At 44.6% G+C, this 106471-nt stretch overlaps 4 protein-coding genes and 1 long non-coding RNA gene across 10 annotated transcripts; 3 read left to right on the forward strand and 2 right to left on the reverse strand.

The window, feature by feature from the left end:
- Positions 1-51704: 51704 nt before the first annotated feature.
- ZNF22 (zinc finger protein 22) lies at positions 51705-56174 on the reverse strand. Of its 3 annotated transcripts, XM_070567249.1 has the most exons (3): positions 56035-56168; positions 55547-55691; positions 51705-53718 (listed from the first exon to the last, which is right to left on the reverse strand). In XM_070567249.1, the coding sequence occupies exon 3, from the start codon at positions 53632-53634 to the stop codon at positions 52957-52959; it is 678 nt and encodes a 225-aa protein (XP_070423350.1). In that variant the 5' UTR covers positions 53635-53718; positions 55547-55691; positions 56035-56168; the 3' UTR covers positions 51705-52956. The 3 variants fall into 3 exon arrangements, with proteins under 3 accessions (XP_070423350.1, XP_008527590.1, XP_070423358.1); XM_008529368.2 differs by lacking the exon at positions 55547-55691 and having other exon boundaries at positions 56035-56174; XM_070567257.1 differs by lacking the exon at positions 56035-56168 and having other exon boundaries at positions 55686-55814.
- Positions 55758-58643, forward strand: LOC139074815 (uncharacterized). Its single transcript, XM_070567271.1, has 2 exons — positions 55758-56551; positions 56652-58643. The coding sequence occupies exon 1, from the start codon at positions 55758-55760 to the stop codon at positions 56379-56381; it is 624 nt and encodes a 207-aa protein (XP_070423372.1). The 3' UTR covers positions 56382-56551; positions 56652-58643.
- A 3276-nt stretch (positions 58644-61919) lies between these two features.
- Positions 61920-96417, reverse strand: RASSF4 (Ras association domain family member 4). Of its 4 annotated transcripts, none has more exons than XM_008529366.2 (11): positions 96217-96417; positions 86911-87006; positions 84604-84679; positions 73080-73222; positions 71548-71639; positions 70648-70811; positions 66736-66837; positions 66403-66454; positions 65659-65780; positions 64732-64829; positions 61920-63402 (listed from the first exon to the last, which is right to left on the reverse strand). In XM_008529366.2, the coding sequence occupies exons 2-11, from the start codon at positions 86970-86972 to the stop codon at positions 63342-63344; spliced, it is 972 nt and encodes a 323-aa protein (XP_008527588.1). In that variant the 5' UTR covers positions 86973-87006; positions 96217-96417; the 3' UTR covers positions 61920-63341. The 4 variants fall into 4 exon arrangements, with proteins under 4 accessions (XP_008527588.1, XP_008527587.1, XP_070423332.1 ...); XM_008529365.2 differs by having other exon boundaries at positions 86911-87003; positions 96217-96403; XM_070567231.1 differs by lacking the exon at positions 64732-64829.
- DEPP1 (DEPP autophagy regulator 1) lies at positions 77466-78798 on the forward strand. The gene is made up of 2 exons (XM_008529364.2): positions 77466-77603; positions 78151-78798. The coding sequence occupies exon 2, from the start codon at positions 78178-78180 to the stop codon at positions 78766-78768; it is 591 nt and encodes a 196-aa protein (XP_008527586.1). The 5' UTR covers positions 77466-77603; positions 78151-78177; the 3' UTR covers positions 78769-78798.
- Positions 96418-96457: 40 nt separating the features above from the next.
- Positions 96458-98158, forward strand: LOC139074816 (uncharacterized). Its single transcript, XR_011524655.1, has 2 exons — positions 96458-96599; positions 97496-98158. It is a non-coding gene; the product is annotated as an uncharacterized lncRNA (long non-coding RNA).
- Positions 98159-106471: the final 8313 nt, after the last annotated feature.

Here is a 106471-nt window from a genome sequence, read left to right on the forward strand (position 1 = left end):
ACCTCTTCCCATGAATCGTGAAAGTTCCTAATGGCATCTAGAATAGTGAATCCTTTCCAGAAGGTTTTCAATTTACTTTCCCAGATCCATCAGAGGAATCACTATTTATGATAGCTGGAGTCTTATAAAATGTATTTCTTAAATAGTAAGACTTGAAAGTCAAAATTACTCCTTGATCCATGGGCTAAAGAAAGGATGTTGTGTTAGCAGGCATGAAAACAATACTAATCTCATGGTACATCTCCATGTACCATCGCCAGAGCTCTTGGATGACCCGGTGCATTGTCAATGAGCAGTAATATTTTGAAAGGAATCTTTTTTTCTGAAAAGTAGGTCTCAAGAGTGGGCTTAAAATGTTCAGTCAACCATGTTGTAAACAGATGTACTGTCATCCAGGCTTTGTTGTTCTATTTATAGAGCACAGGCAGGGTTGTTTCAACATAATTCTTAAGGGCCCTAGGATTTTTGGAATGGTAAATGGGAACTGGCTTCAACTTAAAGTCACCAGCTGCATTAGCCCCTAACAAGAGAATCATCCTGTCCTTTGAAGACTTAAAGCCAGGCATTGACTTCTCCTTTCCAGCTATGAAAGTCCTAGACAGCATCTTCTTCCAATGTAAGGTTTTTTGTCTACATCAAAAATCTGTTGTTTAATGTAGCCACTTTTATTAATTATCTTAGCTGGAGATTCTGGGTAACTTGTTGCAGCTTCTACTTCAGCACTTTCTGCTTCATCTTGCACTTTTATGTTATGGAGAAGGCTTCTTTCCTTAAACCTCATAAACTAACCTCTGCTAGCTTCAAACTTTTCTTCTGCAGCTTGCTCACCTTTCTCAGCCTTCATAGAATTGAAGAGGGTTAGGGTCTTGCTCTGGATTAGATTAAATTTGGCATTAAAACTTTAAGTGTGGATTAAAATTTTCTCCATATCAGCAATGAAGTTGTTTTGCTTTCTTATCATCTGAGTATTCACTGGACTATCACTTTTAATTTCCTACAAGAAATTTTCCTTTGCATTCATGACTTGGCTAACTGGCACAAGAGGCCTACCTTTTGGCCTGTCTTAGCTTTGACACGCCTCCCTCACTAAGCTTAATCATTTGTAGTTTTTGATTTAAAGTGAGAGATGTGTGACACTTCCTTTCACTTGAACACTTAGAGGCCATTATATGGTTATTAATTGGCCTAATTTCAATACTGTTGTATCTCAGGGAATAGGGAGGTCTGAGGAGAGGGAGAGAGACGGGGGACAGCTGGTTGGTGGAGCAGTCAGAACACACACAACCTTTATTGATTAAGTTTTCCATTTTATATGGGCGTGGTTTGTGGCACCCCAAAACAGTTAGAATAGTAACATCAAAGACCACTGATCAGGAGTCACAATAACAAATACAATAATAATAAAAATGTTTGAAATATGCAAGAATTGCCAAAATGTGAAGAGAGATACGAATCAAACAAATGCTATTGGAAAATTGGTGCTGATAGACTTGCTCAATGCAGGGCTGCTACAGAACTTCAATTTGTAAAAGATGCAGTATCTGCAAAGTGCAATAAAGTGAAGCACAATAAAATGAGGTATACCCGTAGCAGGTTGGGATTATTTCACTGGTGAATTCTAAAAATCATTTAAGGAAAAGTGGTACAAATGTTCCACAACTTTTTCCAGCAAACAAAAGCAGAAGGAACATTTCTTAACTCACTCTAGACGTCAGCATTTCCTTAATACTAAACATCATTAAAAAAAATGGAAAATTACAGACCAATACGTCTCATGTGCAAGGATATAAATATCCTCAAAAAATTTTAGCCAAAAAACATCCAAAAGTAAAAACAATTGTACATCATGACCAAAGGGGATTTATTCCAAGTAAACCAGGCTGATTCAATATTTGAAAATTAATCATTGTAATCCAGCACAACACCAGGCTAAAGAAGAAAAATAACATGATTGGATCCTATCAGTTGACTTCAGAATAGTATTTTTACAGAATCCAACACCCATTCATGATAAAAACTCTTAGCACACTAAGAGTATAAGGGAATTTCCTAACTTGATAAAGAACGTCTAGAAAATCGTACCACAGCTAACATCATAATTACTGATGAGAGACTGGACACTTTACATTTAAGATGGAGAACAACGAAAGAATGTTCCCTCTCACCGTTCCTATACAACATTGTACTGAAGTCCTGGCAAGTGCAATAACATAAGGAAATAAATAAAAGTTTATAAATTATAAAGCGAGAAAGAAAACTGTCTCTGTTCTGTGTCATGATTGTCTACATAAAAAGCCCCAAAGAATCTATTAAAGAATTCCTAGAGCTAATAAGTGAGTATAGCAATTCTGTATGGTATGTCAATATAAAAACATTAATTACTTTCCTATATACCAGCAATCAACAACTCAAATATGAAACTGAAAAAACAAGTTATAATAGCATACACATAAAATAAATAATCAGTGGAAAATCTAACAAAATATGTATGGGGTCTGTACAACTATAAAACATTGATGAAAAAATTAAAGATAATCTAAGTAAATTGAGAGATATTATATTTCTGTACTAGAAAGCTCAATATGGTTAAGATGCCAATTTTTACGTACTTGGTTTATAGATTTAACACAATTTCAACAAAAACCTCAGCAAACTATTTTGAGGATATTGACAAACTGATTCTAAAGTTTATATAAAGAGCAAAAGACCTAGAATAACCAACATAATTCTAAAGAAGAAGAAAAAAGTTGGAGAAGTCACATTACCCAATTTCAAGACTTACTGTAAAGATACCATAATCAAGACTGCATGGGATTGATGAAAGAACAGACACATAGATCAATGGAATAGAATAGGTAGCCCATAAATAGCTCAACTGATCTTTGAGAAAAAGTAAAGAAAACTTAATGGAGAAAAGATAGTAATTTCATAAAAAGTTCTGGAAAAATTGGACTTCCATATGTTAAAAAAAATAATGTAGACACAGTCCCTTTACCTTTCACAAAAATTAACTCAAGATGAATCGCAGGTCGAAATGCAAAATTCAAAACTTATCTAGAATAAAACATAGGAAAAAATCTACTTGACCTTGGGTTTGGTTATGAGCTTTTGGATACGTCACCAAAAGCTCACCTCAAGAAAGAGAAACATTGATGAGTTAGACCTTAAGAAATTATAAAATTCTGGTCTGTAAAAGACACTGTTAAGAGAATGAAAAGACAAGCCACAGACTGAGAGAAAATATTTTCAAAACACATATCTGTTACAGCACTTGTATCCAAAATATACAAAGAAATCTTAAAATTAAACAATAGAAAACAACTTGATTAAAAATGGACAAGATAGGGGCTGGCCCTGTGGCCGAGTGGTTAAGTTCGCGTGCTCCGCTGCAGGTGGCCCAGTGTTTTGTTGGTTTGAATCCTGGGTGCGGCCATGGCACTGCTCATCAAACCACGCTGAGGCAGCATCTCACATGCCACAACTAGAAGGACTCTCAACGAAGAATATACAACTATGTACCGGGGGGCTTTGGGGAGAAAAAGGAAAAAATTTAAAAAAAAAAATCTTTAAAAAAAAATGGACAAGATATCTGAACAGATGCTCACCAAGGAAGATTTTTCAGACAGCAAATAAGTAGGTGAAAAGATGTTCAACATCACTTGTCATTAGGGGACTGAAAATTAATGCAACAATGAGCTAACCCTATGCACCTTTTAAAATGGCTAAAACATAAACTGGTAATACCAATTGCTGGCAAGGATGCAGAGTAACGGAAACTTTCATGCAATACTGCTGGGAATGTAAAATGGTAGAACCACTTTGAAAGATAATTTGGCAGCGTCTTACAAAGCTCGTAGTATCACCATAAAATCCAGCAGCTGTACTCCTGGGTATTTATTGCTTTGAAAGCTATGTCCAAACAAAATCCAGCACAAAAATGTTTGTAGCAGCTTTACTCAATATTTCCAAAAATTAAACGTAACAAAGATGTCCTTGAGTACATGAATGGATAACAGTGGTACATCCATACAGTGGAATACTATTCAACAATAAAAAGGAACAAGCCACCAAGCCATGAAAATGCATGGATAACTCTTAAATGCATATCACTAAGTTAAAGAAACCAACCTGAAAAGGCCACATAGTGTATGATTCTTATTACATAGCATTCTGAATAAGGTAAAACTATAGGTCTTGTAAACAGATCAGTGGTTGTAAGGAATTCAGGGGACAAGTGGAGGGGGAATGAGTTTAATAGAGAAGCTCAGGGGATTTCTTAGCATGGTAAACTATTTTGTAAGATACTGTAAAAGTAAGTACATGACGTGCTTATGTCAAAACCCAAAGAACTTTACATCATAAAGAGTGAATCTTGATGTAAGCAAATTAAAAATCTTTAGGAAGTCAGGGCATCCCAGAATGGAATGTAGAGTGTAGCAAAACAATCTAACTATATACAAATGTATGTAAAATCTTACTGAAGGGAAAAAGTTGATAGCTTAAGTAACCTTGATATGAGTGGAATCCCTAAGATTAAAGGCTAAAGACACTTTACATAAGCACCATGCTTTAGCTGATAATGTTTTTTCCCACAAGGGTATGGGTTAACAATTCTGAAAGCACTATAAATGTATACTAAGACTGAACAAGTGAGTAAACAATTGGCAGATGCTGGGAGCCAGGTTTTCCATTGTTGGAGTTGGAGGTTACTTATAATCAAGGGAAAGAGGATAGAATGATCCATGTGACAATGGATTAGAGTTGGAGTCATCAATAAAAATTCACGTTTAGCTCAATATAGATACATATAGAAATGTTTATAGATATGTGTATATGCACAGGATATTATACACACACACATTTCCTTGATCTGTCATCTGAGAAGGCCTAGAAGCAATGATACTCCAGTAGCAATGAGCAGACCTAGCACCCAGATCATGGTTCCAAATACTATTCTCCAATAGAAAGAACTAAGGATCCTTGGAGAAATGGTTGGTTATAAGATTGCTGTAGGAAATATACAAGATGACCATGGAGCATCTTGCAGTGCCAGAAGGTAAGGAAGTGCTAAAAAAAATCCCCAAATGATGAGAGTATGGCAAAGGGAAATGGAGTCAACTGAAGGAGCTCCCAAATGCCAATGCTGGAATAATTTGACCAATGACAAAAATGATATAGCATTGGATAATAACCCAAAGTGTAAAATAAATATCCACAAGTTCATACTGACATGAATGATTGAATAAATAAATAATTGGACGAGAATAGAAAAATCTCAAATGCAGAATTCTGAATAATTTAAGGTGAAGTATAACTCCCTACTCCTTAAACGTGGGCTGCAAATAACGACTTTCTTCTGAAGAGTATAGTATTAAAGGAGTTGGGGGAGTAACTTCACAGTGGAGAAAGCTGACAAACTTTATGACACCCAGGTGATGAAAGTCAACGTCAACAATTATATTGTTGGTGGTATATATATATATATATATATATAGTTGATAGTACATACACTTGATATGATATAATAAAAATGGTACTTTCTCTCTGTGTTCTTCCTTCCGAAAACCTGTAAGTCTAGTCTAATCATGACAAAAATATCATATAAATCCCAATTGAGGGGAAAAAATACCTCACCAGTATTCCTCAAAATGTTCAAAGTCATCAAAAATAAGTACAGTCTGTCATATCAAGAAAATCCTAAGGAGACATTATGACTAACAATAATGTGGTAACATAGATGAGATCCTGGAACAGGAAGAAAGACATTAGGTAAAAACTAAGGAAATCTGAATAAAGTATGGGCTTTATTTAAGAATAATGTATTAATATTGGTTTAGTAGTTGTAACAAATGTACCCTGCTAGTGTAACATGTTAATAATAGGGGAAATTGGGTGTGGGTGTATGGGAACTCTCTATATTCAAAATTTTTTGTAAATCTAAAACTATTCTAAAATAAAAAAGTTATTAAAAACAAACTTCCAATAAATAAATTTTTAGACCCAGGTGGTTCACTGGTAAATTCTACCAACATCCAAAGAAGAAATACCACTAATTCTACAAATCTCTTCCAGGAAATAGAAGAAGAGGAAACAATTTTTGGTGTCCAACATCACCCTGATACCGAAGTAGAAAAAGACAGTATGGAAAAGAAAACTGTAGACAAATATCCTTCTTGAGGGCTGACCCCATGGCCTAGTGATTAAGTTCAGTGCACGCCACTTCAGTGGCCCAGGTTCATATCCCAGGCACAGACCTACACCACTGATTGGTGGCCATGCTGTGGCAGCAACCCACATACAAAATAGAGGAAGATTTGCACAGATGTTTGCTCAGGGTGAATTTTCCTCAAGCAAAAAGAGGAAAATTGGCAACTGGTGTTAGCCTAGGGCAAATCTTCCTCAGAAAAAAAAAAAAAAATATATATATATATATATATATATCCTTCATTAATATAGATGCAAAAATTTCAACAAAATAGTAGCAAATTGAATTCAGAACTATATTGAAAGAATAATAAACCAAGATTTATCTAAGGAATTCATGGATGGTTCAGTTTTTGAAAATGAATCACCATAATGCACAATATTAACAGTCAAAAGAAAAACCACATCATAATATCAGTTGATATAGAACAAGCATATGACAGAATTCCACACTTATTCATGATGAAAATTTCTCAGAAATCTTCTTCAATCTAAAAAGGATATTTACAAAAAAATCTTCACTTGACATACTTAATTGTCAAAGGCTGAGTACTTTTCCCTTAAGTTCAAGAACAAATCCAGGATGTTGTCTCTTACCACTTCTATTCAACATCAGCCAGTACAATAAGATAAGAAAGAGAAATAAAAGGCACATAGATTGTAAAGGGAAAAATGAAACTATACCCATTAACAGATGATGTGATTGTAGTCATAGAAAAACTCAAGGAAACTACAGAAAGTTTTCTAGAACTAATAAATGAGTTCACAAGCCACAGGATACAAGTTCAACACACAAAAATCAATTGTATGTCTATATACTAGCAATGTACAATTGGAAACAGACATTTAAAAAATACAGTTTACAATATCTCAAAAATATTAAATATGCAGGCATAAATATAAGGAAACATGGACAGATTTGGTATGCTGAAAACCACAAATTGATGATGAAAGTAATCAAAGACCTAAATAAATATTATGTCCATGGATTGGAAGAATCAATATTGTAAAGGTGTCAATTCTCCCCAAATTGACTTAAAATTTAATTTCAATAAAAGTCTCAGCAAGATTTATAATAGATATAGAGAAACTGATTCTACAATGCAATATGTTTTTCTAACGCAAAGGTTTGGAATAGCTTAAACAATTTCAAAAAAGGAAAGTAAAATTGGAGGAATCATACTATCATATCTTAAGGTTTACTAAAAACCAGAGTAATAACGACAGAGTGGCATTGGCAAAGAAATAGACACACAGATCAATAGAACAGAATAGTGAATTCAGAGATGGATCCACACAAATATGACCTACTGATTTTGTGCAAAGGTGCAAAAACAGTTCAATGGAGAAAGGACAAGCTTTTGAATAAATGGAGTTGAGGCAACTGGACATCCATATGCAAAAAGAACAAACCTCACACCTAACCCAAATTAACTCAAAATGCATCATTGATCTAAATATAAATGTAAAACTGTAAAACTTTCAGAATAAAACCAAGGAGAAAATCTTAAATTTCTAGAGTAAAGCAAAGAGATCTTAGGTTTGCAATATTTATCTACTGACTCCCACTCCTCATAGGTTGAGGGTTGCCTCTTGGGGATGGGGGTGAGGGCGTGTCAAATCATTCCTGGGCTTCCCCTGACATTGGGATGAGCAAACTCCTATAACATTGGAGAAAGACCCTGGATAGAGAAAGAGAGAGATACACATGCTTGACGTGGAAAGCTCTCAACACATGTGAGAAACGTCCATTACAACTGAATGCGAACTTGGAATTGGGATGAGAACCTCCTACAGTAAAGAGCTAAAGGCAAAGTGGTAAAGGAGCTAGAGAGGTGGGCTTATCATTGCTCACCAATGTGATTCTGTGACTCCAGTGCTGTAAGGATAGTTCTCATGGCCAGAGCCATAGAGTGTATGAACTATTGAGGATGACTATATATGAAAAAGTTGTGAGAACCTTTTGAATGTTCTTGCATTTGGGAGGTGAGGAAGGATTGCTGAATTTGCTCATTGGAGGGAAGACCTCACACACATTTTCCCCTTTGTGTTCTATGTGGTCCACACTAAGTAAGAACAGATTCATTTTATAGTAGCTCTTCCCTTGTTCCTGGGTTCTCTTGCCATTGACCTCTCAATTTATGTCTCTAGATGTGATCTCTTCAATTTCCAAATTTACCGCTCTAACTATTCACTTTACATCTTTGTGGGGAGCACTCATAGATTTCTCAGATTTACAAAGTGGGTATCTTGTTTTTTCTCCACTCTGTACAATCTGAGCACCAATCCCAATGCCATTGCCAGTCATCCACATGTCAATAAATGACACCACAAGGTCCTAGTTGCTCAAGCCAGGAATCAAGAGAGAGTAGATCCATCCATTATTCTATATCTCAGCTTCCTTTTATTTCCTTTATAGAATTTCTTATAATGTTGAAGTATTTCATTGATTTGGTGGTTTGCTTGTGTTCTTTTTCGTTTGTCTCCTGCACTATAATATAAGCTCCTTGAGGACAGGGACAATATTAGTCTTCTTTGCCAAGGTACTGCCATAGTGCCAAGAATATAGTAGAATGAATGTATGAATACAGGGACTTACAAGACTAGCATGGTCACACTTGTCACCAGATTAACTTAGAGTCCCATAGGACAGGAAGCAAAGTTTTTAAGCAGGGCAGAACTGAGCATTTCTCTTCAGTAGGAGGAGTCCTTGCAGCTGTCCAGAAGTTATTATTATTCTCTTCGCCCGCCCAAATGACAGCCCAGTTCAAGGAGATAAGACCTACAGGTGAGTGTGGGTTCTACCTTGGATTAGAAGTCCCACACCCCGTAGAATCATATTTCTTGTGATGACTCTGTATATAGCTCCCAGAGTCCTCACAAAGGTCAATCCAATTAGCAGTATTACTGCACTCAGGTAAGCCCAAAGCTATGGCTTCCGATAAGGTCCAGATGCAATTTATCAACTGGGGATCATTTTACCATAAACAATCCTGCCTAGTAACATAGCTGACATACCACCTGTATTAGTTATCTACTGCTACACAACAAATTGCCACAAACAGCAGGTTAAAACAATGTTTATTTATTATCTGACAATTTCTGTGGAATCTTGGTGTGATGGTGTAGTTTAGCTAAACTACTCCAAAATATTGCTGCCTTGGTGTCTGTTTGTGCTGCCAAGTGGCCTGCACGTGCCTTGAACCAACACTAGCCTTTCTCCCACGAGTGCATGCCCTAGATAACAGCCTGCAGAGTAACAAGTAAATGTAAATTCCTGATATGACTCTTCCAGTGACCCTTGTGATCAATTATCTCTCCCACTGCCCAGGACCTTTCCCTTGTGTTCCCCTTAGAGAAGACTCTCACGAAGATTACCAAAATCCTGTTCTTTGGGATTTTAATTGACCAATCCAGCCTTAGTCTGGGAACCCCAAAGCACTCCACCTGCAGACTCTAATCAAGGAATGTGCCCAGGTCCTGCTGTGCTCTTTCTGCCTGCACCCTGCCTTGACCTGCCTGCGTGGCCCTTTGTGGCATGCTGTGTACCTACTCCAGGACCTGTGAGTAATAAATGTCTCTATTTCACTTTCCCTTGTGGTCTTTGAACCATGGCTCACCATCCCACACTCCGGGGCTCTCCATAACAAGTGTTAATTTAACAAAGTCACAACGTATGGCTTAACTGGATTCTCTTCATGAGAGTTTCTTTTAAGGCTCTAATCACACTGTCAGCCAGACCTGAGTCTTATCTGAGGCTCAACTAAGGTTTTGCTTCCAAGTGTATGTGGTTGTTGGCAGCATTCACTTTCTTGCACGTTATCAGACCAAGGCCTCAGCTTCTTGCTGGCTGTCAGCCAGTGGCTACCCTCAGTTTCTTGCCACATGGACCTCTCCACATGGCAGCTCCCTTCATCAAAGCCAGCAAGGGTGAGAGTCAATGGAGAGAGTCTCCTACCAAGACAGAAGTTACAATCTTATGTAACATAATATTGCCATCACCTTTCCCATATCCTATTGGCTAGAAGAAAGTCACAAGTCCTACCCATACTCAGTGGGAGGGGATTACGCAAGGGTGTGAATAACAAGAGCTGGGGATGTTTGGAGACAACCTAACTGTATGTCACAGCACGTTTATAAGATTTCCATAGGAACAGAGCTGGAAAGCTAACCAAAGGCAAATCTGTCCTTAGAGAAGGAGAAAGGATTTCATTAACACTTTACTCACAAAACGTTTAAAGAAAAAGTGAATAATCTCTCCTTTTCTCTTCCAATCTCCCCACTTCGGGTCCACCCCAATATAGTCCATTTCGGTAGCCAGTGTTAGTTGCTGAGTTTTTAGCCTTAAATTCTCTAGGCTCATATACTCATGTGTTAAACAGATTTAAGTTAAATATTTTAATAGGCCTTTTCTCTTCTTTACAAAAGTTAGATCATATCAATTAAATTATTTTTAAACTTACTTTTATTTCTCTTAAATTTTTAAAATTTAAGTTTTCACTTTGAAATAATTTCAAAGTTACAAAAAAGTTGCAAAATTAGCACAAAAAATTCCAATATACCCTTCACATAGCTTCCCCTAATATTAACATCTTATATAAACACAGAACAATTATTAAAACCTAGAAATTAACATTCATTGTGCCACTCTTATTCAAATTTTGTCAATTACCCCCACTAACCTCCTTTTTCTGGTCTAAGATCCAATCCAGGGACATATGTTGCATTTAATTTCTTGCCTCCTGGGTCTTCTCCAATCTGAGACGGTTCTTCTATGTTTCATTGCCTTTCATGACTCTGATACTCTTGAAGAGTACTGTCTAGTTGTTTTATACAAGACCTTCCCTTGGAGTTTGTCTGATATTTCTTCACGGCTAAACTTAGGTCACGCAATTTTGTCAAAAATGCCACATAAACGATGTTGTGCCTTTCTCAGTGCATCATATTAGGAGACATGTAATGTCACCATATCTTATTAGTACTAGTGATGCTAATTTTTATCACTTGGTTAAAGTGATGTCTATCAGAGTTCTCCTCTGTAAAGTTACTATGAATCCCTTTGTAATTAATATCTTACAGGAAGACACTTTGAGACTATGTAAATATTCTGTCATCATACTTTAGCATCCAATGATGACTCTTGCCTGAAACAATTATTACTGTGGTATTTTCAAATGCTGATGTTCTATTTCCATCATTCCATTTACAGATTAATTAGAATTCTACCATAAGGAAGTGGTTTTCCTTCTCCCTCCATTTATTTATCCAATTCTTTATTCATATCAGTATGGACTCATGGGTATTTGTTTTGTTCAATGGTCTATAGTCTATTACTACAATAGTTTATTGTGTTGCTCAAATGCTTCCATATTTGGTCATTGGGAGCCCCTTCAAGTTAGTTCCTGTGCCTTTTGATATGTTTCCATTATTTTTTGATCACCTCCCAGCTTTCTGGGATCACAAGGTGCTCCAGGCTCATCTTGATTTTTTTCTTGCCCCAGCATTCCAATCAGCCATTTTTCTACGAGCTCTGGTTCCTTTTATTGTGCTAACTTTGGCAATCTCAATCCCGATCATGACTGATGAGTGTCCCCATTGGTAATCCAAAGCTTTGAATTTTTTTATAGACTTTCTTACCACTGAATCTAGCTGCATTTATTTTATTTTCCTAGGCTTGTGGTGTGTAAGTACTTGTCCATTCCTGCATGCTTTATTTGATTATTTAGTCTTTGAAAATTAAAAACAATAGGAAGCCTGTGATAGAAACTTTCCTCCTTGGAAAGTTTGGAGAAATACTACCTTCCCATACTGTCATTTTCTTTTACTTTTATTAACCAAGTTCTGAATTTATCTCTCCTTTTTCTTGTTTGTTTTGTTTGACCCTAGGTTGAATGTTAAAAGGGAAGATTCTTAAGGAAAGGGGAGTCATGTAGTCTTTCTTAGTCACCATTCAGCTGGCCTTGGGGACTAATAGGTATGGAGACACTGTTAGGCCAGCCTCTTGCTTGCTGGAATAACAAACTATTACTCTAAAAAACACTCATTGGGAAGATTCTGTCTTGTCTGTTTAAAGATAAATTGCTTTGTTTAATACAGGATGTCCTCATTCCTAATTTTCCTACTCCAAAGCTTATGATTTCCAGGCTATTAGTCTTACAGCTTTATTATTTAATTTTAATTTTTTTAAAATAATCAAAAGCCTGAGACACCACTTCACAAGTACCACTAGATGCTGGCCATCAAGACTCACTCCTTTTGTGTGTCAAAATGGTCTCTGTCAATGTCAAGCCTTCTCCAAGCAGAACTCATGTATATTCTCACTATAATCATAATTTTTGTGCTCATATTCTAAAATAGCACAATTTCAATAAACAAGATTTAGAATTGCAAAAGCTATTATGGGGAAATTTTGAAATGGTAAAGACAATACTTCTTAGAGTAGCTTCTGGAAAGAAGAAGGAAACGTACCAAATAATCAGAAGGAAGCTTTTTTGACTGGTATGCTGAGGGCTCAAGACAAAATTTTGACTCCATTATAGCCTTCCTCAAAGAGTCTCTGGCAGTAGCTAAAGTTAAGAAATACTGCTCGAATCATCATAAACCTGTCCTCGTCGTCCTTCATCGTGTTCTACCTGGTATGATTTCACAACATACTTAGACTACTCTCCTCAAGGTCTTCTCTAGAAGGCTACTGATTTAATGGGTCACTGCTCATCCAAGATTATTATGCAAGAAGGTAGATTGACGGAAGGTGAATATAAATTAAGTCATAGTAGAGCCATAATAAAAGACTTCCAAAACCCCAGAAATGACAAAACATTGCTATGGAGTCTTGAATTCTATTAGACACTTACTGGCCAGAGATTCTAGATCTAAAACAATTTATTTTTCTCAGATAAATGAAAAATTCATTGAACCCTATCCAGTGGGAAACAGAAAAAGATTTTTAAAATTCCATCATGGAAAACACTTAAGAAAGACTAGAAAGAGCAAGAAAAGGAGATCATTTCTGAAGCCTTTCCTTAAAGACTAATATCTAAGGTTATATATTATATAACATGTATAATATATGCCTTATAGATTATATACATATGTGTGTGTGTAATATATATATATATATATATATATATATATATGATTCTAGAATTCTGTTTCAAAACACTTTTAAACAATATTCTGGGGTGGACTCTGAAGCTCATGTAAAAGGATCCCTGTCCTCACTTTGTATAAATGGGCTAAAACCTGAAATAGGGAACTTGGTTGGAAAATTGTAGACTTGGGGATTTCCACTACTTGGCTGAACATTCTCAGGTGGACTTATAAAAATTGATAAGCTAAGGGCCGAGAACAAACTTATGGCCTTTCAGATAAAACAACTGGTCCCTAAAACAGAAGCTGAATTGAAAGGCCCTCCACCATCCAAGAATTAGAGAGCTATTAATGAGGATATGTGCACCTATTGCAAGCAAAAATTTCATGGGAAAAGCCAATTTCCATATTATTTAAAACCAAATTGAATCATCCCTTTCACTAGTCCTTGTAATACTCTTGTTTTTCTCTAGAAGGGCCAAATGGATGAGACTGTCGCTCTGTTCAAAATTTGCTTGCAATTAATGCAATAGTATACTTTGCTTTTGATATTGTCTAATCCAAACAGCATAGTGTCCTTCGTCCTAGATTGAAGACAAATTCTTCCCTAACATAGACTTATAGTGTCAATATTCTTTACTATCCCAGTAGATAAAGACAGTCAAAATTTATTTGCCTTTATTGGGGAAAAGTTACAATACACTTGGACAATGATGAGTCTGTGACGCTTTATTGAGGTTCCATCTCTTATCTCCCAACCTTTAGATCAGGATGTCTAAAGTAAAGTGCTTACTCTGATCTACCTTGATACAATATGTAGACGATCTCCTTCTATGCTTCACTGATTCTGATTCTTCTAAAACTGATTCTAAATATCTGTTGACTGAATTGGTTTAAAAAGGATACACAGTTTTTAAGGAAAAGCTTCCAAGTCCTAAAAGGCAACAGTTCACGATCTCAACCATGACTTATCAGCTAAAGGTAGGACTTATTTGGGGAAAGATTGTTGACTGTTGAGAACAGCCAATATTGTTTTCTAAAAGGTAGCTGTGAGACTTTCTTGGATTTACTGTTTATTGCAGACGATAGGGACCCAGTTTTTCTGAAATATCAAGACCTTTACATGAGCTTCGCTTCTGTGGAACTCAGAAGCTAAAGATGGCTTTTAGTAACATCAAAATACCCCTACAACAACCAGCTTTGCTGTGTCTTCCAGATGATCATAAACCTTTCTTCCTGTATGCCCAGGAGAGTTCAGGTCATGGTCTAGATGCATGAATGTAAAACACTGTGTAAAGCCTGCCTTCCCATCCAGTAGGCAAGGCTTTCTCTCCCTGCCTCTGAGAAACTGCAGCTTCAGCTGAATTGTTCTACTAGTGAAACTGGTCACTCTTCTCCCCTTACCTGATGACTGCGCTGTGATTATGTTTTTAACAGAAAGTATCTATGCCCCAAATTGGACATCTGGATACTCTTTTCCAAAATCTTGATGTGATATTATTTGCTGATGGATCTTATCTTAAAAATGAAAAAGGTTAATACCACATGTGGTTTTTTCTTGCCCAAGCAAGAATTTTGAAATAAATTAATTTTTTTTAGGTTTGAGAAAAGTATAATTTCCTTTAATAAACAGCTGTACAATATCCTATCATATGACTGTGCTGTACTTCCTAAGCAAGATAAGCCATCAAGTTAGTGATTTAAAAAATATACTAAAAGTTGCATATTCAACTATATAAAAGATTACTGAAATTCTATATAGAAAAAATTATATTTATATATATAAACAAATGAAGTACAAAATGATAGATTGGAAAAAAATATTTACATCATACCTGACAGATAAAGGTTAGTATTCTTAATATACAAGTCACTCCAAGGAGAAAGATAAACAATTAAACAATCCAATAAAAAATTTACAAACAATAGAAAAGGATAATTCTCAGAAGAGGAAATGTGCACGTCAAACACACTAGTAATGAAACAAACACAGGGGCTGGCTCCATGGCCTAGTGGTTAAGTTCGCACCCTCTGCTGCGATGGCCCAGGGTTTTGCTGGTTCAGATCCTGGGCACAGACATACCACTCATCATGCCATGCTGAGGTGGTGTCCCACATGCCACAACTAGAAGGACTCACAACTAAAATATACAACCATGAATTGGGGGGATTTGGGGAGAAAAAGCAGGAAAAAAAAAAAGATTGGCAACAGCTGTTAGCTCAGGTGCCAAACTTTAAAAATAAAATGCAAAGTAAAATAATAAACAGTGAAATAAAATTTTACCTATCATATTGGCCAATACTTAAAATAATTACAACAGTCAGTGCAAGCAAAGGATACTGAAAATAGGCCCCATTCCTCTGCTGTGGGTGTGTGAATTGCTGCAACTTTCATGGAATAGAACCTGACAGTACCTCATGACATTTAGAACAGCATGCCCTTTGACCTGGCAATCACACTTGGGAGCTCCATCCTACAGAACTTAAAGTCCCAGAACATAGAAATCTATGTGCCAAGATTTGTTTCCCAAACTTAACCTCCACACTAGAAAATTGTTGATCATGATGTGTACTTCTTGAGGCCACTGTGACAATTAAAGTTAATATATAGGAAATGCATTTTGCAAATTAATTATAATATTTAAACACATGGCCATGTGGAAACACTGTGGGATTTCCAAAAGAGGACCTCAGCTTTCCTAGCTTCTATTTCCTAGCTTTTTTCCTCCCAGCTTTTCTGACTCCTCATATATCATCCTCTGCGCCTGGTGTTTCCCACAGTACAGCACTCAGCAGAGGCAGCAAAGAAAATAGCAGAGACATGTGACAGTCCAGGAGAGAAGCCTGTGCTTCCTCAACCCAGAATGAAGCCACCTCCTAGAACTCTAGCTCACTAGTCTATTGATGTTTCTCTCAAGTATTAATTACTTCCAGAAAGTTCCAGGTAAGGGTGAAAAAAAGCCTCTGGATCTTGGAGGCAGAGACAGCCCTGGCTGTGGCTGCAGGGATCCTGGGGTCTGGCCATTATCTGTGAGTCACTGCGGGCTCTGTTATCTCGCGGAGGCAGGTCTCCAGTGAGTGCTTCCAGGGAGCTTGGAGGCTCTGGAGCAAGTTTTGAGGGACCACTTCTAGTCATAGGTGACTCTAGGAGCCTTTGTTAAATCTTTGTAAATCAGAAACCGATAGGCTTCAGGGGAATTACGATAACCAAGAGAAAAGTCTACAGGCTGGAGTCAGTACGTGCCAGGAGAAATGGAGGCCTCAGAGGACTCTTCATTTGGGAAATCATACACTTTTGTGCTGATGATACCCCAAGTTAGTGAGCTGGCTTTCACAAAAGCCTGGGCTACAGGGTTAGAATGCTCACAGTTGATTAATTGGAGATGTGTAGTGTTCATAGGGCCTTCCTCCCCAATGCTCACCTAACATTTATTCCTCTTACCTCATCTCCCACCCCTCTATCACCACCTCACTGGCTACTAGGATAGCATGGCCCTTTAGAAAAATAAAAGGCAGAGGGGCCAGTCCAGTGGCATACTGGTTAAGTTTGAGTGCTCCAGTTCTGCGGCCTGGGTTTGTAAATTCGGATCCTGGTCATGGACCTACACTACTTGTCAGCCATGCTGTGGCAGGGACCCAAATATAACATGGAGGAAGATTGCATGGGTGTTAGCTCAGGGCTAATCTTCCTTAGAAAAAATAAATAAATCAATAAAATAAAAGGCAGAGAAAATGCTATAAAGTTAGTGTGATGGGGTGAGTGAGTGGAATTTGACTGGACTTAATTTTGTTGCTCTGTGTCTATACAGAGAGGCATAAAGATGAAATAAATGTGGAGTCAGACAACTGAGGACACTTCTCTACCACTTGTCATGTGTGTATCACAGGTGGCTTCATCTCCAAAATTTTTCTCTTGTGTGAAGTGGCCTGAAACCACAGAGAAGCTCCTCAGATATTTGTTCCCTTACCTTTGAAATAAAGGCCATGCTTTTGAAGGTTGGTCCAATGGGCTTTATTATCTGGCTAAGGTTTCCAAATAAAATTAGCATAACTTAATAGAAAAGAAAAATAAACTCCAAACAAACCCTGAATATTTGACAAATTAACATGTAGTAAATACAGCTTCACAAGTAAATGCTGGTGTTTGAACAACAACTAAGTATTTACAGAAATATCTCCTCACTTCATAATATATCGTAAATTCTAGTTGAATTAAAGAGCTCTAAATGGACAATGAAACCATAGCAAAATATGGTGAATATTTAACTCATCTCTTAATGGCAAGTAACTTAAGCACAAAAGCGAAGAAGGAGGAGGAGGAGGAAGAGAAGGAGAAACAAGTGAGATATCAATAGATTTAACTATATAAAATTTTAAACCTCTTACATTGAAAAATATCAGGAATATACGAGAGAATTAATATTCTTTTTTTTTTTTGAGGAAGATTAGCCCTGAGCTAACATCCATGCCCATCTTCCTCCACTTTACATATGGGATGCCTGCCACAGCATGGCTTGATAAACGGTGTGTAGGTCCACTCCTGGGATCTGCACTGGCGAACCCTGGGCCGCCAAAGCAGAGCACACAAACTTAACCACTATGCCACCCCTCCAGCCCTGGAATTAAAATTACTAAGATGAAAAAAATCTATCCAAGTCCATAAGTAAAATATAAGCACTTAAAAGAAATATGGTCAAAGGATGGGAATAGAAAACAACAAAAGAAGAATTCTAAGCGATATAAACGTGAAAAATCCAATTCATTATAAATCAGAAGAGCAAGATCTAGATGTTGCCTATAAAATGGCAAATGCTAAGAGGCGTATTAATATTCAATGCTAGCAAGGGTGCAAATGGGCCATATAATGCACAGCTGTGAAGTGGGGGACACAAGTGACCCCATGTAGGGGACCTGCCACCGGAGAAACAGAAGGTGTGGGGCAGCTTGCTTCTAAGAGGAAGAGGAAAGGGAGGGCTTGGGACATACCTGTCCAGTTTTTCCTTCAAAATTCACCTGTAACACATAAGTCATCCCCAACACACACCTCTGCAGGAGAGGGGTGAATGAGGTTGGAAGAAGGCAAGTGTGTGACAGTTGGAGGAGATCTCTTGGTATGGAAAGAAACATCAGGAGTTGGACAGAAGTCCCCCATCTCAACAACAAGCATATTCATTGTTTTTTCTTTTTGACTGTTTAACTACTTATATTAATTTTCCATTGCTGAGCAACAAATTATCAAAAACTTAATAGCTTAAAACAATACACATTTATTATCTTCCTGTTTCTATGCATCAGGATTCTGGGCATAGCTTAGATGGGGCCTCTGTAATGCTCCACTTGAAGAGTTGGCCAGGATTTGGTTCTCATCCAGAGGCTCAACTGGTAATGGACCCACCTCCAACCTCACTCAGGTTTTTGGCAGAGCTCATTTCCTTGTCACTGTAAGACTTCAGGGGCCTAGCTTCTTGCTGGCTATCGGCTGGAGGCCTCGCTAAGCTCCTAATGGCTTCCTGCAATTCCTTGACATGTGGCCCTTTCTATAAGTCCTATTATAACATGACAGCTTGCTTCTTCAAATGGAAAAGAGAGAATTGCTAGTAAGATGGAGTCTCATATAACATAATGTAATCACAGGACTGACACACATCATCATCTTTGCCACATTCTATTGATTAGAAGCAAGTCAGAGGTGTCATCTACACTCAAGGGTAGACCACACAAGGGTCTGAACACCAGAGGTGAGGACTAAGGGGGCCATCTTAGAGTGTGCCCACCACACTACTGGATAACAGGTACAATCTGGCCCCAAATAAAGGGATGCTCACTATCCTCACTCTTACTATCTCATCATATTTTACAATCTGACTTTTACAATACTCTAATCCCAAGTATCATATTCCTACATTAATCAGGACTATTGGTTTTAAAATGACATATACCCAACCCAAAAATAGCTTATGAAAAACGGCAAATTTATTAACTCACAAATACAAGAAATAAATGAATATCAAAACTATAAGAATGGTAAGGATGGATCTCAGGAAAAATTGAAACTAGGCCTTCAAATGCTAACAGGACACTTTTTCCATCTGTCATGAATGCATCTCTTTGTGTGTTAGCTTCATTATCTCTTATTGTGGTGAAATTTCTCTAAATAGTGTTAAACATGGCTACTGATAGCACTTAAGTTTTGTATCTAAAGCTTCTGAACTGGGAAGAAATGGGCCCTTTCTGGTTAAAAATACCAGATAGGGACTTTTACTTCCATGCATGATGGAGTAGCCTATTGCAGAAAAAGTTAAAAGATGTTGTTGAGATCAACTTTAAAAGCCAGATAGGATATATTTTTAAAATCCACTTATTTTTAAATCAACTACACGAATAAAGCTGGGAAAGGGCCAAAAATGTGGAGACTAAACAACATGCTGCTGAACAAACAATGGATTATTGAAGAAATTAAGGAAGAAATCAAATATTATCTGGAGACAAATGAAAATGAAAACACACCGTACCAAATTATTTGGGACGCAGCAAAGGCAGTCCTAAGAGGGAAATTTATTGCAATACAGGCTCACCTCAATAAGCAAGAAAAATCTTACATAAACAACCTCAAATGACACCTAACAGAATTAGAAAAAGAAGAACAAACAAAGCCGAAAGTCAGTAGAAAGAGGGAAATAATAAAAATTAGAGCAGAAATAAATGATATTGAAACAAAAAAGACAGTAGAAAGGATCAATGAAACAAAGAGTTGGTTCTTTGAAAAAATTAACCAAATCAACAAACCCTTAGCCAGACTCACTAAAAAAAAAGTCTCAAATAAATAAAATTAGAAACGAGAGAGGAGAAATCACAACAGATACCGAAGAAATACAAAGGATCATAAGAGAATACTATGAAAAACTATATGCCAACAAATTGAACAACCTAGAAGAAATGGATAAATTCCTAGACTCATACAACCTACCCAAACTGAATCAGGAAGAATTAGAGAATCTGAATAGGCCAATCACAAGTAAAGAAATAGAAACAGTAATCAAAAACCTCCCTAAAAACAAGAGTCCAGGGCCAGATGGCTTCTCTGGAGAATTCTGCCAAACATTCAAAGAAGATTTAATACCTATCCTTCTCAAATTATTCCAGAAAATAGAGGAAGATGGAGCACTCCCTAATACATTCTACGAAGCCAACATCACCCTGATGCCCAAACCTGATAAGGACAACACAAAGAAGGAAAACTACAGGCCAATATCACTGATGAACATAGATGCAAAAATCCTCAACAAAATTTTGGCAAACCTAATACAGCAATACATCAAAAAGATTATGCACCATGATCAAGTGGGATTTATACCAGGGACACAGGGATGGTTCAACATCCGCAAGTCAATCAACGTGATTCACTACATTAACAAAACGAGAAACAAAAACCACACGATCATCTCAATAGATGCAGAGAAAGCATTCGACAAGATCCAACATCCATTTATGATAAAAGCCCTCAATGAAATAGGTATAGAAGGAAAGTACCTCAACATAATAAAGGCCATATATGACAAACCCACAGCCAACATCATACTCAACGGACAAAAACTGAAACCCATCCCTCTCAGAACAGGAACAAGACAAGGGTGCCCACTTTCACCTCTCTTATTCAGCATAGTACTGGAGGTTTTGGCCAGAGCAATTCGGCAGGAAAAAGAAATAAAAGGAATCCAAATAGGCAACGAAGAAGTAAAACTCTCGCTGTTTGCAGACGACATGATCCTATATATAGAAAACCCCAAAGAATCCATAGAAAAACTATTAGAAAGAGTCAACAACTACAGCAAAGTTGCAGGGTATAAAATCAACATACATAAATCAGTAGCATTTCTATATGCTAACAATGAACTAACAGAAAAAGATCTCAAGAACTCAATCCCATTCACGATTGCAACAAAAAGAATAAAATACCTTGGGATAAATTTAGCCAAGGAAGTGAAAGATCTATACAACAAAAACTACAAGACCTTCTTGGAAGAAATCAATGACGACATAAAGAGATGGAAAGACATTCCATGCACATGGACTGGAAGAATAAAAAATGTCCATACTACCTAAAGCAATCTACAGATTCAACGCTATCCCAATCAGAATTCCAATGTCATTCTTTACAGAAATTGAACAAAGAATCCTAAAATTCATATGGGACAACAAAAGACCCCGAATTGCTAAAGCAATCCTGAGAAAGAAGAACAAAGCCGGAGGCATCACAATCCCTGACTTCAAAACATACTACAAAGCTACAGTAATCAAAACAGCATGGTACTGGTACAAAAACAGATGCACAGACCAATGGAACAGAACTGAAAGCCCAGAAATAAAACCACACATCTATGGATAGCTAATCTTTGACAAAGGAGCTGAGGGCCTACAATGGAGGAAAGAAAGTCTCTTCAACAAATGGTGCTGGGAAAACTGGACAGCCACATGTAAAAGAATGAAAATTGACCATTCTTTTTCACCATTCACTAAAATAAACTCAAAATGGATCAAAAACCTAAAGATTAGGCCTGAAACAATAAGTCTTCTAGAAGAGAATATCGGCAGTACACTCTTTGACATCAGCTTCAAAAGAATCTTTTCGGACACCATAACCCCTCACATGAGGGAAACAATAGAAAGAATAAACAAATGGGACTTCATCAGACTAAAGAGCTTCTTCAAGGCAAGGGAAAACAGGATTGAAACAAAAAAACAGCCCACTAATTGGGAAAAAATATTCACAAGTTATTTATCCGACAAAAGGTAATCTCCATAATATACAAAGAACTCACACAACTCAATAATAAAAAATCAAACAACCCAGTTACAAAATGGGCAGGGGACATGAACAGACATTTCTCCAAAGAAGATATACGGATGGCCAATAGACACATGAAAAGATGCTCATCATCACTAATCATTAGGGAAATGCAAATCAAAACTACACTAAGATATCACCTTACACCTGTTAGAATGGCAAAAATATCCAAAACCAAGAGTGACAAATGTTGGAGAGGCTGTGGAGAAAAGGGAACCCTCATACACTGTTGGTGGGAATGCAAACTGGTGCAGCCACTATGGAAAACAGTATGGAGATTCCTCAAAAACTTAAGAATAGAAATACCTTCTGACCCAGCCATCCCATTACTGGGTATCTATCCTAAGAACCTGAAATCAGCAATTCCAAAAGTTCCATGCACCCTTATGTTCATCACAGCATTATTCACAATAGCCAAGTCATGGAACCAACCTAAGTGCCCAGCAAATGATGATTGGATAAAGATGTGGTGTATATATATACAATGGAATACTACTCAGCCATAAAAAAGGACAAAGTTGTCCCATTCACAACAACATAGGTAGACCTTGAAGGTATTATGCTGAGTGAAATAAGCCAGATAGAGAAAGATGAACTCTGTATGACTCCACTCATAGGTGGTAGTTAACATATGGACAAAGAGAACTGATTGGTGGTTGCCAGGGGAAAGGGGGGTTGGGGGAGGGCACTAGGGGTGAAGTGGTGTACCTACAACAAGACTAATAATGATGTACAACTGTAATTTCACAAGGATGTTAACTTTCATAACCTTAATAAAAAAAATCCACTTATTTTTTTTCTCAGGATTGCTTTGGTTATTCAGGGTCTTTTGTTGTTCCATATAAATTTTAGGATTCTTTGTTCTATTTGTATGAAGAATGTCATTGTGATTCTGATTGGGATTGCATTGAATCTGTAGACTGCTTTAGGTAATATGGACATTTTAACTATGTTTACTCTTCTAATCCATGAGCATGGAATATCTTTTCACTTCTTTATGTCTTCTTTGATTTCTTTCAATAACGTCTTCTAGCTTTCAGTGTATAGGTCTTTCACCTCCTTGGTTAAATTTATTCCTATCAGGGGACTGCTGGGAAGACGGTGGCATAAGAGTACTCTGAACTCACCTCCTCCCATGGACACAACAAATTTACAAGTACCCTTAGAACAATTACCCCTGAGAGAGAACTGGAACTGGATAAAAAGAACCCCCACAACAAGGGATAATGCTGACTGAGGTGGAAGAGGCAGAAATACCTTTCTGGAGAGGAAAACACCACATTCTAACCATGGCACTTTGTGGCTGAGAGCAACCTTAAGCTATGAAGCTTTTCCTGGAGGAGGGAAGGATCTGAGCAGGAGAGCTTTGCCACAACAAGCAGCTTTTGAACTCAGCACAACTGAGATGAGTGCCATGATATCTGGCTTTGCTGGCTATTAAAAACAATAGGGAATACCCTCAGAAAAGCTATCAGATATAAGAGAAATAAAAGCCTGCTCTTAAAGGGCCCACACACAAATTCACCCAGTCTGGAAAGCAACACATAATCACCAAAAAAAAAAAAAAATGTGCACAGTCCTTTGGTGAAAGAGATTCACTTGATAGGCTCTGAGCACATCTCAAAGAGACAGGAGGCAGCAGGCAGCTGGGACCACCTCCCCAAGGACTGAGACATTGGTGGCAGCCATTATTGTGACCTAGTGTAGGCATGCTGACATAGACACTAGCAGATGCCATTGGAGTTCTTCCCTTGGCCTGTTAGCACAGGGGTCTGTCCCACCCACAAGAGTACAAATTGAGCTCAATCAGGGCAGGCAGCTCACCCTAGGGACTGGCCCCTCCACCAGCAAGCCCTTGGGAAACTTGTGGACCCACATAGGCAGGGTGTGTGGGGTCTCTGCAGCAGGGCAAGTGGGTCTGCTTCAGGGGGGGCAGGGCATGCACATGGGACAGAACTACACTGAGGGTGTGTGGGCCTGTGGGCGGTGGGGTTTGTCAGCTGGAGCAGACTTGTGCTTCTCCAACAGCCACATAGGGGATTGGGCTCATCTTCCAAAGCCTGAAACAATTGTGTGCTGCCACACCTGGGGCTGGCCCCACCCACCTGCATTCCTGAGAGAAATGACAACAGCCTTGCAGGCTGGAGGCCTACAGCAATTGTGAGCCCCTGAGCCTAGCAACCAGCCGTGCTGGGCGACAACTCACTTAATAGTAGAACTGTAGCAGGAATGTGCTATTAGATCTTGCAGCCAACTCTTCTGGGGCTCCTTTTCCCAATAAAGTGACTGAAGGGACCATAGTAGCCTCTCACAGCTGAGCCTTACAACCAGCCAGCCAGGGGAACAGCCTAGCCTCCCCAGGCACCTGCAGTAAGAGCAACCCTGCCACCACAGAAGGACACATGTAGCCCACACAGGGGACACTCCTGGAACATGTGGAACTGGTGAAAAGAGGAAAGCACGTTGCTGGGCCTCATAAGGTATTGCTTACATAAGACCACTTCTCCAAAATTGGCAGATGTAGCTGATCTACTAGTACATAGACATAAGCACAGAGAAACAGGCAAAATGAAGAGACAAAGGAACATTCCAAATAAGGGAATAGCACATATCCTCAGAAAAAGAGCTAAATGAAACAGAGATAACCTGCCTGATAAAGACTACAAAATAATAGTCATAAGGATGACTTTCACTTCTTCCTTTCCAATTTGGATCCCCTTTATTTCTTTTTCTTGTCTAATTGTTCTGGCAAAACTTCCAGTACTATGTTCAATAAGAGTGATGGGAGTAGGCACCCTTGTCTTGTTCCTGTTCTCAGAGGAATGGCTCTCAGTTTTTCACTGTTAAATATGATTTTGGCTGTGGGTTTGTCATATATGGCCTTTACTATGTTAAAGTACTTTCATTCTATACCCATTTTATTCAGAGTTTTTTTTAACAACATAAATTGATGTTGGATCTTATCAAATGCTTTCTCTGCCTCTATTGAGATGATCCTATGATTTTTATTCTTCATTTTGTTAATGTGGTGTATCACATTGATTGATTTGCAGATGTTGAACCATCCCTGCATCCCTGGAATAAATCACACTTGATCATGGTGTATGATGCTTTTAACATACTGTTGTATTCAATTTGCTAATATTTTGTTGAAGACATTTCCATCTATGTTCATCAGCAATATTGGCTTGTAATTTTCCTTCTTTGTGTTGTCCTCGTCTGTCTGGTCTTGGTACCAGGATAATGTTGGCCTCATAGAACTAGTTAAGAAGTGCCCCATCCTCTTCAGTGTTTTGGAATAGTTTGAGAAGGATGGGTATTAAATCTTCTTTGAATGTTTGGTAGAATTCTCCAGAGAAGCCATCTGGTCCTAAACTTTTGTTTTTCTGGAGGTTTTTGATTACTTTTTCAATCTCTTTACTTGTGATTGGTCTATTCAGATTCTCTATTTCTTCTTGATTCAGTTTTGGGAGGCTGTGTGACTCTAAAAATTTACCCATTTCTTCTAGTTTACCCAATTTGTTGGCATATAGCTTTTCATAGGATTCTCTTATAATCCTTTGATTTATGTGGTGTTTGTTGTAACTTCTCCTCTTTAAGTTCTGATGATATTTATTTGAGTTTTCTCTCTTTTTTTCTTAGTTAGTCTGGCTAAGTGTTTGTCAATTTTGTTTATCTTCTCAAAGAACAAGCCCTCAGTTTCATTGATCCTAATTATTCAGGAAATGAAAATCAAAACTACAATGAAATATGATCTCACACCCATCAGAATGGCTATAGTTAATAAGATAAGAAATAAGAAGTGTTGGAGAAAATGGAACCCTCATACACTGCTGCTGGGAATGCAAACTGGTACAGCCACTATGGTAAACAGTATGGAGATTTATCAAAAAATTAAAAATAGAAATACCATATGATCCAGCTATCCCTCTACTGGGTATTTATCCAAAGAGCATTAAATCAACAATTCAAAGAGATTTATGCATCCCTATGTTCACTGCAGCACTGTTCACAATAGCCAAGACATGGAAGCAACCCAAGTGCCCATCAACAGATAAATGGATAAAGAAGATGTATACATATACAATGGAATACTACTCAGCCATAAAAAGACAAAATCATGCCATTTGTGACAATATGGATGGATCTTGAGGGTACTATACTAAGCAAAATAAGCCAGACAAGAAAGACAAATACCATATGATTTCACTCATATGTGGAAGATAAACAAAGACGTGGGTAAGGAGAACAGATTAGTGGTTACCAGAGGGGAAGGGGGTTGGGGGAGGGCAAAAGGGGTAAAGGGGCACCTATATTAGTGGACAAGGACTTTAAAATGCCTTAATTAAAAGGATTAACATATCCAGGATATAGAGGAGAAGATGATGAAAACAATGGAGAAGAATTTTAGTTTAATTAAAAGAATCAAGCTGAAATCCTAGAACATAAGAATATAATATTCAAAATTCTTCTGGAGTTGAAGAAGAAAAATGAGAGACTTGAAGAGCCAACATTTTAATGAGAAGGGAAGGGAAAAGAACTACACTTGGCAGATGGACAATTTTCCTCTCAAGAAATTTGCTGAATCCTGAAGCTGCACAGGGAAGGGGGGTAAAAAAACTAGACTTTTGGTGGTGAACATGATGCAGTCTATACAGAAACTGAAATACAGTGATGTACACCTGAAATTTACACAATGCTATAAGCAATATGACCTCAATAAAATAATTAAATTAAAAACCACCACCAACAACAAAATATCAGAAAATATTTCAAATTAAAGTAAAATAAAATTTTTAAAAATACACTTAATACTGGGTATCTATCCTAAGAACCTGATATCAGAAATCTCAAGAGTCCGTTGCACCCCTATGTTCATCGCAGCATTATTTACAATAGCTAAGACGTGGAACCAGCCTACCTGTCCAGAAACTGATGATTGGATAAAGAAGATGTGGTATATATACACAATGGAATACTACTCAGCCATAAAAAAAGACAAAATCGGCCCATTCACAACAACGTGGATGGACCTCGAGGGTATCATGTTAAACGAAATAAGCCAGTCAGACAAAGACGAACTCTATATGACTCCACTCATAGGTGGAATTTAGTATATTGATATGGAGATCTGATCGGTGGTTACCAGGGAAAAGGGGGGGGGGAGGGCACAGAGGGGGAAGTGGTGTACCCACAACATGACTAACAAAAATGTACAACTGAAATCTCACAAGGTTGTAATCTATCATAACATTAATAATAAAAAAAAAAATACACTTAAGGCACTGGGGGGTTGTTGAAGCAAAGAGGACTAGAAGCACCAATATTCCAGATGGGGGAAACCATGGATTTATCAGACAACTTTCTGCAGCCACTTTCCCTGGAAGCATTTCCTAACTTTGGGCACAGAGGAAAGAGGCTAAGAATCTGGGTTCTGCTTAGACAAAGGGTTATTACTAGGGAACAGTGAAACCAGCAGAAACTCTAGCAATCTTCTGGAGTTGAAGAAGAAAAATGAGAGACTTGAAGAGCCAACATTTTAATGAGAAGGGAAGGGAAAAGAACTACACTTGGCAGATGGACAATTTTCCTCTCAAGAAATTTGCTGAATCCTGAAGCTGCACAGGGAAGGGGGGAAAATCTCTGAAAAGTGAAGAGGTATATTTAACAAGCTCGAGTTGTTGAGGAGACAAGGTAGTTCAGGAACCTCCAAGAGGAAGAGCTCAGGTATACACACAAGGCTCTTAGCTGTAATCCCTAGAGAATTGTGCCCTAGGACTATGGGTGAGAGGTAAATGGAGCCTTTCTAAAGCTGCAGCCACACCTGACTCGCATAGATCCTGATCAAAGTGATCAGCTAGCATCTGTCTCCTTATAAGAAAAAGAATAGTTTTATTTGGAACTTTTCCAATTATTTTATATGCAATGTCCAGCATAGAATGTCAAGACTCCCTAGGACCAAATGACCAAAAACACCAAGAGAAAGAAAAAACAGACAACTTAAAAAGACTCTCGGGTGAACTAGATATTAGTGGACAAGGACTTTAAAATGCCTTAATTAAAAGGATTAACATATCCAAGATATAGAGGAGAAGATGATGAAAACAATGGAGAAGAATTTTAGTTTAATTAAAAGAATCAAGCTGAAATCCTAGAACATAAAAATATAATATTCAAAATTAATAACTCAGAAGAATGGGTTTAACAAGCAGATTGGACACAACAGAGGAAATAATTTGTAAGTTAAAGACAAATCAATAGAAAGTATTCAAACAAGCACACAGAGAAGTAATAAAAAGAACAGAAAAAAGTATAAGGGACATAAGGTACATAGTGAGAACACAACATACATAACACATAACTAGAGATATATAAGGAAAGTGAATGGGACAGAAGAAATATTTTTAAAAATATAGTGGCCAAGAATTATCCAGAACTGATAAAAAGACATCACTGCACAGATTCAAAAAGGTCTATGAAGGATAAATAGGTTAAATTTGAACCAAACCATACCTAATTACATCATAGTAAAACTGCTGAAAATCAAAGATAAATCAAAGGGATCATTAACTTCAAAGGAATAACAATAAAACTAAAGTTGAATTCTCAATAGAAACAATGGAAGGTAGAAGGTAATAGAATATCTCTGAAATGGTGAAAGAAAATAACTGTTGACTTAGAATTAAACACTCAGAAATATATCCTTCAGAAATGAAGATGCAATAGGCATTTTCAAACAAACACTCAGAAAATTGATTGCCAAAGAACTGTAGTAAAACTAAAACTAAAAGGGAGTTCTTTAGGCAGAAGGAAAAAAAAGCTAAATGGAAACATGGAAATGCAAGAGGGAATAAAGGTACAAGAGAGTAAATACAAATGAATATTGTCTATACAAAACAACAGCAATAGTTCCTTATGCAGTTTAACATACACATAGAATTAAAATGCATGCTAAACATAAAGCAAAGACATGTGGATGATAAAATAAGTGAAATTGTTCTAAAGCACTAGTATTATCAGAGAAATAAAGTAATAACTTATATCAGACTGTAATAAGCTAAGAATGCACACTGTAATTACGAGGGTAATAACTAAAAAAGGTAAAATGTTGTCTAGGTAGCAAGAGACAATATGTATATTATAATTAAATAAAGAAACACATGCACACACATGCCCTTCCACAATAAAAGAAAGAGGAAAAGAAATATGTCAAACAGAAAAAGAAGATGGTAAATATAAACACAAAAATATCTGTAATAATGTTAAATATAAATAAGGTAGTTGCTCCAATTAAAAGAATAAGCTAATCAAACTGCGTGAGAAAACTAGAAAACTAAACCAACTATATGCTATATACAAGAGAACACCTCATTAAAGATATAAAGTTTGAAAGTAAAATGGTGGAAAATGTATATTCTAAAAAAGTAAAAAAAGGAAGAAAAACTGGTATAGAAACTCATATCAAAGCAGACTTTAAGGCAGGAAGAATTACCAGAGAAAAAAAAGAGGATATTTCAGAATGGCAAAGGAATTAATCCACAAGAGGATTTAGCAATTCTCAACCTGTATACACCAAACATCCTAGATTCTAAATATGTAAAACTAAAATTGACAAAAGTAAAAGGAGACATAGACAAATCTACAACTAAAGTGTGAGATTATAATACATCTCACTCAATAACTAATAAAATAATCTAAAAAGGGATACAGAGTAAAGATATATAGAAATTTTGAAAAACTTTTACAAAGATAGCCCAATTGATGATAGAACCCTGCATCCAACAATGACAGAATACAAAACCTTTCCAGTGGACCTGGAGTACTCATCAAAACTGACCATATTCTGGGCATAAAGCAAATTTCAACACATTTAAATGATAGAAATTATTCAAAGTATGTTCTCTAACCACAGTTAATAGAGGAAACTTCATGATCTTAAATGTATATATTACAGAAAAAACATGTCTGAAAATTAGATATTTTTGCTTACATATAAATAAGCTGGAAAAAGAAAAGTAAAAAAACCTAAAGAAAGGAAAAGGAAAGGATAAAGCAAAGAGCCAAATTCCATGAAATACAACACAAAGGAATTGCAGCTCCACATGTAAGAACGTGGAAGCTGCCACTCTGTCCTAACAACAAGCAAAACGCTGAACGAGCTGAAAAAAACCAACAACTCTTCTTAGATCTGTAAGAGAGGGGAGGACACAGGCCAAACCACAGCTTCCAAGACTGGAGAGACAGACGGGAGAACACAGGTCATCACAGCTTACCAGAGCAGAGAATCCCAAGTGGAAACCTCTGGGGGGATCCAGCGCCAGGGCAGGAAAACCGGAACTGTATTTGACAGATTGCTGGGGGCTCAGTGTAGACGACTCTGAGAGTTAAGAACTCCAGGGGGACCCAGCTGTAGAGGGGTCCCCTCAATTTTGTGAGATTACCTCCAGGAAATCAACCAGGTTCTCAAAGTAAATACTGGGGAAAAATCATCTTGTGCTTCTGGCAGGGGGAGGGAAAAAGGAACCGTTTTGTAATAAATCCGAGCACTGTTCTTAACAGAAGAACTGTCCTCAGGGAACCAATGAACCAGAGCCTAACCTGCTGGGGTGTTATCAAAGCCTAACTGACCTGGGGGAGGGGAAATATCTAACTCCAGCTATCTCTAGCCATCCTGTCCCATCTATGGCGGTAGAAAAAAACTGAGAAACACTAAAAGACTGAGACCTAATAGGGGACTACAGAATGCTTCCCCTCCCCGGACACGTCACCACCACGTTACTAAAGCCCTGCTTACAGCAGTCCCTTTTACCCAGCACATCACCTTTTGCTATCAAGAAAAATTTACAGGGCATACTAAAACCTAAAAACACAATTTGAAGAGACAGAGCAAGACTCGGAAGCAGATATGGCAGGGATGCTGGAATTATTAGATTAGGAATTTAAAACAACTATGATTAACATACTAAAAGCTCTAATGGATACACTAGACAGCACGCAAGAACAGATAGGCAATGTAAGCAGAGATGGAAATCCTAATATGGAACCAAAAAGAAACGCTAGAGATAAAACACACTGTAGTAGAAATAAAGAATGCCTTTGATGGGCTTATTAGTAGACTTGACCCAGCTGAGGAAAGAATCTCCGAGCTGGAGGATATATCAGTAGGATCCTTGAACACCAAAAAAGAAAGAGAACAAAGACTGAGTAAAACAGAACAGAATATTCAAGGACTGTGAGACTACTACAAAAGGTGTAACATATGTGTAATGTGAATACCAGAAGGTGAAGAAAGAAAGGAACAGAAGAAATATTTGAAACAATAATGACTAAGAATTTCCCCAAATTAATGTCAGACACCAACCAAAGATCTGGAAAGCTCAGAGAGCACTAAGCAGGATAAATGCTCCCCAAAACTGTACTCAGGCATATCATTTTCAAACCACAAAAAATCGAAGATGGGGCCGGCTCTGTGGCCGAGTGGTTAAGTTCGTGCGCTCCGCTATGGTGGCCCAGGGTTCGGATCCTGGGCGCGGACATGGCACCGCTCGTCAGGCCACGTTTAGGTGGCGTCCCACATCCCACAACTAGAAAGACCTGCAACTAAGATGTACAACTATGTACAGGGGGTTTGGGAAGATAAAAGCAGAAGAAAAAAAAAATAGAAGATAAACTCCTGAAAGAAGCCAGAAGAAAAAAACATCTTACCGGCAGAAGAAAGAAGATAAATATTATATCTGACTTCTCCTCAGAAACCATGCAAGTAAGAAGAGAGTGGAGTAAAATATTTAAAGTATTGAGGTAAAGAACCCACCAACCTGTAGTTCTATACCTTGTGAAATTATTGTTCAAAAATGAAGGAGAAATGAGGACTTTATCAAACAAAAATCAAGGGAATTTGTTGCCAATAGACCTGCCTTGCAAGAAATATTAAATGAAATTCTTTAGAGAGAAGGAAAATAATATATGTTATAAATTCAGATCTACATCAAGTAAGAAAGAGCATCAAGGAAGAAATAAGTGAAGGTAAAATAAACTTTTATTTTTCTTATTCTTAATTGCTCTAACAGATCACAGTTTGTTAAAAGTAATGCCAACAGTGTATTCGATTATGTGTGCTTGTGTATATATGTATATATGATATATGTAATAATATATGTATGCTTATGTATAAGTGAAATGAATGACAACAATGACAGGAGGGAGGAATTAGGATTATTTTGTTATCATAAGGTACTCACACTACCTATGAAATGGTATATGTTACTTGAAAGTGGACTTTGATTAGCTGTAAATGTATATTACAAATTCTATGGCAACCACTAAAAACAGTAAAAAAAAAAAGTATAAATGATATGCTAAGAAAGGAGAGGAAAATGGAATAATATAAAATGCAGTGAAAACACTCTGTATGCTACCATAACGACGGCTACATTTCAGTATACATTTGGGCAAAGTCATAGAATGTACAACACCACAAGTGAACTGTAATGTGAACGATGGAATTTGACTTTTTTGATAGATTAATAAAAATGTATGTCCCTAGCAACATTGATAAAGAAAGAAAAGAGAGAAAACACAAATTATCAATAACAGGAATGAAAAAAGAGACATCACTGAAAATACTATGATGTTCAAAAGCTAATAAAAGGACATTTAAAACAAGTTTATATCAATAAATTTGACGATTTAGATAAAATATATGTATTTATTGAAAATTTTGCCAAAATTGACATAAGGAGAAATAGAAAATTTGGATTGTCCTTTTTTTTGAGGAAGATTAGCTCTGAGCTAACTGCTGCCAATCCTCCTCTTTTTGCTGAGGAAGCCTGGCCCTGAGCTAACATCCATGTCCCATGCCCATCTTTCTCTACTTTATACATGGGACGCCTACCACAGCATGGCTTGCTAAGCGGCACCATGTCCGCACCCGGGATCTGAACCAGCAAACCCTGGGCCGCAGAAGCAGAACGTGCGCACCCAACTGCTGCGCCACCTGGTCGGCCCCACTGAATTGTTCTTTATATATTAAAAATATTAAACCTGTTATTTAAAAATTTCCTACACAGAAAACTTCAAGCCCATGTGGTTTCACTGATGAATTCTCCCAAACATTTAAGGAAAACATATCATCAATATGCACAGTCTCTTCCATAAAATAGAAGAAAGGAAAATGTTCCATCTCATTTATGAAGATGGAATAACTTTGGTACCTTAATATCCAAATTTGTTAAAGACATTACAAGAGAATGAGGGGCTGGCCCAGTGGCATAGTGGTTAAGTTTGTGCCCTCTGATTCAGTGGCCCCAGGGTTCACCAGTTCAGATCCTGGGCATAGACCTACATATCACTCATCAAGCCATGCTGTGGTGGCTTCCCACATGCAAAGCAGAGGAAGATTGGCATGGCTGTTAGCTCAGAGACAATATTCTTCAAGCAAAAAGAGGAAGATTGGTGGCAGGTGTTAGCTCAGGACCAATCTTCTTCACCAAAGAAAGAAAGAAAAGAAAATACAGGTGTGTCGCCCTCAGAAACATAAATACAAAATGCTAACAAAATATAAGCAAATAAAATCCAGTGACATATAAAAGAGCAATGCATCATGCATCATAACCAACTAGTGTTCATTACAGGAATCAAAGATTGTTTAAAATTTGAAAACTAATCATCTAATTCGCCACATTAACAGAAAAAGAGAAAAATCACATGATCATCTGAATAGATGAAGAGAAAGTATTTGATAAAATTAAAATTGTTTCACATTACAACCAATCTTTGGAAACTAGAAATAGATCACTCTCTATAAAAGGTTTCTACAAAAATACTTAACAAATCTCATATTTCATGGTGTAATTCTGATTTCTTTTCCTCTAAGTTTGGGAATAACACAAGAACACCTACTATGGCTAGTACTAGTCAACTTTGTACTAAATATTCTAGCCAGTGCAATCAGACAATAAAAAGAAATAGAGGGGCTGGCCCCGTGGCCGAGTGGTTAAGTTCGCGCGCTCCGCTGCAGGCGGCCCAGTGTTTCGTTAGTTTGAATCCTGGGCGCGGACATGGCACTGCTCATCAAACCACGCTGAGGCAGCGTCCCACATGCCACAACTAGAAGGACCCACAACGAAGAATACACAACTATGTACTGGGGGGCTTTGGGGAGAAAAAGGAAAAAAAATTAAAATCTTTAAAAAAAAAAAAGAAACAGAAATTAAGAATATTAGGACAAAATATTTAGAGATAAAATTGTTGCGTACATAGAAAAAAACAAGAGAATCAATACATTATTAGAATTAATGAGTGAATTTAGCAAGGTTGCCTGATATAAGATTAATTTAAAAATTAATTCTATTTCTATATGCTAGCAACAAACAATAAGTAATGATATAAAAGCAATTGTGTTTATAATGGCATCATAAACTACCAAATACTTAGGAAATAATCCCAATCAAAATCCCATCAAAATGTTTATGAAAATTTACAAGTGTCTCTAAAATGCAGATGCCTAAGAACAGCCAAGTCAGTCTCACAAAGAATAAGCCTGAGGACCTATGCTACCAATGTCAAGATTTACAAAACTATAATAATTAAGACAGTAGGATATTGGTGCAGGAATAGACAAAACAATGGAACAGATCACAGAATCCAGAGATAAATCCATGCATGTACAGTCAGTGAATTTAAGAGAATGGTGACATACGATATGCAGTAAAAAAAAAAAAAAAAAAAAAAAAAAAAATTGGTCCTTTAAATAAACAAATAAGAAAAAGTTGGTCTTTTAAATAAACAGTGCTGAATCAATTTGATAGCTACCAGAGAGTGAGAGAAACCAAGTTATATGCTCAAAATATGGCTAGGGTCCCTGTTTCTAACCTGCTGCTTCTGTGCCTCTCCACATAGCATCTAGAGCGATACCACTAAAGCCTTAAGGCAGAACATTACATTCCTCCACTCAAACCTCCAATGTCTAACCAGTTCACTCAGTGAGTGCGAGAGGGACCTGTGAGCTGATTCCGACCAACAGAATGTGGGAGAGGTGAGGCTATATCACTTCCATGATTATGCTAAATAAGATTGTAACTTCTGTCCTGCCAGGAGATTGTCTCTTGGCTTTGAGGGATGTTGTAAGGTCTGTATGGAAAGGCTCGCATGGCAAGGAACTGAGGCGGCTTGTGGCCAACAGCCACCATGAAATTAAGGCCTTCAGGCCAACAATTCTCAAGGAACTAAATTCTGCAAATAACCACCTGCTCTGGGAAGTGAATCCTTCCCGGGTCAAGCTTTGAAGTGAGATTGCGGCCTGGTGAGAGACCACGAAGCAGAAGGCCCTGGTAAGCTGTGTCCAAACTCTTGACCCACAGAAACTGAGATAATAAATGTGTGTTGTTCTAAGCTGCTGAGTTTGTGGTTGTTATGCAGCAACAGATAACTAATACAGCCTGTGAACTGAGAAAACTCCCCATAATTGCAGTTTGGAATGGTCCTTCCTCCTGATCCCAGTATACCATATGTGTCCCCCATCATCATAGCCAATGACTCGTGAATTAGATCTCTGTCCACCACATTCTTTCTCATATAAAAATGAGAAATTTGTTCTTTTTCTCTACAATCTGCAAGAGTTTCTTGAGCTTTCTTCCAAATAGCTCTATTGTCGAAAATTTCAGTATTTGTCTCTGCTGCTTATAGTGTGGATTTCAATTGCTGAATTTCAATTTTAGATTCCTTTAACTCTTGCTAATCCACCCACTTCCTTACTCATCTCATTTTTGTCTTTTGCTTTCTGGACTTGGGCTTCTTTCATAATTTCGAGGATAAGAAGCGTTTTCCTGAGTTTCAGTAGATAATTTTTGGAAGTATTGAAGCATCTGGTTTGGTGTTAAACTCCCATCCTCTCAGTCTCCTTTCTGATTCTAGCTGTAACTGAGGCAAACAACTCAGTGTGGGCTTTGACTCACCTCACACCAAGAGCATCTTGCCCCAAACATTCCCTGCATGTTTTTTGCACTTTATTTTGGGGTGCCCCTGACATCATAGACTACAGCCCACTGTCTGGCACACAGGCACTGTCACAATCTGGAAGTGGGGGTGGGGAGCTGTGAAGTCCTAGGCAGCAGCCCTATCAGAGGCAACAGAGAAAGACCTCTCCTGATGGCCCTCAGACAGACAACTGGGAGAAGCATTCTATGGGCTCCTTTGAAGGTTCTCATGGGATCAAGTCCCAGTTGCCCTCAGTCTTTCCTCCTTCTATCACTCTTGTCTTAAGTCTGTTTGGGCTGCTATAACAAACTACCACAGACTGGGTGGCTTAAATGACAAACATTTTTTTCTCACAGTTCTGGAGGCTAGGAAGTCTAAGATAAGGTGCCAGCACGTTCAGTGTCTGGTGAGGGCCCAATTCCTGGTTTATAGTGGCCATTTTCTCGTCATACCCTCACATAATGGAAGGGACCAGAGAGTTCTCAGGGGTCTCTTTTATAAGGGCACTAATTCCATTCATGAGAACCCCACCCTATGACCTAATCACCTCCCAAGGCTCCACCTCCACATATCATTGCATTGGGGATTAGGCTTCAGCATATGAGTTTTGGGGGGACACAAACATTCAGTCCATAGTAACTTTCCCAGGGGCCTCCCTTCTACTCTCTGGGATTTCCTCCCAGTAAATTTCCTACAAACACATTCAAAACGCTATGCTTTTGGTGGTATCCCAAGTCAAGTTTATTTTTTCCATTTTAATTCTGGGAGAGTAAATCCTTTCCACTACTCTATAGTACTTGCCAACAATTTGAATGACTTGGAAGTAAATTCTTGCACAGAGCCTCCAGATAACAGCCCAGCCTGGATGATGCCTTGATTTTCATCTTGTGAGACCCTAAGCAGAAAACCCAGTTAAGCCTGCCTAGACTTCTGATCAAGAAAACTGTGCTGTTTTCAGCCACTAAATTTGTGGTTTCGGGTTTTATCACTGATTTTGAGTCATCGGAGCAGGTGGAGAGATAGAACCTGTACTCAGCTGGATAGTGTCCCCCCAAAATTCATGTCCTTGAAATGTCAGAATAGGACTTTATTTGGAAACAGGGTCATTGCAGGTATAACTAGTTAAAATGAGGTGATACTGAAGTAAAGTGGACCCTTAATCCACTATGACTGGTGTCCTTTTAAGAAGAGAAGAGACACAGAAACACATGGGGAGAATACCATGTGAAGATGGAGGAAGAGTTTGGAGTATATGTCTACAAGCCAAGGAACACCAAGGATTGCTAGCAACACCAAAACCTAAGAGAAAGGGTCCCTTAGAGCCCTGAGAGAGAAAGAGATAGAGAAAGAGAGAGAGAGAGAGAGAGAATGACCCTGTCTATACCTTGATTTCAGACATCTAGCCTCCAGAAATTTGAAAAAATAAATTTCAGTTGCTGGAAGCCACCTAGTTTGTGGTATTTGGTTGTGACAGCCCTAGGAAACTAATGCAGGACCTAGGTGTCTCCCCACCCTTTATAGGTGGTCTTTGGTTCATCAGTCAAAGCTTGAGCATGCCGTGAAATGAAGTCTGGGCTATATTTTCCTTAATCCAGCCTCATTTGCTAACAGGTTGTCTACCATTCTGAGTTTTTAGTGAGATTGTGGGTTTTTATACTCACCTGTGTGTTCATGATGATTTCAATGGCAGGTTAGAAGAAACTACTTGTGAATTCCATGCAGCACGACCATTCTGACTATTGCTGTTGATATTGATGTTGCATACTTTTTAAATCTACCAAAAACCTTTTCTGGAAACAGGTGAAGGATTAATTAATTATCAAGACAATAAATATTGACAGAAGGTAAGAGGGTCCTTCAATCCATTACCTTAGCTTTGCCTTGGCTATGGGGCTTTGGGGTTTAAAAGACCAGCTCCGGAAAGGAAAGGCAATTTCCCTTCAATCTCAGAAAGGTAATAAAATAATGTGTGATTGTCAAGTGGTGTCATTTAGAATAACATACCCTTAGCATCAGAAAGCGGTCAAGGAGAGGAAATTGAAAAGAATCAGTGAAATATGCAATACACTACATCCTTGAGACATTCTTCTACACGCTGCCAGAAAAATCCATCAAAAATGCAAATCTGCTGCTTCCTTTCCCCTACTTAAACTCCTCTGATGGTACCACACTGTTTTGAGGATATCAGTCCACTCTTCTTAGCTGGGTGTTCAAGTCTCTCCATGATCTGTCCCTGCCTACCTCGCCTACTCCCCAGCACACATTCTAAGCAACAGTCACACTGGGCTATGCACATCCCCTGAATATTCCATGCTCCTTTACCCCTCTGTGCCTTTGCACATGTTTCCACACTGGCATGCCTTCTCCTCCCTCACCCATCTCCCCCTGTACTGGCAAACCCTTCCCTGGCCCTCCCAACCCGAGCTGGTCCTCTCCATCCCCAGTGCCCTGCTGTAGCCAGTGCAGGTCTCTATTTTGCACATATCCCCATCTTATGCAATGCTTTTTTCCATGGTTGACTTTTCTACTATGCAGAGAGCTCCTAGGCAGGACCAGTGTACACTATACTGGCACTACTGGTACAGTGCCCATCAGTGTTGACTGTTGAAAAGACACAAAGTTGAGCACTGACTGAACTTTTAGAGTTGCATCAGAAGCGAGAAGCAGCTTGGTTATCCACAAAGTAGAAAGTCATAGAGGTGGATAAAACCTCATAATACATGTTGAGTAGGATGTGACTATGTAACTTTTTAAACTAAAAGAGAAAAGTCAAACCAGTGTGATCACACAGGCTTAAAAGGCATGCCTTTTCCAGCTTTGTGACTCCCATGCGCACCATAGCAACCAGATTTCTATTTCCAATATTATTTCCCAGTAAAAGGAACCAGGACCCCCTGAGGACAACTGATTCCACGGCTCAGGAAAAATCACAGTGGGTCTGGTCTGCACTTACTGATAACAGAAAGCGAGGATGCTTTCAAGATGTCAGGGGGAGGGGCTCCCACTAGGGAGGATCAAAAGGCAGGATAATACTTATGTTTAATTAGCACAAGTGAAGCCTGTGAAGGGCCATGACAAGTTCATAAAATACTTAAAAGAGAAGAGTTAATATTATGTGATAAAACAGTAGTTGTAACATCAAAGAAAGATGAGTATAATAGGATTAAAACAAATTTATATTTATTTCAATAAGTATCAGAGTATTAATACAAGGGATTTTTTCCTCTTAATTATATGTTAGTAAAAAGGTTTATTTTATATATATGTAAGAATATACATCTGTATTTTTTATCTGAGTGAACAGGAAAAAAAGAACAAAATAATGTGTTCAGAGTGGAAATATACAATCTGAAGGGCAAAGTTAGAAAAATGTCCTAAAAATTCTACCACAAAGAATAATGTTTAAAAACCAAAACTTGAGATAGCTTAAGATGTTTTTAAGGAAAAACTGCCTGTGAGGAACTTTTCTCAATTAAGTGTGAAGTAAAATACAGTTTTAAATAAATTTAGTTTTATTACTTCTGACTAGATATGATTTACTTACTGGAAGTCCTTAGAAGATCTTATTCAATAAATATGAAAGTTTAATAATATTTTTGTAAGAATGGATACAAACATAACACAAACACATACACACAGATGAATTGTTGTTTCTTTGAAAGTAGTCATATCAGAAAGTTATGTGTTCATTATAAGGTTACCATTACTTAAAATATTGTTATATCACTAATTTGGAAATTGTCTTCAGAGCTAATTTATAAGTTTCAAGAATATAAGTCCTATTTCTTTATTCTTTTCTTGTATCTCATCTCCTCTCCTCCCTCTCTCCCTTCCTCCTTCTTCATTGTTGGAAATGGTATTACTCCTTCCCCTTGCAAAATACACACGTTAAAGACAGGAAGGAGCCTTCTCCTCACAGCTGCCAGGCAGAGGGTAGCTAGAGCTGAGAAATTCCAATGGCAGCCCCTGAAGATCCGCCCATGGCCTCCAGATCCCTGGGGCTGCCTTGGCTCCCATCCTTCCTAAGGCCTAGTGGTTCAACTCTTTAACCATCTTCTTTTGCTGCTCTTTATTTTGCTTTAGTTAGCCAAAGTTTGTTTCAATAGCTTGTAGCCACAGAATCATAACTGAAACAACTGGTTTAATCGCCAAATTTGACTTCATTTGATAGATGAGCAGACTTAGAGTCAGAGAGGAAAAGTGATTTGCCTGAGGGCACGTGGATATTCTACAGCCGACCTTGATCTAGAACTCAGAATGAATCACTCGGATTCAGAGAGCTTTCTCTTATATCACTGCCTCTTACATTCAACAACCCCCCACCTCACCCCAGATGCACCCAGCTGCTGAACACAAAGATGCTCCCATGTGTAGGCTCTGTGTCATAATTCATTTTTCTTGAAAGTGGGGAAAAGAAAAGCACCAGGAAAGGGATTAGAGGAATAACTAACAGATGAGTCACGAGTTTATGAAATGCAACGCTACTTAGGACTTGCAACTCACCAGACAAAGGAGACAAAGCACCTACACGTTGCTCTGGGACCCCCGCTCCTGTTTTCTGAGACTGTTCCCAATCTCTGTCTTGCTATAGAATGCAATTGACTTTAAATTTATGTTTTAATTGTAAATATAATGCATTCACATGGTAAAAAGTTCAGCTAATTGGACGTGACCAAAGGTTCAAACCACAGAAAACAAATTGCTCTCCCAACTCTAAGGCTCTGGCCTCAGTCTCGGCAACTGTGTTCCATGCCCTGAGGGCTCCAGCCTTCCCTTTGAGCAGAGCCTTTCTCTCAATGACCTGGGCCACCGTTCTGCACATATTTTCCTGGAGAAACCTTGGAAAGAGTGTTTCTGAGCAGAACGGTGGGTGAAAGCTTGATGGGCATTGACTGGGGAGAATGCTGTAAGGAAAGGGGGAATTAGAGACAAATCTTTCAGGAAGTTGCCTGTAGAAGAAAGCGGAGAAAATAGCTATGATTTATTTAGTAAACACTTTAGATAATTTCTTTTCTTCTTCTACCAGGATAAGAAAGGGACTTACTTATCCCTCTATGCCTTATATGTTATTTAATATCTAAGTTACAGTGGAAATGGAAATGACATTCAGGTAATTTGACTAAAATATGCTCAATTTTTAAAATTATGCTTGTGTCTTCAAAGACATTTCACTGAATCCCAGCTGACTGTAAATAAAGGCCCCAAGTTTTCATTTTGAGTATGGTATTTTCAAAGGGAAATATCAAGTTGCATGTAGAGAAACTACAGGCTGGTTTCTATTCTATCTCCTTTGCTGCCATCTAGTGACAATTCTAGGTCATGTAAAGAAATGTAAGAAGGCCCAGTGTCCAGGGCCAATGAAGACTGTGTGACTGAGCACTTTCCGTTCCCTTCGCCCAGGGAGGCAGTGCCCTTATCCGGCTGGAGATGTTTCCCATTGAGCCTGGAGATTTAATCTGCAGATTTGCACCAGCGGTGACACAACCTCCTCAAGGGCACTTGCGAAACACGTTTCTGGGTCCTGTGCAAAGTGAGGCAAGCGGATTCCTGAAAATGACAGCGCAGTCCAACCACAGCTCAAGTCAAAAGCCATAAGCACATCATGAAAAACAAACCCATCACTGAACAAATATATGATATGTTTACATTGCAACTAAATATTTCACAGTGAGAAACAAGTCTTTTCTGTAAAAATGTGCTGCAATGTGTGTATATTATTTCATATTTTGGGGATTATATCTTTAGGACTAATTCCTAGAAGCATAATTTCTAGGTCAAAGAGTAAATCCATATACAAATCTGCTAGATGTTGCCAAACGCCCTTCTGTAGCACCTCCAACATTTTGTATCCCCATCAACAATGCGTGAGCTTGGCTGGTTCTCCACAGCCTCGCAACGGAGTGGGGTTTACACTTTTGGATGATTCCAAATTGATGGGTAAGAAATGGTACATCCTTGTACTTTTAGTTTGTTTCTCTTATTATTGTTGCTGCAGTCTAGATCTAGCCAGGAAGAGAGAAACCAGACCAATTATTTTAATAGAGAAAACTGAATTTGGGTAAAAGGCTAAGCAGGAATTGGTGGACTAAGCAGGCAAAGAGGAACCAGGAGGAACAGAGAGAAAGTCTAACCAGCTATATTAAAATTCTTCATAATTGGAATGTATAGAGTGGCTTCGGTATTCTCACTGAACCATAACTTCTCTCCATGACTGTTTGCCCCTGAATCGTGATATTGCCCTCTCTCTGACTCACTTGCTCAAATTCTGACACTTAGTCTTTTAATCCAACTGAATAGAGACGCTTCTTATATACTAGGGAACCCAGTTAGAGTGCCTTGAATGTAAGGATATGACCAGAGGGCTCTCTGGGATTGGAGGAGAAGGATATTCATCTCAGAAAGTTTGTTTAAATCAGCATGCCTGTCCCAAACTCCTGAATTTTTAAAAATCTGTGCCTGAGAGGTCCCTTGACAAATTAGGAGGCAGAGTGACACATTACACAAGCCACTGAATACTGCAATCTTGACCCAGTTTCTGAAAGACTCCATAATGTAATCAATAGCAATATATCTCATGACAAAGATAACACAAAAGAAGAAATTTACAACAAAGTTGATTCATGTATATTGATTCAAAAACTCTGAACAAAATACTATCAGATGTTATAGTGCTAACAATAAAATAATATTAATAATAAAATGCCATGACTTAGTAGGTATACATTCTAGCATTTATTCCAGTAGATTACCAGGTATGTGGGCGAAAGGAGAAAAATATAAATTACCATCTCATAAAATAACTATAAAAGATTTACTCTTGCTTATATGTAAAGACATGCAATAATTCTAGGCAACAGTGCTGCTTGTGCATGATTGTACTACAAGAAATGCAACTAAAAATTGTGTTTCTATAGTTTTTGTCTTTTCACATCTTTCAGCAGCAAAATTTATCAATTTCAAACTGGAGTGGATTATTTTACACTTATTCTGAAGAAAAAAAAAACCTAATTGTTTTACCAGATACGTCACTGTGCTTTATCTGAAAATGACAGAAAAAATTTCTGGGTTATGAGTTTTACTACAAAACCCTGAATTTAAGAGACAGCCCAATACTCTTTTTTCTTAAATAAAATTAAAATAGATAGCCCCTTAGTCACTAGGGTGGTGAAAAAACCTCAGTCCTATTTTGGAGTTTCCCTAACAGCTCTAGAGTTACCATCTAGGACCTTATATGGTACTTGGAAATTGGAGGAAGGTGCTCGGGCCTCCAGTTTATCATGACTGCCCTTGGGATGTTCATTATCTAAGCTAGTTGGTCTATCTAAAATCAAGGTGAGGGTAGGGATCAGCTCCCTTGGCACAAAGGATCTTGCTGTTTCAGGTGAGTCCTCTGGTGCGCACTCATCGTCCTCTCACTGGTCCTGTCACACTCAGACTCTGCATGGTGGAGGGACACCCATCCTTTCTCCCACGGCTGAAGAAGGCATATCAGCCTCAGGACTGATTTTTCTAATCCCAGGCGTGATGTCACAGCACATTCTGGGCTCTCTAGATGAGCGGATGTTCACCCAGAGCTGCAGAGTCACAGGATATGAATAAAACACAAACACCTTTTAATGCTGCCTTTTAAGGCCTAGTGAAAAAGAAAGGGAAGGGTCCCCAGCCAAAAAAGGAAGTTAAGTGGTAGTATTTTTTGCCACTCTTGGAAGGACTTCAGGAGGAAACAGGGAAAAATAGTAAGAGAGGCAATGTTTCTCAACTATGGAGTCTCGCAAAGCTGAGTCTTTTCTCTTCAGGCCACTGAAAAGACAGAACTTTCGGGACTGGATGACTGGGTCCTGACAGGCACAAACAGAGCAGATGGGTATCAGTTGGGATAGGTTGGGTTATGTTGTGGTACCAAATTCACTCTGAAATCTCAGTGGTTTAACTCAACAGAGTTTATTTCTCATTCTCATATGTCCGATGCAGGTTGGCAAGGGACTCAGGAACTATCTGGAATGTCCCCTCTACTATAGTCTAGGAAGTGGGATCACAGAGAATCACACAACAGCTTTTAAAAGCACCATTTTTGCTTACAGTCAAATGGCCAGAGCTAGTCTTGTTTCTCACCTGACTGCAAGGGTGCCAGGAAATGTGGGGGAACACTTGGGTCTTTGCTCATCAAGCACTCATTTTCCCCCTTCTTCCACACAGAACGCATTCACCTTCCTTCCAGGGAAGACACTCTCAAATCCATACAGTCACTACAACAATCTGAAAATTCAAGATCTCTGGATCATCTCTAGATCAGGCATGGCTGTATCTCCTATTTGTCTAGAGCCCTACTAACCAAGAAGATCCACCACGTGTGCTCCCCTCCACACTCTCCCAAACATGGCAGAGGGACAGAGTAATGCATGACCATGCTCAATAGTCGACAGAATAAGAAATGCACGGGAGACCCTGATGGGTGGCAATTCTGGTGCACTGAGGGCAGACATCCTGAAAGCCTCCTCCTGGGAGGTCGGGGCATCTCCTTGTTTAGGTTTTGACTCCGAAGTACCAGGGGATGAATAAACGCTGCTATGCTTAAGTCAAAATAAAATTTTTTCATTATGATTCATTATACTTCGTATTTTTGCTGTATAAGCAACTTTTCTGATAAATTTGCCAACTCTGGGTCCAGATTTCATTGAGTTAGAGGGCTTTTTCTGTAATCACTCTCTGCCTTGTGCTATTTATAGCTTGTTGTTACTCAATGGTGCATATTCCCCGTATTCTTCACATTTCTGTACATTTTATCTCCTCCTGAATTACATGTTCCTTGAAGATAGGAAGGGTGTCTTTTCTCAAATACCTGCAGCACCCGGCACAGTGACTGCTAATACTCACCAGGGGCTCAACAGACTTTGCACTGAGCTAACTGCTAACCATCCCTCACTTCTTTACTGCAAGTCTCTCCATCCTCTGCATCTGAAACACCCCACTGTCAGGATTCTTTGACTCTTCTGATTATTACTTCTCTATTACAAACTCATTTCCTCAATTGTAACCATTCCTCAATGTTTAATCCTATGATAGTCCTCTCTTTTCTCTACAGTATCTCAATTGAAAATATTATCAGAAGAGTGATATTCAAAACAATTATCAACCAACATGGCCAAGGTCCTGTCCAATCACAGGTGGACCCCTACTGTTTCGGACATTAACTCTTCAATTACTGAAGGAGACCGAGGGGTTCTGGGAAGGACTGATGGCTGATGGAAAACAGGAGTGTGGCAGTGCTGATGGGTGATGGTAGGAAGCACTGGGGTGCTGGGGGCAATGACCAATTACCAACAAGCAGGGAAATATTTCAAAATTTTAACAAGTGGCTTGCCTTGACCAAGGTTTTCTGGCTCAATGCAGCCCTGCTTACCCCTGTAGCTTCTTGCAGGCAACTCGAAGTGAGGTGTACACCCAATAGAGATCTTTAACACGCTGTATACACGAAAGTGGCTACTACTGTCTTCCAATCTAACTCCACCCTTCTCAGAACCAGAGATGCATGTTTGCATGTTTCAGGCTTCTCTCTCTTCCTCTCCCACACAGCCTTCCCCTTTCCTTTCTGAACACTCGCCATGGCATACAGGCTTTACCCTTCATAAGCTGTAGTCTTCAACCTCAGAGAAAACAAGGGAGGAGTCACTGAATGAAATGAGGACAGAGGATCAGTATATGTAATCCTGGCCCTTTGCTATTCTTTAGCTCTGGGTATCTATCTCCTCCCGGCTTGAGGAGGCCCAGTCAATAGGGGGCAGCAAGTGTGTTTTGTTTCATGCTCAACTCCAGGGTGAATACTGCTAAGGCCACGTGTGGGACCACAGTCAACACCAGACGCGGTTAGACTTTTGGTTCCACCAAAATACTTTCCAGTAGAAGACTTCACCGTGTTCTCCCTACTTGTCAGCAATTAGAGGACAACCCTTTGTCTCTCCCCGGACCACCATTCATTTTTATTAAGTCTTCAGAAGAACTATAGATCAAGACTTGTAAAACTGTCCTTGGAGTAGCTGAGATGAACAACTAAGGTCTGCACGTAAAACAGAACCTAGCTTTTGATCCCTATGGTTCTCAAGGGACAAAGAAATCCAGACTCACAGACATCGATGAAACCAAGGTAGACACAGCCAGGGAGCCAGGAGAGCTGGAGGCTGTGTGGAGAGTCAACATTCATTCCTGTCCTACTCTATTCTGGCAAGTCTCCTCTCTTTGAGGGCAGGGAGATTGGAGTTGTCACTTTCATTTTTGATGCCCATAAAGGTGGATTCATCTCACATGTTCTAGGATAAGGTAACAAGATTTTTAAAATAGATATAGAAAAGGCCATGGACCTTCTGGTCCCATTTGACCTTGAGTAAGTTACTTGAACTCTCTTGAGTCTGTTTCCTTATCCAGACAATGGGAATATCTGTTGTGGACTGAATTGTGTCCTCCCCAAATTCATATGTTGAAGCCTTAACTTCCAATGTGACTGTACTGTTAGATAGGGCCTTTAAGGAGGGAATTAAGGTTAAATGAGGTGATAAGTGGGGCCCTAACTCAATACGACTGGCTCCTTTTAAGGAGAGATACTAGAGTGTCTTGCGCGCTTGTACGCTGTGTTTGCATGCATAGAGGAAAGGCCATGTGAAGACACAGTGAAAAGGTGGCTACCTGGAAGCCAGAAAAACAGAAAACCACCCTGCTGGGACCTTGATCTTGGGCTATTGGCCACCAGAACTGTGAGAAAAATGTCTATTTTTTAAGCTGCACAGTCTGTGGGATCTTGCTATGGCAGCTTAAGCAGACTAATAAAATAGCTAATGTATGTAAAACACCTGACACAGAATGGTACAAATATTAATTTACTTCAATAATTTCCATGCTTCAGACACAGATATTCATTTCCTGTCATACTTTGCCACCCAGATTAGCATCTTAAGATCAGTATTTCCTAAAAAAAATTTATCATCTTCTCCCCCAAACCTCCTAGTCACCTAGGCTGGAAACCTCCATCACAGCGTTTCCTCTTGCTTGTACCTCAGATCTGATGTCTCCAGGTCTGTCCATTCTGTCACCACAGTGTCTCTTACTTTCGCCCCTCCCCCGCACTCCCCACTCCCCCCACTCCAGAGCCCTACTTTAAACATTTGTTCCTATTTGGACTATTCTAAGAGTTCTCTTGACTCTCAGTGACAACAAGTGGTTTCCTTGACCCAAGTCAATACCTTTTCAGATCATCTAGCAACAGTCTCTCCAAATAACCAACTTAAAATCTCTTCCAAAACTTCATTGACTTTCCAGTTTTGGAGGATCTGAAATTGCTTGGTCACAAAATTGATATAAAAAAAAAATGTGTTTTAAAGTCTGAAAAGTCCTTAAAATGTTCTAGATCTGTTTTTTTTTTTCCTTTGAGGAAGACTAGCCCTGAGCTAACAGCTGCTGCCAATCCTCCTCTTTTTGCTGAGGAAGACTGGCCCTGAGCCAACATCTGTGCCCATCTTCCTCCACTTTATATGTGGGACGCCTGTCACAGCATGGCTTGACAAGCGGTGCAAATGTCCGCACCTGGGATCCGAACCAGCGAACCTGGGGCAGCCAAAGCAGAAAACGCTAACTTGACCTCTGCGCCACTAGGCCAGCCCCTAGATCTAGTTTGAACAGGAAAAACATAGGGCTTTGAGTCATTTAAAAGTTGGATGTCCCACAACTAGAAGGACCTGCAACTAGGATATACAACTGTGTAGGGGGGGATTTGGGGAGATAAAGCAGGCAAAAAAATAAGTTGGACGTGACATTAGTTTTCTAAACTATATAAACTCTACACATACATGTTTTATAATTCAAAGAGCATAAAAGAAGAATCTAGGTCACTAAAAACTAATCATCCAGTTTAGGAGAGGGTCAGGTAAGTGGCCTTCCAGGTCCTTTCACACCATGAGAATGTCTGATTCCTTAAGGTTTGATGCCATTTTATACATTTGTTCTTTCATTAATTACGTCATTCATGCATTCAACAAACATAAGCGTGTACACAATGTGCAAGGCTAAAGAATGAATTATGCAATGAGCAATGACTTCCAAGAGAACAGAAGATTGAAGAAGCAGGATAGGGATGGAAGATGGGGGAAGAAAAGTTCTAGGTGGGACTCTCCAGCTAGTAGGCATGGTAGCTGATAGCCAGGCTGAGAACTTTCCAGAACTAACTTCTTACCTCTTTCTCTAACCTTCATTCTGAACTTCCCTCTTGGCCTTTCTTCAGTAAAACTTTCAGTTGAATAACTGGTATAAGCCAAGAGCTAGCAGATGAGAGGAAGAATGAGAGAAAGAGATTGAAATATGGATCATTACAATTCAGTTTAAAGGAAGAGCATCTAAGGAAGGTTCAAGGCTTCCTGGAGGCCTCAGAATAGATACTGGACAAAGCAGAATAAACAAAGGTACAGAGCATTTTGGAGCTGCTGTCATTCAGTGTGGGGCAGGGAATGGAAGGAGGTAAGACTTGAGGCCCAAGGTAGGAGGTCAAGCCCTGCAGGTCCAATTAGCCAATTGGTTGGGTCCCTTTGGGGGAATGTTTCTTCTAGCTGGTTGTTACTTCTCATTGGATTAATTTCTAACCTATGCTCTAACAAACTTCTTGCATCCCATCTTATCAAACTATTCCACTCTTAAGGTTGATATTTAAGGCTCTCCTGGAGGCCCATTCCAGGCTTATCTCCCACAACTCTCTTAGATGAACCTGGACTATCTATAAAGTAGGTATCTCTTTTCTGAGAAGGATCTGTTCTCTGAGTAGATCCTTCTGTGCTTTGCAGCTTTCACTCCACCTTGTACGTCTGCCTCTCCCCTCCCCTCATTCCCTGGTCCCCCACCATGCCCTCTCTCCACCCTACCCCCACACAGTCACACACAGAGCCTTCACATCCTTAAAAGTCTAGACTAGGTCTGGCAAACTGGTAAGAATGGTTGTGACTTTTAAAATCTGGATTTCTGGTTTCTCTTGAAAAATCAAGAGCCAGCATATCTGGGCCTGAATCTCAGCAAGGTAACCACTGGCTGATACCGAGCCAGGGTTATCCTTTTGGATGGGCATTTGCACTCCTGTTCACAGCACTCTTCTCGCTCCACTCATTTACACTGGCTGCCTGGCCTCGATAGACTTTTGGGTTTCTATTCCCTAACCTAGTGTAAATGTCATCCCTTGAAGATCCTTTCCTTCTTCCCTGTACCAGATGTAAATTCTCCAGTTTGAATGGGAATCACACTGTGTATTCATCACCTCTTTTAATATTACTTTTTAAAAATGTTAATTTACGTTTCCTACCAGTCTTTTTTACATGGCAGATGCTCAACAAATATTTATTCCCTCAAAAAAATGAAAGCACTTTGCTTTCCTAACACAGGGAATAATACTGCGTTTATGGCTATGTACTTCTCCTTTGAAGAGGTACTCTCACTACCTGTCAAAAAATTCATACAGATTCTTATATTTCCCTTAGAAACGTATTAGATGATTCTTGCCCTTTTTAGGTATACCTTTCTCTCCAAGAGTCTTGACTCAGCCAAAATAAAACAGAACTCACTTTTAAATTTATGGGATAAAACTTTGCCACTGACAATTTCAGATTTGATTCAACAGCTTCTCCGCCTCCAGCTCCCTAATAAGTCAATCAGAAAACAACGTCCCAGGCTCTCTGCCTGCATTACTTCATTTAATTCTACCTCCACAACTCAACCATCAGTATCTTCTTCAATGTAGTCAAGAACAAAAACTCAAATTGCCCAGTTGCTAGTTAACTGAGATGTAAACCTAAGTAGGTTTACCCCAGGGCCCAAAGTCTTCATCATTAAATCCTGCCTACCCTTGTCAAAGGTTTAGTATTATGTATGTATCTGACTTAAACACCACTTTATCTAAGCACATCACTAACCCCCAGTAATAGGCTATAGCAGTGGTTCTCAAAGTGTCCTGCACAAGCATGTTACTATCACCTGGGAGCATGTCAGAACCCTAAGTTATCCGGCTACAGCCCAGACCTACTGAATATGCAGTTCTGCGAGTGGGCCCAGAAATGTTTTACCAAGTCCTCCAGGTGACAGTGATACGTACTGAAATTGAGAACCACTGGGTCAGAGGTCCCTCCTCTGTGCTCCCATAGTGCCCTATACTTATTCTAGTTTTTCAATTCCTCTACTTGACTACTCACTTAAGTTCCTTTAAGCTAAAGCTGCCTTGATCACTTTTATTTCTACCGCATTTATTAAATGATTGAATAAATAAATAATGTGAATAAATAAAAGAATGTGGAAGCCAAGCATTTTGTTTTTAAAGCTTGGCACCTGAGTTAACATCTGTTGCCAATCTCTTTTTTTTTCTTTTTCTTCTCCCCAAAGCCCCCCAGTACATAGTTGTATACTCTAGCTGTAGCTCCTTTCAGCTGTGCTATGTGGGACTGATGAGCAGTGCCATGTCCACGCCCAAGATCCAAACTGGTGAAACCCTTGGCCCCTGACCTGAAGTGGAGCACGAGCACTTAACCACTTGGCCACGGGGCCGGCCCCAGAAACCAAGCATTTTTAACAACACATCTCACTCGCTGGTGTAGGATTGAAGAAATTTCAGCAATATTTAAAAAAAAATACACTTGGAGCTTTTTTCCCCCCTAAATAAAACATCCAGATAAAAAAGGAGCCTGCCAGAAGAATAAAAGGATTCAGAGTTTAGTAAACCTGAGTTATGGTGGAAATTCAGACCATTGAGGGGCAGCATATTTTCATGCAAGACTGTATTCAAAGAGGCAGTGCCTACAAGACTCAATTTCTAGTAGTGCAATATTTCCTTTACTCATTAATGTAAAGCAGCTGTGATATTTCTCTCTTCTAAGATACTCACAAAAGTAGCATAAAGTAGTAGTGCCACATGCTAGTTACCACAGAAGGTCACCATAAATGTTAGTGACCTATTTGCTCTGTTTTAGGGCTCTAAGAAGAAATGCAAACCACAGTCAAACTGGGAATACACCTAAATCTGAAGAGTTTCTGCTTTACTTTTATAAAGTATGTGGAAGTCCATTTAGGATAAAAATGAAAACTAAAAAGTCTAATATACACAGGTTTTTCTGTTGCCCTGTGGTTGCTGTCAAAATTGGCAAATTCATTAAATTTGAGAAAGTGATGTTGGTCCCAGTCAGAAGTTACTCCAGACCCAAAACTGCTATAAATAACATGGATGGTAGATCCTCAAAACGGCCCTAGGCACGCCTCTGCTACAGAGTGACTTGGGTGTGAGTAACACAACACTTGCTAAGCCGTCAAAGATCAAGTCTTTTGCGAAAGATAACTGCAGTTACCTCACACCCACAGGACATTTTGTGGACACCCTGTTGGATGAAACTGTTGTCAACAAGGCCATCTTCTATGACTTTGCATTCAAACGTAAGGCCAGGAGGGAGGCAAAGTTCAAGTCTGAGGCAATCAAAAATAGGCAAAACAAGTGATTCTGCCAAAAGCTGTGATTTTAGATGTTGCCTAAATTATTAAGACAACTTCCCAGGAGAAAAATGAACAGAAGGTAGTAGTAAGCAAAATATCCCACTTAAAAAATTTTTTTATAGTAACCGTTATTAATACAGCAGGAACTTGTATGATTATAAAAGATACAAAAAAATCAAAAGAATGTTAGCATTCAATAGAAATTAAAACCTGAGCTGAAGGTTGATCAGAATGTCTGACACTTGGCATTGTTCTGATGGAAGACACACGTTTACTAGACTTGGCAAATAATTCACATAATTCACAAAAAGTTAACAGATTTCAAAATCTACACATTGAGCTACAAGCACTGACATTTCAATTAAATGACTTTTGCTGTTGACAAACATTCATTTAAGATAACCAGGGTTATCCTAAAGCTCTCAAAGGGAAACACATAGAGGTTGAAAATTGTTAATTTCTAATTAGCAAGTGGAGATTGTTTCGGTAAAATATGGTTTAATTATTTATTCATGTAGATCTAAAAGGCTAGCTCACTTTGTCAGAGCACAAGAGAATGCCAAAAGAAATCAAAGCCATGGGGATGGATGGATCAACATAAACCCATCCCAACTTCCAGAAAACAAGTGACACCGAGTAAGACCATCACAAAGAATGGTACTGGTAGGAATAGGAGACTTGTGGTCTAATTCAGTTCTCACTTTGGCTTCTAGAGTGCCTTTTTCTAAGAATTTGTTGAAAAACAGAGAAATTCTACACCTTTAATTAATAATTGTCCATAAGCAGAAGAGAAGAAACAAAAGAAAGCTAACATACAGTGATGGGCCTTCTTGATTAAAAATCTGTGAACACGAATACATTTTAATATATGGACCCTTGAGTGATACTTACAAACCAACGGTTAATATACTACAAAAACTTTACAAACACAAAATGTCCTCATCTGTTGCAGAACTCCAAAACTAACGGAATTAACTTCTTCTCCCTTTTAAAGTACTGATTCCACAGAAAGTCCTAAAATTGAGTTGTCATTGGAATTCCTGTACTTTTACATGTGTCATCAAAACAGGATTATTTTCTCATAATGATGCAGGAAGCAATTTCAAATGAGGTCAAGGATCTTATATTATCTCAAAAGATATTTTCAGTTCCTTGTACTCCATGTTACACACACAAAAAATGAGGACAGCTGGACACATGTAATTTCTTTCATACCAACCTCATTAAACTCCCAATGTCTCCATGCTGGGAAAGGATACCGTACTGAAGTGGTCTATTATAAAGTATCTCCAGTTCTAAAACAGATACTTTTTATTTTTTTAAAAGATGGCTGAAGTAGTGTCCTCTACCTAGCGGAGACGAGCCACTGACTTCCTTCCTGTACCAGCCTTCCAAGATGATACTGAGTGCGTTTTTGCCCTAATATTCTTGCCCCGGGTCTTACGAGGCTTCTCTTCTTTGTGCACCTTCATGTGCTGCCTAAGATGAGAGCTCTGGCTGAAGCACTTGCCACATTCACTGCACTGGTAGGGCTTCTCCCCCGTGTGGGTTCTCTGATGTTGAATAAGGTGGGAACTCTGGCTGAAACAGCGGCCACACTCATCACACTGATAGGGCTTTTCTCCAGTATGAATTCTCTGGTGCTGAATGAGATTCGAGCTCTGTTTAAAGCTTTCTCCACACTCATCACACTTATAGGGCTTCTCCCCGGTATGGATCCGTCGATGCTGAATGAGATTAGAACTCTGAAAGAAACTTTTCCCACAATCAGCACATCTATAGGATTTCTTTCCAGTATGGATCTTCTGATGTTGAAAAAGAGTTGAGCTCTGACTGAAACTCTTTTCACATTCAGTACATTTATAGGGCTTCTCATCCAGGCTTCTTCTCAGTCTACTCAAGTTTGAGATAAATGGAACAGTCATTCCCCATTTCTGCCGCTGCCGGATGGTTTTGCGCTGGTTCTCAGAGGCTTTTCCGTGGCTTGAGCTCCGAGAAATACCACCCTTAGGTTTTCCTAATCGCATGGTGAAGAGCCAAATGTGTTAAGAGTCTACTCTCTTCTTCTGAACTAATGTTTCACTTCCTAGAGCTACACAGCTCAGAATTTTCTGTTTGTAAAGGAAAAAATAAAAATACAAATTATGGGCGATTAATTATTCAGCTTTAATACCTCTTCAACACATCAAAATCGCGTCCATGTTTAAATTAAAAATGTATTCAATACATATGGAAACAAAGACAATTTTGGGGAAAAGATATTTACAAAATAATTTTAATAATTCCAGAGTTTAAGCTTAATAGCTTTTATTATGCTTTATCAAATGAGAATGTAATTCTGAAGGATTAAAAAGTGGAGACAATACCTTAATGGAAATAGAAGACATAACTCCAAAAGACAATCAAAATTTGGGTAATAGACTACCATTATGTTTTAATATTTACTCCCACATTAAACCTCTACTTACTGGTGACTATCTAATTGAGGTGTTCAACTTAGAAAGAAATGACAAACCATACTACTTTACTGAATATTTCTGTTTATCCTGATTTGTTTAGCCATTCCATTTTCACAACTATAGATAACAACTTAGCTTTAACTTGATAGCATAAGTGGTTTTGAAAGTAGGACTACTCTATAAAGAGTGATAAGTTGGGGCCGGCCCAGTGGCGCAGGGGCTCAGTTCCCACGTTCTGCTTCTGCAGCCTGGTGTTTGCCTGCCCGGATCCTGGGTGTGGACCTACGTGCTGCTTGTCAAGTCATGCTGTGGCAAGTGTCTCACATATAAAGTGGAGAAAGATGGGCACGGATGTTAGCTCAGGGCCAAGCTTCCTCAGCAAAAAGAGGAGGATTGGCAGCAGATGTTAGCTCAGGGCTAATCTTCCTCAAAAAAAAAAAAGAGTGATAAGTTTCCGTAAGTCAATTCAATAAATACCAGATGACAAAAACGTCAAAGAGATGCTTTATTATTATTTTTTCTAGATTCTAATGATTCAAGAAAAAGGACAATTCTTTGAAAACTTGAAACAAGAGGATTGTTTCTGGAGAGAGAAACAAAAATTTCAAGACCTTTTACCAGATGGCGAAATGAAATTGAGTAGACAAAAAGGCCATAGGCAGAACACAAGCAAAAGAGGAGGAGAAAGCAAGTTTACATGACAGAATTTTAAAAATACCCAAATGCTGCAAAAACTCAAAATTCCAAAAATTAATTTCACTCACTTGCTTATAAGGTTATTTAAAATAATGGCCATAAACAAACAAACAAGCCACAAACTCCAAATAGATGACAATGTAGGAGAAGCTAAGCTGTGAAAATAAGATTACTGCAACTATTTTCCACATCCTGTGTCAAGAAGTAGACTTTAAAATGGGAATAATTGTCCTGGGACTCTGCATAGAGGCTTATAAAGCAAAGAAGAGGAAACACAAATTACATCATTGTTCTCGCCTTTCCTTCATCTCATTGCATAACTGAGACTCCAGGCCTGATAGTGCTGAGAACTTTATCTGGGATTTAATAATTCTATCTGCTGTATCACAAAGAGCGAACTGCATAAAACAAAATTACAGAGAGCACTATTCATTCCTCAACTTTAGTAAATACTTATAGAACATCTATTACAAGGAGACATTTATTAGGTAATGTTACTGTTGAAAAAATAGCTTTAACGGTAATTATACATTTTTAAAAACCACATCTATTTCTTATACGATATAATTCCGATCCGCTGGGAAACTCAGAGACTATCTAATCCACCTAGAACAATACAGATGAAGAACTCATACTAACAGGTGTCCTTTGTGCTACCTTTCATAATTCCCATAGCAGCTTTATGCGGTTATCTGCGTTTTACAGCTAAGGAAAGGCAGGCATACAGCTGGGAAGACTTGGGCCAGGTTCCCAAACCCAGCGGCCCACTGACGGGCAGCCCCACCTTCTAGCGCCAAGTCCAGCGCTCGGACGGTGCTCAGCATAACTGGACGGCAGGGGCGGGTGCGAAGGTAAACTTGAGCGACACGGGCTACCAGTCGTGCGAACCCGCGTCACTGCACTGTGCCTCAGTTTCCTCCTACCTAAAACTGGGATGACAATAGAGCTGCTGCATCATCAGAGTGTCGGAAGCTTAAATGAGTCAAAATCTGTAAATGGCTCAGCACAGCCCTGCGGTGACCGAGTGTTCGTTCAGTACATGCAGCCCGGCAACGCGCCGCACGGCGGAAGGCGGAAGGACTGCGGCCCAGGGGACCTGCGCGGCCGTCTCCCGCGGCAACTCGCTGGGGCCCCGTGAAGGCCTCCGCCCCGCTGCCTCTGCCACCGCCCCCGGCCCGGCGCCGAGCCCTCCCTGCGGCGCGGGGAGCGGAGCCCGAGGCAGCGCCTGCCCCACCGCGCTTGAGGCAGCTCGCGCCCGGGCGGGCCACTCACCGCGGGGCCGGCCGCCGCCCTCTCTCTCCCGCTCGGTGCCCTGGCCCTGCCGGAAGTGCGGGCTGCGGCTCTTCGGCGCCACCGCGGTCGCTCTAGGAACGTGGCGGAGCGACCCTCTATGGTCCCGGGCCCACCTGAAAGAAGAAACGCTTCGTTGCGTCTCGTTTTGTTTCCCTCTCCCGCCCCTCGGAAGGCCTGCCTGCTGGGGTCCCAGGACCGCCAGGCCTGTGGCCGGCTCCTCTGCGGAGGAGGAGCGGCCGGCGAGCTGCAACCTGGGTCAGTCGCGGCTTCTGAAACGCAGCGCCAGCCTGCCCATCCCGAGACTTCGTTCTTTCTACAAATACTGAGCACTTATTAATTATAAAGAGGGACTTTCGGAGAGCCTCAGCTGTTCCTATTTTTCATGAATCACCTCATTTAATTATCACCCAGAGGCCCCTGCAAGATGGACATGATCCTACTCATTTTACAGCTAAAGAAACGGAGGCTTAGAGAAGTTTGCTGAAGTTCACACGGTGTAAGTGGACGACCAAGGATTGGGACGGGTCTCTCGCGATTTAAAACCACCTCCTTGCTTTTCTTTAGTAACGATCTTTCCCGCTTCTCCTCTCCCACAGGCTCCTCTTCAGCCAATGTGGCGGCGCTGCGTCCGTCCTCTGGTGGCCTCCTTCCCCTGCGGACCTCCTCCAGTCTAACGGTTTCACATGCGGTCTCTATGTGCTGAAGACTCCGAATTGGCAACTCCAGTCTGACCCTGGGATGCAAATATTACTGAACTGTAGATTTGTATATCCAACTAGTTACCCAGTACCATTTGTATGTGATGGACATCCCCCAAATGAACTTCTGATAGTCACCTAGCCTGTTCCTTCAGCAGCATGCATCCCAGCAAATTGATGGCAACTCCTCCATCTTTCCAGTTGCTCAGGCCAAAACTCTTGATGTCATTGTTGTCTGTTTTTTCACCCCAAACCCAGATCCAATCCATCTGCAATTTTGTTGGGTTTATCTTCAAAATATATCCAGAATTGAGCCACTTTCAACACCTCCACTGTTAGAACATCCACCAAGCTGCTGTCATCTCCTGTTTGGATTATTGTGTTGCCTTCCTGACTAGTCTTCCTCTTGAGACCCACGTCAGATCATGTCATTCATTTTGTTCAAAACCCTTCACAGACTTCCCATGTCATTAGAGCAAAAACCGCTGGCCTCATAGTGGCACACACAGCTGTCATGATCTGTCTCCTGTTCTTGGTTGGGTCTGCAATGCTGAGAACAGCAGGTAGCAGGAACTCAGCCAGTATTTGTTGAATGAATGAATGTACAGGATGCCTCATTGTTTACAAGTGCCTTTACATCTATTCTTTGGTCATTCATCTTTACTACAGTCTCATGAAGCAGGGATCATCCTGTCTTGCAGATCAGTAAAATGAAGCTGAGAGAGGGAGACTTGCCTGAAGTGACACAGAGAGTTGATGGCAGAGGCCACACTAGATCAAAGGTTCAGACTTCAGTCTGGAGCTTTCTGCTCTGCAGATGGCAAAGCATGAAACTGACTAAGGCCTAGATAAGGAATTTCCAGTCGGTAATCTAGATAAAAGCTGGACTGTTACAAAGATTAAATGAGATAATGTGAGGCACTTAGCACAATGCATAACACATTGATATTACTTTTATTATTATTGTTATAAGTGATTGATGCTAGTGGTTGGAGAGAGTGGGGGTATGGCCAGAGATAGTTTAGGAAGCTTCAAGAGCAAATATGACCTGCTGGGACTGTTTGCTCTATGCACATTAAAATAGTAAGATAAAATTTATTCAAAAATATTTGATTAGTAAGACAGTCATTAATTAAATCTTTCCCTGTCCCACATAACGGTGGGTTATCCCTTTTTCCTGTACCTGAAAACCATCGGGCCAGCTGCAGAAGACCCAGAGATGTGTAGATTAGAAAGGGAGATAATTGGGTAAAGAAAGATGAATTTTAAAAAGGAGAGAGATGAAAGTCAGGAAATAAAGGGGTGTGGGTGGCTAAGAGTGGACAGAGTAGAAGGTAAGGATGGAGAGAGGCCAGAGATAGAAAAGGATATTGGGTGGGGAGGAGGAGGAAGAATAAAGGGAAAAGAAGAAAGGGGGAGAGAAAACAGGGAGAAGGTTGTATGCCCTCCATTACTTATTAGTATAATAACAGTCGGCACTTACTGAATGCTTAGCGTGTGGCAGGCACTGTCCAGAGCATTTGTAGTACCTCGTTCAAGATTCCTGTGGTATGACTGTTCCTGAGCATTTGCTCTGCCTTTCTCGGATTTTACATCCCTGTTTAGTGCTGTGTGACTTTCAGTGCCTCCTAGCAAACGATATGTTGTCCCAGTGATGTTGACTTTACATGTGACTAGCATTGGTCAATTGCATGAGAGTGGACGCAAAGTGTACCACATCCCAGAAGCAGCTTTGGGTCACTGTGTTCCTGCCACCACCGTATTCTTTCCCTTTGCCTCAAGAATAATATGTCCCAAACAGGAGAAGACATGTGGAGCAGAGCCATATAAGCCCACCTGCAGCCACAAGTAACATGTGACAGAAATAAATGCTCTTGTTGTAGCCAGTGAGATTTTTGGTGGTGGTCCTGCAGCAGAGCCGACTAATACACCTCCCACAACTTTAAGAGATAGGAACTGGTATTATCCTCATTTTATAGATGGGAAACCAGTGGCAAGTAACTTGCATAAGGTCACACACTCCTAAGTGGCAGAGCCAGGCTTTAAAGCCAGACAGTCTGGCTCCAGAGCCTCTGCTCCTGACCTCTACATAGCAGTATCTCTCAAATGGGATTCCAAGTTATTTTAAGCAAATTAAGTTATCGAAAATGGTCACACCTGATATTTACAAAACAAAGGGGAAAGGGGGTGGGGGTTGGAGGGATGGACAGTCAGGGCAGCAAAGATAGGCTATGTCACCACGTTCTGCTAACAGCACATCTTTCAAGGGGAACTGGGCCAAGAGAGGCCAGACCCCTTAAGGGCTGGGGCTTCTCTGGGAAGCTGCACCCAGCAGGGGCCAGTGTGCCCCAAGCCCTGTCAAGACAGCTTCCTTTTATTATGGCTTTGTCCCCTGCATCCCCACTCACAGGCGCGCAGGTGCGCTCACACTCACACGCACGCACGCACGTGCGTGGAAAAGCACGTCTCAACAGGGAGCACTGCTGCCTTGGGTCTGCATTTGGCAACAACAGTGCAAGGGAGGCCAGTCACATGTGTGGCCCACGTGCAGTAACAGGAGTGGTCCACCTCCCATGAAGGGACCCTGGACAATGGTTCTGTGCACTGTGGACAGAGTTTTGGGACCTCTCTCCCAGGTGAATCTAGCAAGCAAACTGCATAGGCTATGAGTCAGTACAGCAAAATCCATGCTGTGCTGTGAAGCAGCTGTGCAGGCCATCTTCAGCCTGTGTCAGAATGACCTCGCAACCCCACATAAGACACCAGCTGGACAGATCCACAGCAGGGAAAGATAAAGGGTAACTCACTCTCACATCTCCCAGCTGCATTTCTTAGAGATTGAGAGACTAATTAAGCACCCTGGTCCTTGCCTCCCTCCATACATCGATAACATCAGCATCTCTGTACTCGTTTGATGTATAACCAAAGAATTCTTATGTTACCATCAATGTATAATCCAGAGAAAAGCCCAGATGTACTCTATCCCTTTTTTGATATTTTTGAAATCTAGTTGTAAGTTCTTTTTCTCTTCTTCTTCCCTGCACGTGCACTGTGTTGTACACACAGTATACAGATGTAAGCTGCACTTAAACTCACACCCCTCGGAGCAGCTCCATCAGAGCACGCTCTCTGTTGAACTGTTTTTCCTGGGGTTCAAACTCCTCACGCTGGTTAGTGAATAAACTTCTTCACTAATATCACCCAGGCTCTTTATTTCAGTCGACACCATCAAGCCTGAGACTTTGCTTTCTGTTTCTTTTGGGTCCTCCAGGAAAGGAAACTTGGGGAATTCCCATTCCTGGGTTTGCAGAAAACATCTCACAAGCCCAGCCAGGAGGGAGCAGAGCCCCACGCCCACGGCTGAGTCCAGGGGCAGGTCAGCAGCTGGCTTTCTCGCAGACAATCACAGCCCCTGGGGCCTAAATATACCACATGCATTTGGTTGTTTTTATACTCAGAACAGCTTGGCTCTGACTGCACTTCCTGCCTGATCATGGCTGAGGGACTGCAGGGCGGGGGTCTGCTGCCCACCTCGGGCACCTGACAAGGATATGGCCGCTGCTCTGCAGCTGCAGGGCACCTGTGTCCTGCCCACACAGGCACACTGCATGGCAGGCTCCTCCACAAGGTACCTGCTCAGATCAGATAAGCCTCCTGCTTTGTTTCCCCGGGACGAAGGGTCCAGATGTGTCCTGGGTGAACCCATGGCTTTATTTTGATAGTGGGAAGCTCTTTAATCCATTTTCTGGTAAACATCCCCAGCAGGTAGCATATGGTTATCACCACGAGAAAAACAAGCTGTTTTTTGATTCCTTCTGGTAATTTGTTCTGGGCAAACCACCCTGTTTTTCCTGAGTCCAGTCCTTTTGCAATCATGTTGACTTCATCCTGTGTTTGTGATTTTCTCAGTGCCTGAGGCCTGGCCTGGGAGGAGTCCTGTTTTAGGAGAGGACACTCTCTCTCAGGAATCTTCACCTTGTCGTTGGATCCATTTATTACCTGAGATACCCGTTAGCGAAGGAGCCTGTAAGAAATATTGTCATCTCTGTGGAGAGAGGACAGTGGAGCGCCCACAGAAATCAGCAGGAAACCACAGAGCCTAGCAGGGAAAGTCGGAAACTGTGGTGTCTTTGTGAGCTGAATTAGCAGTTTTTCAAGTGGCCTCTGAAAAGCAAATATTTTGTTGGGAAAAAGATTTGTTAACCGCTCAGATGACTATAGAAGTGTACATTTTCCCCTTTCCTGTGCAACTTGCTAGTGATTTTTCTTAGTTATGATATTCAGAAGTTAATTTTGAAAACGTCTATTTCAAAAGTGATGCTTACCTAGACACGCCTTAACTAATATTGTAAAACTGCAAAAAATTTTGAAACAAAAAATACCCCATACTGAAAAAGCAAAATCGGTGCATGCTTACAGAGGGGCTCCTGATCAACGGCTTCCCATGTGCCAGGCCCTGTCTGCTCCCGGCTGGCCAGTGTCTCTCAGGCTGGAATGCCACACACACTGTCTTAGCCAATGTGGGCTCAGTCTCAGGCGTCCTTCCCGGGACCTGTACCGGCTCCCTGCTCTGCTGGTCCCCTGAGCATCCCTGGTATCTGGCCTGCTTCTCCTGATGAGGAGACCCTTGAAAAGAGGGTGGACTGTGGCTCTGTCTTTGTCCCTCTAGGGTGGAGCACAGGTGTGGCACAAGGCAGTCACTCAATTACCGCTGAACAATGGCCTGGCAGTTGTCCTAGACCTGAGGTGGTAAATACTGGCTGGGGAGTAAAATGACCTGGGGCAGCCTGTTTGTTTTGTTTTCCACCCTCTCGTAGGCCCTGGCACCATCCCACTTGAGTCCCTGCCTGGAAGATTCCTGAGGTCCTCCTGATGCTGAGATTCTGTGATTCAGGGTGATTCTATCACTCATCTTCCAAGCTGCCCACAGACCCACACCAATGACTCCTCCTCCATGCCCAACGGGGGCCTCTGCCCCAGGCCCCACATCAATTCCCAGGATATGCAGGGAAATGAAGGAGTCATATCGTGTCAAGAGCAGCAGGCTGCGGCTCAGCTTTAGCTCTTCTGCCAAATTTGGCCATAAATACTGTAGGATAAGAGTTTCAGGGGTTAGAGCAGGGGGTCAGGGTGGACACGCACAGCAAAAAGAAAGCTTGGTCCTAATTCCAGTACAGCACACCTTTATTGAGCACCTAGGAAACTATGCTGCTAAAGGAGAGCACAGATAACAGAAACTGCGGCCGGGCCTTCCCCAGCCATCTCTCTGCATGTCTCTGTGACGATGGAGCGAGTTGAGGGAAACCCTGAAAAGTAGGTCCACATGGCATGGCTGCCCCAAGCTCTGTTCTTTATAGGTGCTGATGAGGAGCTGCAGCAAGAAGCAGAGGTGGAATCTCCTGTATTTGGAAGACTTTATAGTTCTTCTCTTTAAATTTGCTATCCACAGGCCCCAGTGGGAGAAAAATTTGCTCTGTTTTGGACAAACACTTCACATGACAGATGTAAACTGTTGCATAGTTTTACAAAGACCTTCTATTTCATTCCAGAAATTCTCCACCAGCTGATAAACCCAAATTGTTCAGTATCTGGTCCCAGGGAATTCAAAGTCCTTTCTCCTCAAACAGGCATTACTCCTTATCTTGCTCCTTTGAGACTGGAGGAATGCAAGCCCAGAGAGGGCAAGAGGTACGCAGGTGTCCATGGAACAGCAGCAATGGGGACTGAGCCCTGCCTTCCCAAGGTGCTGCCCGGCAGCCCCTGGACTCTCACCTACAGGGGAGGCATCCTTCCAATGCCACCTGGGCTACCTCCCCCATGTGATCAAATTGACATGTTTCTTGCAGCACGCTCCCTATAAGAATTCCTTACTCACTGAGGAAGTCCAGAGCGAGTGCTGCAGAGAGAAGATAGGATGCTTGTGCTCTTATTTCTAGTCTGACCTCTGCTGCCAGGGTGCTGGGCTGTGTGAGGTTCACGGGGTGACATCAGAGGCTTGGAGGCCAGGGATGCCATGGTGAAGTGATGGGTGGGAGGAGGGCATGTCTCAAACCTGCTGGCAGCCCCTGCTTTTCCTGGCAGAGCTTCTGAGTGGCAGCATGAGGCGAAGGCAGACAGGAATCATGTAGTTCATATGGATGATGAGGACAGGGGTTTGTGGCCCTGCAGAAACTCTGAGCCAGGCACTGGGAAAGCAGATGGAGCTCAGGGCCCAGGGGCTCAGTCATCTACCGCTCCCCTGAGCAGGAGAGATGTGGAGAGAATAGGACTGGCCACACCATCCAGCCACATAATGTGGCTGGTGCCACAGCTTCAGAGCTGCTCACTACACAGGCCAGTCTATGCACAGACCCCACCAAGCAAGTTCCTGGCTCCTCAGACTTGGGTCTGGGCCCTGTGAGTAGTCACCTTGGAGCCAAGAGCCAGGGACATGGGACTCATGGGACTCAGGCAGGTAGACAGGTAGAAGCATGGCTGCTGGATTCCTCAGCTGGTGGCCATCAATCAGTGTGACCAGTCAGGGCCCGGCCACTGGCACTCAGTGTACACTGGCTGCTGGGGGCTTTGGAAGAGGCAGATGCTGTCCAGCTACTTGGCCTCCACTAGTTGTTCCAGGCGCCGCAGCATCGTCAGACGCAGGGCTTGGAACCTGGAGAGAGACACAGCCAAGAGGACTCACTGACACTGGAGGGGACAGGGAGCAGAGCAAGGGGGTGCACAGATGCCTTGGCCAGGAGACCCACAGCTCCTAAGTGGCTGATTAGCGGCCACCATCTCTCCACCACCAAGGACAGGGAAGAGCCAGGCCCACACCCTGCGAGACCACTGTCTTCGAGGAGCAGTCAAACAGGGCTGCAGACCCTGTTAAGCTTCAAAGCAGAATGCTGATGTTTCTATCCCAAAGATTTTTGAGCAGAGAAAGGAGCATGCTGGAGTGGACAGGGCAGCAGAGCAGGGATCAAGAAGCCTGTGTTCAAGCCTGGCTCTCTAATAACTTGTGTTACAACCTTCCTCATCTCGGGCCTCTGTTTCCTCTCTGTACACTGAACAGATTGACCAGGTGACCCCAGGTTTCTTCCAGCTCCAAAATCCTACAGTGACACTGCTGACTGCATGGTAGACTGTGCCCTCTGATGGAGGTCTCAGCTGATGGCCCAAATGGGGTCTGACTGCACAGATGGAAGCCGAGGGGCGCTGTGGCTTTCCAAGAATTATTCAGCCAGAAGCCAGAATCTGAACCAGTCCTCAGACCACAGGCCCTCCCAGTGAGCAGCCTCCTTCCTTCCCTTCCTAAGAGGGACTCACCCTGGCCCTGGCTGAGCACCCTCCACATGTCCCCTCCATGCTTCACCTTCCAGAGGGAGAGAAATCACTGGGGCACGCAACCCAGCTAACCTCACACAGCCAGGACTTGACATAGCTTCCCCAGGAGCCAGCAGGTGACGCCTACTCACCTTTCCATTGAACGGGTCCCCTGAAACTGAAAAGCTGGTGCAGGGAGTTCCAACCACCACCACTTTTTGGTAGGCTCAGAATTCCCACTAGCACAAAAGGCCAAGACCAGGCTGAATGTGCATGGAGCAGGCCCTCTACTCAGCTGCTCCTCCAGAACTGTGTCATCGGCAGAACTCACAAGCCTGGTCCAGCGCCCACCCATGCTCCTGCCTGACCCGCCTGCCCAGTTTTCAGCAGCTTCTGTCTCTCCCATGCTGGTGAGATGCTGAGGGTGGATGGTCCGACTAGACTGCATGCCACCATTTTGGCAGGCTGTCACCCCAGCTTGGTGTCAATAGGGGGGAGGGGGCCAGAGAGCGGTGCTGGGGAGCAAGGGTTAGCAGGCATCCTTGAGCCAAGAGCTGTGCAAGGGCACCCGGTGCACTGGAGGAAAGAGCTCTCCTGGTCCCAGCCCTGGGGTCTCTGCCCTGCAGACTCGACCTGATGTTCAGGACCCATGACTGGCCCTTTAAGTGCTGCTTACTTCATGGTCAGTTTGATTATTTCTCTTTCCTCCTCTTCTTTTAATTTTTCAACAAAACTGTCCAGCACCGGCATTTCAAACTTAATGTACTGAGCGACCTAGAAAATCCAAGAACATTTTAATGTGCTTTAAATTAGAAGCCAAAAACATGTTTCCTTTTCTTTGTGGCTTCCATAGTGGCCAATTCAGCACCATCTAGTCTCCATGGAAGTGGCCACCCCAGCCCCTGCCCCTCAGGGCTGTGTGTCCCAGGATGGGAGGATGGGGCCCATTCTTACTGCAAAGAAAACTACTGCCCCTGGGAGGAAAGATTAAGATGAATATTAGGAAAAGCATTCAATAGTTAGCACAGTCACACTGGGTGGTCTCTGGGGAGGGGGTGGGGAGTGGTGGGAACACTATTGTTTCTAACAATGGAATGAAGTGCAATAGCTCTGAATGGCCCCAGGGATACAGGGTCACTGGTCCAAACCCTATAGGTCTTTTCTGTGCAGGGGAGTTTGGAAATGTGCTCCTGGCCTCTCCAGGCCTCAGGCTGTGGTAAGACTTAGACACCTAGTTCCCTTCCACAGGCCCTGGTTAAGGACGTTTGTGTGGGTCTTTAATGAAATGTCAATAAAACACACTCCAACAGAGGAAGAGGTTCTACCTGCCTAAGGGGAAAAGCACAGCCTTGGTTTTCTAGGACCCAACTTCTTGTTTCCCCTAAGCCAGCCAATGGGCCTGGCGGTCACTGACAGGAAGAGGGAGGGCTGGAGCCATCCCCATGCTGGGCTTGGGGTCCTTCAGGATAGCCGTGTGGCCCCTGGAGACGTCACCTGAGAGGGCTCTGGCCAAGGTCGCCTTCAGAGCCCTCAGGAGTCCCCCATTCTGTCACCTAGGCCCTTCCTCAGGAGTAGGCCTCCAGGAGCCTCAGCCCCTACTCACGTCATGGGGGACTTCCTCGCCCAGGTCAGCTTCCATCAGGAACATCCTGGCGATCTTCTCACAAGGCCCATGCAGGATTCTGGAAATCAGCGGGTACTCACAGTCTTTTAATTTTGTCCGCTCTGAAAAAGAAGGTGATTTGGAAAATTCATGGGGCATTAGGATTGCCTCTGTTTCATCCAGGATGGGACTGTGATAGAAAATGGATGTCCAGGGGGCCCAGGAACCTTCTCCAGACCTCGCTGAGAATGTTGCCCTGAATGATATATGATTGTGTCATTCAGCAAAGGCCCAGCTCAGAGAGGAACAGGAGCCGGAGGAGCAGGAGAGAGGGGAGAGCGGACACGGGGAGGCCAGGCCTGCTCAGTTACTAGACTGAGCCGTGCAAGTGCTGCAGAGAGCACCATGCAAGTTCTCCAATGCTTCTCAGGGGGTGAGGAGCTTCAGCTCCGTGTTGCAGACCCCCACATCCACCCTGAACCCCTCCCAACTGAGTGAGGCTGGAGATGGCGGATTCCCACGTGGTTTTGGTGGGATTCTGAAAGGGTTGAGAAATGTGCCTAGGTTTCGCCTGGGGAAAAGCATTTGTGGTGGGGGCACGGCGTGTCTTAAGGCCAGGAGGACGGGTTGCCCTGTGCCAGCTGCACACGCCAGCACGGCCCTGAGAAGAAGCACGATTGGTGAGCTTGCCAAATGGACAGAGACTTTTGTTTGTATGATCTGGAAGCAAAGGCAGATGCTTACCCCCAGACTCGTGAACGATGTAGAGTGCAAACTCACTGGGGCCATTTTCCACCTACAAAGGCAGCAACAGGAAGTCAGACCATGGCTTTTTGAGACCAGAGAGACAGAAAGGGACCCCTGGCAGTAACCACACCCCCAGTGCCACACACACAAGTCCCCAAGGACCCTCCCCTCTCTCTGCTTCAAATCCCAGAGATGCCAGCTCAACAGGGGAAACTCTACTAGACCTTCTACCCAGGAGCCACAGGCATCTCCCCCTAGTCTTCGCCAGCCCCTCCCCAACCACAACAGCAAACAGCAGCGTCAGGGCAAGGCTGCTCTGGCTGGACTTACTCGGAACTTGTTCAGCAGCAGGGTGAGCACGTGCAGAGTTGTCATGGTGCTGTTGACCCTCACATTGGTCACGGATCCATAGGCAGGAGTAAATACGGAGGTCTGTACAGGGAGCGGGGGAAATTCAGGGTGGGGCCAGAGGGGACATGGGGCTCACATCATGCAGGGTCTGGGCACACTGTCGGCCTAACGGTGCTGAGCAGACTGAAGCAGCAGGCAAACCTGGGCTCTGGGAACACCTGCGCCTGTCATTCACATAGGTCCACACACAAGCTGTGCCCAGATCTGGGCGCACTGGGGAAGCTATAACAGCTCATGTCTTACAGGAGACTGTGAGGGCCAGCTCTGTAGATCCTGGGAACCAGTGCCGTGGTAGTAAGTCACAAGGGGTGGGGGGAACCAGTCTCTTCCTCACTCCTGCTATTGATCAGATCACCAAGTGTCTGTTGATTCTAAGGCTGAGAGTTCTCAAATCTGTCCACTCCTCTCCAGGCTCCCTAGGGGGCCCCAGTAGAGGCCCTCAGCTCACACCGCATCAGCTTCCCAACTTTTCCCTTTCCAGTCTCAGCCCTTTCAATCCACTCTCCAGACTGCTGCCCAATAGAACAACCTTTGGGAAACCCTGCAACTAGAAGTGCATGCTGGACCAGCTGTATCAGTGAACAGACTCAGGCCCCTGGCCCCAGAATTCTGAACCAGAATCTGCATTTTGAGGAGAACGCCAGGTGGTGCCATCTGCACAGTACAATTTGAGAAGCAGTCTTATGGCATGTTCTAGTTAAAAATATCTGAATGCTCCCCATGGCCTAAAACAATGCCATCCATGGCTCTGCTCACTATGATGCACATGTGGTACGAGGATTCCCTCCCAAGCACCCTGTGTTCCAGCCACACGGCTTCTTCAGTTTTGGGGTCCCATTATATTCTTTTTTTTTTTTTAAAGATTGGCACCTGGGCTAACAACTGTTGCCAATCTTCCTTTTTTTTTTTTTTTTCCTGCTTTATTTCCCAAACCCCCCTGGTACATAGTTGTATATCTTAGTTGCAGGTCCTTCTAGCTGTGGGATGTGGGACGCTGCCTCAACATAGCCTGACAAGCGGTGCCATGTCCGCACCCAGGATCCGAACCCTGGGCCGCTGCAGCAGAGCGCGTGAACTTAACCACTGGGCCACAGAGCCGGCCCCCCATTATATTCTTAAAGGTACCTTGCCTTTGCCTATGAGATGTGGTATATGAAGTCAACCAGGGAATTGCCTGAATCTTAGTAAGTCCTCAATGAACACTAGCCAGGTAGTAAACCTGTAAGCATTTTACATATAATCTTTGACTTAACCTTACAACAGCCCTTTGAAGTACCTGTCACTAGCCTCCTTTCTTAGAAAGGACACAGAGGCTTTGAGAGGTTAAATAGCTTGTCAGGGGCATCCATCTAGAAAGGGCAGAGCCACCTGAAGCCCCATGCTTTACCCCCATGGCACTTGGGCCTCCCTGAGAGATCGACTCCCCTAAGGTGAGCTCCTCCTCGCTTTTCAAAACGAAGTTCATGTTCGCACATTCCTCCTCTATGGTCCTAGCTCTGCTTTCCTTAGGATGTTACTGGGGCTCTGGGTGCATGAGGGACTTGCTCCACGCCCCCAGCTGGTCCCCAAGTACCAGAGCCAGACTCAAACCCAGACCTGCCTCCTCCATAGATGAGGTACAGAATGACTCTGGGTTACACAGAAAGCCAGACTAGGCTTTCAGTTTCCAAGAAATATGGAATAAATAGAGGAGTCAAGCTATGTCAAGGAGAACAAAGGTCTTGTCAACAAAACGTTGTTAGTGTTTTTTCTGCCTGAAGCCTTTTCTCAAGATGATATCAAGCAGCTCCAAGTAGGAACAAAGGTCCGTGGCTGCTGTCCCATCTCTAACCACAATGGCTTCTCTCTGATAGAACACATCGGAATCCAACAGGCCAGGGCAAAGCAGTGGGAATCATAGCAATATTACTGTGAATCAGCACAGTTTTGGAAAATGACTAAGTAAAGTAATAGTACACCGTTCTAGCAAACAAAACGCAGAACAACCACTGAAGGAAGTCAATTTTAGGAATTTCTTTTTCTTAAAATTGTTGCCTGTGACTCAAGTACTCTGTCACCTGATTTCTAAGGACACTGACTCTGAATGGATGTAGAGCAAGGTGAGAGAGAAGGAGCCCCTTACTCACTCAGGAGATGTGAATCAACTGTCCAGCATGCCTGAGACACTAGTCCATTTCCTAGAAGGCAGTCAGTTTTCCTGGAAGAATGGACCCATATTCCTCAGGTAGATCTGTTACTAGGAGGTAAAGCCCTGACTGGGTTACAGGACAGTGTGTGCAGTGTCAGGCTGGCTGGCTGAGGGGCCCTTCCTGACAGAGTGCTCCGATGGACATGAAAGGCTGTGATGAAAGCCCTTGCTATTCATTTCTGTTCATTTCAAAGGCTACAGAGTGCTCAGGCATCTCCATGTCCCTGTGACATTTGCAATCATTAAAATAAGGTTTAATGTGCCAGACATACCTCTCAGAGATAAATGATCCCTTAGAGGAGGGGTGGATGTACTGAAGATAAACCCTGCTATTCGGTACCTTGAGTTATGGAGCAAAGGCTCTTTCTTTAGGAACGAAGAACTAGGAAAGAGCCTAAAGCCATGCAAATATTCCTTTGAATTTTTTTAAATAATTCCTTAGAGTAGCATATCAATATCTATACAAATACTAGCGACTGGTGCTTACTTAACACTTTACAGACTAAACTCCTTTTGGAACAAGATTTAAAGAATACCCAACGCAGATAATGGTCTTTTGGCTGATCTAAACTATTCTTAATCTCTGTTTAACTCCAGCCCTGCATCCCCCTCACTGTCTCAGGAAACTCTGCTCTCAGATAGTCCCAGGTTTTCCTGGACTGAGCAAAGGCAGCCCTATTGCCACTCACTACCACTCCTAGCATGGAGTGGAAAGGAGGTCCTGATAGTAAAGCAGGGTCCCTTCAGCTTGCCTTCCTGAATTCTTCAACCCAGAGTCCAAGGCGCCCCAGGAGAGGCTTGAATGGCTCCTACAGGCCTCACCTGTGCAACTGTTCTTCGGCTCTGCCCCCAGACCACCCTCTATCCTGGCCCCCTCCCTCTCCCATGAGTCATCATCTATCAAGAAGGGCAGCCGCTTCAACTGGAAACCTCTGCTTCCATTTCCCAGGGCTGCAGGATGTGGCCCTGTTACAGGACACTCCATCTAGGACCCCACCCAAACTGCCACTCATGCCATTAATAGTAACAATCAACGTCTCCTTTTACAGTTTGGTTTGTTTATGGAATGATGTCATCTGGGGAAGGAGATCTTTTCCTGAGGTCAGTACAATACATACTCGGACAAAAGGCTAAGTGCTGGGAATCGGGAGCAGTACAAGTTCTCTGGGACACAAGCACGCACCTCTGGGCACACCTCAACCATGGGCTTAACCTACCAAGCAAGAATGCCAGCAGGGTACATTATATTCCCACGAAACTATCAATCAAGCTCGATGGAACCCTCTAGAAAATTGCCTAATTAAAGATAAACTTGGCATTACTTTCCAAAACACCATGCGACTTGTGAGAATGGATTGACAGTGAGTGTTTGGTGGAGAAAATACAGGCTTTGGGGTCATCAACTGGAATGTTATTTTGATGTGACTTTGGTTAGGACAGTTCTCCTCCTGAGTCTGTTTCTCCTCTCTGGCAGGACATGGGTATGACTACACCCGCACAAAGGGCCATCGTGAGAGTGCACTCTGACATGACTATCCTGGGGCCTGGCCTACAGAAGGCCCAATAGTTATGCCCATGCTTGAGGCTGGTTCCCTATGGTCTCAGCTTCAGGGCCCGAGCAAGATGCCAGGCTGGGATGTCACCTTATGGTTGTAAAAGTGCCCGTTGATGGAGAACCGGTGTCGCCGGATCTTCTGGGCCTCTCCAGGTGTGCGGCACCTGGGCCTCCTCTGGATCACACAGGCTGCATCGCTCTTGGTCCGCATCAACTGTGGCGTCTCCTCATCCTCCTCCAGGGCCTCTGTAGCTAGAAACAGATGAGGGGGTTAGACCCAGGTGGAGCAACAGTGACAGAGAACTGCTGTGCTCCAGCAGTGGTACTGTGTGTGGGTCTTGGCTCCCTGGAGCCTTGTGGTCACACCACGCTGTAGCAGGAGGCAATGCGAATGCTGTTCCTGTCATAGAGGCTGGGGTCCAGCTCCAGCGATGCCCACTTTGCAGATAGAAAAGGTGACTCCCAGACATGATGACCTGTGTCACCATGCCACATGGCCATAAGTCTCTGGGCCTCCGTCTCCAGGCCCCAGGACAGGCCTTTGGCAGCTCCAGCCCTTTCCTCTGAGCACCCACTCTGGGACGTGCCTTTCACTGAGTGCATGGGAGAGTACAAAGAGGACAGAGCAGTTATGGATCCCAGAACATGAGGAAGATGTCCTAGAGGCTTGCAAGGCCAGGAGGGCACCATGCCCTCTACTGACATTCTCTCCTTTCTATGATGCAGCATGGTGCAGGGGACTCAAGCAACCTACGTCAAACAGCAGCACCTCTATAAGCCTCTGCTGCCCTTTTGGGAAGTGAGGAGTCGATGAGCATGCCTGGTACTGAGGGGGTATTTAGCAAAGGGTTGCTCCTGATGACAAATGAAGCCACTCTTTGCTACTCCACAAAGCTGTTCTTCAGAAATGGTGGTCATGAGCCAAGCTTCTCCTCCCCTACCCTGGATGAGTGAGACAGGGTCCTGGGTAGCTGGAGGCTCCACTTACCTGAGCTGTCTCTGGAACTCTCAGCCTGCTGCATGGGCTGAGCACTTGGCTCCTGGGCAGTGACCCTGAAATCCTGAAGAGGTGGCTCCTTTCTGAAAAGAAACAATCATGGTGCTCAGAGGGCTGCTGGTAGAGAAAAGTAGCTCAGGCCAAAGAGAAGAGGCTGGCTGCCTCTGTGGACAGGACATGGGCAAGAAGCAGGGCAGGCCAAACTGAGGCCAGGATTTCAACTGAGTCAATGTAAGATACTAAAAGAAAAGCAGAGGATTGCCACAGTGTCTGCTGGAAGGAGAGAGTCTGCGTGCAGACCTGAGTGGCCGGTGCTTGCCTGCACCGCACGGACACATGCAGTGCCCGTGTGCTCCTGGGCACCAGGCTGAGGCAGGCCGGTGTCTGCGAGCCCGTGCCCAGTGGGCCCTCTGGGCATCCCTAGCCCTGGTGGAGGGTTGGACAGGGGCAACCTTGAGGCGGCCAACTTCCGGGCCTCTGGGGAGGGTCTCCAAGCCAGGGCAGCCGGTGCCGGGCTGGAGAAGGAATGGACGCAATGGGAACTAGCCCCACATTGAGAGGGAGTCAGGGAGGAGCAGAGAGAGCAGTGGAACCCACTCTGAGAGACCCCTGAGGGTCCTGCTGTGACCGCTCATGTGACTGCTTTTACCCCAGGGAGTAGGAAGCAGGAGTGACACTTGCAGCCCTTCTAAGAAGAGCATACAAACTTTGTGCTCTAAGTCTGTGTGGCTCAAAATTCACTTTTTGAATTTTGAATTTTTTGTCTGTAACTAGGACAACTTGGGATGCACCACGGGTGTCAACGTGCTAAGTGGCCTCAGAGCAGCAAATTTACTTGAATTTTTGAAGAGGAAGGGGTTTGAATTTCCTCCTCTTAGAAGGATTTATTACATGCAGAAACAAGCAAAACTCAGCAGCTACCTGCCCTTTCTCGCGAGTCAGGGGGTGAGGAGGCCAAGGCCCACCAACAAGAAGACAGGTAAGCATTTCCTCCTGAACAAAACACTTTTCTGATATTAAAATAAATCTGATATTAAATTCTGATAAACTTATAAAAATGAATTCTGATATTAAAGCGAAAACAGAGCAGTAGGAGGCAAAATTTGTGTGATTTTTAAGAAAGAATGGGAGGTGCTGAGAAATATTCATCAGGCAAAGGGTGGGGAGCACCCTGGGCTACAGCCCTTTCTCCTTGCAGTCAAGGTGGCTCCTGTGAATGTTTGAGAAACACAACTGGAGGTGATGGGAGCCTGGAACATTCTCCAGGAGGAAGGAGACTTGGTCGTCATGTAGAAAGATCACCCTGGGTGAGGCTGCATGTTGGCAGGCGAGGCTGTGGACTGAGGCAGCCAGGGGGTGACAGGGCTGAGGCTGGGTAACACTCCCAGGCTTGTGCCCATACAGGAGCAGGGCTTTTGCCCCGAGACTGAGGACACCACCCTTCAGACACCCCAAACAATAAGCTCAGGTTGAACAGGTGTCATGGAGGCCCCCTGACCCCGCCCCACCAGCTCAACACTTACGGGTGGCAGCTGGGCCGTCCGGGCATCCAGGAGGCCGCAGAGAGGTGCACTCGCTCCCTGTCATCCTGTATCTGGAGCCGGATGGGCCGCCTCAGTCCCCAGGCAATATTGAGGAGCCCCTCAATGATCAGAGCCCCTTCTTCCTGTAGGAACCCACAAAGGTCAGCCTCTTTCCCAAGATCAGGTGTCCTCAGGGGTCACTGCCTCCATCCCCGAGCCCCCTCAGGACCCAGCCCCTCATCCATGGGACTCCAAGTACACTTGGGCCCCCAAACATACCCTCTCCTCCTGAGGTCCCGCATCCCCCGAGGGAAGGCTCACAAACTTCTACGTGCTCTGAGGCATCAGGCCACGGGGCCACCGGGCCAAAAAGAGGAAGCCTGAGGCATGCCCTTCCACTGCTCAGCCCATGCCTGGTGAGAGGCATGGCCAGGAACAGAGTGGCTAAGTCAGGTGTCCCACAGGAACCTAGCTGCTGTCCGGCAGGCATGTCCACAAAGCATAAGGAAATACTTTCCTGGGAAGCACGGTCGCGCTGACACCAGTGCAGCACAGGCACCTCTCCACCCACCACCATGCCTGGTCACCATGGTCACCAGGTCCTGCTGGGAACGTGCCGAGGACACTGGATTTCATGCCACCAGAGCAGAAGTGGCTGTTCCTTCTCAGCCCTACCCTTCTCCCAACACTGTTCTCATTAGTGGGCAGAAACCACCCCCAGATTTCTAAGCTGGCTGCTTTCCCGAGGCCCAGTCTTGCTGTTCTCACCACCTGGGACATTGCCAGCCCCACGTCTCACCACTGACACGCACACTTAGAATATCTATAACAGCTCTCATTCCGTGTCCTCAGCCAGCCTTGATTTCCCCAGGTCTGTGGATGGCAGGGCTACTCACCTGTTGCCAAACCCTGAGGTCCTAATTGACAGAGCTCTCCAGAGGCTCTCCTAGCCAGCGCCTACCAGCACCCCTCAGGTCCTTGATTCTGTTTCTCTGGCCTATTTCAGCCTCCTGTTTATGCATGACCATGTCCAGGCTCTCTGTGCCCAGCCAGGCTGCTCTGCTTGCAGCCTTAGAGCATCTGCCAGAAACCTTCTTGGCCTTACTCTTCACCAGAGCCATGGTCCTTCCAGCTACGTGCTCTTAATCTGCTTTGATACTAGTCTTTTGGCAATGAACTTTAAGCATCATTTTCCCATTGCTATCTCAAGCGCCATTTTAGGTTCACAAATCCTGTTTCTTTCTCCTTGTTGGCACTGAAAGCCCTGTAAGGACAAGGGCCTTGTAGAGAACTTCTTTATATCCCTGGCAGCACTTACAGAGGCGTCCTGCAGTGTTGATTTCATGGGTAGTTAGTAATGGTTTAAAACTCCCTGCCGTCTGATCAAAGTTATCAAAAAAACACATAGCTTTTTTTTCCTCTTTTTTTATTTTTCCTTTTTCTCCCCAAAGCACCCCCGGTACATAGTTGTATGTTTTTAGTTGTGGGTCCTTCTAATTGTGGCATGTGGGATGCTGACTCAGCATGCTCCGACGAGCGTTGTCATGTCTGTGCCCGGGATGTGAACTGGGAAAACCTGGGCTGCTGAAGTGGAGCACGTGAACTTAACCACTTGGCCACAGGGCTGGCCCCCAAATGCTTCTTTTTCTTTCTTTTAGTTTTTTTGAGGAAGATTAGCCCTGAGCTAACTACTGCCAATCCTCCTCTTTTGCTGAGGAAGATTGGCCCTGAGCTAACATCCATGCCCGTCTTCCTCTACTTTATACGTGGGACACCTACCACAGCACGGCTTGCCAAGCGGGGCCGTGTCCACACCCAGGATCCGAAGCGGCAAACCCCAGGCCACTGAGAAGCGGAACGTGTGAACTTAACCGCTGCACCACCAAGCCGGCCCCTACACATAGCTTTCTGAAATGACCTTGAACTATTTGCTAAAAAAGCAGACAAACACAAAAAAACAGAGCTATTTGATAACCACTGATGTTACACAGGCACAGATATGTAACTAACCCTCCCTATAAAGACTAGATTGATCCGTGGAAGTTAAAGGTCTTACAGGGTTAGCAAGAAAACCCAAAGTGGGGTTCAGTTCTTTGTTCTCAGTCTTGGGTTCGGATGCCCCTGTCAGATGTCAGCACTTCATTGGAGAGAGCCCAGCCCCACCTGGAACATCTCGGCAAGTTCATTCACGCAGACCCAGCAGCCCCACACTGGACCCTGGGTGGAGGGAGACAAAGCAGAGATGGCCCCGGTCATGAGGCGCTCATGTGGGGGGAGGAAAAGAGGGCACAGCCGCGGCAGGGGCAGTAGGCTGGAGACACCAGGGCCAGGCCTTCAAAGATGCTGCGGGCAGGTTCTGGGGACCTTGCAGTGAGGAAGGAGGCAGGAGGAATTGCTCTGGGACTAGGAACGAGGGGCTGAGGCAAAGCTGCTGCTTCTGACGTCAGGGATAAGCTGTGCTGGGGAGTGGCTGGCCCGATGTGACTCAGGCCTGATGTCTCTGCACAGGCAGCTTATGTGCCCCTGACTTGTTCCTCCATCAGAATGGAGGAAAGGCCCTGTCAGCCTGCAGCTGTCTGATCAAATCAGAGGAAGCCAGAGGTCACAGCGGAGAACCTTCAGGCTACTGGGCAGCCCTCACCATACAGGCAGAGAAGGGCGTGTAAGTGGAGGCAGGATGAGACCCGGGTCCTGGGGCCTCGCGTTTCCATAAGCCAGGAAGTCATTCTGGGCCCTCTCTCTGTCCCAGTCAATATTTCCCTCCTTAGCTCAGCCTATTGACTAATTTGCTAACGTGCTAGTGAATTCAGAGAGTCAGAGAAAGAGATAAAAGGCTCTACAGAAGCATCCAGACAGAAAATCTGTCAAGGTGGGAATTGCCACATCTAGTTATAAGCCTGATTACCCAGCTCTGACGGGCTTCCTGGCCCCACGCTTTTGCCCATGAGGAATACCCCACCCAGAATGCAAGAACTTGGGACCGCCAGCCCCTCCAGTTTGCCTTAGGAGTCTGGGATCAGCCCAATAATCAGACCTCAGGCTTGGGTTGCTATCTCAGTGGCTGCTTTCTGTCACCTGTGGCTGAGGACTGCGTGGATAATCTAAGAAGTCTGAAAAAGTGCATGGCGCCAATTCTTTACCAAGAGCTTTCCTGGGACCGCCTATCTCATCCTCAGCCGCCTCTGTGCTGGTCACCCCTGGACATCTGCAGTGGCTTATAATGCTGCCCAGATGCTCCCTGGTCTCCCCATTAGCTGCCCCTTTAGCCCATGCACAGTGGCCAGGCAAATCCTTCAAAGCAGAAGCCAGACTATTGCACCCTTGTTCAAACACTGCAGTGTTGTCCATCCCCCTCAGAGGGAAACCCAGGGACCACACCAAAGTCCACTGACTTCCTCCCACATGGGCCAGTCATGTGGGCCCCTTGCTATCTCCTGAGCATGTCCAGTACACTCCTTTCAGAGGGGCTTTGCACGCCCTGCCCCATCCACTGGGAACACAAACCCCTATTTGTTCAGATCCCTGCTCAATGTCCCCTCTTAGAGATGACACTCCTGACACTCTGCCACAGCTGTCCTGTACTTTTCTTTGCAGCTGGTATCAGTTCCTGAAATTACAGCACTGATCCACAAGCACTTGACCGTCTCCCTCACTAGAAGGAAAACTCCAGGACACAAGGACTTTATTCACTGCTATGTTCCCTGAGCCTAGAGCAGTCACTGGTGCACAGGAGAACTAAGTAAGATACCTGGGAAAAAAGTAAACAGACAAGTTCTCCTTGGAAAGCACCACACCTGGGAAGCAGCAAGACCAGGACCCTGCAGGCTGCCCTTGCCTCAGAGCAGGCCCAGGGAGCTCTGCCTCAGCCACCTCCAGGCTGAGCCCTGCGTTGCCATGTCTGGCAAGGCTGCCTCACAGGTGCAGGCACAAGGCTCTCCCAGAACTAGAGCTGGGCAGAGTGTTCCAGGGTCGTAGGGTGCTGGTGTAATCTGTAGTGGGGAACTCTTCTAGGGGGTGGTGGCAGACCCTAGAGCTGCTTGTGGGAGCCCAGTGCAGCTTCCTCCTCCTCTCCCAGTGGCCTGAGGTGGCCAGGAGTCCTGTCCACCCCGCCCCGACCCTGCCCTGCAGAGTAAACACTCCCAGAGCCTCCCACAGGAGCAAACACTCTCCAGGCTGGCAGCTGGGCCAGGCCCCACCCACCAAGCTGTTTTCCTCTGAGAGCCTTCCCAGGCTGCTATTTTTGGCCCTCGTGACAGTAATTGATGGCTGGTGGAAAGATATAAAAGCAGCTGCCAGGTCTGGGGGTTTGCAGACAGCTCAGGGAAGATTTCGCTCTGGACAGTGGCACAGCAGACAGAGGCCGTGGCACATCGTCCTCACCGACCTCCTGCCGGCGATCCGACGCGGACATAGGGCTCTGACTGCTGGCCCCCCATCCCTCTGCCCTAGCTTCTTGGGGACTTCCCGCAGACTGCCCTTGCTCATCCAGCATCCCTGCTAACCCCCAGAGCCCCTCTGCCACAGGTAAGAGAGAGCAACTGCCCTCTGGTTTGAGATAAAACAAAAAGGCTTTGTGTATCTTTGAGGGTGGTTCTCTACCTGGGACTTGCACAGCCTCACTGCGGATTAGAGACCAGTTAATGGCAGTGATAACAGCTGTAGAGGGCTTTATATTTATAAAGGGATTTCACATGAGGTGTCACTCCATACATTTCTCACAACCCCTGTGTGGTGAGTATTTATAACCCCATTTTATCAAGGAGTAAGTCAAGGCTTAGAGAGGTGAACTTGCCAAAGGTCCCCAGGTCAGGAAGTGGCAGAGCCTGGTTTTACCCAGGTTTCCGCTGACCCAGACTGGGTTCTCTTATCTGTACATGTTCCTAAATGATAGTCTTAGGTACGTGGGCTTTTAATATTAGCAGGAAGGAATGCCCAGGGGTTTGCACCTGGTCTAGAATCTGTAGGCTTCACAACACTCAGGCACAGGATTCACACAGCCAGCCTCAGATGAGGGAGGGGACACGGGGGTGTCAGGATGGCATGCAGACTCTCACTCTCTGCCAACCAACAGGTTGCTGCTTCTCTGTCGCTGGCAGCCATGAGGTCCCGGCTTCTGCTTTCTGTGGCCCACCTGCCCACAATCCGGGAGGCCTCGGAGGAGATGCTGCCCGGGGGGCCTGGGCAGGAACTTCCAGCCTCCCCCAGCCTGGATGACTATGTGAGGTCTATCTGTCAGCTGGCACAGCCCACCTCAGTGCTAGATATGGCTACAGCCAGGGTCCGACCCAGCAGACCCCACCGGACAGCCCGAGCCTGCGAGAAGAGCTGCCCCCCTGGGTCCCTGCAGGACATCACCACCCACTTCAGCACCCAGCAGCCTGCAGCGCCCAGGCCCGGCACTGCCGACCCCCTGGACTGGCTCTTTGGGGAGTCCCAGGAAAAGCGTCCAAGCAGGAGAGAACTGCCAAGGATGACTGGTCCTTCTGCTGAGCCCAGGGGTCCACGCAGACAGATGGACAGCAGCAAGGCCTGGAGGGCCCCCAAAGGGAGGCTCGGTGATGCCAGGATGCCCAGACACTCTCTAGCAAGACCACTGAGGGATGGGCACCAGGACACCCCCAACAGCCGCTGCCCCAGCAGTGTCCTCAGAACTCTCTATCTGCAGCTCCCGGTGATCCATGAACTCTGACCCCTCCTCAATAAAGGCTTCTGTACCGAACATGCAGGTCTATGTCATCTCCCCACCCTCCCTCCCCTGAGGTGGGCCCTGCCCCTGGCAGGTCTCTGGGAGGGAAACACCTTTCTGCAGGGGCTGCCTGCTTTGGCAATTTACAGCAAGACCCCTACTCTGAATAGGATAACAGCCTATTTCACGTGATGTGATCCGGCTCACACTGCTCATTACTGGCTGATCACCTTGGGCAAGTTGGTTAATGTCTCTGTTCCTTGGTTTTCTCATGGGTAAAGTGGGGGAAATTAATGGGACCTGTCTGCTGGGCTGTAAATGTGATAAAACCCACACACCTCATGAGGCGCATGTTACAAGCCCATACACGGAGTAGCTGTTGTCTCTGTGGCTGCCTCAGAGGACTGGAAATGAGGTTAGGTGAGAGAAGAAGCGAAGGTCTCAGGCCCCCACTGGTTTCAGAGCGAGGCCCTGGGCACTCCCAAGTCAGCCTCTTGGCCCCCACCCTCAGAGTCTGTGTTCCAGGAGGCCCAAGAGAAAACATGAGGTCTCAGCAAATGTACCCACTGTGTTTCAAGGGACCTGTCCAGGGGTGCCTGGGAGAAGCTCAGTGGCTCCAGCCCACAAGTTCTGTTGTGTCATCAGGAGAGTTCTCCCCATGCTGAGGGCCAAGACAGAAGCTGCACCAGCTCAGCCTGCAGGGCGCCCAACGCCTGGACCAGATGGCCCCATCCCCCTTCATCCCCACTCCTACCCCCTCCACCCAGGGGGGCTCCCAGCTGTGGGAGGAAGCCCAGGGTGTTGTCCAGATGTCCTGCTTTCAGGCAAGTCCAGGGACCAAGGCCTCACCCCACAGAGGCTCAGGCCAGCCTGGGCAGCCCTGGGTCCCCCACAGCCTGGCAAATCCCCGTTCCCGGAGGCATCTGGTCAGCAAGGAGGTAGGGGTAAGGAAGGAAGGTAAGGAGAGGGAGGATTTCCTTCCTCAGAGAAGCAGGTGAGGCATCAGACAACTCAAAAGATATCAGGCCTGAGGACCTGTCACCCTGTTCCCTTGGGCCAGGCTGGAGCTGGCTGACCATGGCTTGGGCAGAAGGGACAGAGACGAGAGGAAGAGGACAGAGCTGGGCCGGCAGCTGAGCTCACTGCCTACTTCAGTGGACATTCAAACTTTTTTCTTTTCTGGCTATTTTTAAATTTCTTTGGACTTTAATAACGTTTATCTGTCCTCTTACATGTGTGTTTTGTGGAGAGGCAGAATGTAAATCAGATTTAAAAGAAGTTTCAGACAAGCAACTTAGTTTCCTTATCTGTAAAATGGGGGCCCCAACACCTACCCTTCATACCTACAGGGCTCAGGGAAATGGGACAAGTGAACGTGGAGGTGGAGTTACAAGCACCATATACAAACGTTTGCATCTGTCACAACCAGCTGAGTCTCTGCTCAGCTCAAACCTGCGGGTCTCTCACCTTCTCCGGAAAATACATGCGGGGCAGCCTTCAGCCAGAACATCCTTAGGAGGTGGTGGGCAGGCTGACCTGCCGAGTGGGCGCCTCGCTGGTGAGTGGATGGGCTGGGCTTATTGGGCCCAGCCTCACTGCAGCCCCTTCTGTGAAGCACTGTGACACTAGGTCAGAGGGAGGCAACTGGGATGATGTTGGCCAATTCCCCCCAGCTCAGAAACCACACTTCTGTATTTGGGGAGATTAGAGGGCGTGAAGAGACCCTTGGACTCTGGGCTCCTCTGCTAATATCTCCCGATGTGAAAGAAGTTAATGATACCTTCAAAATATGCCAAAATATTTTTTTTGTTTTTGAATAAAGGGCTGTGGGAAGAAGAGGCTTCTGGCAGTGTCCCAAGCTCCTGCAGGACAGAACAGCTTAGCAGAAAGTCCTCACGGGGTGGGGGTGGGGCCTGGGCTAAAGAGCAGTCTCATTTCCTCCCACCCACTACCGGAATAGGGAAGGCACACAACGCCCAACCCAGAGGGGCAGGTTGGGAAGCACTCTGGGGTGCCCAGGGAATATGTTCAGGGGCCGAGCACTCACCCAGGGGCCAGTGGTTTGTCAACTGCCCATCGTTCCTGCCTTTAGGCCTCAGAAGAAGAGGGATCATTATAAGAGGGAAGGGCACCCTGACTTTCTGCCCCCTGGGAGAGACAGCGCTCTTTCCTTTCACACATTGAGCAGGGGGCCTGCGGCTCAGGCTGGGGACTGGGAGTGGTGCATGCTCCTGCCACCAGGGGGAGCCTGCAGCCCACTGAGTGCTGAGCGAGAGGCAGGTGGGAGGTTGGGGCCACAGGCACACACCAGGACACGGGGGTCCTACTGTCTCTTGCTCACACAATTTGTCAACGGTGATATATGTACCCACTGGTGTTTACAGGGTCTGTTTTTCTCTTGAGATGCCAACCAACTTGGTTAAAATGCTTTGCTATCTTCAAATGCACAGATTGCTCCCAGATACTCATGCTTTTCATTGTAACACAAGCAAAATTATCCCAAAGGCAAGACTTAAAATGAAGGAAGCTAGTGCCTTGGCCTCCTGAGCGGGTAATCCCTCTCCCCTAGCCCTTAGGAGGCTGGGGCAAGGTTCCCAAGGAAACACTTGCCCCAGGGTGTGCCCCCTGCCCACTGACATACTTCATCTCTCCAAGTTCTGTGGACCCCAGACAAAGCAGCAGAGGAGAGGATGCCCCTGAAGTGTAGTGGTCTGGCTACAATTGCTCCGGGGAAGCCCCAGTGACAACGGGACGGGTCTTCCAGGGCCCCACATGGCGGTGAGAGAGCACACACCCGGTGCTGAGCCCCTCATCAGCCAGAGGAAACTTAGCTTGGGGATCGAGGGTGACAAACAGCATTCTGAGTCCCTGAGGCTTGTTGAGTGATATGCCACCAAGACCTCCAAAGACCTCCAAAGCTTAATGCTGGAAATGATACTGCTGTATTATAAACTTCTGTGCTCAGGCCCGGGAGCCATGCCAGCGTCTTTCACCTACTACAGTGCCATCTTGGATGAGAAACTTAAACTCTGAGAACCTCAATCTCTTTGTCTGGAAAGTGGTCACTCCTACGTTGCAAAGCTCTTGTATTACAACTAATAAAACAGAGGCAAAGCATCTGGTGCATTGGAGGTGCCTGGAGAATCATGGGTTCCTCCCGTCTGCCTGCAGTGCCCAAGGAGAAGTCGGCCTGGGGAGGCCCTGCAGCAAGTGCCTAGAATTGCAAGTTCCCCAAGACCCAAGAGATCCCACGTCTGCAATCCGAGAAAGTGTAGAGGCCCTGGGTGGTGGGTGGGTCACTGAGGGATGTGGTGTCCCAGGAACCAGTCATGCATTTCAGCCTCAGAACCCCGTGCCTCCCAGGCCTACAGCCTGTCTTTAGGGTGGTGATGACCTCCCAAAGACGCACACTCCCTCAGACTGGGATCCTTCACTGTTAAGGCTCCAGAAGGTTCCTGCATGGTACTTTTTGGCTCCAAGGAGATCAATTCAGACCCTCACATCTTCTTTAGGGCTAGGAAGATGAAAATCCCTGCTGTGGGATGTTAACTTCCTACCTCTGGCAGCTGTCAAGGACACCTCTTCCCTATTGTGGGTCCCCACTTCTCCAGGTGGACTGTCCCTTCACATACAAATACAGGGCACAGGTTTGGGGCTTCCCAGCCCCACTCCCCACACAGCTGTTCCTACAGAGGGGATTGTCTTGGGGAATCCCAAGAGCCAAGACCAAGCTCTTAGACTAGTGTTTCTGAAACTTTGCCTTCCATCAGAATCCCCTGGAGGGCTTGTTAAAACACAAATAGATGGGTGAAGAGTTTCTGACTCAGCAGGCCTGGGGGAAGGAGGGTGATAGGAATTTGCATTTCTAACCAGTTCCCAGGTGATGCTGAAGCTTGTTGGTGTGAGGACTATAGGTGGAGAGCCACCATGGTCTTAGATCAATCCCTGAATGGCCCAGGGCTGAGCAACAGGGCCCAGCCCATGCCTTCAGCGCAAGAACCAAAGTGAGCCTAGCTCCTCACTTAACAGCACAGATCAAAACTTCCCAGCGCAGTGGAGCTCAGGACTTACCCCAATTTGTCCCACACCTGTACCTGATGGCTAGTCATCCCACACCTCTGCACAGGTATCACCCTGTGCCTGGCCCACAGGATGCGGAACCAGGTAGGCACCTAGGCCTAGGTCTGCGGGTTTACCACCCAAGTAAGAAAAGAGACAGTGAAACCAGAGAAAGCAGGGCAATGGGATCAGAACCTGCAGGTAGCAGTAAGGGCTGAGCCAGGGCAGGCTGATGAGACAGATGTCAGAGACCACTCCGCAGGGGAAGAACATGAGGAAGGAAGCACAGGGCAGCATGGAGGGGATGGGGAACAAGATGTCAGGGCTGGCCCCAAGGCCCTGTGCAGAGCTTCAGGTCAAGGGGAGGTGGACCCTGAGGGGTATGCCATCCAGGTCATCACACACAGCCCAGCTCTGCCTGGACCATGAGCCAGCAGCCTCCCTCCCATTTAGGCTGCTGAACCATGACACTGGCCTGGCCTGGCTGACTGGAGGCTGATGGAGGCAGTCTGGTGAATGGGTTCCAGTTGGCCCTCCTTCCTGGTACTGACTGGCAATCCCTAGCTGCCTAGACATCAGGGCTCGCCCTCTGGTCTGGTAACTGAAGAAAGATGTGTGGCTGTCTGAATAACTAATGGAAGCCAGGACTAGTGAGCAGAGTGGCCTCTTTCTGGATGAGGTCTCTGTGGGTTGACCTGGGCTTGAAGTGCCCTTTCCTGTGTTCAACAACAGAAGGTGGACTTGGATGCCACTGGTCAGACTGACTGGCCGGAGAAAGTCCAGGAGCCAGCCCGATCTCACCCTCAGACACCTCCCAAATAAAACATTACCACTATAAGACTCCCCATTAGGTTTTACAAATAAATTGAATTAGACCAAGATGGGGGCCCAATGTCCCGAGTGGGGTTCCCACGTGAAAGGCAAGACTAGGCCTCTGCTTGATCTGCCTGGTGAGTGGTTCCCCGAGCCTAGGCTCTGCTGGCCACTCCATGGTGTCTGTTTGGCCTACAGACACATTTTGTTTAGCCCATAAGATGTTTCAAGGTTTGGGAAATTCCACGTGAAATTCCAGATATCTAACTTCTTTTGAAAAATCAGAAAGGGTCTGGCTGTACTTAGCCCACATTCCTGCATAGCAGTGATGAATTTGATCTGAAGGCAGCAACAGGCTGCGGACAGGACACGCTCTCCAGATTCCTCCACTCCCCACACCTGCCCTGCCTCTTGCATTCAGGCCTGCCTGGCCCTGTGAGCATCTTTTGGGGAGCTCTCCTCCATCTCAAAGCTTTCCTCTGATGTTTATTATGATTGACAAGCATGGAGGCTGCCTTCACGCCTCAAGTGTCCTGTAAAATTGGAAGCCAGGGCCCTGTGCTGAGTTCCTTATTTGCGCTGTGGAATGGGCAAAGAAAGGATCGGGCTGTGTGGTCTCAAATATTTCCAACTCCAATATCCAGGCAGTTCATGTAGGCAAAAGTGCCGGGTGGGAGGAGAAGGGCCACAGGTGATTTCCACCTGCTCTGAACTCTCCCAGGGAGGCTCAGGCCCTCAGCAACCCGTACAGGACCTCAAAGGAGAGGTCCTGGCTACTGGGAACCTGACCCCCGACTCAGAGGACAGGTGACCTTATAATTCATTATCTGAACTGGGACACTTCAGAGAGTGCAAGGGATAGTCTTAACAATGACCCTGGGTGGGAAATAACAGGTAGAAACCAGGGCTGTCTTCAGCAAACCAGGATAAACGGGGACCCTATGAATAAAGAGAAACAGGCCTTACCTCTCGGTGTCTCAGCTGAAAGCTTCTGCCCTCATGATAGCAGTTGTAGGTTTTCAGCAGGCTTAAGAGCTCCGACCTGAAAAGGTAAAGGCACACACACAATCTTGGAGCACGGCCAGGCCTTGCACAAGGCGTTGGTTTCACTGGTCTCAGTTTCCTGATTTGTAAAATGGGCATAATAGTCCCATCTTGCCAGCCACACAAAATCAGTTGAGAAATAAGACTCTGCCATCAGACACACACCTTTTAGTCTTCCAGAGGACTTCTCAGATTAGCCCTTGTGGAAGGCATAGGAGTGGGGCTGAGAAGGAAGCGAAAATCACAGATGGGCCACATCATTGCACAGCCAGGGTGTTTACACACTTTCACTATTACAGATAAGAGTGCCTGACAATCTCCCTGAACTTTACTCCTGAGTTACTTCCTCAGAATAAATCCCCTGGGCTTGGATTACTGGCATTTTAACGACTCTTGCTTTTTCCCCATATTACTTCTACAAGGCCCTGGTGTGCTGCTGTGGGGCCACCATGAGAGGCGCCTGCCTCTTCCCCATCCTGACTTTCTGGAGGTATAATCAAGGGATGAAGGTGACAGCTGTGGGAATAAGATACTGAAGGCCCTAAGGAGGCCACTCTGCCCAAACGCCTTCTCCCAAGAAGAAAGGGAAAGCCACACTTGTCCCTCTGCTGGCGTGGAGCAGAGAAAAAACGAGAACAGCTCCCTGGTCTCAAGCTGGGCTCTGCAGGACAGTGCAGTCCCATAGACATGAAATGTGAGCCATGCATGTAAGTTAACATTTTCTAGTAACTATATCACAAAAGAAAATGAAATAGGTGAAATTTGTTTTAATAACATATTTTATTAAACCCAATATATATAAAATATTATCATGTCAACATGTAATCAATATAAAAATTATTAATGAGATCTTGCTCATTATTTTATTTTGTAAGAAGCGTTTGCCACCTGGAGCCTCTTTTATAGTAACTACACCTTTCCAGCCACAGGTCACGTGCCCGGCAGCCACATGTGGCTGGTGGCTCTGCTACTGCATAGCACTGCTGTAGAATCTCTTTAGGCAGTGATTTCTCCCACACTCAAGTGACCCAATGTGTGGATGAGCAAAACTTGCTCTGGTGTTCTGGTGTCATCTGTGTGTGACATGGGGATAATGGCAACTGACAGGGGAAGCGATTTACAACTTCATGGCATTAACAAAGGAGGATTCAATGTTGCACATTCACTGCGCTTACAAGTGAGTCAATGCTGACCATAAAATTATTAGGATATGTGTACATGAAATTAATCGTGTTATGGTTATTATTATTATTATTACTTTTAAAAATATTGTTACATTGGTCTTCTTATAAAATTTAAATAAGGAAAATGAAGGTAAGGGCAGTTTGTGAAATGATAAGATGGAATGCTGCCTGTTTTCTCAGGGTCCTCTAGCAGGAGGACCCCAGGGGGCAGGTCCTCAGCAAAAGCTAGCCCATTTCAGGAGGCTGATTTGTCTTCAGGGTGGCCAATAGGAGCTGCCCAAATTTAGAAAATATTTGGACTCAAGACATAAAAAAGCAAGATAAAATAAAAACTATACTGTTCTTTAGTTCAAAAACGAATTTGAAAAAGTATCCCCAAAACTTTTTATGATGAGATAGAGAATAAAGAACATAAGCAAAGTCAAAAATCATTATGTCAATAAAATACACTTTTTTCAATAAAACTCAAAATCAGGGGCTGGCCCAGTGGCGTAGCGGTTCAGTTCACGCACTCTGCTTTGGTGGCCCAGGGTTCGCAGCTTTGGATCCCAAGCAAGGACCTATGCACTGCTCATTAAGCCATGCTGTGGCAGCGTCCCACATGCAAAATAGAGGAAGATTGGCACAGATGTTATCTCAGGGCTAACCTTTCTCACACACATAAAAAAGAACAAAAAAACCCCTCAAAACTGATTTTGAGGGTTTTTTGTTTTTTCCTAAACTGTTTAACACAATAAGAGTGTTAGGATTGCTGTAGTTTTCAAATAAATTAAATGCCATCTCTGCAGAGTCACAGAGGGCATTGTCACACTCTCCTGCTTTTGTGGGCCCGAGAAGGCAGGGGTCAGACTCACACCCCAAAAAGATATTTCACTTCCAAAGAGACAGGCTTCCAAAAGAAGTCCCTCATCACTGTCCATGGGGCAGGCACGCTGTCCTATCTATGAAGAACACCCAGAATCCTTGACCCAAAGGCTGCCTAAGGCAGAGGAGTGGCCACAACAACCGCACGTCTGAAGCTCCCTCTCTGCTCACAAAGGCTTACTTCAGAATGGACTTGCTGTTGCTGATGGGCACGTGAGAACTGGGTGGACAATCTTCCTTCATCTTCTCCTCTTGTTTGCAGACTCCAAGTTACCTGCTGGGAAGATGAGGAAGGATGTAGAGACAGGCGAGCCTGGAGGAGCGCCGGCCTGTGCAACACCCAGAGTCCTGGTGCAGAGTGCGGGGACCTTGGCTTCACCTCCCACCTCCCCACTCTCTCCCACCCTCCACCTTCACTCCCCGGCACAGGGCGGCTGAGGTTGAAGGGTCAGGCCGAGAGGACTTAACACGGCCCCACACCCACACATGTCAGTCAAGCTCCCCCTGGCAGGGCAGGGTCAGAACTGCTGAGCCAGGCGCTATCAGCTCCCCTCCCCAAAACTCTCCATCAGTCTCCTAAATGGTTCAGACCACATGCCCTCTTCCCTCAGCCAGGACATCCTGGATGATGGTTTCTGCCTCAATAGCTCCTCCAAACCTCCAATCACCCTGGGGCTTTCTCCGCCATTCCCACTGAGCCCAGTGGTAGCTCCATTGCTGCCTTTAGAGTCAGTACACCTGAGCCAGCTCTCCTAGTGATGGGTTCCTTGGTACTGTACTCACTACGTGCTGGACACTGTGTTGAACATTTTCTATGAATTAGCTTATTTACTTGCAACAACATTATGAGAGAAGTACCATTCTATTCCTGTTTTATGAGTGAGAAAACAGGGACAGAAGTTAAGGACTTTGCCCCAGATTCTCAGTGGATAAGTAGTAAAGTCACTGAACACAAGCATTTAGACCCTAGATTCTGGTCTCTTAACCCCTTCTCTATACTGATCTTGGACAGTGACTTAAACCCCCCGAGCCTTCCTTTTCTCATCTACACAGTGGGGTAATCCGTATCCTACAGGAGTGTTAGTGGATTCACATATCTGTTCATATCTCTTCCCATTCACGACCTGGAAGGGTGTACGGAGCTTCTCAAACTCTCGCAGGGTTTCTTTCATGGCGGGTAAGTCCACTAGAGCCTTCTCTGTCTTCTTGGCATCTTCTGCACAGACTCCTACTCTACTCTTCTCTCTCCACATTACCCTTGCCGAGGACCTTCTCTCATCAAAGCCCCATGTGTCAGGCAGTGAGCCTCAGCTTCACATACATACACACACACACACACTCTCTCTCTCTCTCTGTCTCTCTCCAGTCTTAACCCTGCCTCTACCTCCCTTCTCCCAAGATGCAGTAGGAATCTGAGGGGTTAAGTTACACTGGCAGGTGGCACAGACAGGGCACACAGCCTGCCCTTCACACCACAGAGACTGGCTCCTTCACAAAAGCCCAACATCTGTTCACACAAAGCTGGCTCAGTCATGTCTTTCCAGCCTGTGTGTGTGCAAGTGTCACTGGGAGGCTCAAGGTCAGGTCCAGCTGCTTTCATATTAATGTCCTCAGAGTGGATGGAGCACCCCATCCCCTTGGGCACCGACTTTGACCAATCCAGCACGCTCTCTCCCTCTTGTTTGATACCATTCACAAACAAGACGAGCCTGCCTCCTGGGGTAGCACCAGCCCTGAATGAGTACTTGATTCTGGAGGCAGAGGAAAAGTGGAGAAGGGGATGATTTCAAGGAGGTGGGCTTCCCTGTGACCTCAGAATCATCCTATAAATACCTCCCCTCTGCCTCGATACAGAGTGAAGCAAGTCATGGCCTAGACAGAGGGCAGGCCACCTTGTGGGGCAGGCCCCCAGCAGTGGCCAGCAGCAAGGCCCTTCCTCCACAGGGCAGAGGGAGGAGCACCATGGGGGCTAGAGCTGGGGACCTCCAGCTGCATTCTTCTCAGCCTATTTCAAAATAGGGTTTCAGTTCCTCAGCACCTCAGCTCTCCTGTGGAAAAAGTGATCTGCCAGGCTCCTTCTCTGGGTAGTTCCTCAAACACTTATGATGCGGAAGCTGGCTTCAGCACAGGCTAAGGCAGTGTGTCTGGGTTTCTCGCTCAACACTGTGTCTGTGGGTCTGTGGCACAACTGTCTTGCTTTAAACAAGCGCATTATAGGAAGGGCTGGATTTACTCAGAAATAACACAAGGTGGGTGTTTTCTCACCTCCCTCTATAGCCAACTTCTCTCCTGCTCCTCCTCACTTCCTGCTCTGAGCTCCAGCCTTCCTGAGCTGCTCACAGCTCCTATCTAAAAGGCCCTGTGCTTCTTCCTCACTTTGAGCTTTTACAGCGCTGTTCTCTGCTCAGAACACAGCCTGGGCCTCATCCTACGCTCTCAGGTTAGCTCCTCCAGGAAACCCTTGGGAGCAGCCCCCTCCTGTAACGTCAGCAGCAGCTCCTCTCTGCCCAGCACCTGCTCCTGGCTCCTCACCGTGCCAGGCACAGCAGGGCCTGCCTCTTCATTTGACTCCCCCAGAAGAAAAGGAGTGTGGTGGGCAGGGATGTTGCTTCTCTGCCTCTTCTTTCCAGTATCGAGCATTATAAGAGTATTATAAGAATATTGGAAACCTCATGGGATCTCCCAAAGTCAACTTTCCCAGAATTGTGCACATAAGCACCAGAACAAATCGTGTACACATCTCCAGGGGCCAGGGAGATGATCTGGCTGAGAGACACTGGCCAGTGGAGTCCACTGGGAATTGGGGGACACATTCCTCCTCTAAAGGGGCAGCTTTCCTGGTTTTCAGGAGAAACTAGAGATCTAGATTTGGGGGGCTATATTTCACCATTTAAAGCAAGGTGATGTGGCAGAGAAATTTACTGCCCCTGGAATGACCATGTGATGGCTCACATTCCAGCCCCCTGCAGCTATGGGGCCAGGTGACGAACTCTGCAAACAGCACTGTTTTGTGTCACTCCCAGGCCAACACGTTGAAGCTCATGCATGACCCTGCAGCTCTCCTGTCCTCCACTGTGGTGACTCAGAAAGCCACATGTTCCAACTGGTGCAGCTTCTTTATGGTCCTCCTGGGTCCTTGAGTGCCTCTGTGGACCAGAGCCCTCTGCCACCCACAATGGACATGAGTGAGAAAGAGAAATAAACCCCTGCTGTGATAAGCCACTGGTGTTTCAGAGATTTGTTACTGCAGCAGAAACTAGACTATCCTAATATAGTAAATAATTCCATTAAAATGAATACATACAGTTAAAAATAAAACGTAGCCAGAGAAAACATACTTGCAAGATAGATGCCCTTAGTGGGGCTCCAGTTTGTGACTTCTGATTCGCATCATGACTCAGTTTACAATACTTTCACCCTCCCACAGTATGTGGGGAAAATATCCATTCTGCTCTACGTAATAGAAACATTTATAAGTGGAATTCTCTGTAAGTCAGTCAGTGATTAGTTATGAATAGAAGATGTTTCCTAAAGAGCTCTGGGCTGCCCCAGACCTGTGTGGCTTCAGTTGCTTGCCTTTTCCTCTCTGAGTCGTAATCTTCCCATCTGTACTACGAGAATATTAATCTACAATGGGTTAGAAATTTTCTCAACTGTAAAATTTTTAGTTCAAATGGAATACGTATGCAAATCAGATTAAAGGGGGCCGCTCTGGTTGACAGTGAGGTGGGTGGAGGGAGCTCCATCCAGGGCTTTGCCTCGGGCTCCAGTAATACTATTAGTAAAGCACTGTGCTGAGTAACACATGAGATCCTCTACACTGGCCTTCCGGAGGAGTGCTTCACCCTCAAGAACCTGCTTATTTAAAGGACATGACCAACACGGTGAGCATTGCCAGTCAGAGGTGGATGGCATCAGCTAGGGGAGGCTGCTCAGAGGGAATCAGGAGGAAAGTGAAGGAGGGTCCTGGATTGCAGACGGCAAAGTGAAGGGAGGAAGAGGAAGGCAGCTCATGGGGTAAACAGCTCAGTTTGGCATGGACTGAGAATAGGGTACACCATCCAGGTGAGGGCAGGAGTTAAGTGAGCAGAGCTGAGGGAAGCAATGCAGGGCTCACTTCAGCAAAGGGTGCTCTTCCAACTTACCGGGCAGGGTCCAAGCCTTATGGGGTGATAAACTTGACCCCACAAGAAAACAGTTTCTCCTTTGAGAGAACCACGTATTTCTGAGTCCTCTGACGTTCACTGTCTGCGTGACCCTAAGCAAGTCACGCAGTCTCTCTGGTTCTTACATGTCCCATCCCTCCACCCTAAGCAGGCAGCATCTCCATCTCCCTGAGCTCCAGACCTGAGCTCTGGTACCTCTCACAGAATTCCACTCCAAATGTGAACACTGTGCATTTGAGTCTCCTTTGCCAGACTGAAGGCTGACATGATTTTCATTCATTTTGATACTCCCCATGTCTTTCGAGTTCTAAAGTAAGCTGCAAGTGGCCTAAGAGGCATCCTAGAGATAACTTGATGAGAGAGCTTCAGAGGAGGGAGAAAGCACACACATCCCTGCAAGAAAGCAAAGGGAGATTTCTCTCCATTTGGAGCATGTTCCTGAAACGTCCCCTTAAACACTCGCCTCCTTGTGCATTGGGCAGGCCTTAGAGAATCTCTAATGGAGTGTTTTTCAACCTTTCATAATAAGCACAATCTTATCTTTAAATAAAACCCTAGGCAGAAGCCCAAAACACAAATGGATTAAGGCGAGGCTGCTTTGGTTGAAGCAGGAGTCAGGGAGAGGAGAGGATGAGCTGGGGCCAGACTGCCATCCAGGCACAGTCTGAAACCACAGAGTGACAGATGCAACTGGGCAGGCCCAGCCCAGTGTTGAAGGAGTCCAGCCTTCTGTGTCCTGGCCTGCTCCCCTCCCCCAGGCCCCAGAGCACACAGCTCAGGGCTCCACGCTTGCTTCCCTGGCTAGAGGGGGCTCTGTCCCCACCCAGAGGCCTCACTGCAGCCAGGGCCCCCTGTCCCCCAGAGGAGAGGCCCCAGGGCAGTGTGCCAGCCATGGTTACCTGTCCCCAGTGAGCAGGCAGTGACTTGTTTTCGCTTTCCAGTTCAGCGGCTACTCCGTCAGCTGGGTGGAAGGGCTGCTGAGGACAGCTGGCACCACAACCTGTCCTCACCATTGTCCCTGGCCTTTGATTTGAGACAAAGGACACTGAAGCCCTTACAACTGCTAGGCTTGTCCCATCTTCCCTCTTTTGTGGTCATGGAGTTGTGATCACAGAAGAAGGCAGTGCTGTGGCTCCTCAGGTCCCCACTGCAGCCCGGTGGCAAAGGAGAAAAAGACGGCTAATGAAGTGCAGTTTTCATGAAGACTATGCACTGCCTGCTTCTTAGTCTTACAATGCCCTCTCTTTCAAAAATTGATGGCAAAAATAGATGGTCATTGTTGTCCTCACTTGGCAAAATGGAAGATGCATCAGTGCCAAATTACAATGTCCTGAGGATGTCTGTGAAATCTGAGAGCTTGGTTACCCCTGTTCTGACATTTCATAAAATTAGGATTCTTATTTTCTTATTTAGGCATGATTAAAACCAAACACATAAAGAAAGTGACATGAGAAGCCAAAGAAAGGAGGACAAAGCATGTGGGGCACAGCTGGGGGCCTTTTGGCCCAGTCTGTTCCCACTAGAAGGAGGTAGGAGGTCTCCAGGGAGAAGGCATGTGCTGGTGACACTGCCATGCATTCCTGGGAAGCTAAAGCTCCCTGCTCTGCAGCCCATGGCCACAACTTTCAAATGCCAGCCAGGGACAGCAGGACAGCACTGAAAACAAGGAAGCTTTAAATGAGCCGCCCTGGCACCTGTCAGCCAGCAAATGGCAGGTGGTTGGGCAGGGGAGAAGCTGCAGTGCCTGCTGGTACCAGCTGCCTCTGAGAGGGCATCTGGCTGGACACAGGCCACTCCTCAGCAATACATTTTTGCTGAGAAAGCCAGCTTCTGGGATATGGATGGCAAGCATCAATTCAGCAGCTGCAGCTCCTGCCCTCTTCCACACTACTGTCCTCAGCCCTCCTCCCTGTGCCACCATCACCTTGCTCTGGCTTGGCCACACCCCTCCCCACCCCAGCAGTGATGGCTAGGAAGCCCTGGGAGGACACTGTGCACAGCCCAGAAGGAGGTGATGGTGGTGACCGAGGGAGAGCAGGAGAGGAGGCCACAGAGCTACCAGCCACCTCTACTCACCACCTTCTCTTGGGCCGACCCCATGGACCGCAGCTTGCCTTTACCTTATCCTCCCCACCTCCACAGTCCGGGGCTCCCACCAGGTCTCGCTGAGCCCATTCTGGCACCCAGGCCTCCCTGACACCGTTGCCCTTCCTCTGAAGAGCCTGGCCCTTTGCACCCATGCAGACTGGCCTTCCTCACAGCTTCCTGACAACCCCAGCCCAGAGGCAGTGCCTCACTCAGACCCCTGTGGCCAGATTTCTGGTTTCTGACCTTGCTTTCAAGGCACAGCAACCTGGGGCTAGAAAAGCCATTTCCAATCCTCCTGCTCCCACTTATTACACACACACTCCCTGCCCTGTGGAACCGTCCCTCCCAAATCAGGCTCAGCTCTTGCCTAGGAAAGAGGGGATCTGTGGCCACAGGAATCCTCCTAGCCATGCTTTTTGGGCTAAACAGGTGCTCAGAATGACCACTAGCCAATATCCTGAGGGCCTGGGGCCAGGGGAGTGGCCCAGGGGACAGTCCCTCGAAGTGCTGGGTGCCAGCTGCTGCAAGGCCACACTGGGCAGTCCGTACGGCTGCCCCCAACTGTGCCATCCACTGCCAGGCCTGTGTGCCACATGCAGCTGCTGGGGGTGGTCTCCTGTGACATGCGGTGTGTCTCAGAAGCTTCTGGGTCATGGAGCCCTTTGGAGTTTCTTGAAAGTTAACATTCTCTCCCCAGAAAAATCCATGTGTGCATGAGTGTGTGTGTGTAAATATACACACACACTGAATTTGCACACCACTGCAGGGGCATCAGGAAGGCCCTGTTACGCGCCCCTAAATCCCCAGATTTCAGGTTAAGAATTTCTGCTAAAAGGTGTCGCAGCAAGAGAGGGGAGGCAAAGGAGCAGCACAGACAGAGAAGTCTGGGTGTGAGCTTTGCTGGGGCATCAACTTAGCCTGTGGCTTCAGCATGTCGTGCCATCTCTTAGGCCTCAGTTTAGCCAGGATTGTACTGGCAGCTGGTCTAGTGTCTTCAGGGCTCTTCCCAGCTCTGGGGCTATGGGGCTGTAGGACACGCCGCCCCTAACCCCCAAGGTCAGGCAGGGCAAGGGGAAGGGGTTCCAAATGTCTCCCTCAGCAGTGCATCCTGGGGAAGGACGTCAGACAGCCAGAAAAGGTGACTGAGCAATCTGCAAGTTCCCCTTTAACAAGAGTGAAAATACTGCAGAAGCTTTGGGAAGTGCAGCCACTTCCTATTTGATTTTAACTTACTTTAAAACAATTTCAAAATATTCTCTGTGACAGGATAACCACCCAGCCTTTGCAAGGATCTGGGTTCACAGCTCTGCTCTGTGATTCTTTAGCTGTGTGACTTTAGGCAAGTCCCTTTCCTGCTCTGAACCTCAGGTTCCTCATTAGCTGAATCACTGACTGCTGCGAAGGTGAAGGAGGAGGCACGTAAGATGAGTTTCATATGGGGCTCACCCACAATAAACAGAAGCTCCTCTTATAGGTCATAATGTGAGTCAGGGGCTCCGGAGATGGGAATGTGGGACTCAAAGAGGATGACAGTCCTCCCAGGAGGAGCAGCTGTGAGCAAGGACATATCACTGAGTTTACTCTCAAAACCAGGACCCAGGTCCCCAGAGGCCCAGTCCAGAGTGTGTTCTGATAGACCTCAGAGTCCCCCTTTGAGGCTTTGCATTTACAGGATCTGAACTGCAACATGTCCCAGTTCTGCTCATGTTCCTTATTATGTGTCATTGTCCACCTGACCCTGACCCAGGGGGACCCTGAACCTTCACTCTGTTCTTGACCTCCAGGCCACCCACTGGAGTCTTACGGTGGAAACACGACCCCACCTCCCAGCTTTCACACTGACACTAGAGTAAACTGTGGCCTCAATCTCACTTCACTGTCAAGTCTTGAACCACCAGCACTACACACAGAACTAGGACAAGAACTAATGACAACAGTTAGCAAACACTGGCAACGTGGGCAAACACACCCTATTACAACTTCCAGCCAGCAGTTTCTCATCTAAGTTTAACACGCTCCATGGTCCGTTCCATCTTCTCTCCCTTCTTCTTCCCCTTCTCCTCCCTCCCTCCCTCTCCCCAGCACCTCTGCTCTGGTCGGGGCAGCTCAGGAATTACACAGGGGAGTGGGAGGCAGGCAGATCTGCTCCTATCTGTACCTGTTAATTCTACCAATTCCCTTACAGTTCGTTTGTTTAATCATGGCTTCTGGCAACAAATTCTGATTGTGCCCTGGGCAGCTAAACTACAGAAAAGCCAGCGAGGGTCTCTTCTGCCAGGGCAAGTGCATGGCTGTGGAGTCTAACCTGCTTGGGTTCAAACTCCAGAATCCCAGCCCTCATTTGCTGCGAACTTATTTAATTTGTTTGTGAAGTAGGTTACAGACGCTCTCCGTACAGTGTCTTAAGAAAGCACTGGCACTGGCTTGGCACTGATCCTGGTGTGAGAGGAGGCCCTCCCCCCCCCACAGGGCCATGCCAGGTTAAGGAAAACACTGAGGCAGCTCTCGGGAGTTGGAAAAGTAGGACTGAAAGTCAGGAGGCTCGGGGAGAGCAGGGTGGGCTCTGCCGCCAGTGGGTGAAATGAATGAGACCTGGCACCATCAGCCCCGGGTTCAAATCCTGACTCCGCCACTGACTCATCTGGGTAAACCCGAGGATTCCACAACTCTTTAACCCTCAGTTTTCTCATCTGAAAATGGAGATTATGAAAGTATCAGGGCTGTGAGAAGTAGGTGGCATACTGTGCTAACGCCCTTAGCACAGGTCTGGGAAGGAGTCAAATCATCTATAAATAGTGTTTGTGAGGCAAATCCCTCTTTCTGCTATAATCTTGGCGTTGGTTTTCACCCATGAAATCTGAGAGTTGTGCCAGAGGCGCTTCAGGACTCTCCCCCCAACTCTAAGTTCAATGCTTCTAGGATATTGGCTAAGAGGAGAGACAAGGTGGTCAGACGTGTATGGAGCCTGCGGCGGCCTCACCTGTCTTGCTCAGGTTTTAGCCCTAAAGGGCCCTCCCCTTGAAGAGGTGCCTGGCACACTGCCCACTGTCAACATTGGGCCCAAGGCCCGGGATGCGCCAGCCTGGCAGAGGGAGGGGACCCCGCGCGCGGCAGCCAAAGGGCACCTAGTGCCCGGGCTCCACCACCTGTGGCTGGGGGTGCTCTGGGGCTCGGGGCGGAGGTCTCGGCGCTCCGTGGACGCCCCCGAACTCTCCTGCCCGTGCATCACTCACCGCCTACACATCTCGCAGTCCAGAAGCCTCTGCCCGTGCTGCGATCTCGCCGGCACCAGAGCGGCCTCCGCAGCGCCTACTGCCCAAGGCCGGGTGGGTTCCCAGCGTGGGGTCCTCCCGTCCCCGCCCCTCGCCCAGCGCCAGCCAATGCACCGCCCCGTCTCTCGCTCTCCGCCTCGCTCCCCCCGCCCCTCCCCCCGCGCCGGCCAATGGTGCCGCTTCGTCCGGCCCGCCCCGCCCCAGGCACGCGGCGCAGGATCTGCTCCAGGCGGTGCCCAAGGGGTGGCGGGGGAAGTTCGGTCCGTCTAGTGCTGGGAGGTGTCCTCGGACCGCCTCGAGGGCGCCCGGAGACGCGCGGAGGCAGCAGTCCCGGCTCCGCAGGGGTAGGGAGGGTGTGGTGCGGGCGGTGGCAGGGACCCTGGGGTAACGGGACCTTTGGGCTTCCAACAAAGGCCGCTGCGTGGGCGCTGCAACTGCTAGCGTGCCCGTGGCGGGGGGGGGGGGAGGTTATCAGTAAAGCCCGGAGCGTTGTTATTTTTGCTCTTTATGTATGTGCTGCCCTGCTGTTTGCTTGGCGTGAACTCTTAGAGCTCCACCACGTTTAAGAAATCGGATCCGATGATAAAGAGGAAAGGATAAACTTTTATCCTAGTCACCTCCTGCCGGACGAGGATTTGCTGGCGCGGAGGCAGAGGGGACAGAAGACCACAGGCCTTTTGGGGAACTCGGAACAGTTCAGTGTTTCTGGGGTGTGAGCATGGCAGGGCGGGGGAGGGGTTAAGGAGGATGTTTGCAATTTTTGTTTTATCTCAGATTCCCAGTCCTGACCTTGAGATGGATCTCCTGTCCTCTGCCCCAACATAAATCATTTTAGTTTCATTCAATGTGTGGTTCCTAATCTTTTTAGCATCACATGGCCATTTTAGAATCTGATATGGACCTTCTAGAAAAGTGCGGGTACCCACATAGGCAAAGAGCAGCTGCGATTTGAGTCTATAGGCTCCTGGCCCCCCGTTGAGAGGGGCTGTGCTAAGCATTCTTGTTACGATTGCTGGATTCTGGGCAAAGAGATTGGGTTGCCGTCTGTTTCCTGCCTGACCTCCCCATATTGCAACCCTTCTGGGCATGTTTCCCCACTTGCAAAAATGAGGGGGTTAAAGGTGACCAATACAGGGATCCTTCAGCTCTATGATGAATAATGAAAAGCAGTGGGATATATTGAGGTATATAAGGAAGCCATTTGGTTTAAAACTAATTTGGCCTGAACTTGTTTTTCCAGAAAGGCCTGACGTGGCATGTTGGCACACATTGTACATCTGCTTTAGACATTTACAATGTTCCAAAGCCAAGAATGGTGCCCTGAAGATAGGGATCTTGCCTACCCCATATGGGCATTTCTTTAAGGATAAGCATGTCTTCCCAGAAGCTAAGGATTAATTACTCATCTGGTTTAACTCATCTCCTGACCACTGACCTGCTGACCAGCAACTTGCTGCAGTCACCTGGTGAACACTGACCTGCTGTGCTACCAAAGTATCTCGTGACTGTAGTACAAGAGATCTTCCTGTCACATGTGATGTATGCTCTTTGTTCCAATGATGAGGATCAAGGCTGCCCCTGCCCCAGGGAGAGAAGCCCAAGGCGTCCTGCCCTACATACTGATCTATATCATCCTCGGGAAGCACAGGACGTCCTGACTTAATCCGATCTGAGTCTTACCTAAAGTTATAGGACCACCCAATAACCAGACCCCACCTGCACTGATACTATTTTAATGACTTTTTTACATAATCTTTCCTTTGTCTTGTAAAAAGATAATTGACATACCTATGCCTTAAATTTAGCCCTACCCTCAACCAGTGTTTGCAGCTCTTACTGCCTGTGGGTCCTGTCCCCTTGCTGCTCCATGCTATTCTCTGAATAAAAGAGCACTACTGCCAAACCTCAAGAGTCCATGAAATCTTTCTTTCGACTCCTCGGCTCACCGAGCCTACATCACCAAGATGGTATAGAACCATGTTGTCCCCCCACTTCTTCAGAGAACTTCCTTTCTTGGTTGAAAAGTTCTCCTGGGCTATACTCCTCAAATTGGTTCATCATAAACTCCCCTCAGTTTTGATTTTTAGATTGATTATGGAGTATTTGTGTCAACATCTACCTGTGCATGAATTCATGGAGAATGGCCTATTGTCTGCCACTGCACGGCATCCCTGTGGTCAGGACCTCTGCTCCTGCACAGCCCAAAAGTCTAGAGATCAAAGCTGAGGCCAATAATTGGCTTCTAAAATTGTTTTTTAAAGCAGTGGGTAACATTCGACATAGCCCACAACCTCTGTGCATTCGTTCATGCCCGATAGGATAAGTAAACATAGCACCAGGTGACATACAATTTCCCTGGGCTCCCCAGCACTTTCGAGTGAGTCATGCTCTCTGATCTAGTTGATGCTGTCTCCAGGGCCAGGACTGGTCTGGAGTGATGATTGGACCTGAGGAAGCAGCCTGATGTATCTTGCACTCCCACTGCATTACATCGGGGGTCCAGTCCAGTCCCCTCAACACTCCTGGGGAGTGGGTGTTGCTCCCTGTATTTTATTGGATCACAAGTGCCCATCTTCAGGGTCCTAGTTCCTTCAGAGAGAAGATCCCCTTTTCCTTCAATATTCGGTGGAGCTGTATTTGACCTCCAGCTCAGTTATGGTGGGTGTTGTGGATACTGTTAGCTGTCAACCCAGCTCTGGAAAAAAGAAAGAGGAAGGAAGGAAGGAAAGAAAGAAAGGAGAGAGGGAGAGAGGGAGTGAGCAACTTGTTTGGAGCGGCAACATGCCAGCCCCTAGTGATGGATCATGGCCGCTTGTATTTTTCATACTGCGCTTACAACCCTGTAGTGGGTCGTGAAACTAAGTTAGTAGATGATGTGACTAGTATTTAAAAAAATAGAAGAGAAAATAGTGTACAGCATACATAGTAAATGTAAGTTGTGTTTTATGAAACTTTCATTTGCATTGTTTATATTTCAGTTATGTATATTAGGCTGCAATATAAAATGTGTTTCTCACCATGGGCCATGGCTAAAAGAGTTTGAAAGCTACCGTCTAAGTCAATTTTGACAATCTTTTTCATGGCTTTTCCAGCTTCCTTTGAAGCTAGAAATGGCCATATGACCCACTTCTGGGCAAAGACACAGGGAAAAGTGTGCTGGGGGAGCAAGGATTTGAAGGAGGGTGAAGACAGCTTTTGCTTTCCTGATAGAAGGAAGAGATACCCCTTTTCTCTGCCTTCCTATCTCAAATATGGATATAATGTGTAATGTCTGGAGCATTGGCAGCTATTTTGAGGTCATGATACAACATGTCTACATGCTAAGGCTGGTAGAGCATAAAGATAAAATGAATCTGGGTCTTTATTAACATCATGGAGCTAATGTACCTTGCTTGCATTGCCTACTCAAGACTTCTTGCCATGGAGAAAAATAAACACATATGTTTTTAAGCCAGAAGTTGGTAAGCCTTTTCTGTAAAGGATCAGATAGTAAGTATTTTAGGCTTTGTGGGCTAAATGGTCTTTGTTGCAACTACTTAACTCTGCCATTGTAGTTTGAAAGCAGCCATAGAGAATATGTAAACCAAAGGGCATGGCTGCAGTCCCGGTAAAACTATTTACAAAAACAGGTGGCAGGCCATGTGTGACTCATGGGCTGTAGCTTGCTAACTCTTTCCCTAGATGATCTTGCCTCCTCTGTTGCCTCTTTAATCTCATCTCCTCGTACTTCCCCTCTTTCTCTTTGCTCTGGTCATACTCTACTTCCCACATACCAGGACCACTCCTGCCTTAGGGTCTTTGTATCTGCTGTTCCCTCCGCCTAGAAGGCTCTTCCTCCAAAATTCTGCAGGACTCACTCCTTCAGCTCCTTCAGGTCTTTTCTCACATATTTCTTTCTTTTTGAGGTCTTCCCTGGCCCCCTATCTAAAATGACCCTCCCTGGCCCACAAGTCCTACTCTCTGGCATGCTATATATTTCACTTCTTATTATGAGCTCCTTTAGGCAGGTAGACTGTGTCTGTTTCCTTAGATATTGATTCTGCCTGGAGTGTCATGGTGTTTAGTCAATATCTGGTATATGATTGATTTTTTTCCCTTTCTGCCAGATTCAGGTAAGAAAACAGATTTGGGGAGGCTCATTCCCCCATTCAAGGGGACAGAGTGAGTAAAGTGGTAGAATCTGGGTTTGAACCCGGTGGCCCTGGGGGCTCGTGTCTGTGCCACCAGGGAGTGAGGGCAGAACAACATCTACCCTATTGGAAGATCAGGCCTCAGGGAAGCTGAGGCCACACAGTAGTTTCTGTAAGACTCCTAACCCTAGGGCATTGCCCCAGTAAAGGAGGCCTCTGGGAGCCCATTCAGGGAACAGGGCATTATCCTGTTCACCGTGGGCCGTCTCACTTTTTATAGCATTCCTGCATCAGAAAGTCTTTAGAAAAGTCATTGTTTTGCGAACAATCCAGACTAACTTGTAAGATCTATACAAAACCAAATGGAAACACTCGTGATCCAACATTTTTAGTCAAGAAAGAGCCACAAAGAATGACTGTATTTGACTTGCACATGGGGAAACTTAAGGGAGCCTGAGTCTGACAAAATGCATGTGACTTCCCGCGTCAGGTGAAGCTGCCGTTGGGCAGGGTGCTCTGCTCGGCTTTGGTTCAAGGCTTCTTGGCACCAGGGCTCTGCTCCAAGAAGGCCGAGAAATTACCTTCTGCCCTCTTTGAGAGGCAGGTCGTGAAAATGCCTGCGGAGGATCACATCTCGTTGAGGAACAGTTTAAATTTCTTTGAGTCTTAAAAAATAAGTTTCTATATTTTAACGTAAATGATATTAATAATTAGGACCATTTTCAAAGCCATTCCTTTACAACGGTAAATGGGAGTTTGAATTAAAATTGCTGGTTAATTGTCTAAAGCCTTTTATGGATGACATTGTATGATTTTTTTTCCCTTCATTTTCTCCAACATATGATTCAGAACAAATGACCTTTTAAAGCAATTTTTCAGAAAGTCTGCGTGATGCCAAATGTATATTCTTTAGAAAACAGTTGGATGATTGCCCTTGATTGAGATCCAGAAGATCCAGTTGGAACTAAGCAGCTTTTCTTTGCCTGCAGTGGGCCCAGTTTTATCACACCCGCCAGCAGGAAGAGGCCTGTGGAGGAGGCTTCTCGAACCATTGGCTTCCGCCGCATCTTGAGTAGTAAGGTCATCCCACTGCATGATCTTAGCATACGGAAGGATTTGCCATCAGTTTTCAGATGATTTCTTAAATAATCTGCAAATCGTCTACCCTTCTTTCCTTTGTGAAATGGTTTTCATTAACTCCATCTGTTAGCATATAAATAGTAACTTCAGGTTAATAGATGGAACTTTTCAACCCATACCAGAGGCAGGCTGGAAATGAGAATTTATTCTCCAAATGGACAAAAATGTCAATGATATGTGCCACATAAGTGCCTTCTCATGAAACACACATACACTTTACATATGATTTTTCTTTTATGGTTATGCTTCGGGAAAGCGTTTGGATCCCACCCTACAGAACTAGTAAATGCCTAGGCACAGGGTTTCCTAGGAGGGGGAGAGCTTGCTTTGCAGGTGATATAGCTAAAAATTGCTGCTGAAACTTCTTTTTGGGGAAAAATAAGTGCTTAGCTCAAGCCCTTTCTCCACTTGGTCTTGAGAAAAGATATGACTGTCCCCAAGTCTACTCCAAAAACCTCTGTGAGAACAATGATGGCTTGACCACCTATAGGCAGAGAGCATAAACAGGTCTGATTTGTTGATGACAAGGGTCTTTCTCTTCCCTCTCTCCTCCCTATCTTCCTGACACTAGAAATAGATAATTTTGGGGGGGGAGGGGTTCACCCATCAGAAGACGAGGGAAGGGACGTCTCTCCACCACCTTAGGCTTTCTCTGTCTTCCAGGTCTCCCCCAGACCTGGCTCCCTCCCCACCCAGCCACACTTCATACATCCTTCCACCTTCTGCTTGGGCTGTGCTCCTGGGTGCTAACAGTGTGGGACTGCCAGAGGTTGACTATTATTAGTGGACATTGTAAAGGCCATGAGTGATAACATCTTAAAGATAAGATGAAAATAATTATGGAAGTGCAAGACACCAGAGCAAACTGTGTTTTCAATATAATTTTAATAATACCAGAAAATGACTTTATGTTGTTCAATATTTTGATTCATTTAACAAATAGCAAGACTGTTTGCTGGACACAGGGAGCTAGGCATGAAACAGTACGAGGGCAGGAGGATTTACAGAAGGACAACAATTCTCAAAGTATAACGTCTTAAGTAAGGATTTACCTCCACAAACAGTCCAGTGTTGCTTGAGAGCCAGAATTCCTATGAATAGCAAGATACTGACTGAGATTCGAGGCTGAGAACCAGAAAGTGATTAGGACATTCTTTCGAGCCAGGATATTAAACAGCCAAAGAAAGTGGCGACCTTCCAGATGGAAAAGAAAGGAACCTTGAGAGAGCACAGAGCATTTGCACAAACAAGGGCCGCTTGTCCTGTCCCTGGGCTGTGTGTTTCAAAACAGATCACGCTCAGGGCCCTCTGGGGAGACTCACCAGCTAGAGAATGTGGCTGCTGCTGTGTCCTGGAGGGAAGAGCAGCTCCTCTGCCTCGCCTTCCAAGGAGGGGGCTTCCCCAGGAATGTGAAACACCCCTAACGGGGAAGGGGCGAGCTGACCAGACTTGACCTGCTAACCCCGTGTTTAAAAAGATGTTTTAGCTGAGTTGACCTCCCTCTGGAACCTGCCATCAAAGCCACCACTGTTTAGCCTCTGGTGTAACAGGGTCTGCCCTTCCCAACCTTTGTAACTGTGGACTGAGGACCTAATGTTTAAGAAAGGCTGGCTCCATATAACTGCTAAACTTCTTAAATTCTGTGTCCATTTGGGAGTCATCTCTCGCTTTTTCACTTTGAAAACTCTTTCTCAGTGTAACAGATAAGATGTGGACCTGACAGCTGGGACAGAATTAGAAGACCAGTGGATTAGTTAGGGTTTTCAAGAGAAACAGAACAATAGGAGATATGTACATCTCTAATCAGATAGACAGATAGAGATGAGAGCAAGAGAGAGCAAAAGAGAGAGGGAGAGAGAGATTTATTTTAAGGGATTGGCTCATGTAATTGTGAGGGCTGACAGGCCCAAAATCTTTCAGGCAGGCCAGCAGGCTGGAGATTCAGGTAAGAGCTGATGTTGCAGTCTTGAGTCTGAAAGCTGAGGCCAGCAAGCTGGAAACTCAGGCAAGGTTTCGACATTGCAGTCTTGAGGCAGAATTGCTGCTTCTTGGGAAACCTCAATCTTTTCTCTTAAGGCCTTCAACTGATTAAACGAGGCCTACCCACATTATGGAGGGTCATCTGCTTTACTAAGAGTCTAGTGATTTAAATGTTAGTCTCATCTAAAAAATACCTTCACAGAAACATCTAGACTAGTGTTTGACCAAACAACTGGGCACCATGGTTTAAGTAAGCGGACATATAAATTAAGTATCACAACCAGTCAGTTTGACCAACAGCTTGCACCATCTCATGTCCCACTTAGGACAACTCCATGGCAGAGTGTGGCCTGATACTCGGCGTTCTGAGACTCTTCAGGATGTAACAGTGCCTCTTTTTCCAGGGATTTCATGTTTTAATGTACCTGTATAATCTGTGTCAATTTTTGAGGAACTTTTGCTTCTCTGTCAGCCTAATGGGTCTAAATTAGGGGTTGGTCAGAGAGTAAATATTTCCATATTTGTAGACCATACCATCTCTCTTGACAGTACTCAAGCAAAAACAGCCATAGACAATCTGTAAGTGAATGGTGTGGCTATGTTCCAATAAAACTTCATTTACAAAAATAGGCTGAGAGCCTAAATTGGTCCATGGGTAAAGAGAGAGTTTGTAGTGATATCAGACCTTTTCTCCCTGCCAAACCTGGCAAAGGGGGTGGGTAAACTACATTCTAGTTTGGGATGCTTTTAGCTAAGAGGAATAAAAAACCCAAACAAAGGGAACTTTATTATCTCTCATAATAAAAAGCCCCAGAAGTGAGTAGTTTCAGGGTTGGTTAAGTAAATGTCTCAAAGCCGTCTTCAAGGACCCAGGTTCTTTCCGTCTTTGCACTCTGTCCTCTTCAGCATCTTGGTTGAGTTCCCGCTGTTTGCAAATGGTTCCTATATTTCCTGGCGGACGTGACCACATTCAGTAGAAGAAGAGGAAGGGTATGTTTCAGTGAGGCTCATTTTAGTAGCAAGAAAACCTTTCTCAGAAGATACCAGGCCATCTCCTCCACTTCTCATTGACAGGACAGGGTGTGGGCAGGCTGCAGAGGATGGACCTACTGCGACCTGCTGGGGAAAGAGCATGGCCGGCCAAGGGGAGGAAGGTACATTAGCCATGAAAATTCAGGTTCGACCAGCAAGCTGGGGCTCCCCGGTGCCCGTGGGAAGAAGTCCAGCAGTGCCTGCTCTGACTGCAGAGTCCTAGCAGACAAGGTGGGTCCATTCCCAGGGGCAAAGTCACCACCTGGTGATGAGTGAGCAGCATCTGAAGGGGGAGAAGAGGGGAAACAGGCTGGAGAGAAGCTGAGGAGAGCAGCTTCCCCTGTCCAGCGCCATGTAGGAGGGGAGGAGGCTCTGAGTAGCTGGGAGAGGATGCTGGCTAGAGAAAAGTAGCCTGGCCACGAGCACAGGGAGCTACCCTAGCAGGATCAACAGGCACTGAAAAAGCCCATGGAGAATTGAAGAGCGGCTGCCAGGACGGAGGCCAGAAGGGCCTCCACCAGCCACTGGGGACCCTTAGCCAGTGAGCTCTGGGGTCAGGGGAGCAAGAGGCCTTGGGGAGGCTCTGCTGGCTGGTCCGTCTGCTAACCTTCTTTGTAAGCCCTAGGAAATGGAGCCGGCAAGCAGGAGCAGCAGGGGATCTGGGCCTCTGGAAGGAAACCAGAGTGGGTGCCCAGGTGTTTTAGCTGTGTTCCTAAGTGTCAGTGACGTTTACTCAGCCACATCTTATCTGCCTGGGGCAGGGAAGCCCTTGCTGAGGCTGGGACTTTTGTCCTGGGCTTAGAGGAGGGTGTACAGGAGGCCTTAGCACAGCTCCCAGGCTCTGCCCAGGGCCATCAGCTGCCCAGGGGCAATCCAAGAGGCGCCAGGCCTCTGGCAGTGTGAGCAGCGCAATGCTGATGATCGATCATGCTGGAATCAGGAGAGCCACCATGCACAGCTCCAGCTCTGTGTGTTGGGGTGGGGGTGCTTAGCACTCAGTTTGGAAACAGTCCCTGAGCATGCGAGAGCACAAGAGTGAAAAATGAGGTAGATGTGGTCACAAATAAAGTGAGGAGCTGGTCTTCTAGGAGCGCCACCTAAGCTTACTCTCCCCACTCTCTTGCTTGCTTTCTCTCCCTGTCCCCTCCTCCTCTCCATCCACCCCCGAGAAAAGGAGTCTCAGGTGACTCAGTTGGAAGGAACCTTAGGGTCACCTGGTCAACACGCTTCTCCATCAAAAGATGAGGGGAGAGAGGCCCAGAGGGAGGAGGAGGGTGTGGCCCAGGCTGTGGTCTGGGGAGGTCTGTGGCCAGTCTCAGGCTTTGTTCTGATGGCATTAAGAATCCTGGCTCCGGAGCCTCAAATGAATACTGGCTCTACTGCTTTTTAGCTGTGTACCAGTGTGCAAGTTACTAAATTCTCCAGGCTGTGGTTTCCCATCTGTGAATGTGATCATAACAAATTCTGTCTCATAGGCTGTGAGGATTAGAGGAGACGGAACCTGCAAAGCACTGAATGCCCGGCACACTCAGCTCTCAATTCTGTCAGTTGTTATTATCATTGTTGTTGATATGGCTCTTTGCTTCTACTCTTTCCACAAAAATCTTCTTTGTTATGTATGGAAAACATGTCTGCTGACTTCAGACTGATGGACTTGGCCGTGCTTTCCTGGTCCCAGAATAGACAATTATGTGCCTAATAATATTCTAGTCCTACTTTTGAAACCAATGCAAATCTACCCTCCTAGATTTCCTTTTGAATTCATCTCTCATGGCACATTGTTTGCGATTTCACTGTAATGCTTATATCTGTCTCATATCAGTCACACTTATGGTCCATCTAGGGGGTCAGATTTGACTCACCCCTCCAGCCAGCACCTGGTATGGTGCCTACGCCACCAGTAGGTGCTTGATCAATATTTATGGAGTTACATT

Source organism: Equus przewalskii, chromosome 1 (genome assembly GCF_037783145.1).
Source record: "Equus przewalskii isolate Varuska chromosome 1, EquPr2, whole genome shotgun sequence".
NCBI classification, from domain to species: Eukaryota; Metazoa; Chordata; class Mammalia; order Perissodactyla; family Equidae; genus Equus; species Equus przewalskii.

Excerpts from the sequence above, each read along its gene's own strand:
- ZNF22 (XM_008529368.2), bottom strand. The coding sequence starts at position 53,634 with ATGCGATTAGGAAAACCTAAGGGTGGTATTTCTCGGAGCTCAAGCCAC.
- LOC139074815 (XM_070567271.1), top strand. The coding sequence starts at position 55,758 with ATGGCTCAGCACAGCCCTGCGGTGACCGAGTGTTCGTTCAGTACATGC.
- DEPP1 (XM_008529364.2), top strand. The coding sequence starts at position 78,178 with ATGAGGTCCCGGCTTCTGCTTTCTGTGGCCCACCTGCCCACAATCCGG.
- RASSF4 (XM_008529366.2), bottom strand. The coding sequence starts at position 86,972 with ATGAAGGAAGATTGTCCACCCAGTTCTCACGTGCCCATCAGCAACAGC. Across the intron at positions 73,223-84,603 it reads TTCAGCTGAGACACCGAGAG|GAAGAAGGGGCTCTGATCAT; the intron begins GTAAGGCCTGTT and ends GGGTTCCTACAG. Across the intron at positions 65,781-66,402 it reads CATCGTTCACGAGTCTGGGG|AGCGGACAAAATTAAAAGAC; the intron begins GTAAGCATCTGC and ends CTTCTTTTTCAG.